The sequence below is a fragment of the Cyprinus carpio genome, chromosome B16, assembly GCF_018340385.1.
Source record: "Cyprinus carpio isolate SPL01 chromosome B16, ASM1834038v1, whole genome shotgun sequence".
Lineage (NCBI taxonomy): Eukaryota > Metazoa > Chordata > Actinopteri > Cypriniformes > Cyprinidae > Cyprinus > Cyprinus carpio.
In genome coordinates, this window is record NC_056612.1 from 20,477,192 (window position 1) to 20,589,953 (window position 112,762).

A 112,762-nucleotide genomic window follows, 5' to 3' on the forward strand; every position below is an offset into this window, starting at 1 on the left:
CCTTTCATAGGTCACTTCGATGCTGCGGTGACGTCACCGTATGGGAACACCTTCGGTGTGACGAATGTCTGAAGCCCTATACCATCTCGCCAATCCTATTGGCCAAATAGCGCTTGGCACCGCCCTACGCATGCGTACGCATCGTATACCCGGGCGCCGCGCGCTATTTCGCTCAGATTTCATTTCCTTCAGGAAAGAGAATCATCTGTGCCCTGGAATCATCTCGCGTTCATAGCGGTTTTCTCGAGCAGTGTTAACTCCTCTTCGCGGACGCGATGAGCTTTCGAAAGTGCAAGGAACCGTGTACCAGGTTCATCACTAAGGGAGACACTCACGAAAGGTGCGTAGTCTGTTTGGGATTACATCACGCGCAGTCTGCGCTTAGTGGCCTTTCCTCTTGTCCCCACTGTGATGGCCTGCGACTTAAAGTACTGCGCTCGAGGGTAGAAGTGTTTTCCAAGGTCGCCCCCGCGTCTAACCCCCGCCGTGTCGCTTCTGCGGCTGCCGAGGCACCGCACGAGGCGATGGCTTGGGGAGACATGTGCGACCTCACTTACGACGACAGCGCGGCGCTGGAGTTTTCTCCACATCGCTCGCTCTCCCCTACCCGAGTGCAGGATGCCACCTTCGTCGAACCCGTTGTGTTCTCGGACGGGGGTTTACAGCCCACCCCGGAGGCATACGATGCTATCTCCTTCGGTTGTGGGCAGTTCGACGACGACGTCTTATCCACCGCGGCTTCGGAGTCTGAGGACTTCGTGGCAGATACGGACAGCCCTCTCCCTCCTAGCGGACAGGAGAAGCGCGTCTCTCCCTCCTACAGCGAGCTGTTGGATGTGGTCTCTCGTGCGGTGTGTAAGCTGGGACTGGACTGGGAGGTTGAGAAGGCCGAGTCCCAACCCTTCATCTAAGCTGGACGACCGTTTTTTTGACTAGTCGTGCTCCCCGCGCAGCCCCGTAGGCCCCTGCCTTTTTTTCCCGGACCTCCACCAGGAGGTTTCGAGGTCCTGGAAGCAGCCCTACTCGGCGCGCATCACGAACGCTGCGGCTGCGGATTTCGCCACCATTTCAGATATGGCGAACCGTGGCTATACAGCGATGCCTCCGGTTGAGGAGACTCTCGCCGAACATCTGGCGCCTAATTCGGCCACGGGCATGGAAGTCTCGCCCCCTCCTTCCTTCGAAGGCGTGTCGAGTCACGTCTAGCCTCGTCGGGAAATCTTACATGGCTGCTGGCCAGGCGGCCGCATCACTCCACTCTATGGTGGTCCTCCAGGCCTACCAAGCGGAGCTTTTAAAGGATCTCGACGAGGGGGAGGGCATCACACCCGAGGCTGTGAAAGAGCTGCGTCGAGCAACGGATTTGGCGCTACGCGCTACCAAAACATACTGCTCGGGCAGTGGGCCGTTCCATGGCTGGTTTGATTACGGTCGAGCGCCACCTTTGGCTGAATCTCACCGATATCAAAGAAAAGGATAAATCTTTTCTCATGGACGCGCCCATTTCTAAGGACGGTTTGTTTGGAGAGGCAGTTACGTCGGTGGTGGATAAATTTAGGGCAGCGAAAACAGCAATCAGCCGCTTTCCGCCAGCTGATTCCACGCAGACCCAGAGAGACTGAACGGCGGCAGGCGCCCGCGCGCGGTCTCGTTCTCGTTCAACCCTCTTCAAACCGCCAACGGGCTGCCTCACGGGAAGAGCGCCTTCGCCTATGGCGCCCCCCTCGTAAGGACTGGGGTCCTAAGGCTATTCCACCAGCTCGCCAGCGACAGCGGAAAAGATTAGACCTGAGTTCGACGGCTAATGCCTCTCGCTCTCGGGCTCCTAATAGCAGCTCCTGATATTTTCGCTGCTTGCCAGGGACTGTGCCCTCCGCTAGAGAGCGCTATTGGACCGTTTTCTCGCGCATCCAACCCTCTCACTGCAGTCCCCACGCTCTAACATTGACTGTCTCGCCGCAAAAGGCGCTTCGAGCAGCATTGGATCGAGTAACCATGTCAGGCGTTTCCTCAGACACTCTGCGCGATTCAGCCTTCAGAATCCGAAGAACGCTACAAGGGTCTGGCAAAGACGGCCCGTTTATGACGGCTCATACAGCCGCCGCTTTTTCGCTAGCGGCAGAGCCCGATGTTCATCTTGTTGGATTAATTCCTGCCGTGGACACGCTTCAGGATTATACACAACGAGATGCAGCGGATTTGACGCACGCGCTCCCCCGGCTTACGGACGCCGCAAGCTTTCCGTATTCGGGCATGTTAACGCGTATGAAAACGCTGAAAAAGGCGGAAACCTTGAAACCACTGACGCTATTTCGGGCCGCGTGGGAACGCTTGCCCGGCATTTCGCAATGGGTGTTACGCACGATTCGTCTCGGATACACCATTCAGTTTCGAAAAGGCCCGCCTCCTTTCCGCGGAATTCTTCCCACGGTTGTGAAACCAGAGGAAGTCGCGGTGCTGCGGCAAGAAATGACAGCTCTGCTGAAGAAAGGGGCTATAGAAGAAGTACACCCCTCTCAGATGGAGTCAGGTTTTTTACAGCCGCTATTTTGTTGTACCAAAAAAAGGGGGCGGTTTGCGACCCATATTGGATCTACGCCGTTTGAATCTTGCACTCAGGACGAGCAAATTCAGGATGTTAACGGTAAAGTCCATTTTGTCTCAGATTCAACCAAACACTTGGTTTGTCACGATCGATCTGAAGGATGCATATTTTCATATTCAGATCATCAAGAGACACAGGAAGTTCCTCAGATTCGCTTTAGAGGGCAAAGCGTATCAATACCGTGTTCTTCCGTTCGGCTTAGCCCTGGCTCCCCGAACTTTTTCAAAATGCATGGACGCAGCTCTGGCCCCGTTGCGGCTCCAGGGCGTTCGTGTGTTGAATTACTTGGACGATTGGCTGGTGCTAGCTCAATCACAGACTCAAGCACTCTCTCACCGAGATTTAGTGCTGAATCATTTAAGAAGCCTGGGCTTATGCACGAATTTCCAGAAGAGTGTTTTAATCCCCTCTCAACGGATAACCTTTCTGGGAATAGATTTGGACTCTCGCGCGATGACAGCCAGACTATCTCTCCCGCGCGCGTTCAGTCTCTCACGTCATGCGTGCGTCACTTCAAAGTAGGCCGCACAGTGACGGTGAGTTTGTGTCTCAGGCTGTTAGGTCTGATGGCAGCGGCATCCCCTGTAATTCGTCTGGGCTTACTTCACATGCGCCCTTTTCAGTGGTGGACGAAAAGTCAGAACATTTCACCCCGTTGTTTTCCGCATCGTACGATTTCGGTGACACGGCGGTGTGTTATGTCAATAAAACAGTGGATGTCAACCGAGTTCCTTCTAGCCGGAGTTCGGCTGGGGATTTGTGCTTCCCGAGAGACTGTCACGACGGACGCGTCTTTGACCGGTTGGGGAGCTGTTTGTCAAGGGCGCCCAGCTCATAAACAGGTTGGAACTACTGGCAGTTTTTCTAGCTCTCCAGTATTTCTCAAATCTGCTGACCGGCCGTCATGTACTACTCAGGTCAGACAACATGGCGGTTGTGTCATACCTGAATCATCAAGGAGGGTTACGCTCTCTCGCCCCCTGTGCAGGCTGGCGAGGAGTATTCTTCTTTGGTCTCGGAAACAGATCTCCATCGATCCGAGCAGTTCATGTCCCCGGACGTTTGAACGTCGGAGCGGATCTGCTATCCAGACAGACTCTGGAGCAGGGGGAAATGGAGATTACACCCACAGACGGTGAGCCTTTTATGGCAGATATTCGGAGAGGCGAGAGTGGACTTATTCGCGTCGAGCACGACTACGCATTGCCCGCTGTGGTTCTCCCTATGCCCTCCATCGCCCCTAGGCCTGGATGCGTTAGCTCACGATTGGCCCAGGACCAGCTTGTATGCTTTTCCTCCAATTCGTTTAATTCCAGCGGTGTTGTCCAGGATACGGCTGGACAGAGTGGAGCAGCTGCTGCTGGTGGCTCCGTGGTGGCCCACACAGCCGTGGTTTGCGGAAACTGGTCAGTCTAATAGTGGGCTCTCCATGGGAGATTCCCCTCAGACAGGACTTACTATCGCAAGCACGAGGGATGATTTGGCACCCGAGGCCAGATCTGTGGAAACTGTGGGCGTGGCCTCTGAGCGGAGTGAGTTAATATGTCCCGGTCTTTCTGCAGAAACCTCCGAGACTATTATGAATTCCAGAGCAGCATCTACGAGACGCTTATATGCTTTCAAATGGAAGGCTGTTTACGACCTGGTGTGGTTTTCGTAGTATAGACCCAGTTTACTGCCCAGTGGCTTCAGTACTGGAGTTCCTTCAAGACCGTTTCTCTGATGGTGTAACGCCAGCAACTTTGAAAGTTTATGTGGCAGCCATTTCAGCTAACCACGTATATATGGATGGTGCTTCAGTGGGCCGTCATCCGCTGGTCTCTCGCTTTTTACAAGGTGCGCGACGGCTGAGGCCTTTCCGCCCTGTGCGAGTTCCCTCATGGGATTTTATCTATTGTACTGCAAGGTCTATCAGGACATCCGTTTGAGCCCTTGGAAACCGTACCGGATAAAATCCTGACCTTGAAGACAGTTCTTCTTATGGCCTTATCCTCCCTCAAGAGAGTTGGGGATTTACAGGCTCTTTCTGTTTCGCCGTCGTGCATGGATTTTGCACCAGGCTTTGTGAAGGTATTGCTGCGACCGAGGCCTAATTATGTCCCTAAAGTCGCTTCGAACCCCTTTCATTTTCAGCAGACGGTCCTGGAGGCTTTACCCCCTGCTGGGATAGGATCAGAAGATCTAAGTCTTTGCCCTGTCAGAGCGCTTAAGACTTCTGTCGATCGATCAGCCTCATGGCGTGAGTCCGACCAGCTGTTTGTCTGTTTTGGACATAAGAATAGAGGCCATGCTGTCACAAAGCAACGCATGTCCCATTGGTTGGTGGAGGCAATATCTTTAGCCTATGAGGCGCGCGGTCTCGCCTCGCCTCTAGGACTCAAAGCTCATTCCACCTAGAGCAGTCGCTTCCTCTCAGGCGGCCCTCAGTGGATCTTCTATGGCTGATATCTGTGCTGCGGCAGGATGGTCCTCACCGAGCACTTTTATAAAGTTTTACAGTCTGGATGTAAGGACGGCTCCTGGCTCCCGGGTTCTCTCCGCTTGAGCAGATGCTTCCTTGGATCCCAGCTATCAGGTACGTCAGGCGTTATGGTATAGGGTTCCCATACGGTGACGTCACCGCAGCATCGAAGTGACCTATGAAAGGGAACATCTCGGTTACGTATGTAACCACAGTTCCACTGAATAGGGAACGAGATGCTGCGGCTCCCGGCCGTTCCATACCTGATAGCGTTCTTCTCTTCAGTTCATGAAATCTGAGCGAAATAGCGCGCGGCGCCCGGGTATACGATGCGTACGCATGCGTAGGGCGGTGCCAAGCGCTATTTGGCCAATAGGATTGGCGAGATGGTATAGGGCTTCAGACATTCGTCACACCGAAGGTGTTCCCATACGGTGACGTCACCCAAACAACTATTCACCTACTAATCGAACATCGGTTACATACGTAACCGAGATGTTTCAACTACTTTTGTAAACACTGAAAAGATCCGACCCAAAGAATGATTCATTTACGAATCGGACATCGTTGTGATTCGCGTCGAAGAATGTTGGAAAATCCACCACTTCCCCCCCAGAAATGAGTAAAATGTGTTGGAATTATTTCTGAAAATTTTAAAACTTCCCCTATGACTGGAAATATCACGGTCATGTTGCGGCTGTTCAGAAACATCTGTACACCAGCATACACGTGTAAACCATTAGTTTAATTATGCCCCATAAATCTGGATGTTAAATCTGTGTACAGTCTTTATTTCTCAACTTCAAACAAATCAAAAGCTGTATGAAAATGTTTGTTAACATTCCATAACAACAACACAGTCTAGCCTGTATTGTTAAGTTTACAAAATAATATTGTGTTTTAGTTTTTGCCAATAGCCTATCTATTAGGGGTGTAACGATACAAGGTAATTGAGGTAATTCACCCTCAAGCCCTCAGTAATGCAACGCTGTTTGATAACCGCCAGCAGAAGAACAGCGCATTCCATGAGTTGCGCACGTAAAAACAAAGCCCACTAGACAAGGACCATGTGCTGATTCTGAAAGAGTCTCTCACTGACAAAGGAGTATACTTTAAACACTTGCACACTCAACTGTTTGCGAAATGGAGCTTTGTGCTCATGTATCCTACCTCCCTACAAATCCAAAAATTCCATAATATTTCCATATTTGCGATGTATCTAAATGTGAAACTATTATTTATTATATAAATTATAGGCTTTGTACTTCAGTCGTGTTCCAACGGTGACACAGAGGCGGGCGCGCTGATGTTTGGTACACTATTTTATTTTGATAAAGTTCCAACTGCGCTGTCAGTGGATGCTGTTAGTGCATGCTGGTGCTGTGCCGAAATCGAGAAGTCTGTCACTAGAGGTCGCTGTTCTGTAGATTTTCGCTCGAGAACGCGCCTGGTGCCCGTGCACATTGTCGTGACTGCGCCCAGAAGACTGTGTGCTGCGGAGAAGATGCGCTGATTGAACATGCAAGAAGATTCAATAAAGAAAAAAATGTTATTATACACGTTCTCCGTTTTCTGTGTGTTTTTCATAGATTTAATTTAGTTTTCTCAATATTTTTTTTTTTTTTTAATTATTATTAAAATCATTAGGCCAGTAAAACGAAGCGTACTTTGATACTTTTGAATGTTGTAAGTCATAGCTATTCAAGTCAAGTCTGCTTTATTATTATTATTTACTATTATTTGTTTAGCAGAAGCTTTTATCCAAAGTGAGTTATAATTAAGGAATACAGAAAGTGATTCACTGAAAAAAGGCAAATAAACACAGGAAATGATTGTAATACAAAGACTGTGTGTGTGTTTATATGCTTTTGAATGTAATCTGTTAATTGCGGTTATAGGTTTCTAGTCACATGCTGCGTCCCAATTTGCTTACTTATACTATGCCCTAAAAGTATGTACTCCTTTTTGAAGAAAAAGTACATACTTTTAAGTATGTAGATGAATTAGTAGGTAAGCTTTGGGACATAATGGACGCTCTGTTACTTAGTTGAGTGCATTCTGTCACTGTTTAATCTGCCCTGTCAATCATCTTATCATCATCCATATTTCGTTTAATATGATTTCCTACCGTGTTGGAGAGAAATGATTTGGGACATACTAATTCTATTTTCGAATACTATTTAGGATGGATAGTATGTGAATTGGGACGCAGCAACAGATTTCTCGAATTCGGCACAACACTGGAACTATGTTTTTCTGTGTGTGTGTGTGTGTGTGTGTGTGTGTGTGCAAGGTAGCGCGATCACTTCAACTGTTTCCTTATACCAGCAGAATCAACTTAAAAATATATATATATCGTCTTATTAATAATGCATCACTGTAAAATTTCTACTTTTATTTGTGTACACTCACAATGAAAACAAAACATTGTGCTTTTGTAAAATAAAATAAAAAACAAATATGATGTCGCTTTCTGCCATTTGAGTTTCCTTTCTGTGAACACATTAAGAAGGTCAAAAATGAACTGAAACTCAGCATATATAGGCTACATTACGTGTCTCACTGTTTTTTCCTTTGTTTATCTGTTAACTAAATCAAATATATTTCAAGTAGTTATTCCTCGTATCGTCGTATTTATATATGTACTGCAGATATTATAGGTCTATAACATTATAATTTGATATATAGTATATACATAGTAGATTTGTTGTTTTTTTCCTGTTGTACCGAAATCGTATCGAACCGTGACCCCTGAACCAAGGTACGTACCAAACCATGACATCTGCGTATCGTTACACCCCTACTATCTGTCTGTCTGTCTTTCTATCTATCTATCTATCTATCTATCTATCTATCTATCTATCTATCTATCTATCTATCTATCTATCTATCTATCTATCTGTCATGATTCTGCCCTCTTGTCCTTGATTTTTCTCTCTTGAGGCAGGATCATGACAGACCCGTGTTTTGTGTGCAAGCACATGGCCTTGTCTTTGGGTCATGTGCTTGTGTTGTCTCGTTCCCTTGCCCCGCCCCCTTGTTATCCTTGTTCTGTCATTATTGCTTTACCTGTGTCACCTGTTATGTTATCATTAGTCTCCCTATTTCAATCCCCTTGTGTTCGCTGTCTGGTGCGGTTCATTGTTACACATTGTCAAACCTGTGGATTGTATTGCTGTCGTGTGATAACCAGAGTGAAGAGTTTTTTTGTTTTACTGTGTGTTTTCAGTCTAGTCAGAGTCTTGTTAAGTGTTTGTCTTTTCCCTAGTCGTTGTTTTCCCCCTCGTGGGTTTTGTTTTTCCTTTTGTCAGTAAATAAACCTTGTGTGTAGTGCATCCTGTCTGCGCTTGAGTTCATCCCACATCCTCGTGACACTATCTATCTATCTATCTAACTATCTATCTATCTATCTATCTATCTATCTGTCTGTCTGTCTGTCTGTTTTGCTATCTGTCTGTCTGTCTGTCTGTCTATGTATAGGTGCATCTCAATAAATTAGAATGTTGTGGAAAAGTTCATTTATTTCAGTAATTCAACTCAAATTGTTAAACTTGTGTATTAAATAAATTCAATGCACACAGACTGAAGTAGTTTAAGTCTTTGGTTCTTTTAATTGTAATGATTTTGGCTCACATTTAACAAAAACCCACCAATTCATCTCAACAAATTAGAATATTGTGACATGCCAATCAGCTAATCAACTCAAAACACCTGCAAAGGTTTCCTGAGCCTTCAAAATAAACACTCAGTTTGGTTCACTAGGCTACACAATCATGGGGAAGACTGCTGATCTTACAGTTGTTCAAAAGACAATCATTGACACCCTTCACAAGGAGGGTAAGCCACAAACATTCATTGCCCAAGAAGCTGGCTGTTCACAGAGTGCTGTATCCAAGCATGTTAACAGAAAGTTGAGTGGAAGGAAAAAGTGTGGAAGAAAAACATGCACAACCAACCGAGAGAACCGCAGCCTTATGAGGACTGTCAAGCAAAATCAATTCAAGAATTTGAGTGAACTTCACAAGGAATGGACTGAGGCTGGGGTCAAGGCATCAAGAGCCACACAGATGTGTCAAGGAATTTGTCTACAGTTGTAGTATTCCTCTAGTTAAGCCACTCCTGAACCACAGATAATGTCAGAGGCGTCTTACCTGGGCCAAGGAGAAGAAGAACTGGACTGTTGCCCAGTGGTCCAAAGTCCTCTTTTCAGATGAGAGCAAGTTTTGTATTTCATTTGGAAACCAAGGTCCTACAATCTGGAGGAAGGGTGGAGAAGCTCATAGCCCAAGTTGCTTGAAGTCCAGTGTTAAGTTTCCACAGTCTGTGATGATTTGGGGTGCAATGTCATCTGCTGGTTCTATGTCCATTATTTTTTTTTTAATTGGTTCTGCATGAAGTATTCTAATTCATGTGGAGATGATGAAGGTGAATTGGGATGGCCTTGCCCACACTTTGGTTAAATGCGAGCCAAAATCATCACAATTAATAGAGAATCTTTTTTTATTTTTATTTTTTTTAATTGGTCTTATGAAGTATTCTAATTTGTGGAGATGAGGTGAATTGGTGGGTTTTTGTTTTACACATAGTTTCACAGTGTTGAGATATTCCACCAAATGAACTTTTCCACAACATTCTAATTTACTGAGATGCACCTGTAAGTGTTTAAGAAGCAGATGGCAATGATATGTTTACACATAGTTTCACAGTGTTGAGATATTCCACCTGTGAACACATCCTCTGCATACATACAGTACATAAACAAACACATCTGATGCTGTGTTTTTAACCCTGAAACTTTTGATATGAAGGAGCTGTTGGCCATAAAATGTTGTTTTATAGGTAGTATGGACTTGTAAAACTGTGACCCCCTAGTGTTACAAGGCATGCTAATCAAGTCTGTCTGGACCTTGTTATCCGGTTGCGGATACTCCTCTATGTGGCTTTCATGATTTTATGAGAAATAAACAAACAAAGCACATTATTTGATTTCATTGTTTATGGTGAAAAAAATAAAATAAAATAAAATTTCAACACTAACACTGTTAAAGATTTTTAAATAATGCATATTTTTAGATACTGTCAAACTGTTTTGCAAGGCACTGTATGTATACAAATATCCACAGCAGACACATTCACTTAGACTTTAATTTCCTGAAGTCAATTTCAGACAAGACATTAGATGACCATTACAGCTGGACATTAAAGTCTATAGTCCATTAAATGCAGACTGTAAAAGTGACTTTTCTTAGACTTTAAACACATCACTGAGAAAAAAAGACGGTTTGTCTATACATTTTTCCTCTGAGAGGCATAACAATGATTTAACTTTTCAAAGTCCATCTGTACATTTGGTGAGAAATTTAATATGGTGTTTTTGTCTGTGTATCCTAATTAAAAAAATGCTGCAAAACAAAAAGCTATATTTAACTGTGTGAGAAACATAAAATTGCTGGAATTTGTTTGCAACCATATAAACCACGGCTTGTTGGTTAGGAATGAAAATCAACCACTGGGTGAATTTCTGAGTAAAAACAGAAAGATAGCAAATAGTTATCAAGAGTGACTGAGAGAGGGAGGGATATCACCAGTCATGGCTCCCCTAATCAGTTTACAGCCCCATATGGTCCACATATTGGATCATTTCTGTTAACACGCACTCTCTGGGTGGCTTTCAAATGGCTAGACAGACTCAGAATACACATAATACATTTAATAAAAAAGAAAATTATAGTAGACACCTGAAGAGTTTCCACACAAAAATTAAGCAGCACCACCGCTGCTTTATAAGAAATGTTTCTTAAGCAAAAAATCAGCATATTAGAATGATTTCTGAAGGATCATGAGACATGGAAGCCTGAAGTAATGGCTGCTAAAAAAAAAAAAAAAAAAAAAGCCAGCATGAATTCACAGAAAGACATTACATGTTTTTTTTTTTGGCCTTATACCCCTTTCATTTGTACTGTTTATACCCTTTGTGTTGTTCTGTTTTTGCCATTGTAAATCTGGCCCCAGGTCTGGTATCTTGTTAATCTGTTTGTTCTAAAACGAGTTCTCAGACTCTGTTTTTGGAATTACGACTCTTTCCAGAATGGTGGTCTGTTCTTGCTGCTTAGTTTGGACCAAGTTTGGATTGTGGTTACAATATATTTAACTTCATAACCATGATCATTTGATTGAGATGAGGTGAATAAAGCCATAAAACATTCTGTTCATTCTCCTTTTTACAGATGTCACAGTCAAGACTGGAGAACACAAGAACGACTGAGAGACTTATAAATCATTGTCTCTGACTCAGCCTTTTGAAGACTATGAGAAATACAAAAAGAAATCTAGTTTTACTTATGACACACATTTGACTCAATGAATATGGCAGTCTTACAGTATGTGTATATTAACCAAATATATAGGTTATCAGTCAATGTTATCTGTAATTGTATGCTGTATTCTATTCATATGGAGAAAATCTAAATAAAGTTAGGGGGGGGGGGAATGCAGGATAAACAGTATTACTATTATAACTATTTTATTTTCAACTTATAGGTCATTTTAGAGGTCAAACTGACAAAGTCTAAAACCAAAGCCAAGACCAAGAACTTCTGCAATCAGAGAACATTCAGAGCTTAAGGAATTGCTCCTTTTAACCCTCTGGTATTGTGGGGGACACACTTGTGTTGTTCGTGGTCAAAACTGAACGAACATGTGAAATGTAACTTTTTTTTAATTTTCAGTAAAATCAATGTAATATTTTTTTGTTCCATAATATTTTTTATTTTGTATTTTGAGAGGATTTCATGGAACTAATTAATATTTATGCAATAATTATGATCAGTTTTTCCACCCATTAAAAATAATAATAAAAACATTATATGATTTTTATATTACTTTTCAATTCTGGAAGTATTTCATGTTAAAATAGAGACAATGCCTTTAAAATCCTTTTTTTTTAAAGTCAGATTAGTGCCATCTGATGGGAGTGTAAAAAAAAAACATCTGCAGTTCCATGATTTAGCCAGTAGATTCCTACATAGCTCTATATACAATGCTTATAAATTCTCTAATAGTTTTAGGCATAAATACTTATTTTATTAAGTTGTGGATTTGGATATATATTTAGACATTCTCAAAGACAACTTTTTTTAAAGGTTCAGATTTTTTTTTTGTTTTTTTTGAAATGCATTAGTAACCATGAACTAACAATGAACTATGCCTGTAGACAGCTTTATTTACTTATACTACATACAGTATAAACACACATTTATTTAGCAGCTAACACACACAATGGATAAACAAACTAACTCCCCATTTGAGAATTGATTTGGGCTATTGGTAAACTTGGAAACTATCTAAACATCAACTGATAATGCTTCTCTTGTTTTTAGACTGTTTATTAACATGACTTACCATTAATAAAGCATTTACTAAGGGGATTTGTGAACCTTATTGGTGTCTAGTTCAACATTAATTAATGTTTACTAACTCTGTAGACTGTTATTAACATGACTTACCATTAATAAAGCATTTACTAAGGGGATTTGTGAACCTTATTGTAAAGTGTGCAATAGTCAAACATTAACTAATGTTTAACTAACATTTGTGGACGGTTTATTAACATGACTTAACATTACCATTACCATTAACTAACAATTAACTAACAAAGCGGTCATTACTGATTTTACTGGACCTTAAATGAGTGAAAGCCATTCATGCATCTCTTACATTTTCAGAAACTTTATTACATATTATATTATTACATAACATTGGTATACATTATATACATTTATATTATATAATCAATGCATTAAATAAATAAAGAAACAAACTTAGAGAAGAAGGTGTTTTTCCTAACGTTAACTGGAAGTGAGCAACCATGGTCAGGATGATGGACAAACAGCTGGTAATCACCTCTTCCTAAAGGACCATTTCTATCCCGCTTTCCAAGTCAGTTAATCCACTCCATCAGACGATGTTTTTGTAGGTCCAGTTGTTTTTTTTTTTTACCCCCGCGAACTTAGGGTAAAAAGATATCCAAATATTACAATCACCATTTCTTCTTGTAAGTCGTCCGCCATTTGTTTACTCTAAAGTCATGTTTGTCCGCGCGAGATTTCCCTCATTTACAGTCGTGATTTGTGATTTTGATTTGAATGGAATCCTATTAAGTGTGTGTGGTGTGCTGTCACAATAGACAGTAAAAAAATGACAATTCCCCCTATAGGAACAAAACTGTTAAATCTATGTTTTTTTTTTGTTTTTTTTTTTGTCAGTGGTATGCCTTACTCGTGTTAATAAACAGTCTACAGATATTAGTAACACATCAGTTAACGTTGGACTAGTGTAAACTTTACAATAAGTTTCACAAATTAATTCCCTTAAATAACCCTTTGATAGTTGTAAGTCATGTTAATAAACAGTCTAAAAACATGAGAAGCATTATCAGTTGATGTTTAGATAGTTTCCAAGTTTACCAAAACCCCAAATCAGTGTCCAAATGGGGAGTTAGTATTGTTTATCCATTGTGTGTTAGCTGCTAAATAAATGTATGTGTACATACTGTATTATAATTAAATAAAGCTTATTAAATAAAGCTATTGAACGGCATATTGTTAGTTCATGTTAACTAATACATGAACTAATGCATTAGTATACGAATAATTAAACATGAGCAAAGATTAAGTAATGCTGAACAGATGCTTTGTTCATTTTTAGTTCATTTTAACTAATGCATTAACCACATCATTAACTAGTTAATCTGTTAATGTGAAGAGATGCATTAGTAAATGTTTAAGTTAACATAACATGAACAAAGATTAATTAATGTTGAACAGATGCCTTGTTCATTGTTAGTTAATGTTAACTAATGCATTAACCAATGTTAACTAATACAACCTTATTGTAAAGTGTTACCAAAAATTCTAAAAAAAAAATACTAATAAAATCCCGTTCTAAAATGAGGTTTCGAGATTATTCCTAATTTTTTTATTAAAGCTCTCAATGATGGATTTCTTTATTAGAACTGCAGACAGAAAACACTAAAGTCTTTAGTCTAATCACTATAAACTGGAAATGTAAATAAAGGAAAGTTTCCTCTCTTTTTTGTGTTTATCCTTCAAGTTAAGTAAACAAAGGAAACTTGTTTCCGCAATGTTAACTGAGTAATCTTATGATCAAAGGAGGAGCTTAAATGCTGCAAAACACCATCTCTCACTAGAATTAGATGCAGCCTTTAAGTTTTGTTACATGGAAAATTTCCTCTCAAGTCCATCACACACTAACCCTGTTTCAGTGTTTCATTTTGCTACATCAGTTTTTTTTTTTTTTTTGACTCTTTTCAGCTTTATTTGAGAAAACAGAAACTGCGAATGTTTAGAGCTCATTTCCAGCTTTGTTCTGCAGTGCTCCATCAAAATATCAACTCACTTTATCCATGTTTGGCTTAATGAGGAAATTGGGAACATCTGGAGTAGAGCATCACTAATGTGTGTTATCATCTTGACATTGCAGAGACGTTCTATCAATGATTTCAGCCAAGTGTTTTGTGCCAAAATATTATTGAAATATTATCTTAATGTAATCTTCTCTTAAAAGAACTGTTTTTGTCCATGGAAGTCCAACTGTTTGTGTTCCACAGAAAAAAAAGGAACTATCCCTTTAGCATTACTTGATTTATTAAAGCTAATCATGCTTGGTGGTTTTAAAACTAGATGGTGCATGAGCAAAATTCCAAGGAATCACAGCGAGTTGATGGCCACAGTCAACATTGATCTGTCACTGTTCTTTTGACTATGAAGGGATGTTATTATACAGGACATTCTCAGCTGTGTTCCAAGAGCTCAAGAAAGATGGCATATAACCAGAAGCAACTGAAACAAGATTCATCTGGCTAAAGAGACGCTCATTTCAGATATTTCCTTGCCAGTTGGTGCTCCCTTAGTGTTTAAGTTTTGAAACAGACAAAGGTGTAAAAGTGTTTTGCAAGTAATTTAAAATAAATTTTGTGATTTGGTAGTTCAAATTCAAATTTCCAAAATGTAATAAAATGTAGGACTAAAAGTCCAGCTGTGCTTCCCAGTCAGTCAGACTTTGCAGGCACATTTTGTAAAGGTGCCCCCTAATTGGTTTCAGACAGGCTTCAAAGAAATCATTACATCATGTCTAATGATCTAGAACAGTGGTTTTTAGACAGCACATGTAAGTCTGCAAAACAATGCTAGATTTTAATAATAAAATGCTTCTAACCACATAACAGAGAATACTCTGGACTACTGAATATCTAGTAAACTGAATTGCAAAGTCAAAAGAAGGACGTAGAGCTTTCTCATATTTAGCTACTAAACTCTGAACCGAGATCAAATCTACATTAAAATAACATCTCTTAGCATATGCTTTCAAATAACCCATCTTAAAACCTAATGTTACAGTCATATCTTACGAAATGTTAGTGTTATGAGATCATTTTGCAGCTAGGGAAAGATGGGCCCCACGTGAGTCTGATTCCCTTCTAAGTTTCCTCACTGTTTTTTCCTCGATTCAGCCAACTGTGGCTGCTCAATGAGTCTGAAAAAGATTAATTTCTTGATTTAATGCATTATTTGTTTTGCATCAAGTCCTAATTACATTGTATCATTGAAACATGCATTTTCTGTAAATCTGCTTTGAAATTATATGTATTGTGAAAAGTGCTATACAAATAAACATGAACTGAATTGGGCAGGACAGCAAAATAAATAGACTTAAATATTTATAAGGGAGGAGAACACGCTTTTCATATCTTTCATTGATAATATTTTGGCACAAATTAATCTCTCCTTTTGGTAAGCTAAGTTATGCAATACAACCAGCATGTTGCACAGCATTCCTTCATCCTCAAAAAACATGAGAAAAATAATAAGTTAAAAGAAAAGCTATTGCCTACATTAAATTAATTTGTGACAAGACTAAACATAGCCCACAATTTGTTTTGTGCAGTGAACTATTGGCAGCCAAAAGAATGACATCAAAACACACACACAAAACCCCCCACAAACATTTCAAAACTAAACATTCAAACTATAAAGGCAAGTCTGGTGGACACTGAAATAATCATAATAAAGTAACTCTTTGCTTTTGCATGATAAATCAGTTTAGGACTATGTGAAACCTTGGCTTTGAACCAAAAACAATCCAGAGCCAGTAATCTACAGCCAATTCAAGCAAGCTTCAGAAATGAAAAAAAAGATTTACAATTTTTGACTAAATGAATCAGAGTCACTGTTGCCTTATTATCTAATTTTTGATTTAAGAATGAAGCTATTTTAATCCGTCAAATTAAATTACAGTTTATTATTCATCTGTTCATCTGTTACTGGCCTCGCTTGTACACTTTATGTCCTATAGGCCGAACTAAATCCAAACATTACATCCATATTGGATATTAACTCCAATTATTTTCTATAAACATCCAAATTCTGGAAATCTACAAATTGCTATGGCAACAGGATCCAGTTAATATAACATCTGTGATCCAGAAAGCAGTCCCTCAGCTGGGCCATGACAAAGTTAAGAAAGTCATCTGTAGTATCTAAGCCAAGGAACTATGAAATAGTTAGGAAAGGACTGTTATCCTTCAACTGCCAAGTAACTTTTGGCAGCAGACACTGAAAGGGGAGAACTGCTTAGTGCCAGACTTTGAGAAAATAATATTATACAGTCAGAAACATTTGGAGTGTGAAGTCTTTAAGCTGACTTGAAGATAGAAACAAAAAGGACAAACAACGGGTACTTGTTTAAGAGAAACTATTTAACAAGAGAAAAAGCTAAGCCAAATTTAGGGCTTTGTCCGAGATAGGAAATTTGCAAGCTGATAATGGAGTTCAAGACAAAATTTCCAGGAATTTGTCCGCAAGCAGTTACGGAAAAAGAAAGACAGACCATGAATAACAGTGAACAACAAAGCTACGCTGACAAGGGGTGGACACAAGGAAGGAGAGAAAAATAAAAAACTCTCCTGTATGATAAACTAACAATGTGCAATGCATTTGTTTCATAAAATGTAATTATTATGACATCTTATTCATTTTTGGACTTTACAATCTTGCAAGGCCTCATGCCATATAGAGAAACTCTTCTCTGGAAGTCATAAGTCATTTGATTTGAGTGTTTATGAGCTGTATGGCAGGGAGCTGGTAAAACATTATATGAAACATGTTTGTTGAAGACGTCATTATTTTTGATGCCGATAACTGAAGTTACTACTACTGACACTACTACTAAATCATCTGCCTCACATGTTTTCATCTCCGAGTGAGAGCTACAATTCCCTTCTGTGAGACTAGGAAATCCGTTGTCAGACACAACGTCTATTTTACAACTGATACAGCCAAGTAATAAATAATATAAAGTATTTTTGCAGTGAGGCTTTAGATCTGGCTTGAAGGAAACCAAAGCTGTACTACTCATTTTTACTCATAACATTTTGGTTTATCCTGTTTTTATGTTCAGTGAAAATTATGTTTGTACTGTCCTACACAAATAAACTAACAACTGCATCAAATGCCTCCACTGTGTGTAAATGTACTAATTTTAAAAAAGATGCATACTGTATGTGAGAACTGTCCTCTGTTGGTTTTCCTAGTTTGTCCAGAGGGTTTCTTCATGCCACAAAAGCAACAAAATAAAACTATAAATTACTATAAATAATGTTTAGACAGACAATAAACTTCCCTGTTGACATCTTAAATAAAAGTATTTTATTTATTTATTTTTTGTCAGTGAGAAACTGTGAGAAAAATGTCTAACTATCTTCTCAGTGGAATGTTTATTGTAAACCAAACTATTCTGAATTCTGAGACATTCTCACACCATCAATAATTTTCTCACGCAGTGATAAATGGATCGCGGAAATAAGAGGACACAACACGCCAACAGACAAGAAAGAGCAGGTCACTTTTGGTAAAAGTCTCAGATTTCAATTGGTAATTTTTATGAAATTCAAACATTAAATACCATTTTGTGGCTCTTTAATGTGTGGCGACAGATTGCTGCTCCTCAGTTCAAGCAGCAAGTGAACCAAACATCTATTCCTTTTAACTAGTTATAGCACAAAATAAATACAAAACATTGATATTTTTAAGTTTAGTCAAATTGAATATCCAAGTTGTCATCAGTACAATTTAACATTTCAAGGTGAATAAACTTAAAATTTTAAGGCAGCACAAACACTTTTTTTACAGTGTGAGAAATATTTGAAAGCTTAAAAATGTCACTTGTTTTTTCAGTGATGTTGTCATGTCTGATTAAAGGTTGAAACCAAGTTATATCAGTGTGAATAATCAGTTTTTGCACAGACAAAGTATTGTCTATCAAAGAACAGCAGCATGATCCAAATAATTGCTGCATAATACAAGTTAGTGAACAGACACTTAGTTTTGCATTTTGGGCTTTGAATAGAAAACATGAGTGCTTGAGAACAAAATAGTAACCACAAAATACAGCACAGAGACCAGCAGTTTTATCTTCAGGCAAAATAAAATCCATCTCGACAAGTTTCTCAAGTCCCATCACCACAAAGGCATTTTTTTTTTTTTGCAAGCATGACACACATGCTGCTCATTGTCTGTGTTTTAATGGCAGAGACGTGTGCAGATTAAAACAAAAAGTGCTTGCTGATGAACGTTTGTTCATTGATGTAAATTCAGTATCTTAATCTCCAACCACTGAATTTTTAGAAGTTTCAAAAGAATTCAGAAGATTGTGGACTAGTCAGTATGGCACTTTTATGTTATGACATTAAAATATGTGTCACGTTAAAGGCTACCTAAAGTTCTTAATAAAAAATATAACATGATTCGTCTGTTGATTGACTAAAGTTATAGTGTAGAGGAGTCATGTGACGTACCAATTAAAAAAAAAAAAAAAAACATTTATTGTTTTCACTATACAAAAACAACTCATTTTAAAATCACTAACATCCTTTATTTATTTTGTTTTTAGCACACACACAAAAAAACACTATAAAGCAATAAAATATCCAGTGAGTTGAAAAGGAAATCCTAATTGAGTCAAAATCTGCTAAGTGGTAATAATGGAACAAGAGTTAAAAAGGATTTGCATTTTCATAGATTTAAATAAAATGTTTGACAGACAGAAAGCACTTTCTGATTGGCTAAACAAAGCCTCTTTTTATTTTATTGTTCACAGATATGTTAGTGTTATCTTTTGGTGAGTAGAATGATTTTTTATTTCACTGGAAAGCATGGCCTCATGTGCCCTATATTGCTGTATTATGCTACAACATTGTCAGATTGTGACTGGTTGACACTGACAGACATTTCAAGAGTTGATTAATAACTGCTCAACTTTGGATTCCATGTAAGTCTTGCAACACTGAAGAGAACCGAACCCAGATCCTTGACTAGACTGAAACGAATCACATACTAATTAGAGAGGTCCTTGCAACACGCTAATATTCTTCAATTTACAATCAAGTTTGGGTTTATGTGAATAAGCATTCATATGGCAATGATTAGCTGGTGGTCTGGGTGTTGTTTATCTCACATTTATTTCTGACATTTTTTTTTTTTAGTGCAGTAAATGTATGGTTGTGGTTAAAGGAGAGCCAGGTGCACACCCAAAGAAATATGCAAACAGCTTGACGTAAATAAATCTTTTTAACAGCAACTATATGACTTACATATGACCAATGCCACATTTACGAGAGAGGTCAGTACACATGCACATATGCGACACACACTACAGACATGAACACATCAGTTTTGACTCTATTTACACTTAGCAGTAACCACAGCAAAAGGGTCTGGCTGCAGACTTGCATTTGCACTCTCAGACTTGCATTCTCAGAATTGCACTCTCAGACACTTGCACTTCCGGTAGTGACATCACTTGCAGTCTTTATTCTATATTTTGTTCTATTTATTTATTCTTTTTTGTTTGAATCTCTCAACATTTTACAACAGCAGCCAGGTGTTGAAGACAAGAAAAAAGAAACTAAATTACGAAGTCACTTGCAATCATCATTTGCACTCTCAGCTACCTGCGACGTCACTTGCAATCAACAGAAATCGTGCATGTTGCCAATGGAGACAAGAAGCTGTGGTGATTGAATGATTAAAACTAAATTAGTACTGTAACGTAAAGGGGTCCTGCAAGAAAAAAAACAAGATCCACAAATCCACGGCCACAAAACAGCAGAATATGAATGCAATGCGCAAAGTCTCTCATTGAGCGTTTTCCTCCCGTAGAAAACATAAACACTTAATATGGCTTAATGTATTAAGATGCTATTCAAATATCAAATTCAATATAGTTTATTAATATAATGAATAATGTATAAAACATGACAAAACATGCACAAAACATGGCATAATGTGGCATAATAATAGACTAAGATGATAAAGAAGAAACTCAATATGCTCCTCTTCATTATTAAAATATATGTACAGGCAATCAGGTGAGCCCAGAATAAATGCAACATGCAAAGTTTCGCGTTAAGCGTTTTTCCATATAGAATAACTTTCTACAGCACTTTTATTTCATTGTCTTTGTCCATTACGCTACATTATGTGTTTTATTTAAAACAAACTTCATATTCTGCTGTTTTGTGGCCGCGGATTTGTGGGTCTTGTCTTTTTCTTGCAGGACCCTGTACGTTACGGTACTAAATTAGTTTTAATCGTTCAATCACCACAGCTTCTTGTCTCCATTGGCAACACACACAATTTGTGTCGATTGCAAGTGACTCCGCAGGTAGCTGAGAGTGCAAGTGATGATTGCAAGTGACTTAGTAATTTAGTTTCTTTTTTCTTGTCTTCACCAACTGGCTACTGTTGTAAAATGATGAGAGATTCAAACAAAAAGTAATCAATAAATAGAACAAAATAAAAAAGACTGATGTCACTACCGGAAGTGCAAGTGTCTGAGAGTGCAAGTCTGAGAATGCAAGTCTGAGAGTGCAAGTGCAAGTCTGCAGCCAGACCCTTCTCAACCACAGTGAAAAAAATTTGGGCGTTTCTGTGGGGGGAAAGAAATCAGCTAGGCAAAGAAAAAAGGAAACTTAAATCAAGGTTTTCTTTTATATACTTACTTATTACTTACTTATTTTTTATAAGTATTCACTTATAATCAGACTGAGCATATAGCTAGTAAGCATATTTGCTGTGCTGTCTGAGGGCAGGGCTCCAAGTTCGGAATGTAGCCCAAACCCAGAGAACATACTTGTATAAATATTTATCATGCTAAATAAATAAAAGTGGATTATCTGAAGATGCTGCTCCCAAACTTTGTTGATAAAACATCTTGTCATTGAGAGCAAGGATCATGAATGATCATGAACGACGGTGGTGACAACAGCGGCAATCCACATGTCACTCAAGTGGCCACGCCCTTAATTATGCAGAACTTTAAGGCTTAATATAATTTAAACGGATGAGTTATAAAAATAAATAAAAAAATCACACCCCTCACAGTTGTCATGAAGGGCAAAATTAGCTATACCAAAACCGATTTTTGAACCAGGCTGTAAACATGTTTTTGTTCTACTGTAAAGTTGGGCATTTTAACATGAGGAGTCTATGGGATTGACTCCTTTTGCAGCCAGCCTCTAGCAGCCAGTTGACGAATTACAGTTTAACTCACTTCCGTGTTGGCCTCATGAGAGAGAGCGGGAGGTTGCTGCTTGGTCGTACCACGCAGTGGAAAAGCGCCATCAGTGCCATGACTCTGCTAGTTTCAAAGAATTTCAGAGGAACTTTGACTTACTTAGAATTTCCCTTTCCCGATCATGGAGATTTATCTGCTCAGCTGCACAGAAAACATGATATTTTAAATAACATCAGCCAAACAGGGACCCTGCCAATTTCAAATACTTTCTGAAGAACTGAACTTTCTCTTGAATTTAGGAGAAACCTTGCACAGATTATTATTGCCAGTATTTAAATTAATAGTTCATCCAAAAATGAAAATTTCCATGTGGCATGCAATAGCCAAAACTGAATGTTAATTTGCAACCCCCCCCCCCCCAACCACGTTCAGTGTTCAGACTTTGAGGGGGTTCCATAGCAAATTCAGTGCAGAGGGCCCAGAATTCCCAGCAACAGTCTCGTCCCCAGTAGATCCTCTGCAGTGAATGGCTGCCACCAGAATCAGTCTAAACAGATAAAAACATCACAACAACCCACAAGTAATTGACACTACTCCAGTCCATTAATTAAAGGGATACTCCACCCCAAAATGAAAATTTTGTCATTAATCACTTACCCCCATGTCGTTCCAAACCCGTAAAAGCTCCGTTCGTCTTCGGAACCAAATTTAAGATATTTTGGATGAAAACCGGGAGGCCTGTGACTGTCCCATAGACTGCCAAATAAATAACAGTGTCAAGGTCCATAAAAGGTATGAAAGTCATCATCAGAATACTCCATCTGCCATCAGACGTGCAATCTGGGTTATATGAAGCGACGGGAACACTTTTTGTAAGCGAAGAAAACAAAAATAACACCTTTATTCAACAATTCCTTTGTCAACAGTCTCCTCTGTGTCTCTCCATGTCACTGTATGCTGCATATGCTCTTCTGTATCATCTGCTCCACAATGATGTGCTGTTTTCTTTCAAATCAAACCTAAATACACATGGAAGCAGCACATCCTTGTGGCCCAGATGATACGGAAGAGCGCTTGACACTATTTACTTGGCAGTCTATGGGACAGTCACACGCCTCCCGGTTTTCATCCAAAATATCTTAAATTGTGTTCCGAAGACGAGCGGAGATTTTACGGGTTTGGAACGATATGGGGGTAAGTGATTAATGACAAAATTTTCCTTTTGGGGTGGAGTATCCCTTTAACATTATGTGAAGCAGAAAGCTGTACGTTTGTAATAAACAAATTGATCATTAAGATATTTTAACTTTAAACCTTCACTTCTGGCCAAAATATGAGTCTGTATTCTAAAATGCTTCCTCCAGTGAAAGAGTCCATCCTCTGATGTCCTTTCACATCACAATACACCAAATTTTTGTTTAGAACTGTTTGGATTTTTATTTTTTTTATTTTTATTTATTTATTTATTTTTTGCTTGTAAAAGGTGCTTGATCTGCGCATATTTCTCTCTTTATTTAGACTAAATTGAGTAAAAATGTCTTCATGGATTAGTTTATTACAAACACTAAGCTTTTTCCTTCACAAGAATCGTGTGGATTACTTCTGGATCATTGTGATGTTTTATCAGCTGTTTGAACTCTCATTCTGACGGCACCCATTCACTACAGAGGATCCATTGGTGAGCAAATGATGTGATGCTAAATTGTTCTAATGAAAAAACAAACTCATCCACATCTTGGATGTGGGGTGAGTTCATTTTATTTTTTTATTTTTGGGTGAACTATTCCTTTAATTAAAAAAAAGAAGAAAAAGAAAGTAAATGGGCTGCCTGAAACAGCAAGCTGTAATGGTATGTGGACTATGTGTAGGAGATGTCTCTTCTCACCTTACAGAAAGAGCACATGTTCTGAGTTATAGCTGCTTTAACACAAGCAATGTAAAATCCATGTGTGGCCAAAAAATTACAATTTAAAATCAGTCCGATTTTTTGGACATCTTTCATGGGGGATCCATGCACTTTTTTTTATTTAGTCACCAGTGTTTGACTCTACATTGCTTCAAGATAAATTCCAGGGCTGGGTTTGGGTTTTGACTAAAGCCAGCACAGATTGAGGTGAAGGCCCATGTTTGGTTGTCTGGGATTGTTTCTAAGATATATGGCTAAAGTTGGGGAGTGTGAGAGGCAAAGACTGTGTTCTCATTTAAGTAAAATGTGGTCCTTGGTGACAAGTTCATCCATTCATTATTGTGTCAGCAGATGATATATTAATTCTGCACTTTTTTATAATGTGCTAAAATTCAAGCACACACACACACACAAAAAAAAAAAAAAAAAAAAAAAAAAAAAAAAAAAAAAAAAAAAAAAAAAAAACACACATATATACATAAAAAACATTGAAGTGTAAATAGTTTATAGTTATTGTGAGGGTATTTTTTTAGACATATTTTTAACCTACAATCATTCAAGCTAAATGTTTCGTCACTCAGTGTAGTTGTGTTTTACAATTTATAATGTTGTTGATTCATATTTATATTGTGAGGAAGATACTTAAAAACTTTCAAACTCTGAATTGAATTTATTTTAGCTAAAAAAGACAAGTAAACAGTCAGTAATAAAATAAGAATAGATTTATGACAAGCAGTGCACAAACAAATGCAACAAGATACAACTAAAATTTACTGTGCTTTAAGTCTTTCAGGTAGGTATAACAGTAATATTCAGGTACAGAAATACCACAGAAACAGAATCATCTATTTACCTTTAAAATAACACTGGTTAGTCTTCAATGTATAAATAAACAGTAAAAACAGACAGCGGCAGGTTTATTTAGGTTGTCTCTTTAAGACCTCATATACGGATCAAACTGTTACACATAAGTTTTGTTTCTCAGCTGTTTACATTAACTTTATAGCCTGTATACCGACAATGTTTAGTATAAATCTACTGTTTACATGAATACTCATCAAGACTGGCACTTTGACATATTTTTGTATGTATTTGGCTGTTTACGCGCAAAGGCGCGCGCTCTCAGACGCGCGCTTTGGGTGTGATGCGGCTCACAGAAAGGGTCTTACAGTCACAGAGCGCGCAAGCACTGAATTGAGCACTTGAATGTTTAAAATTGTAAGACTCAAAAGAACGTGCAAATGATACATTCCATCATCGGTCGCGAGCGTCTTTCACGTTTTAATATTTGCGGGAATTTATTTATTTATATATATATATATATATATATATATATATATATATATATATATATATATATATATATATATATATATATATATATTAAAATAATAATATAATACATATAATATAATAATATATAATAATAATATAATACAAACTTATTAATATTCACATTTTATTTTACCAAATGTATAGGCTATACATTTGGAAAAATAAAATGTGAATATTAATAAGTTTGTTGTAATGAGCCGTATAAAAAAGAATAGCCTATTGTTTCGATACAGTCTTCCAAATGCATTGAACGATTCAGAAACTTGGTAGACATTAAAATTCACGAAAAGAATGAAGATACTGCGGGGGAGGGGGTTCAGTGAGGAGTGGTCACACGGTCTAAGCAAAGCCCTGCTCGTGCGGTGGGATTTTTGTGTCGCACTCCGACAGATGTACAGTAAGTACATGCTCTTCATTCTTGCATGTAGAGGCATTGCTTTCATTATTGCTGAAAATTATTGTTGTGTGTTTTTATTATAATAAGACATGAGTGGTTATGCAAGTGTTTGGGGAGAACTGCTAGAATATTTATATGCTAGAGTTTAAAGTAGCCTATTTGGAAACTGGAAATAAAACTCTCTGCTTGCATTTTGTGTTTAAAAATGTGTCAAGGATACTTTATTAACAATGATGGCGATGATAATAGCCTAATATTTTTTAACAGTTAAACATGTCTGCTTCCACATAGCTGCAAACAAATATGCACATTTTCTGACAAACATTTTTTTAAATGAATTTTAAATATAATTTTACATTTCACATGTACGTTAAAATTTAAATGTATTTTTTTATTTAAAGGGGTGGATGACAGTTTTTTTTCTAGGCTTGATTGTGTTTATGGGGTGCAGTCTAAAATGTGTTCATCTTTCGTTTTTTAAAAAATGCATTAATTTTCACATAATTTACCTTTATTCCACACAGATCTATCACTTCTCTGACAAAAGCCTAGATTATTTCCTGTTTTTATGAAGCCCCTCCCTCAGAAATATGCAATGGGCTGAGATTGGTCAGCTGGCTCAGTGTGTTGTAATTCGCTAAACCGCTTCTAGAGCTCGAACATCCCGCCCCTCAAACTCAGAATGTGCTCCAGTTGTATTGTAAACAATGGTCTATATTGGTTATCAGTTTGAGCCCGAATGAGATGCAGAGAATATTAATGAAGAGGATCACGCAGAACCTGTGCAATAGCGGCTCTTAATGGTATGTTTGTTTGCTGTTGTTGTTGTTCGTTGTTGTCTCATACTTTTAGATACGCTGTTGTTTGTGAACGCTACTGCTTCTGTTAGCTTTTAATATATACGGTTTTAGTCTGATTAAAGGTTTAATACAGCACAGCAACCAAAAGCGCATCCAAGTATAACGCTTCTCATTGCTATGTGAATATAAGCGAGGAACAGGATTGAGAACTGCTGCTTTAGAACATTGGTTTTGAAACTTGTGAACCCATTAGAATCGTAAGAAGACAGAATCGCGATCCATATATGAACAGATTTTTACATGCACCCCTAGTTTTCTATTCCCCTTCTCTAAAGCAGCACAACATTGCCTCGCCCCCTTTGTTGCGTGTTCCCGGGGGCGGGGTTTATCTGGGTTCATGACGTAACGGACCTGGGAAGAAGCTAGTTGTAGTCCCTTACCAGCCGTTTTTGTCAAACTGACAGAATTTTAAAAGATATCTCTGTTTGCATTGAACTTTCAGTGCTGCAACTTTGCAGATATTTTTTATGCTCAAATAGCAACATTAGACACTAACTAATGTTAAAAAAGTGAAATCGCAATCAACCAACTAACTAAATAAATAAATAGAACTGGTAAAAATAAATATGGTATAAATGGTATAAATATTTGCTTTTCATTTAGACAGCAACTTTTTTATGGTCATCACTGAAGAAAGCAACTTACAAACAGATGGTGTCATTATGTGTGTCTTCCAGTATGGGCAAACTGGGCTAACAAGATTTAGTTGTCTGTCTCATTAAAATAAACACTTCCTGAAATAAGAAATGTAGCAAATGAATTGGGAATATACTACAGAAAGCTGCCCAATAAGTAGGCAAAATTTGTTCAGTTTCGGGTGGATATGCCTATTGTAAGTATTTATTTAAAACATCCTTGTCTTTTCCTCCATGCCATGAAGGCTTGCATACAGTGTCCCCAGTCAGATAAGGAAATGATTTTGAAATGAGGAGGGAATGCAGTGTTGATGCAACAGTTCCTGAACTTACAAAAATTTGCTTTTGGGTTTAGGGATTTTAAAAGCCAGCATAATTGCACATCTGGAGCTCCAGTTAGAGGTGATCAGATCCATGTTCTATGCTGTCATCATGCTTGATCATACAAAAAACATAGTACCATGGAATGTTTACATCATATGTAACATATGCAGCTGTGTTATAGACATGGACAGTATGCAAAATAAATGGGAGTAATTAGAAGAGAGCATGAAAGGCGTCTGTTTACCTTATTGGATTTGTTGTGCATTGCCACATGGTGTCTGTCAGCTTATTCCTGTCTCCCTTATCGCTTGTGTGCCGATGTTTATTTTCCACATTTCTAGCATGCACGCCAAAGGTTTCTGATGCCTGATCTAGTCGCATTTTACCTATATCCAAAATCAGTTTTTTGACTTGAAATCAATAAGTTATTAGAATTAGAAGATTGTGCTGTAATCAGTTATTTACTTTTAAGAAATAAATAATCATAACTTAGCTGTATCTAAAAGCTTTCATTTGCTCAGATTCATGGAATGTTATGATCATTAGATGATTTACTTACTTTATTCATTTGAATGTTGTCCTATTAATATTTGTGTCTAACATTGTCTGATCTCTGAAATCATAAGGCAAGAAACAAGTATGAAATAAACATGCATGCAAAGATTTGCCTCAGTGATATGTCATGGCCTCTGGTTTTGGTTTTCTCAATCAGTCAAATCTCTCTTCACAGTTTAATTACTTCCATGTGCACAATATTTGATCCACTGTTACCCTTGAACATCTGGGCCTCACAACTGTTTTCCGCCCAGTTGGTTCTGGCTTAAGGGTTTGAAACTCTTTTGGGAAGTTTGGATATTATTTGTTTTTCCGTTCAAATCTGTTTTATTAAAACTGTAAACATTTTTAACAGCATAGAACAGGGGAACATTTTCTTTCATCCTGTACTGAGGTGTCGTTTAATGTGGGAGAATAATCAAATCCTGGTTAACACATTTTGCAGTGAATTTAAGCAGTTCTATGACAAAATGATAATGGAATCTAAACAGGTACCGATCTTATTTTGCTGATTTAAAGAAAACCAAATTAAAAAGTGAAATAATTATGATAATAATAGTGATAATAAATTAGTCAAATAAACAAAGATTAAATCTGATAGTATTTTTATATATACTGTCATTCAAAAGTTTAGAGTCAACAATATTTTTTACTGAAAGAAATGATTACCATTTTTATGCATCGAAATTTATCAAAATTTTCTCATTCATCAAAGAATCCAGAAAAAAGACAGAAATATTCAGCAGAAAAACTCTTTTCAACATTGATAATTATACATGTTCCTTGAGCAGCAGATCAGCATATTAGAATGATTTCAGAAAAATCTAAATTAAATGTAATTTTTTTTTGCCTTTGTGTTGAAAATCTTTGTTTAAAACTTATATTGAAACCTTAATCTGTCGGAAATGTTCTAAATTTTTCTATTCTTTGTACTGAAAGTGTTTCAAGAACAGCAGACCACATTAAAGCAACTACACCATCCAGCTCATCTGAGCAGCTCATAAATGAATAAACGGGGGCGGCGGGATGCTGGAGGATTACTGAAAGAAGTTGTTTGGGATGCACATGCAAATAACTTCAATTGAAACAAACGACAAAGTAAAAAAAGTACATATAAAATTGCATGCGGTTAGCCTATCCTTCTATAGGAAGTAATAGCATTTTGAAACACAAGACATAAAAGCTTGTCAGTGGGTTTATTTGTAAAGCCTGGAGCAGGTTAGCATCCTAATGAAAGAGTTGTGTTAGAAAGAATTTTTTAATAGAGCAAGTTGTTCTGTTAGCGTGCCTGAAACAGATATAGGTTCCATGTGTCTCTTATGTGTGATTCTATTATAGAAGACCATTTTACTGAGCATGAGAGCAAACGTGCAGAATGCAGATTAGATGTGATTTCCTTTGAGCTCCTATTTTGGGATGACGGGCACATGTGTAACTTTCTATGCATGGGACATTTGTATCTCTCAAAAACATGAATAGTGGGGCCCCCAGGAAATTTTAAGGGGTGGCCAGATGAGGCCACAGTAAATCTTGGGGTGGCACACCAAAATAAAAGAAAAAAAGGGTTTGCAATATTGACAAAAAAAAAAAAAAAGAAAAAGATATTTCTGGGATTTTTTTCGATAACGATAAACATACAATATTTTGCTGAGTGTGTTATTGTGCTGATATCTTATTTCTAATTGTGCTGACAGCTGATTTTTTTATTTTTACCTTCACACCATTTTTTCTAAAAGTGTGCACCATCTTTTAGGTCAAATACTTGCATTTGGGCTGTTACCAAGCAAATGCAATCAGTATCAACAAAATTGATCTTTGCAATGCAGAGAAAACAGAAGCTGCATTTGAAGTGCCATTTAGATGTTTTTGCACACTGTTTAATGCAGCTCTGTGGGACATGGAGTACTTTAACCTGCAGTTACAAATGAATAAATAATGTTTTGGTATTTTAAACATAAAACATTGAAAACTGATGTTTGAAATTATTTTAAAAACGAAAAGGTACCTTAAATGTGAAATTAAAACCGCCAGTAGGTGTCAGCGAGTCACTGTTAATAAGTGAGTCATTGCAATTGAACCGAATCATTTAAACGGTTGATTCATTCAGGAAGGAAACACTATCATGTCACTCAGAGACGCAAAACAGTGGCTGTGTTTGGAATGATTTTCGTTTTTAGAAATAGAGCATAAACAGGGAATATGTTGTCTAAAACGTAAGTCTCTTGATATTAACTTCTTGTTTATTGAACTGTTGTATAAAATCAATATCACATTTGTAATTATGCTGACTTTTGGAGAAAAACGTCACTCTTCGTGTGATAGTAACTATATGAAATTATATAAATTATATAGATCTATAAATGTTCTGTCCCAAATCTTGAAAAATGTTATAATTCTAAATTTCCAGTGACAGAATGCACTATAAATGCGTATGCGCACTAGTCTAGACCATCACGTGATATATGCGCGTGCTCTGTGTTTTGTTTGGACGGGAGGGCGAGGGGGAAGGGCAGCTACTCTGGTGGCGCCAATCTGCAATTTCTTTTGGTGGCTGCACCCGGTGCTGCATTTTTATTATTATTTTTTTCCCCACTTCTTAAACTATTGTGAATTTACATTCTGCATTTCAATTTATAGTACCCACTGCAAATCATCCTAGGGGTGGCCACAGGGGTGGCCAGAGTTTATACAGTGGTGGCCGTGGCCACCCCTGGCCACCCCTTGGGGGCGCCCCTGGAATGGAGAGAAGCAAGCGGATACAGATGTGTTGATGGCCTTATGGAAGGCAAAGAAGAATGTGACTGAATTTGATTAATGAAAAATAAGAACAAAATATATTGACCTTTATCTCTCTCTCCTGCCGCCCAGCCAAACATAGCAAAGTGTTGTCAACCAGTGGCAAGAGTAAAAGGAATAGCTAAACCAAAAATTAATATTTACTCAGGCTCAGGCCATTAAAGATGTACATGAGTTTGTTTTCTTCACAGATTTGGAGAAATTTAACATTACATCACTTGCTCACCAGTGGATCCTCTGCAGTGAATGGGTGCTGTCAGAATGTTTCTTTTTCAATCCTCCAGTGAAAAAGTTCAATCCCTGTTTATGACTGTTTTAAACTGTTTTAGCTTGTAAACGGTGCTTGATCCATGCATATTTCTCTCCTGATTCAGGTGAGGCAACTTTTTCACTGGAGAAAGCAATATTATGGATAGAGGCAGTGGTTTGAAATTAAAAACATCTTAATAATGGATCTATTTATTATAAACATGCAGCTTGTCACTTTACAAGATGTTAATTGATAGACTGGAGTCATGTAGATTACTGTGATGTTTTTATCAGCTGTTTGAATTCTTATTATGACGGCACCCATTCACTGCAGAGGATCCATTGGCGATTTAATGTTAAATTTCACCTAATATGTTCCAATTACGAAACAAACTCATCAACAGCTTAGATGGCTTGAGGTTAAATTTTTAGCAATTGTTTTTATTTTTGGGTCAACTATTCCTTTTAGTGTGGAAATATTTGTTATTTGATTAATTGCAGACAAGGGATGATGTTTGAAACCTGTTCGCAAACAATCATTGTTTGCAGTTTTGTTTGGTTCCACTGCTACCATCTGGATATAGAGAAAGATGTGCAGTATTGTATATCTTTAAAGACTTCACAGAAAAAATAGGAATGGTCTAAACATTCATTACATTTTGCTTTTTTTTTTTTCTTCTTCTTCAAAATAAGAAAAAATCTTAGCAACTGAAAACATTAAATGGGACTATGGGAAGTCTAACATTTATGTGGTTGTTGGGTCCTGCCTTTGAAAGGCTGTGAAACAGGAACAGATTGGCATTCCTTTCTTCTTACCACATGAAAGATTTGGGGTCTTGGGCTATGAGAGCTTGAAGGTTTAGACAGGCCCTCAATTGACCTTACATTTTACGGCTGGTCTGTGTGTGAAACATGCTCTCTGCTGTCATTCCAACTCAAACATTTCTTAACAGCAAAAAATAAACACTGTTGTTTGCCTCACAGCAGAGCTAATTTATTTGATCATTGCTATGTTTTTAGTTCATTTGGTAGCAGACAAAAAGACAGGCAGACTCAGTTCAGTTATTTGTTTAAAACATGTATTTTTAGGAATAATTGTATCTTTCTAATGTATTTCTTTGACTTTATTAATTTTTTTAAAATATATATATTTTAATTCACCTTTTATAAAAGCCAGATGTCCACTTGTGTAAGGAGCGTCTTGCTCAAGTTAGGGGTCAAATTAGGTTCAGTATCAGGTAATACTAAATTTATTGGAAATATCATGCTAAAATTATTTCTTTTTTTCTGTTAAGGTCTTCGGGACGTGCTCAGACAATGGGGAAGATATGGATATTTGTTTTTGGTTTAATCATTATATCATGTTTCCTTGTAAGCACTGCACAGCCAACAGGTAAACACCTTACTTGCATGTCTAATTTACTGAAAATTAACAATTTCCTAAATAATTTATGGATTTTTATTTTAACATGGCCCAAAGAAAATGAATGTTATTAATACTATTGATGATTAATGTTATGTGTGTTTAGTGTTTTTGACCAATTGTGTAATTTAAAAAAAAATTGTATTTATAATTTGTATTGGCATTTTGGATTCTGTATACCGTTCAAAAGTTTGGTCAGTAAGATTTTTATTTTGAATGAAAAGAAAACATATATTCAACAAGAAGAATGCACTTAATTGATTAAAAGTGACAGTACAGATTTAAATTGTAACAAGTAAATTCAATTCTTTTGAACTTTCTATTAATAAAAAAAAAAATCATGCTTCCCACAAAAAAATATTAAGCAGCACAGCTCTTTCAAAATGTGTTTTGAGTATTAAATCATCATCTTTGAGAATGATTTCTGAAGGATCATGTGACACTGAAAACTGAAGTAATTGCTGCTAAAAATTCAGCTTTGCCATCACAGGAATAAATTACATTACATTACATAAATTACAAAAAGACTTAACATTAAAAAATCCTACGAACTGCCCAATTTTGAACAGTAGCGTATATTTGTGTCATTTATGACACTTATACATGTCTTAATTGTCATGTGTTGTCTATTATACTCTCATTGATAGGATGCCTGGATGAAAATCCACCATATGACATTGTATTCCTTGTGGATAGTTCTAGCAGCATCAGTACTCGAGACTTCCGGGAGGTTAAGATGTTCATGCACACTTTCGTTGATGGTTTGGATATTGACACTAAAAAGGTACAAGTTGGCCTTGCTCAGTTCAGCACCGATCCCCACAAAGAGTTCCTGATAGGGGAATATGCAAACAAAGCGGAACTGTTTACGAAAATAGATAACCTTCCATACCGAAAAGGAGGCACATACATGGGAAAAGCCATGAATTTTCTTAAGGACAGCTATTTCACGAGTGCAGGTGGAAGCCGTATCAATGTAAAAGTGCCTCAGATTGTTGTGGTGATCACAGATGGAGAATCAGCCGATGATATAAAAGAACCTGCTAAAAATCTGCGACAGAAGGGTATTATCATCTTTGCCATTGGTGTTGGTCCAACGAATATGACTGAGTTAAAGGCTATTGCCAACAGTCCACCTGAGCGTTTTGTGGTTAATATTGAAAATTACCAAGCACTGCAAGGACTGACGACCACCATGAAGGATACAGTGTGCATCTTGATGAGGGATCAGGGGAAAGGTAAATTAAGTTTTAAAAACTATGTTCAGAAGTTAACGAGCCTGTATAAACATGATTTCTGAATCTGTCTCTAGCAATCCAATCACAAGTGGTCAAGCAAGATAACTGTTTACACCTGGTACAGTGTTATTAATACTATTTATATACAGTTATATTTGAATTACGTAGCTTTTAATTTTTCTTTGAAGGTTTACTTTTATTTTAAATTCAAGTTTTAATAATCGTATGTGCTGTTTATTATTATGTAACGCACATCAGTGATGTTATTAACTGTTATTGTATATTGACAATACAAACACCCACAAAAGAAAGAAAGAAAGAAAGAAAGAAAGAAAGAAAGGAAAGAGAATATAAAAAAATGAAGAATTGAAGAATCTTGATAAATATTTACTTTTTTAGTCCAACCTGAGCTATGCTCATGCTGAGTACATATAAAATAACTGTTGTGCTCTTGCCTCATGTTGAAAGTTGAAAGGAGTTCTGCCCTGTGTCTTGTATTTTAAAAATCATTATGTGTGAATAGCTTCTTATTAACTTTTATCTTAAATGACCATCACTGCTGGTTAAGTTGTAAGCAATAACTGTGTAATATGTTGAATATTCATGTATTTACATGTGCAAATATGAAAAAAAAAAAAAAATAGTTTTCAATTATTCATTTTGTGTCTGTTTCAGCCATTGCCCCAAGGTTTGCTGATATATTTGTCCTGGTGGATAGTTTGGCCCAGAGAGAAACACAGCAGATAAGGGAGCTTCTCAACCAACTGGCTGTGCAGCTCAATGTGGGAGATGGATCTCATAAGATCGCGCTGGCTCAATTTGGAGAGAATGTTGTCAAGGAGTTCCTGTTTAATGACTACAAAGTTAAGGAACAAGCCACAGGGTACATAAATCGGTTCAACCCAAGGCCCAGTGGAGAGCGAAAATTAGGACAGGCCATAGATTATGTTCGTACTCACTTTCTTAACACGGCGTCTGGCAGCAGAATTGCTAGAGGCTACAAACAGTATCTGCTGGTGCTCAGAACAGGGAACTCTTCTGACTCCACTCAGAGGGCCATACGAACAATGAAGAATGAGGATGTGACTGTTATTGATATCAGATTGGAAGCAGATTTACACTACCTGTTACCTTCGCTACGCACTTTCCAGGTTGATCAGAATATCATTGATGTTGCAACAGATATCAGAAAACGAATTCAGGAAACAGAAGTTTTCAATGTTACAGGAGGTTAGTTTGCCTTTATTTCAACTACGAACAATAAAGACATAACAGCACATTATGAATTATGTGTTCTCTAAGGTGCATTAAGTAAGTGTGACACAAGATATGAATAATATTTTCGATTAAAATTAGATGATGACTCCAGTCATATATGTGAAGCTGTTTTATTCTACATAAGGTGGGTCACATAAACATAATTTACCGCAAACGCAGAATTTTTTTTTTCCCATACAACATCAACATATGTTGCATGTCAGTCAGTCTGTTGTAACGTCTCATAATAAACACCATTTGTACCATTAGAGCTTAAGGGGGGCAGCAGAGAGCTTAATATTGTTGTCTTGTTTAGCAAAATGATTAAGAGTCAGTAAGACAAACTGAAAACCTTATTTAATTAAAAAAAAAAAAAACCTATGCAGTGTACACCGTAATGTACAACTATGATTTTAATAATATGTGTAATTTTGTGATAATTGTTGTTCAATTTTACCACTATTTTCCACTATATTAATGTATTTTTATTGTCTTTGAACAGATTGCACATCAGCCCAAGTGGCGGATATTGTGTTTATTGTGGATGAATCGGGTAGTATCACCAGTAGCAACTTTCTACTAGTGAAACGTTTCATCCACCGCACAATTAGTGGCCTCGAGGTGAACTCTGACAATGTGAGGGTGGGAATGATTCTTTACAGTGACACACCCCGTGCTGAATTCTACTTGGACAGTTTCGTTAACAAGAGTGATATTCTGAACTATGTTAAAATCATACCACAAAGAGGCGGAGGAACTGCAACTGGTGCGGCCCTGAATTTTGCCAAGGGCCATCTCTTTACTAAGAGAAGGGGCAGCAGGAAAGCTTTCGGTGTTAAACAGGTAGCTGTCGTCATCACTGATGGCAAGTCACAAGATGAAGTCGCTGCCCCAGCTGCTGAGCTGAGGCGCTTAGGAGTCACTGTATATGCCCTCGGGGTGAAGGATGCTAGTGTGGAGGAGCTCAAAAAAATAGGATCTTACCCTGAACGCCAGTTTGTGTTCAATGTGGATAGTTTTCAGATGCTTACTTCGCTGGAGAAAAGCCTCAGAAAGAGCCTTTGTAAGGTTGTGGTCGATAGAGGTTTTGACAAGAACAATAGATTCATTCTAAAACAAGGTAAAAGCAACAAACAATGTAGGAAATGTTAAAAGAGTCAAAAACATTAACTTTCTATATTGTTGAGGGAGTACACACTATTTCAAGTAATTGATTGATAAATTAGTTATATTTACTTAGATTCAGCATTTTGCCTCATAACTTTTGATTACATTTTCAGCCACTTTGTGTAATAGTTAAGGAGAAATTATTACACAATGAGAAGATTTTTCATAATTTTATTACTTTTCCATACATTTTTTTATTTTTTATTTTAACATCATAATACCCTTAATTTAAAGAGCTTGTGCTGAATATGTTATGCTTTAATTTAGTATGAATATTTTTGCTCTTGGTTTCTGCTTATAGTTTCTTGTACTTGTCATTCAATCCTCACTTTTAGGATGTGTGAACACAGAGGAAGCCGATATTTATTTCCTGTTGGACCACTCTGGCAGCACTCGTGCCGACTTTGAAGATGTGAAGAAATTTATTATAGGCGTCCTGCAACAATTCAACATTGGACCCAATCAAGTTCGTGTGGGAGTTGTGAAAGTCGACCATGATCCGACTCTACAATTCAGCCTGACAGAGCACAAAAACAGAGTCTCCTTAGAAGCGGCTGTGAAGAACATCAGTCAGCCCTATGGAGGCACAGAAACAGGCAAAGCACTAACTTATGTGGCCAATCTCTTTAGTCAGGCTAAAGCATCCCGCCCGGCTAAGGTTCAGGAGATTCTCATTGTCATTACTGATAAGGAATCCCAAGATGAGGTGAGTGAACCAGCGGCAGAGCTGAGGATTCAAGGTGTTTCAGTCTATGCAATTGGATTAAGGGATGCCAACCAGGAAGAGCTCTTGAGAATGACGGCTGACGAAGCTAAGCAGTTCTATGTAAGCAACTATGATGCACTCAATACCCTCAAGAACGAAGTTATCACAGATATTTGTTCACAAGAGGGTAAGACTAATACATATACCGAAAAAAAATCCATGTTTTTGTCTGGTTTAAAACAACATACATTTAGAAAAACTTGAAAACATTAAAATGTTTATTAAAGATATACTACCATTCAAATGTTTGAACTACTTTTTTTTTTTGAATTTTTTTTTTTATTTTTTTGAAAGTAATTAATGCTTTTATTCAACATGGACACAGTAAACTGATGTGACAGTAAAATTATACAATATTAGAAAAGATATTTCATTTTCAAATAAACACTGTTCTTTTGAACTTTCTATACATCAAAAAATCTGGGAAAAAAACCACAATAGTTTCCATTAAACTGTTATGTAACACAGGTTTTCCCTAGATTGATAATGATAATAAACTTTTTTTGAGCACCAAATCAGCATATTAGAGAGATTTCTGAAGTATCTTGAGAAACCGAAGACTCAAGTAAGGGCTTCTGAAAATTCAGCTTTGCCATAACAGGATTACATTTTTAAAATCCATTAAAATACTTAACAGTTATTTTAAAATATTTATATTTTAATAATATTTTACAATATTACTGTTTTTACTTGGTAAGCATTCAAAAAAATTTGAAAAATTCTAGAAATTCCACAAACTTTTGGATGGTAGTGTAGCGTAAAGATTTTATTTCTAATTTTGAATATGTTTTATGTATTTACTGGATTTGTTCTTCTACTTTCTTTAGCCTGCAAGAACAAAGTGGCAGATATCATGTTTTTGATTGACGGCTCTTCTAGCATTTATAGCCTAAACTTTACATCAATGAAGACATTTATTACCAAAGTTGTAAATGGTACCATTATTGGAGAAGATAATGTGCACATTGGGGTGGTCCAGTTCAGCGATAATCCACAGGAGCAGTTTCCACTGGATAGGTACTACAACCAGGATGACGTAGAGAAAGCGATCAACAGCATTAAACAGCTAACAGGAAACACATACACTGGAAAAGCGCTCTCATTCATTTCAAAATATTTTGACAAATCCAACGGCGGTCGGCCTGATGTTCCACAGTTCCTTGTAGTTATCACAGATGGGGAAGCTCATGATGCTGTCGCTGCACCCGCAAAGGATATCAGAGACAAGGGTGTGACCATCTTCTCAATAGGTGTGGGTAGTGTAAACACCACACAGCTCTGGGAGATCAGTGGAACTCAAGATAAAGTGTACGTGGAGAGGGATTTTGAAGCACTTCAATCCATTGACAAAAACCTCCAATTCAAGCTCTGCAGCCCTGAAACAGGTGAATCATAAACATTCCTAAAATGTTCATGTGTGCCACATTTACAGCACATCCCTGTTGAAAAGGTCAGCTTTTTGTTTTGGATGTTGTTTATACAGGGTTTGGAAAAATGTAGAATTTCTGTCTTTCATTTCATGAGTTGAATTGTGAATTCTGCAGGAAGTTGAATTGGAATTTGAATTGGATTGACAGAAAGTTCAATGCATCTAATTTATAGTTCCAAAAATGCAACAGGCAATGGCATTCTGCAAAATGCCACCCTTGGTAAATTTAAATTTAAATTTTTCAGAAGTAAAGACATTACATTAAGAGTAAATTTCTTAAGGTCAGGCTTACACACAATTTTATTTTAAGAGTTAATAAAGGGGTTAAGAAAGGCCTCTTGAAGCAAAGAGATGCATTTGTGTTAGAAAAATATTCATATTTAAAACTTTATAAATCGTAATCTCTAGCTTCTGCTAACGGTCGTATGCGCATACAAGAGAAAGTGGCGTTTACAGCATAGGAAAACCAGTCTCTTCTTGGATTATATTGAAATCCTCTGATGTTTTCCTTTACAAATCCTCGTTTTGTACTTCTAATTCGTGACCGGTGTTTTCTTTTGCTCTCCCCTCTAAACTTCTGCGTTCATTACTTCTCACTGGAGCTTAGGCTATGCCTAAATCCTACGTCATCCGCTGTAACGCCACTCTCTCGTGTACACTCGTATGACAGTTAGCTGTTAGGGTGAGTAAATAATGGGGCCATTTAAATTTTTGAGTGAATTAAATTACTTGAATAGTAATTTTGCTTCCTGTTAGTCACCCGGTTAAAATTATTCAAATGCAAACATGTTGGTTGACTACAAATTATTGCTATGAACAACATACTGTAGATATGACCAATATCAAGAAAGCGCTAGAATCAACCATCTTAGACCATCCTGGGAATTTATTCTTGTTTAAGCTAGTCTTGGAGTACATGTTTTGTTTTTTTATGGAATATTAATAAATGTTTTTCTCATATTACTTGTAGATTGTCCGAGCAATCCGTTGGCTGATGTGATCTTCCTGGTGCAGTGCACCAGACGGATTCGTATTCAAGACTTTGAAAACATTAGAAACTTTTTAATCTCCGTGGTGAACAGCACACAGATTGGGGACAATCTAATTCGCATTGGCGTTATTGTTTACTCAGGCACTCCATATCAGTTCTCTTTAAACCAGTACAACAATAAACGTCAGGTAGTTGAGGCCCTAGAAACCTTGAAGCCCCCAACTGGAAACTTCAACACGGCTAAGGCTCTTGGATACTCGCTCAATTACTTTAAAGAAGAGAATGGTGGGCGACATAAACGGGGCATCCCTCAAATGCTGTTCGTAATTACGGATGGTGATGCTAGAGACCGAGAAAATTTATATACATGGGCTGATGAGTTTGCGGCCAACCATATAAATGTGTATGGAATTGGAGTGGCTAGAGCTCAAAAGAGTGATCTGGAGATCATTACCAAGAACAAAAACCAAATCTTCCATGTTGATAATTACGAGGGCCTTAAAGGACTGCAGAAGAACGTCTCCAGTGTGCTTTGCAGTTCAACCAAACCAGGTAAAAGCTTTTGCTTCAGACTTTAAGAATTCAAAAGCAAATTAGATGTCAGATTTATCAACATGACCAGAACTAGATTGTCTCTGATTGTTCTGTCTTGCAGAATGCCACATGGAGGTAGCTGACATGGTGTTTCTGATTGATGGATCTGAAAGCATCAACGATGAGTCATGGAGAACTATGATTGCTTTCTTGCTAAATGTTGTGGACCAGCTCCGTATTTCTCCAGAACTTTTCAGAATTGGTATAGCCCAGTTCAGCAGCTCATATCGGAAGGAGTTCTACTTAAATGAGCATAAAGATTTGGAGGGGGTAAAATTAGCAATTAGACAAATTCAGCAAATTAAAGAAGGGACAAAAATTGGAAACGCTCTAAGTAGCGTTGTGGAATTCTTCGAGGAGAGCAAAGGGAGTCGCACAGCGAGCGGGGTACCACAAAATCTTGTACTTATTACTGATGGCATTTCATCAGACAGTGTGAACGAGGCAGCCGAATATCTCAGACGCCTTCGAATTAACGTCTTTGTTATTGGAATTGGGGATGTATTGATGTCTCAGCTCAGTTATATTGCTGGGTCACTGGATAGGGTATTCAGAGTGCAGGACTTCAGCTACCTTAATATGACAACAGCAACATTTGTGGAAGCCCTTTGTATTCCTCAATCCATAGATCCAAGTGAGTAGAAGTACCATCTATGTGTATATATGCACACACATAAAACCTTGCTACGTGTACTGCATTGGGCTAATCGAGACTTGCCATAACACTTGCATTTTATTGCTCTTTTGTTGGATTTGATTGCTTCTATTGTCTTCATTTGTAAGTCACATTGGTTGAAAGCTAAATGAAATCTGCTAAATGACTAAATGTAAATGTGTGATATTAAATTGTAGAACTGATATTAAATAGTTAAATTTGAATATACCTTCAAGATTAACAGAATTAAGAATCCACAGTATGTTTGGACTTGTCACATGCTGGTGTGAAAATCAAAGCACACAATGAAGGAGATATCTAAATAGTTCTTTTAATGATCCAGAAGAGAAAAGAGGGCACATCCAAACACAAATCCAAATAATCGAACATCAATAGCGGACAAAAAGGAATAAAGACAGACTTTAAATAGTGAACATAATCAGTGGGAAACAGAAACAGGTGTGGGGCTAATTACCTAAACAAGAAGATGACCAAATAAGGAAGCAGAGTAAGAACAGAAGTCCATGATTGTGACAGTTCGCCCCCCTCCTGGAACGGTGCATCCCCGCACCGAAAGAAATAGTCCAGAGGGAGGGTGGGGTTCAGGAGGCGGGCATGGGGCAGGCAATGGAGAGGGAGAATAGACCATAGTACCAGGGTGGAGTGGATGGAGGAGCCCAGAGCAGAAGGAGCCAGATGGAAATCCAGAGGCCAGCCAGCCTGATGACCCACGGTGGAGTCGACGGTGGGAGGAGCCATGGTGGAGTAAGAGCCGACAACACCAGGGGGCCAAATGATGGAGACTGCACCGATGGATGAGGAGCGGAGCAGAGCCAGGGTGACACAGAGGATCCAGAGGGCCAAGGTGGCGCTGAAGACACAGGCAACCAAGGCGGAGGCGGGGCTCCGGAAGACTGCAGTGGAGCCAGAGCGACTGAGGATGGAGGTGAAGCCGGAGGGATGGAGTGACGAGGCGAAGCCAGAGGAGTGGAGTCCCGAGGTGGCAGATGGTTGACAACTGACCAAGACGGAGCCAGAGGGACGAGGGAGCCCGGTGGAGATGAGGGAGCTAAGTGCCAAGGCAGAGCCGATGGGTCGAAGGACCGAGGTGGAGTCCAGGGCTCTGAGGCTGGAGGCGGAGACAGGGGATCCTCATGCCAAGGTGGAGCTGGAGACTGGAAGTCCCGAGGCAAATAAGAGCGCCCAGATGGCACTGACTGAGAGTGAGCTGAGGGACTGACAGGCACCAGCGGAGATAGGGTTGAGGCTGGTTTGAGAGGAGGCGGAAGAGGGAGGCTGGGAGGGAACACAGAAGGACTTGGGCTGGACAGAACCAGCGGAGACACAGGAAAATTGGGAAATGCCTCCCCCACAAAAAAAAAAAAGCGACGATCAGCTCAGTCACCGCAGGCTCAGGCTCTCCGTCTGCAGTGGGCTCAGGCAATACTTCCGTGCAGCAGGATGACGGCTGGCTGGTCTCTGGTTCGGGAGTGGGGCTGGAGATATCCTCCTCAGCGGGGCAGACGGTGAACGGAGATCTGTTATTCTCCAGCACCCACTCCGCAAAAGTGGCAAAATCCTCTTTGGGACCATTCGCTGGTAGGCGTGCCTTACACTGCTCGCTCAGGCCGGTGTAATAAACACAGAGCGAGCGGTCTGGGAAGTGGGTAAAACACACCAGATCGATAAAGTCCTTGCTGTGGTCCTCCAGCAAACAGTCCAACTGCTACAAAAAAAAAAACCTGACAATCTTGTGTGTAAAGCAAAGCGCATGATGAACAAAACAAAAAGAAAAATGCCGCTAAACTTACTCACTTTTTAGGTCTGCTATTCTGTCACACGTGCTGGTGTGTAAATCAAAGCACACAACGAAGGATATATCTAAATAGCTCTTTTAATGATCCAGAGGAGAAAAAAGGGCACATCCAAACACAAATCCAAATAATCAAACATTAGCAGACAAAGGAATAAAGGAGAAGACAGACTATAAATAGTGAACATAATCAGCGTGAAACAGACCCAGGTGTGGGGCTAATTAATTAACTAAACAAGAACAGGAACATGACCAAATAAGGAAACTAAGTAAGAACAGAAGTCCATGATTGTGACAGGACTACAGTGAATTGATTATCTGGGCGATATTTTTTACTTTTTTTTTTTTTGATATTGGATATTAAATGTTCATAATTAATTGTTAATTTCCCATATTTTTTTCATTTAAATTACCTTTCAGATTACCTGTCATCTAACTCTCACTTAAAATGAATCTTTATTAACACAAATTGTTTAACTATTAATTTACTGTTAAATGAAATCTTTAGCAAATCTCTATATGTAGATTTTTCACATTAAAATGTTCTGATGCCTAAATTAACTTGTAGCATTTAAAATAATTGATTTTTAAAAATCGTTTCACTTTTAATTCAATTAGGCAATACTTATTAATATATGCATATAATTATTCACCTATCATATTGTTGTGATTAGAACATTGACAGCATTCAATTTATCACATATACATTTTGTCTCTCTTTATTTAGGTTGTTCAATTGACATTGGCATCGGATTTGATAACTCGCGCACCAGTTCAAGTTCTCGGTCAATATTTACAGACCAAAAAAAGCTGCAGTCCTACCTTCCCGAGATCATCCGGTACGTTTCGGTTGTCAACGATCTGTGCTGTGTCCGCAGCCCAACCCTCAATACCAATATAGGGTTCCGATTGGTCGAGGGTAATGGAAAGATGCTGGATGATTTTTCCTTCGATGAGTACGATGAAGGTGTGATAAAAAAAGTGATGTCACTTCAGACTTCACAATCTCTGAAATTCAACACCCAGCTTCTACAGTCGTTTGAGAAAAAGTTCAGAGCTTCAAATTCTTATGTAAAGGTGAGAACAGCAGTTAACAATCCATCACATCTGAAAAATACATCAAAGATAGATAGATAGATAGATAGATAGATAGATAGATAGATAGATAGATAGATATTGTAGACTGACTGACTGACTGACTGACTGATTGATTGATTGATTGATTGATTGATTGAGTGATTGATTGATTGATTGATTGATTGATAGAACCAGGACTGACCACCATAAACCAGCATGAACCAACAAAGGTTTTTATGTTGTTCTAAGCGGGTCTTTTCTACAGAGAAGAAAGTTTTTCTTTGATTTCTCTTTCTAGGTGCTCATCATCTTTACAGATGGATTGGATGAACCTGTTGAGGACCTCCTGCTTGCTGTCAGCAGCCTCAGGGCCAGTGGTACAGCGATTAAACAGCAATGAGTTTCTTTAAAACACTGCACTTCATGCTGCAGTTACAGTTACAGATGTGCCTGCTTGGTTGAATATGCTCATTATGTTTAGGCTACTAAGACTCCCTTTGTGACATTCACAGGTGTAAAAGCATTGATGATTGTGGCACTAGAAGGACTTAAAAACTCTGCTGACCTGCAGAGGCTGGAGTTTGGTCGAGGGATGCACTACAAGGAGCTTCTCTCTGTCGGCATGCAGAATGTGGGCAGTGTCATGCAGATGCAGATTGTAAGTCAATTAAAACATCCAAAGGATGAGACTTTGAGAGAATCGGATCATGGTGATGAGGAATGGCTCTGTATTTCACAATTTTAGTGCTATGAGAAATTATGGCCCTTATTAGTCACATGCAAGTACATTGTTATTTGAAGTACATTAGCTGCCTTAACAATCACAACAGTGTTTTGATTGCTGTTTAAACAAATGGCTTCCTGTGGGTGGGTGGGAGTGTGAGGCTCTTTAAGAGGAAGGGAAACAGCTGTGAGTTTTTAAAGAGTGCTGAAGAAAGATGTCAGGGTGTCAAGTGCTTGGTATCAACAGTCACCTTATGACATAAAACACCTTCCTCCGTGTTTCTCACTCTCGCACTTTCTTCCAATCTACAGGATACAGTTGCCTCAAGGGAGTGCTGTAATGTGATGTGTAAATGCAGCGGTCATGAGGGAGCACGTGGAAATTATGGTCGTCCAGGGATGAAGGTGATTAGATTTAGGACAGAAGATTTACTGGACAATATTTGAAAATGAAGATAAGTGTTTAATTTGGCACTGTACTGCTGATCAGGGGCCACTTGGACAGAGGGGACTTCCTGGTTTTCCTGGAGAAGAAGGAGGACCTGTAAGTTCTTCATTTTACACTTATTTTTATGTTTAAACTTATTTTCATTTATTCAAAATCAATTTTCATGTGATAAGCAAGTTACTTTACAATGCCATTGGACCTCAATGTGTTTGCCGTGTTTGTATCCTTAACATGATAACACATTTTTTTGTAATAATGTTAAACTGTTACTCTGGCCCGATGTGATAATGGCCTTGGACTGGTGCGGATGATTACCAAATCCATTGTAGAAATAGCACTTTTACAATACACATTGTTCAGGTTTATAGAAGAAAATAATGTTGAAAATGAAGAAAGTAAAAGGAAAAAAATGCATTATGTACTATACATATCTTACTATAACGATTAAATGTAGAATAAAATAACTTTTTCTTGGTCAATGATGTGACTGTTGTCATCATCTAATATGGGTGTGCTATTTAAACACACACTACCATTAAAAGTTTGGGGGTCAGTAAGATTAAAAATATATATATATTTTTTTTTCCATCAAGGATGAAATTAATCAAAAATGGCAGCGAAGAACTGCACATTGTTATAAATTAATTATATTTCAAATAAATGCTGTTATTTTGAACTTCATGGTTTCCACAAAATATTAAGCAGCAGAACAGTTTCATTGATAATAATAAATATTAGAATGATTTCTGAATGATTATGTGACACTGAAGAATGGAAGTAATTGATGATGAAAATTCAACTTTGCCATCACAGAAATAAATGATATTTTAATACATAAACGGTAATGCTCTTTTACAGTATTATAATTTCACTGTATATTTAAGTGGGCATGAGAGACTTATTTAAGTCATTAAATACAACCTCAAACTTGGTACTGCATTTGTGAGAAGTATTGTTAATTTTTGTGTTAACAATATTGTTAACACTTTTTGCACAAAATGCACAGTAAACTCTTTCAATATCTGAATATATTGTGAATATACTAAAATACTGATGTACTATGACTCATGTACAATACGTGTGTTTTAGGGTGAGAGAGGGCCTCCTGGTTTGAATGGAACTCAAGGACATCAGGGATGCATGGGAAGAAGAGGCATAAAGGTAGCACACTGTGCTATGTGTTTTCTTAATTAATTTTAAATGTTTTTTAACGCTGAAACCTGCAACATTTAGTTTTTGCTGTTTGTTTATTTTTCTTCAGGGTGGCAGAGGCTACTCAGGCAATCATGTGAGTACATCCATAAGAATATGGACACTGACATCGGAAGTTCACATAAACATTTAGGCTCTGTTGCGAGAGCAAAATAACTTTAAAATAGCTTTATACATCATACAAGTTTCTACCTAATTACTGTTAGACAGCAGTTACTAGCCGGCATCTGTGTTTGGATTACTGTCTTTGCCATCTGGAAAGGTTTGTTTTAGCCTGTGGTTTTTGTTGTTTTTATAAGATTGTATATAAATTGCATTCCTGTCTACATTCATTTGGCTTGTTAATGCATGTAATGTAACCGCCAATTGCTTATTAATGTGGTGAGTCTCTTTTAATCTTCTTTTTTAATAGGGAGATGATGGAGAATTTGGTTTAGATGGGGTAAATGGTGAACAGGTAAGAAAATTTTGGTGCACTTCTATCATCCAGTGAGTTATCAAGGGCTGATATATAGATATGATGCAAACTAAAATAAGCAAAAGTTATCTTAACTATATTATATCTGTATTATATCTTAAATGCTTGCTAAGGCAGTCTCACTATTATATTAAGTTTATTCACAAACAATGTATTATATGTTAACCACTTAGGGAACACCTAACAATTGCACGTTTTGTTAAAAAAAAAAATCGAAATATCTAGTTTCTCCTGAATTTTCACAATATGAAAGTCATGCATTTCTGTTGTTAAACAAATTCCACATTTGTTTGTTCCTCTCAGGGTGTACCAGGAGCACCAGGAAGCCCAGGAGAGCGAGGAGATCCAGGCAGCCCAGTAAAATCCATCCCATATATTCTTCTTTGTACTTATCAACAATGACACGGTCTCTCTTTTGTGCTTTAATTTAATTGTCTTATTCATACGTATGATCTTCATTGTGCTCAAACCGCAGGGTCCAAGAGGTATCAGAGGAAACCCTGGAAACCCAGGACAGCGAGGCCTAAGAGGAGATCCAGTTAGTAGACTTTAGCTGCACATAATTATCCTTTAATGTAACAAAACACAGTTCATACTATCATTAGAATGGTGATTTTAAATTTAAAAGATTGTTCAAATTAGATTCAAGTAGTTTGCATACATTAATTCAGCTTATTTGTCAAGCTCACTCTGTTCCAAAGGAATGGTCTGTGGTTAACATTGTTTCTTGTTGCCAAATTTGACAAAGAATGTCTCTAGCGTCTTGAAGCAAAATAGTGAATTGTAGGGTACTTGTGGGGAACAATAGCAGGTGCAAGGACAGCGACTGATAAACGTCATGCAGTAGATGTTCCAGTAGTGTTTGGCTGAATTTTGACCCCTGTTAATCCATTTAATTATAATCAGGGAAGTCCAGGATTAGACAACAACTCCAGCGGTCCTAAAGGTGACATCGGGAGCCCAGGCTTTCAGGTATGGGGAGATTATTTAATTTTACTAACAACTGACCCTTAACAGTGCCATTTTACATTTACATGTCTAAGTTTATTAATAGAAATTTTAGGGCTGCAAATAAGAATGATAAACTAATCTGTTGTTTGTAATCTTTTTGATTAATACATAAAAAAAAATTGTCATTTTATTTTCTGTATTCTGTATTTTTTGGAAAACATGTTATTCTGCATCCTGGGCGATGTTCTATTCCAAAAAGTGTTCACATTTACAGTAATTCTATTAAAACAAAAACAAACAGAGCTGTAACAAGGCAAACAGATGTCAGTGACAAAAGACCAGACGATAATGATCAATAATGAAATTTGTTGTCAACTATATATTTATTATACATTTTATTATTAGTATTTTTTTTTATTGTTGCTTAGTCCTTGTGTGTGTGTGTGTGTGTGTGTGTGTGTGTGTGTGTGTGTGTGTGTGTGTGTGTGTTTGTGTGTGTGTGTGTGTGTGTGTGTGTGTGTGTGTGTGTGTGTGTGTGTGTGTGTGTGTGTGTGTGTGTGTGTGCGTGTATTTATATATGAATGATTTAACAACAAATATCAATTATTTTCTTTTCATTCTCTCTCTGTGTAAACAGGGTGAACCAGGTCTGGATGGTCTTCCTGGTCTAAGTGGTGATAATGGCAGACCAGTAAAAGAATCTTAATCTTTGATATGTAGATATAGTACAGAAGTATTAACTTATAAGCCTGTTTTCTCTTTTAATATCTTGATCTTTATTTCCAGGGTCCTAATGGCAGAAGAGGCTCAGCGGGTCTGCTGGTAAAGTACTGTTGAAATATTATTTAAGCCACTTCTAAAATTATACCAAATGACTTTTTTTGCTGGTGAATTCAGGGTCCCAGAGGGCCTCCAGGAGCCGCAGGACTACAAGGACTCCCTGGAGCCACGGGTCCACTGGTAATGTACAAATTGTTTCTATTTCTTTATTTTTAAATCTATCAATAAATACAAGGTGTACCCCATAATGATAATCCAAAAAACACGTAGAGTTGTAGCTGATTTGTTTGCCAGTTTGTTAACAGTGAGAAAAGATGCAACTGAAGATGACATTTGTGTTGGAGTGCTATTAATTATGTGAAATGTATATAACCCCCATTCAAAATGCATTTGATCTCAAATTGGATGTATGTAAATATTTTGAGTTTGAGCTTGTGATCGAGTCTTTCTGTCTCTGTTCAGGGTGCTATTGGTCCACCTGGTCCAGTTGGGCAGAAAGGTTATATCGGTCTACCTGGACCTCAGGTGCATGTTGAAAAACAATGAATTGACTATTTCATTTGGTTACTGTTGCCATTAATATCCAGTAAACCACATCCGGCCATCAATGAGATTGTGTTGATTTCTTTTACACAGGGATCTCATGGCCCTCCAGGAAGGCCAGGATCTAAAGGAAGCTCTGGGTCCAGGGGACAGAAGGTCAGTGACTTCTTTTCATCCTCTTTATTTATAAATGTAAGCTTTTTTAGCACTAAACCTTCTCATCTTGCTTTTGCCTTACAGGGCCAGTCAGGTGATCCTGGAGACAAGGGAGCTTTAGGACCTCCAGGCCCTAGAGGACTGCCGGTTACTGTTTCTTTCTTTTTTAAACACTGCCAGAACTCAGCAATGTTGGGCATCATCCATCATCATTTAGCAAATTCAGAAAAGCTGTTTTGTTCTTAAATGTAACAAATCAACATTTTATCTGATTGTCTTTATTTGACATTAACAGATGCAACCACTGATTGCAACATTTTTTTCTCATAGGGAAAAGATGGTGCAGATGGCTATGGATTCCCAGGAACCAAAGGACAGAAGGTTTATAGAGAACTATGTTGCAATAATGTGTTCTAAAATATCAAATTTGTGTGATGCCACAATATAAACTATGGTATTATTTAACTAAAAACAACATATAGTCTTTTAATATATATGTAAAAAAAAAAATATATTTTTTAATTTCTTTAATTTTTTTCTTAGGGAGATTCTGGTTTCCCAGGTTATCCTGGACTTCAGGTGAGTTTTCATTCATCCAAAACTTGGAAGTACATTAATTATAATGGGGTTGGTTCTAAAATAATCACTTGATAGTTTAATGAGTGAACAATGTTTAGTCACTCTCTTTTTTGACATTCAGGGTGAACTGGGTTTTAAAGGAGCAAATGGAGGTGGTGGCCCTAGAGGCAACAGAGGAAGAGGGGTAATGACATTTTAAAGTTAACTTTTTTTTGCTCATTCTGTGAACCTTGAGGAGAATTAATTGGATGTCTGATAACAGGGCAATGCTGGAAGGCCAGGATCAGAAGGAGATCCTGGCAGCGAGGGCGTGAATGGACACAGGGTATGTTTATATTAAAATTATTCACATCATATGATCATGGGAATTTGAAGGGATACAGAATGTTGTTTTCTTCACACAGGGCCCAAAAGGAGAACGAGGAAAAAGACCGATTTCTGTAAGTTTCTGATTTTATTTTATTATTATTTTTATTACTGCTGTACAGTTTAACATTTACATTTTTATATGTACTGCAACCTGGAAAGAAATTGTTCACATAATGTAAAAAAAAAAAAAAAAATCTAAAACAACAGTTTCAAATAATTGTTTTTTATTTTAATATATTTTAAATTTTAATTTATTTCTGTGATGGCAAAGTTACATTTTTAGCAGCCATTACTCCAGTCTTCTGTGTCACATGATTCTTCAGAAACCATTCTAATATGCTAATTTGGTTCTGAAGAAATATTTCTTAATATTATCAATATTGAAAATTTTGTGGAAACTCTGATTTGTAAATTTAATACAAATAAGCACAAATATAGTATATCTGCAAAGTAACTCCACAATAATCAGTAAAGAGTAGTGTCTAAATATGAAGTGTCTAAATTTGAAATGTAGGTACACTGAAATGATGTTTAATTTAATATAAACATATATATATATATATATTATATATATATATACATATATATATATATATATGTATATACATATATATATATATATATATGTATATATATATATATATACATATATGTATACATATATATATATATATATATATATATGTATATATATATATATATATATATATATATATATATATATATATATATATGTATATGTATATATATATATATATATATATATATATATATATATATATATATATATATAAATAATATAAATTCTTTTGTAGGACTGTCAGCTGATCTCATATGTCCGAGACAACTGTGGTAAGAAACCTTTATTTATGTTTCTTTTTTTTTTTTTTTTGAAATAGATAATAGCCTTATGATGATGCTTTTTATTGACATTTTTGCTTTTTTGTTTTATTTAACAGTTTGCTGTAGAGGTAGGTAACTTTTTATGTCATATTTCTATGAACACTGAAATGAGAAGCCAAAAATGTGAAACAAAATTAATTTTATGAAAATTAAAAATTCATTTCATTCATTCATTATTCATTCAGTTAAAATCAAATTCATTATTTAAATATGGTCTCATACTCTTCTCTCTCTTATATATTTGTCTAGATAACATAAAATGCCCTGTCTACCCCACTGATCTTGTGATTGGCTTGGACATGTCTGGAGATGTGCTTCCTCAAGGCTTTGAACGCATGCGTTCTGTAGTCCTTAGACTGCTGGACAATATCAACATTGCAGAGAGCAGCTGCCCAACGGGTGCTCGGGTGGCTGTGGTCTCCTACAACTCCTACACCAAATACCTGATCCGATTCAACGACTATCACCGCAAAAAGCAGCTTATTGAAGCAGTGAAGAACATCGCCCTGGAACGCACTACAAATCAACGTAACATAGGCGCTGCCATGCGGTTCGTGGGCAGGAATGTCCTGAAGCGTGTGCGAAAGGGTGTCCTGATGAGGAAGGTAGTGATCTTCCTCACTGCTGGAGAATCTCAGGATTCGACGTCCCTCACCACAGCCATTCTAGAGTACAAAGCCATGAACATTAAGCTTGGTGTCGTCTCACTAAGAAATGCCCCTAATATTAGAAGAGCTTTTGAGGTAAAGTTACTGTAAGCACACTTAAATCTGTATTTTACTTAACTTTTTATTATTTAAAGGAATAGTTCACGCAAAAATGAAAATTCTGTCATCATTTACTCGCCTTCATGTTGTTACAAATCTGTACGACTGACCAAGGGGACATTTTCAAATTTTCTATTACTTGTTAAGTTTAGTTAGTGTATTGGTTCTTCAAACCTTTCTGAATGCTGACTGAATTTTTACTTTTGGGTGAACTACCCTTTTAATTATTAAACCATGATGTGTGTGTCTAAGAGAAGAAGTTTTAATACAAAACTGTTTTTAACAGTGTAGGCCTGTTCATTCTCATTGTGATATGTTTTGTTGTATGCAGGCAGATGAAACCCAGAGTTTTATCTTGACTGTGCTGGGTAGAATGCAAGAACAGAACACTACTCTTAGTAAGATCCAGAGTTGTGTTATTTGCTTTGGTAAGACCCATTAATTTCTCTCTCACACCCAGTGAAAAAGTATGAATGTATCAAATAGGAATAAGAAAATAAGGAAAATCATGATTCATTTTATTGAAGATTATCTTGTATTTAACAGTGCTACATGAAACCAAAAGATGACCCATCATATCATATATCATATATATAATATGCCATTCAAAGTTTGGTATCTGTAAGATATTTTTAAAAGAATCTGCTCACCGAGGCATTTATTTAAATCATTGTGAAGTATAATGGAAAATAACTTATTCCAGTCTTTAGTGTCACATGATCCTTCAGAAATGATTTGAATGTGCTGATCTGCTGCTCAAGAAATATTAATATTATTGTGTGAAAAACTGCTTAACTTTTTTTGTGGAAACCATGATACTTTTTTTCCAGTGATTCCTTGATTCAAGTTCAAGTTCAGCATTTATATGAAATGGAAATCTTTTGTAACATTATTATGTTATTATAATTAATGTTATACATCTTTGCTAAATAATAGTTATAATGTAAAAACCTTTCCCAAAATAATAAGTGTAGTGTCTCAAACATGTTTATATTTGTAAAAAGTCTGCCAATAAGGTCAGACAATTCGATCTCATCAGATTAATGTTGAAAAGTACAGTATTCTGAAAGGTAGCTAAAAGCATTAAATAATGCAAAAAACTGTTTAATTAACATACATGCAAGGAATGGAGTATGTGTAGAAGATTGTGAATGATAGGTGTTTGATTTCTGCAGATCTCCCTATGGAGGTCCGTGGTTGGAGTTTGTTTGTGATCATATCTGCTCTCTTTTCTCTTCTAGATCCCTGCAGACCAGCTAGAGAATGTGAAGGCACCAACCTGCCATCTGCTCCTCAGGAGTTGGATATGGACTTGGCGGTGGTTGTGGACGGCTCCCGTAGCATCCTGTCTGACGAATACGAGGGTGTGAAGGAGGTGCTCGGCGGTGTGCTCGATCAGATCGTAGTGAGCAGTCAACCCAACGGGGCCAACAGTCAAGCGAGAGTGGCTGTCTACCAGCAGAGCTCCACGTACAGTGAAGCCCAGTCCAGTGTCAAAGAGATATTTGGCTTCCAACAGTTCCCAGATCGCAGTTTAATGAAGCGGAGCATCTACCAGGATCTACACCAAACCGGAGGCTCTTCCCGACTGGATCTTGCAATGGAATACGCCATAATGCAGGGTATCCTCACCGCTCCTAAGGGCCGCAAGAACAAGATGGTGTTGGCCATCATTGGAGAGGAGATAGCATCTCAGGACAGAGCGAAGCTGGACTTTATCTCCAAGGTGGCGAAGTGTGAGGGTGTTATTCTCTTCACCCTGATGGTGGGTGAGCACATCAGCACTGCTCAGGTGGAGGAGCTTGCCAGCTACCCCTTAGAACAGCACATCATTCACCTGGGACACTTGAAACATGGAGAACATGAGTATGCGCAGCGCTTCATGAGGACGTTCTTCCACATTCTGAGCAGTAAGGAATGCTTTATGTCCTTTAATGCATATTTGAGGACTCAAAATTTGGGATAGTTCACCCAGTCATGTATGCTCACATTGATGACACTCAGAAAGCACAAAAAACACAGTGAAATTCACCGAAATTTCTTTTTGGGGTCGATTATCTCCTTCAGGATGGCATTGCATAACTTTGTTCATCTTGAGGGGCTTGTTTGTGTTAATATAGTTTATTTGTGATTGCAGAAAATGTGAATTCCTACCCTGATTCATCACTCCAGAGTAAGTGTAGCAGTTTTCCACAGCGTCCAGGTCAGCGTTTGGACTACGCGGCTGCAGAGAGACCTGTATATAGGTATCTGCTGACAAAATCTGATCTGTTGTCTTCTAATGTGAAATATCTGTTTGTCTGAGGTCATAGAAGTAACACTGAACATTGAACACTGTTTATTTATTTATTTAGTTTCTTAGTAAGAAGGAAGGTGCTTATTTAATAAGCTGCAGGTTAATAAAATAAACCTGCAATAGCGATAGATAAATAAATAAATATACATATATACTTTTATTTATAGTGAATGTAATTTACATGTGATGCATGTCATTTACATAGAAAGGTGCAGGTTAGTAAAATTCAGGTTAATAAATTTGCAATATATTTATTTATTTATGAATGTAATTTACATTTTAAAAAGGCAGGTACTTATTAAGATGCAGCTTAAAACCAGCAATAGAGTACATTTATTATTTGTTTATGTTTATAAATTAATTTTTTTTTGCATAGAAAGGCAGGTTAATAAAATCTGAAATGAAATGAAAATAAATAAATTTATACTGAATGTAATTTACATAGGAGGCAGGTGTATATTTCAAATGATGCAGGTTACCTTTTTAAAAATGTTTTATAAATGTAATTTACATGGAATGCAAGCAGATACCTATTTACAGCTTAATAAAATAAGCCTGCAATAAATAAGTACATGGAAAGAAGCTTCCTAATAAGATGCAGGTTAATAAAAATAAACCATATATATATATATATATATATATATATATATATATATATATATATATATATATATATATATATATATATATATATATATATATATATATATATATATATATATATATATATATATATATATATATATACATATATTCATTTATACATAGATTTCTTTTTTTATAATGTATGTAATGTATGTTTATTTATAATGTGATTTACATAGGAAGAAAGCATGTACTTACTTACAAAGATGCAGGTTATTAAAATAAACCTGCAATGAATAAATACATATATTACATTGCTTCTTTTGTTCTCATTTGTATGTAGGTCACTTTGGATAAAAGTGTCTGCTAAATGAGAAAATGTAAATGTAATTTAGCTTATTAAAATTAAAATGTATTTATAATTAATTATAAATTAGAATCAATTTAATTTGTTGTAAATTATGCTTAAAGAAATTTTGCACAAAAAGTGGCGCAGTTGAGTGTGCCCAATGTCAAAACAAATGCTATTTCCTAGTGTTCCTGTGCCATCCACTGCATACCCAGATGTAGCGGTGAAAGAGGAAGTGGAGAAGACTGAGGACCAGCAGAACTCAGGCCGTGGAGACTTAGGAGTCAAGTCTCCTATTGACCGCACTGACAGTACGTTCTTAAAACCATATAAACATTGCTTATATAAGTCTTGGCCTAATGGTTAGAGAAGTCAGACTTATAACCCAAAGGTTGTGGGTTGGAGTCTCAGGTCCAGCAGGAATTGTTGGTGGTGTGTGTAAATAACCAGCGCTCTCTTCCACCCTCAATATCACTACTGAGGTGAGATCCTTGAGTAAAGCACCGAACCCCCAACTGCTCCCTGGGCGCTGCTATAATATGGCTGCCCACTGTTCTGTGTGTGTGTGTGTGTGTGTGTTCACTACTGTTTGTGTGCACTTGGATTGGTTAAATGCAGAGCACAAATTCCGAGTGTGGGACACCATATTTGGCCACGTCACTTCACCTTATTTTCACTTTATAAATGATTACTTTACACGATCTTCTGCATGGCTTATCGGTAAATAAGTGTTTTGCTTTCAGATCTGTGTCACCTGAACAGTGACCGTGGCACCATCTGTAGTGAATATGTGCAGCGCTGGTACTATAGTGAAGCAGTTGGTACATGTTTACCCTTCTGGTACGGGGGTTGTGATGGTAACAGTAACCGTTTTAATTCAGAAGAGGAATGCCTTCAGATCTGTGGCAAACCAAGTAAGTAATTTGTGCAGTGTCTCATAATAAATTATTGTAAAAATTCTTTGCTATTAAAGTACATATAGTTGAATGTGACCTAACCTTAAATATAATATGCTTAGTTGTTTAATGTCTGTGTCACTAGCAGAACCAAACCAACTTGCAAAAATGACTACTGTAGATTTTTAAAGAAAATATGAATGGGGCTTTTTTGATTCAAGCGAGATTTCAATGGTATTTTTACAGTGAAACTTCAAAATGTCCCCAGTTTCCATTTCAGAACTCTGGTCTGAAATCTTTCAGCCTGAATAACTGAAAAAATTCCCTCTAAATCTAGCCAACATACCATTCTGACAGACCAACAAAAACCAGCAAAACCGATTAATCTTAGTTAGATTAGCCGCTGCCATATCGCCCTGTAGCATAAGACTGGTTGCCCACTGAAGCTAAGCAGGGTTGAGCCTGGTCAGTACCTGGATGGGAGACCTCCTTGCTGCTGGAAGGTGTTAGTGAAGCCATCAGGGGGTGCTCACCCTGTGGTGTGTGTGGGTGCTGGCGCCCCAGTATATTGAAGGGGACACTATACTGTCAGCAAGCAGTTGGTTAATAAAATTTCTGTATAAAATAACTGCTGAAACATTTTATCCTTTATTAAATCTCCAGATCCTGAAGAAATCCTGCAGGCAAAAGAGGAAACGGCATTAGTGGATGGTGAGAAATTAGCTTTATCTGTAACCGGTTGTCTGGCTTTTGCTGACTCTCGTCTGGCGATTACAATATCGCCTGAAGTCTCACTGACTGAATTCTTTCCTGATGTTTCCACTAACAGATGCGTGCTTCATGAAAGAAGATGCGGGGCCCTGCAGTGACTATGTTTTAAGCTGGTACTATGACATCAAGCAGAATAAATGCATTTACTTCTGGTTTGGAGGATGTGGAGGAAACAAAAACAGGTTTAAGACACAGGAGGAATGTGAAGATCTTTGTGTAAGAGACAATTAACCAGGATGACTTTCTGAATGACACTTTTGAGCAAAGACTTTCTTCACTCTCATATTTAGCAATCATCCTCTCTGAGCTAGAAAATTATATTTGTGGGGATTTTACAACAAACACACATAATTATTCACCACCACCCCAACACAATTTGGTCAGCTACTTTGGTCATACTTTTATGGTCAGCTAAGTATGGAAGCTTTGCTGTTTCCGCCAAGGAATAAAAAAAAAGGTAATTGTGGCTTTTTATCTCACAATTCTTACTTTTTCTCTTACACTTCTTAGGTTATATCTCACAATTATGGCTTATTTTCCATGAAATCCTGAAAAAAGTCAGAATTTTGATATAAACTCAGTTTTTAATCTCTCAAAAAAAAAAATGTAAGTTTGATTTCGGAAACAAAGAGTTGCAATTACCGACATATAGCACTGTTATTCTGTGGTTGTCCCAAATTCAAATCCTGACTTGAGGAGCTTTCATGATCCCGCCCCCATCTCTCTCTCCCACTTCCAGTTCTGATCTGTCCTATCATAATAAAGGCAAAAATGCCAAAAAAAAAACCCAAAAAAAAAACATCTATAAGTCATATTGTGTGTAGATTAAAATGTCAGTGTACTGTATATAAAGTTTTCCAGTCAAGATGTTCTGTGACAACACTAGTAATGTGCAGTAACATTTTTTTATACTGTTTTGATTAAAATATTTTTCAGTAATTAAATTTTTGTTCAAATGTATGCATTTTTTTTTTCATCTTTAAAAATTGTAAAAAACTTCTTACAACCTGTTTTACTTCTGTAATCTGACCAGATTTTCCATAATAAAAAAGTAAAGTTGGACTTGATTTTATTCATTTGGGAATCCATGGGTCATTTTTAAAGGTTTCATGTTCACTTGAAACAAATGCTAAATATGCTGTGCTCAATGTTTTTTCCACCAAAAAAGCGAATACATATATGTCATGACATTTATTCAGTAATATCCATAACTGTTACACAGTGATTATAATGATAGTTTCATGCCCATCCATGTCTTGCACTCAGCCCTAAAAAAAAAACTACATGGGTTTAGCTTTGCAGAAATAACACTATAAGTGTAACTACTGCCTAAAACACTGTTTGTAAAATGTCCTGTTTTCTGCAGTGTGATCATAGAAAAACAAAAACATACAAATCAGACTGTTCACAAAAAAACTGTTGGCTGTCAGGGTTTTATATAGTTATATTTCATTTTTTTTTTTTAAAGTGGATTTGATCCTAAATGACTTAATTATATTAATTGGCATTATATTTAAATTTACAGTGCACTTGATCGGCTGTCAATTTAATGTGTCCCATCTTGGCACAGGGTTTCTCTCACTTCCAGACTTTGACAATGCCATCTCTAGAGGAGGTGACTATAAAGCCCTGGGTGGTCTGGAAAGTCGCAATATCAGTAATGATGTCGTGGTGACCCACAGGAAGGGATTCTGGGCCACGGCGGGGTGTGTCCTCAGTGGATCCGCTTTTCTGCTTACTGTGGATCTCCTGATAAGGTCGAAGGGAGATGGAGGAGAAGATTAATCAAATATAAATGTGCAGAAAACAGAAAATCAGATGGAAATAATGTTCAGACCTGTACTACTTCTGTTCCTTCGATGATCTTGCGGTTGTAGAAAACAGAAGGACAGTGAAGCGAGTCGTTTGCACCGCCTGCGACGATGTATGACCTCTCAGGGTAGGCCAATTCCCAAAACCTGCAGTTGTCATACAGAACACATTTGAATTCATAACAAGCTCAATATATCTGGACATGCTCTTAATTTTGGGGAATGTAAAACTCTTGCACCAAATTAATAATATTTGCTTGTGGAAATATTGGTTGTTTGTAAATCTGAATGCAGCTGATTTTGTATGAAGGTATCATCTGAAATTCAACTGAGGGTTTGAGATATTTGGAAACTACTTAAATCGTTCGAATGGAAACAAAAATGTCGCTTTCTAACCTGTCTTTGTAAACAGGTTGTTGTGCAAACATTGGATTCAAAAAAAACTTGATGCCTTCTAACCTGCTACATCATCACCCCTCAACAGTGATGAGTTTGCTAATTAGTCTCACCTGATTCTCATGTCAGATCCAGCTGTAAGTAGGAGAGGATTGCCATCAGCAGGGCTGCAGTATATCCCATGAACACTGTGAGGAGAGGGCTGTAGAGAACAACCGATTCCAGTGTAATGACAGCAGGCAATTCTGAATGTATTTACTATTGTCAACGTGTATCGTGATGCAGAAGTGACAACATACCTGCATCTCTGAAAGCGGAGGTGCAGAGCTAGCCCACAGGGTAAACTTCCTGTCTCCAGTCTCCATATCCCACATGGACACCTCATTGTTACCTTGGACAGCTGAAGAGAACAAGAAAAACCTTTAAAACATTCATACTCTATTGTATATATTCATATTTCTTTAAGAAATCAATACTTTTATTCTGAAAGGATACATTAAATTCCTCAAAAGTGATAGTGAAGACTTAATATGCTGTTCTTTTAAACTTTCTATTCTTAAGAACAACTGTTTTCAACATAGAGAATCTTGAGCACTAATCAGCATATTAGAATGATTTGTGAAGGATCATGTTATGGAGTACAAAAAAAAAGGTTGAGTAAAAAAAAAAAAACTACTTTAAATTGTAATAGTGTTTAAAAATATTGTTTTTACTGTATTTTGATCAAATAAATATAGAATTGGTGATCATAAGAGACTTTTTACCTGCAATGACAGAGGACTGGTAGAGTGGATGCATCAGCAGGCGTCTGATTCTCGCTCGGGCTGGGTGGGAGTGGCTGGAAATTGGCAACTGAAAACGCATATCCCAGCAAGCCATTGTGCCATTACTTGTGCCTGTGTATGTAGAACACAAAATAAGTCCAAGCTTGACATGGCAAACCTTATGAATCACTATAATGGTATAGGAATTTGCTGAAAACATTCTTCTATAATTTGGGTTTTGATCTGCACACATGTCTGTTTCACTTGCTTGTACGAGCACCATGAAACACCACCCAAACTATCCAGCCCTCTTACCCACACACAGCCAACACTGGTGCATGTCCACAGCAAAGGAAGTGATGAGGCCTAGGCGCAGATCATGGCGGAGGGTCCAGGCATTGGTATTGCTGCGGAGATCCCAACCCACCAAAAAGCCGTTCACAGTGGCATAGGCCAGAACCGTCTGTGCCCCTGGGTTAAAGTGATGTACGTCCACCGCACAGCCCTCATCCTTGGGATCCAGGAACCTGGAAGAGACTCAATGGCTCACTGATCTGACTGGTTGACTGACACTGACTTGAGTGTGATGGTCTCGATTTACTCATTTGTACCGTTGTATGGCAGCACACAAATTTAGGATGCTACAAGTGGAGTTACTTGACCTGCACACACCTGGTCTGACAGGGCTGGACTTTGGGTGATTTGGGAGGCTTGTTTGCCTCCACTGCAAGAAGCTGGATGGAACCATTATCTGATGCAACAGCAAGGTAATGTGACCCCTGACAAAAGGTCAGTGTTTTCACATGGCCTCCAATCCGAGAATACGTCAGCACAGACCTGAAACGATCGCATTTTCAATCATTTCAGCTCACATAACAGTAAAACGACAACCTAGAAAATTTTTAGACATTGTATAGATATTATCTACTGTACCTTGTGGTGGTCGTCTTGCCCTCCATTTTCTGGCTGTCCCAGATCTTTACAGTTCCATCATTGGAGCATGTAGCAAAGATGGAGTGCTCGTCGGAGACTCTGATTCGGTTCACGGCAGATTTGTGCTCGTGGAGATGGGCCACAAGAAGACCTTTTGGATGCCACCCTGCAATGTAACAGCTGCAGTTACCAGTGGAAATAATTTGTGTGAGGCAAACAAGCTAGGAAACTCCAATTTAAAGTATTTCAAAAAAGGTTAGTTGGTTTACTAGCCACTAACAAAAATATATGTGTTTGTATATGTGTGTATATATAATACTAGTGTTTTATTTATATATATATATATATATATATATATATATATATATATATATATATATTTTAATATTTTTATATTCTTTTATATTTAATAATAAATAAATATATATGTATGTATGTGTGTGTGTGTGTGTGTGTGTGTGTCTGTCTGTCTATGTCTGCAATGACATGAAGAAACAGAACTGAGACAGACTAAATCCAGAAGAACTGTGGCAACATCTCAAAGATGCTTCAAGAGACCTCCCTGCAAAGCTACAGTACTGTTAAAAGTTTTAGGCACTTGTGTAAAGTATAGTATATATTTATTTAATGCCATGTCAGCATCTTAGGCTATTTTAATGGCAAAAACTGTTTAAAAATATAAGTATGTCAAATACAATAAAAACCAGCAAACAAACAAAAAAGTAAAATAGATTTTCTTTATCAGTTAACTTCTATTAACTAAATTAAATCAACATTTGGTGTGAGCACCCTTTGTGTTTAAAGCAGTTTTTGCCCTTGGTGAAATTGCACATAGTTTTCAGTAGCTTTGCAGGTAATTCTCTTGAAGCATCTTGGAGTCGTTGCCACAGTTCTTCTGGATTTAGTCTTTCTCAATTTGTTCTGTTTCTTCGTGTCATTCCAGACAGACTGGATGATGGTGAGATCAGATCTCTGTGCAGAGCACTAGCTGTTGTCAGACTCCTTGTGCAAACAAATATCTCACTGGATTATTACAATTAATGGCAAAATGAATGTTCATGAAACAAGGGTATGTAAACTGATATTTCCTACCGACACACTACAGCAAAAGATAGAAATAACTCACTTATTACTTAAAATACTAGTGTTCTAATAATTTTGGCCACGTCTATATATAGTTACTACTGGACAATGAGGCTATTATACCTTTGAGGCTGAGATACACTGTCCTGTGATATCAAACAGATTAATGAACAGCATTTTTTTTATTTTTTATTACTACATTATAAAAATACACATAATAATGCAGTCCAATTCAAATCAATCTTTTTTTTAATCATTTACAGAACCCATGAAAAGGGTACTTTTAGCTTTAAGTTCCCAATTAAAATGTCTTTGAATTTTAAATATAAAAAACAGGTCAACAAACATCAGCTGCAGATGATTTCTGTACAAGATCGAGCAAGCAGAGGCTAGACAGCCACACAATGTAACATGTGACTGCTGTACCTGGCGGTGGAGGCTTGCTCTCCCACTCTGCACTCTCCATCATCTGTTTGGTCATGCGTTCTGCATTGCATTGCTCTCTTTTCTGCTGCACCAGCTGCTGTAGCTCTGCCTTGCATGTGGTGATGCGCCGCTGGTACGTGGACGCTCCGGTTACAGACTGTACCACTTGAACAGTAGGGAGTGCTGTGGTTTTCCTGGGCTGCATGGCTCCACTTTCAGGAATCTAAAGAGCAACGGGGAGTGGTTTAATATAAAGATTTTAGTCATTTGTCATCAGTATTATTTAAGAACAACATGCTAATACAGTACATTTAATCTGGGAAACTCCAGCACATTCCTGCATGTTTTTGCAAACATGATGGAAAATATCAGATGACTGACTCGATTCAAAGCCTTTAAAGACTGCAAAGCTGCAACACGGACAAATGCACACTAAAAAAAGGTGTTGAGGAAAAAGGATGATGGAAGAGGCTGAAAGGAGAGGACAGAGAGAGCAGGGGAGGGATGAGAGCACACTGTCGGCTCAGCGGTCGACCTGGGCTGAGGATGGAACATGAGGGAGGTAAAGAGTCTGTGAGGAGCTCTCAGATCACAGGCACTCTCCAGCCAGAGTTCCATTGGGCTCCCCACCACTGCTCGGAATTAGAACATTAGGTACCGTCGAGGGTGTCTGCGCCGAGCTGGGAGGGTCCAGAGAACCAAACATGCTCTTCCACTCTTCGTTCAAGTTGGAGTCCTGTTTTGTATGTTTGCGAGCTATAAAAAGACAAACAAAACAGACCTACTTTAAACTGACCGATTTAAAATAGAAGATGCATTTCTGGTTGCTAAAACACTCTGTGCTCAATCAAAGCGTTAACAAGCGCATTCATGACATGTGTAAATGAAATCAGGCAACTGATTTAGTCAGCACAGTGACATATAGTATTTAAATTAAGTAAATTAATATTAGTTTAAAAAGTTAATTTTCATAGAAGCGAAGCAAACAGAATAAACTTCCCAAATGCACTAGAAATTAAAGGAGGCTATACAATATGCTGAAATCATTAAGTCTAAAAAAATAAATCTGCAACCACCTGCAACTTCATCTATAGCTGGAGTTTTCCACACTTTTACACTAGCTCAAAAAAGTGTGTGAAGACTAATAAGGTATAAATTTATTGAGTATAAAAAAGTATAAATGTATCTTTATCCATTGGAATGGGGTCCCTTGGAAATTAAACATTTTTTAAATGATTTTGAAATGTTTTCGAAAAGTCTCACTAGATTAATAATACAGTAAAAACTATATTATAATTTGAAATAACTTTTCTATTTTAATATATATTTTATATTGTATTTTTATAATAACAAAGCTGAATGTTTGGCAGACAGTCTTTAGTGTCACATGATCCTTTAAAAATCATTCTGATATACTGATTTGGTGCTTATTTCAGCATTAATGAATAAAAGGTTTAAAAGAACCAAATTTATTTGAAATAGAAATATTTTTTAACATTAAAATATTTTTACTGTCACTTCTCATCATTTCAATGCATTCTTGCAGAATAAGAAAATTTATTCTTTTAAATAAAACTAACTTTTGAATGCTAGTGTATACTGGAAAATCTGTTATCCTTTATTAATTCAGTCACCAGCAACCATACTGAACACTCTGAAAGTACACTCCCGCTAGTTTGTAAGAAACTGACTGCAAAAAAACATTAACCAACATGAGCTGTCGTGCAAAACAAAATGTATACATCCACATAACATCTGCTTGTCATCATGAATTCTCAGATTTAGACGCACAAAGCCTCCGACTTAGTCAAAGTGAGTGATTATAACTTCAAACAGAGCTCAGCTGCTTGTGATCTAAACAATATACCAGAGGCAGAAGGGATGAAGTCTGGAAACAATTGAAAATTAAAGACATTAATTTTAAATGGTGACCTAATGACATGAGAAGTGTATACATATCCTCAAATAACAGTAAATATGAATGCAGAGTGTGTCACCCACCTCTCTTGTCTTCAAACTCCTGCTTGGGCTTAATGAGGTCCACCTGTCTGCCAGTGATGCCCAGTGTACCGAGATCAATGACTCCACTGTGGGCTCCATCACTTAGGTGGCTCTGGTCTATGATGTTGGCTTTGGCCTTGTTGGACTTGAGCATGAAGTCTTTCAGAGCTAGGAGCTTGTCCTCCTCAGCCTCCGTCATCCCCTGATTGAAACAACATGATACGGCTTAATTTATACCAGTATGACATAAGGCAAGGCAACATGCCTTACTGTTCCTAAAAACAACACTTCTATTAATCAGTCATTACTTTTTTGATAGCATTCTACTGGAAGAACATGGAGGGTCCATCCATTGGTTGAAAGATTTGGCACATTGTATTGTATTGGAAAGAATAACCTACAGTATAAAGGGCAAACTAAAGGACTACAATAACATTTGAGATCTGTTTATACAGTTTCTGGAAAATAACCAAATATCAGCACAGGCAAAAAATACCTCTCACCATACTGATTGATATGCCTATACATGCACTTCTGTATGTGAAAATATGTGTATATATCTGTCTTAGCCTTTGCATAACAAATTCTTTATCTGTATAATTGAATTTTTGGGTGGGGAATTATATATATATATATATATATATATATATATATATATATATATATATATATATATATATATATATATATATATATATATATATATATATATAAAAATTATGAATATTTTTCATGTTATCTTCTATGTCTTTTTACAATAAAATGTATTTTTTTTTTTAACTAATTTCTTAGGACTAGGGTTAGTGTCCATGCTGCGGCTATTTCACAACAGAAGTGTTGTTCTAAAACAATAAAGTAATTATTTCCTCATTTAAAAAATTTGCACAAAGAAATCTGAACAGCAGCCTTATACATTAATGAAGACAATAAAATTTAACTAAATATTAAAATAAAATAAATCAATAGTAATTTAAAAAAAAAAGTAACTCAATTTTTTTCCTGACCTGTGAAAGAAGTTTCTTAAGCAGCTGGGCAATTGCGGGATCCTCAGGAATGGGGCATTCTGGGATGGAGCCGTTACGCTTTTTTTGACGGAGTAACAGGTGTCTGAAGAGGCTTCCGATGTCTTTGGAACGCAGTGCATAATCAAAGATGGAGCGACTTACGGGTTCTTTCAGCACACTGAGCAACACAATCTCCTTATCAATCTGTCCAAAGAGTTGAAAACTGAAGTGAAAATTCTGCCATCATTTATGTTGTTTCAAACCTTTATAACTTCCTTTCTTCTGTGAAACACAAATGGAGAATTTTATTCAGTGTAGTTGTGACTAATCACCTGTATAATAGGCTGTGTGATGAAAGGGCTGAGATGAGGCATGAGTCTGCAGTAGACGTCAGCGATGTTGAGGTGCTGAGCGACAACAGTGATGAAACCCACAGCTCCATAGCGGATCCACAGATTAGGGTGACATAAGAAAGGAGCTGTGGAACAATAACAATTATACACAATAATTATGAAGCACATTACACAACGGCGTACAAGAGAGCAGAATTTATCTCACCAATATCACAAGAGAGCAGAATTTCTCTCACCGATATCACTGACAAACTCGTAGATGTGAGGTTTCTGCAGTAGCCCCAGCTGACACATGCAAGTGAGAGCATTGAGAGCTTTATAAATGACAAACTCCTCAGCGTCACTCAGGCCTTGCTGCAGAAGAGGCTTCAGGATGGAGGAGCTCTGCCAGCCCACATATGCTGCTACACCTGCAGGGAGAAGGACATTTGGTTACATGTTGTGAGTGACTGTCTGATATTATATTAAGTGACGGTGACGGCAACCTACCTACTATGCTGTCAAAGAAAGCTCCACGGAGGTGCCAGTCATTCTTGTCGTTGAGGAAGGTGATCATGTGGGAGAGAAGGACATCATTGGCTTTCTGCCTGCCGAAGAACACGCAGAGGCGTGTGATGCCGTTCTCCATCAGCGTCTGTTTGACAATGTTCTCTGGGTCGCTCAGTAAAGTCACCACTTTCTGCTGAACCATCTCATGCAAGGCCTGCAGCTCTTTGGACAAGGGATGGATCATATCCACAGCATTTTAATGACAGCCACGCAAGCTGGCTATTACTGTAGTGCAAAAAGTTATATACGGACAATATCTATTAACCTTTTTAAGACTACCATAAAAGTGAAATTTTATTGAAGAGCTGCTATTTACCTGAATCATAGTTTTCATTGGGGTGAAGAGTTTCTTCTGTGTCCTCTCCATTGAGGTCTTGTTCAGAGCTCAAATTATTCTCCTGCACCAGCTCCAGAAAACGAAGCGCTGTCTCTGCCAAGTGTGCTATGTTCTCTATATAATATAATATAACCAATTTTTTTAATATTTGGGGTCGGTAAGATTTTTTTAGGGTTTTTTTTTGGCTCACCTAAGCTGTGTTTGTTTGATTGAAAATACTGTAAAATAGATATATTGTGAAATTATTGTGAAATATTACAATTTAAAACAACTGCTTTATATTTTAATATAATTAATTAGCATTTATTTGAAATAAAAATCTTTCATATTTTAAATGTCACTGCTATCACATTTGTACAATTTAATGCATTACTGCAGAAAAGTATAAAACTATGAATTGCTTATTTTAAAAAAATCTTACTGACCCCAAACTTTTGAACAAGAAATTGCATTAAATTATATAAATATATTTTAAAGTCATTATGAAATGGCTTTCACAATCCATTTTACTTGTGTGATCTAAGAAATATCAAAGTATTTCCAATTTAAATGATTTTTTTTCTTCTCAAATTATTTGTTTTATTTCAAATCAGAGACTGATTGGATTGTGAAAACTAGTATTTACACATTTAAAAAGAGCAATTTAGGAACAATTTACTCCAGCATTTATTTTAGCACTAAAAATACCTGCATAAGCAAGTCTGACAATCGTGGCTTCATCTTGGGCCAAGTGGGCAATCCCAGGTAAAATGTATTCTGGGTAGATATTGACATCATTGCGAGGAACCTCCTTGACCAGCGCCAGCACTTTAGTCAGTGTGCGGACAGCCTCAGCCCTGACGCGTGGCATAGAGTCATTGCAGAAGTGCAGTAAGTAAGGTGTAATCCTGTCCAGCACAATCTCCACATTGAGCCGGCCTGCCAGATGAAGAATCAGCTCCAGTGCTGCCAGCTTGGAGTCGCAGAAACGCAGTGTCTGCAGACAGGATGTGATCACTGACACCAGCACCACCAGCCCTTGCTCCTTGGATAAACTAAGTTCCTGAGATGCCTTCTCCAGTTTTTCAGCCTTCCCTGTTTGCCCGCCACTGCACAAGTTATTGAGGATGTTCTCCAGGTTCTTACGAATGACCAACACCCTTTCGTCAGCAGATTGGAAGGTTTCCTTGGCAAACTGAGCCATGTAGGGCTGAAGGAAAGTATAAAAGATTTCTGGGAAAGCTTTGCCTCGCTGCTGCTTTAGATATTCTTCGGCTGTCAGACGCTTTTCCGGTTCTCGCTGCACCATTTGTGCCACCTGCATAGAGTGGATGAAATTATACAGAGTACTACCTAGTATCTAACTAAATAGTATCATATTATTTATTAAATGTATTAATTATTATGTGATTTATTACTCCACCATTCAAAATATTGGGATCAGTAAGATTTTTTAAAAATAAATTAATACTTTTATTCAGCAAGTATTCATTAAATTGATCAAAAGTGACAGGAAAGACATTCAAAATATATATATAAAAAATCTCTGCTCTTTTGAACTTTGTATTCATCAAAGGATCCCGAAAAAAGTAGGCATCACGATTTCCACAAAAATTAAGCTTATTGATTATGATTATTTCACAATATTACTGCTTTTAGTGTATGTCTTATCAAAAAAAGCAGTCTCAGTGAGCATAAGAGACATTTTCAAAAACACACACAAAAAAAAAACCTGACCAACCCCACACTTTTGAATGGTAGTGTAACCATTTCAACCTAAAGCGAAATAATACAAAGTATCTAAAATCTCATATGAATAGAAATGCTACCAGTTCCCTAATACTGCGATCTTCAATTTTCATCAGCACTTGTTCTGTTTGGAAATGTCCTTTACGGTAAGCCAGCAACTGTGAGAGGTCAAAGAGTGGGACACCCTCTGTAAACAACTCTGCAATCACACAACCTATCAAAAATAAAAAATAAAAGAGAAAGATGTTTGGAAAATATGTTGTATTATAATGCAACAAACAGAACAAATATAATGCTGATGGATACCAGCTGAGAAGATGTCCATGGGCTGCTTGAGTTCTCCCCTGGTCCTCTGGCTATTGCTGGAGAGATCCACAAGCGGAGTTGTCTGGTCACTTTCTGTGGCAAACATGCTGCCATCCACAAATCTTTCTGGTGCAATATAGCATGTTCTCCTCCTGGAGGTATCGAAGAAGTAGTTGAAATCTGCAGGGTTGTCTTCAGGTAAGTATGTTGGTTTAAAACTAGCAAAGTCTGTGAGAAGCACCCAGTTCCAGCTTGTCACCATAACATTCTCTGTTTTAATATCACCATGACGCACTCCAGATTTATGGGCCTGGTCCACAGCATTGAGGAGCTGGAAGGCGATCCACTTCTTCTCTACATTGTTGAGGAACGGTCGCGTGCTGATGCGGTCATACAAGTTATCCCGAACATACTGCCGAAATAGTATGGCTGCTTTCTCAATAAGAGTGGCTTTTTGAAAAGGCAGACAGTTCTGACAGGAGTGCAGTCTGATTTTAAGCTCCTCCAGCTCTTGTTTGTAGCTGGTCAGGGGCAGAGAGGGGTCCTGGATCGCAAAGACCTTAACCACAACCAATCCTTCTCTATGTTTCGCCCGGGCCACTTTGAAAAACCGCGTACTGCCAAGACTTTTGTCATATTCATAATCATGGATGTCAGAGAAATAACTATCCACTGAAAGAATCTGTGATGGAGCAATTCCAGCCAGCTGGTTCCCCATCTCACTGGATCAGAGACGGTTGTGCTCAAAGACAAATGTATACCTATTACAGATAGATAGATAGATAGATAGATAGATAGAAGATGGTTCTGCATTTTATTATTACAACATTCAGCTTTTTCTTAAGATTATTATTAATAATTACCTGCAACTGGAGTACATGCATGCAAAGTTTTGTTATAATTTGCTATAATCTTCAGATTCAGTATACAGTCTTCTGCACATACAGTGTCATGAGACATAAAATGCTACATCATATATGTTAGCAATACAAGCTAGAAATTATAAAACTCCAAATATTTACATTATTGCAATTTTCTCTCGATATAAACTGCCAGTTATAAAGGATTATGTCATTTATATATATATATACGCATATATTGTTTGTTTACAGCACTGGTGTAAAAATAAACGTTTGTTTACCTGATTCTTTGAGCACAGGGCGCTGTCACCTAACCGACTGGTTAGCAATAGTTATTTCTTCCCACTTTACTCACAATGACATTCTACATTTTGCCCAGATTAAAACGAACGTTACTAACAAACATGTCAAATCATACGAACGATATAATATACAGACATTTACATAAAAGAGCCGCTTGTTATTATGTGTCAGGAGGGAGCTAGAGGTGTGCGTCTCCATTGGTTGATCTGAGATCTGAGCCTCAGCTCAAGAGCGACACGCTATTGGACGAAATGTCTCACGTGTCTGATCTCAGATCAACCGGCAAACCGGAAACCGGAAGATATCGTTCAGGATTTTCGGACTTTAGTTGTGGAGTCATTTAATACGTCAGAGGCGTTACTGATCCCTACTTCACTAGTTTATTTGCATGTTGCTACTTTGTAAAAACACGCTTTCTCTCTAAAAAAAGATTCATTTTGACGCAATGGCGCTGCTCAGAGGACTGACTGTGTTAAATAGAGTTTCTCCAAACAAGTGCTTCATACCAGCACGAGTAAGAATTTTATTTTGTCCATGTGCAATTAAGATTTTGTGCATGCATTTACAATTTAGTTTCGAAATCTAATAAAATGCTGCCAATATAAAGTAATTTCTGGAACTTTAGGCAAATAAACCATATATAAAATACAATATTGTGCGTTTAAGTGTGTATTTTAGATCATTTAATTTTAAATAGCTTGCAAAGTCTGTTATATTTGAGTAAAAGTATCTCTTTTAATTGTAATAATGTGTACTGAATAGGAAAATCGTGCCTTTCAAATATATTTTTTATTTGAGACCTATTGCGTGCATTAGAATGTATAATTCTCTAGCTTCTGCAGAGAACTGGCATTGTCATTATGACCATTCACCCAGTTTCTATTTATAATAGCTAGGCTACTATTTATAAATGACTGAATTAATGTATTAAAATAAAGTGACCCTCTTTGCATCCTTTAACAGCTGTTTGGAAATGGGACAAACACTTTATACCAAAGCAATCCTCCTCAAGCTAGATTCTTCCCACCTTCTGAACGTGTTATGCTTCTCCCAGGAACTTACAAAAACAAAGTGGCCTTCATCACTGGAGGAGGAACAGGACTTGGAAAAGCCATGACCACCACACTGTCTTCACTAGGAGCAGAGTGTGTGATAGCCAGCAGGTTAGTTATTCTTCTTGTTAAAAATGTCAAAAAAAAAAAAAAATTATTAAGCAGCACAATTGTTCCCAATATTGGTAATAGGAAATGTTTCTTGAGCACCAAATCAGCATATAAGAATGATTTCTGAAGGATCATGTGACACTGAAGACTGGAATTCAGCTTTGGCACCACAAGAATAAATTATATTTTAAAATATGTTCAAATAGAAAAGGGTTATTTTAAATTGTTATATTGTTATTGTTTTTACTGTAATTCTGATCAAGTAAATGTACCCTGGTGAGCATAAAGAGACTTCTTTCTTTGGACACACCTTCACTTTATTTGTAGTTCTTTTAGTTCTTGAATAATTGCGAATGCACTCTACAAGCAAAGCCAAAACTTTGAATTTGAGCAATTATTTGTCTTACGTCTTCTGTCGTCACTTCAATTCCAGAAATCTTGACGTTTTGAAAAAAACAGCTGATGAAATCACACAACAGACAGGAAACAAGGTACCTCTGCTTTAGAAAGTCTATGCAAACATTGTCATATTCTTGGAGTAGTTCATGTGGATTCCAGATTATGATTAAGAGCTTGTTTTCATCCTCCTAGAGTTTGATGAATGTGTTCATGTTTCAGGTCCATGCCGTCCAGTGTAATGTTAGAGACCCTGCTTCAGTGGAGGCTGCTGTTAACAAGCTTGTAAATGATGTCGGCCTGCCTGATGTAGGTTTAGGTCTCCATCTTAACAGGAGTGATGCAATAGATTGAGCCAGATAAACAAAACTGCTTCTGAAATGATTTGTCAACCCACAGGTGGTGATAAACAATGCTGCTGGAAACTTCATCTCTCCTTCAGAGAAGCTTTCCCCCAATGCCTGGAGAACCATCACTGACATAGTGCTGAACGGCACCGCATATGTCACGCTAGACATCGGGAAACGCCTCATCAAAGCTGAGAAAGGTGATTATTATTTTTATAGAAATGGAGCAAAGGAGTTGTAGGGTAATTATTTAACTTTTAATTATGATAGAAAGCTTATCGTTACAAACAGTAGAGCATAGTGCTAGCAATGCCAAGGGTATGCACTGATAAAAAAAAAAAAAAATGTGTACCTGGAATGCAATGTAAGGCTCTTTGGATAAAAGCTTCTGCAATATGCATGAATACGTGAAACTGATGTTCAAATGATAAATGGAAGTACAGTAGTTGATTTGAAGTACATGACCATTAGAGGGCAGTAAGTGCAAAAGAGAGTACCCAAATTACTGATAATCTGTGGTATGTGTCTTAGTGATTCTTTAATAGTTAACAGAATGTTTTGAATTTCATAGAAAGTTCTATCAATAACATCTGTGTAAATACTTCCTCGATTTGTAAAAATGAAATTTTTAGTCTGAAAAACCATGCCCTTGTATCAGAATTCTAAGCAGCTTGACATTGCTTTGCAAAAAATTGTTTACAGTGAACATCATTCCAAAAGTACAGCCACAAAATTACCTAATTTTACATGTAAGCATGGTAAACCATGAAATTAATTCAGAAATGTATAACCGAACGTCCATCCATCCAGAAATGTAGTCCTATTGCTACAAGGACAGTTTAGATAATTTTATTTTTTGTTCTGAAGAGTTTATGTAAGTGCATTTCTGTTTTTGAGGAACATGTCAAAATTATTTTCTGTGGTGGCTGGTCACAGATGCAGTCAATAGAGATAAATATAGAACCCTAAAATATTTATTTATTTTTACATTAGTTCAAATGTTTTTTTGTTTTTTTTATTTATTCATGCATTAAATAGATAAAAAAAATGAAAGTAAAGACATTAATAATGTTCTAAAAAAAAAAAATTTAAATTAATGCTGTTCTTTTGAGCTTTCCATTCGCCAAATAATTCTAAAATAATGAATCAAGATTTGCATAAAGGTATCAGCAAATCATCATATTAGAATCATTTCTGTAGAGTAATGGGTGCTGAACATTCAGCTTTGCCATCACAGGAATAAAAAATTACATTTTAAGATGTATTATAATGGGAAACCGTTTTCTTAAATTGTAATAATATTTCACAATAGGATTGTTTTAGTGTAATTTGAATCACATAAATGCAGCCTTGGAGTGCACAAGAGATGTATGGTTGTCCAGATGATCCATGTTTTTCTTTCACTGCCTGTTGTCTTGATGCTTCTGCTGTAATGAGGTTGCCTGTGGCTTCTTGCACATCCCATGAGCCATGCTTTTGGAAATGTGGCATAAAAAGTTGTCAAAATGTGGGATTTTTATTTAGGTAATCAAGCCTGTTTTTATAATAGGGTAATTTATGTGCATTCATGCTGTTTTCTGCTCTCTTTGTTTTCTGTTTTAGATAACAGCTTCTGGCTGTAACCAGTAAGCCAGTGTAATTACTTCTCTGTAAATTAAGAAATCATTTTTCTTTATGTACTTTTACTTTGCAATGATAAGAGCCAAGTATGTGTGTGGATACGATGACAACAAGCAAGATAAGATGATTCTGGTTCATTGCCTCAGTCACATTAGTGTGTGTTTGTGTGTGTGTGTGTGTGTGTGTGTGTGTGTGTGTGTGTGTGTGTGTGTGTGTGACATCCAGCCTCTCACCTGATTATTTTGACCTCTTTCTGCTTCCTTGAACATTGTGATTACAGACTGTTCAATTGCTCCATTAACTCATAGTCTAAAGATATTATACTATTGATAATAAGTTTGACCTTCACGACACTGTATTTGTGTTTGCATTTCACTGGTAATTGAAAACAAAGATTTGATTTATTCTTTTTCTTCTTGATGCAGCATAACAACTTATACTGTTTTATCATCATCTCATTGTGTCTCAGATGATCTGAAGTTTAGTTTCATCTTATTTGAAGCACCAGAAACTGATAATCGTGTTGAATTTATGAGGTGCTGCATTTCTGGCCATCACCACAATCTATGCTGAGAGTGGCTCGGGATTTGTTGTGCCAAGTGCTGCGGCTAAAGCTGGAGTGGAGAAGCTTTGCACGTATGTACTCTGTTACACTACAGACACATTTTTAGGTTCAATTCACCTGGTAGGCTGTTGTCTCCTTTGAGAATCAGGTCCTCCTGTCAAATTCCTTTTTTAATATATTTTTGGAGGGCTGCATATATTATCATAAAGAAGATGCTGTGTGTTTCATTTACATTTTTATTGTAAGACAGGTATCTTGATCCTCTCCCCTCAAGGAGTGTTTAAATATGTGGAAAATACAACAGGGAGAGGTGAACAGCACCCTTTCTAACTGATGATTCAGATCAGTAGCTCATTAAAAATAATATCATCTCTGCTGAAATGTTTAGTTCAATGACAGGATTTATACATTTATATTTACACATTTCTTTATATATTATTACACACACTGCTTTTAGTATTATATTATTATTATATTTGTATTATTTAATAGTTATGTATATTACTTATATTAAAATTGGTGATGCTGTATTATCGATGTTTATATATTCATGAGTAATTAACTGAGAATCACTAACTTGATTACAAAAAGTTGTTTATCCAAATTTGTTGCCTTGCCTATATATATATATATATATATATATATATATATATATATATATATATATATATATATAGTAAATATTGTATTATACATAGTGTGACCTATGAGCCCCCCCCCCCAAAAAAAAGTGTATGTATATATGTATATATGTATATGTATATATATATATATATATATATATATATATATATAATTATTATTATTATTTTAGGTCATAGTGTTTTAATATAATAAACATAATTAATAAAATATTTAAAAATCATTTAATTTTCTCATTTTGTTTAATTCAAATGTTAGTGAACCACCACTGGTACAAACTAAAGGGGAAGTTGTTTTACTACTTCTTGTCGCTTCTGCTTTCTGAACGTGGAAGTGTAATAAAAGTTATTTTTTCCGAAATCTTACAAATATTAAAATAATTTTCTTTTAAATCAATAAAATTATTATTTTTTTTTTTGCTTCTTTGAATTTTCAGTGACCCTACAGCACTTGTATACACGATTTGGACCTTACGAAAAACTCTTTTGCTGAAGTGGAAAGTGGCAACATGATTGCACTCTGATTTGAAGTGTGCTGTATACATGGTACATAAGATCACCAGAGCCTTAGCAGCCCTTTAATTTGCATTTTCCTTGGCTTTGACTGTGAGTCACCATGTTTCTTATTGCTTTCCCTGTGTGATAAACCTAATGGTAGAAAAGTCTGTCTCAGGAAGATAATGGCACTAGAAACTGCGGTCGCCATGTCTGATAGATGGGATGAGCAGATGTCCCCAAAAAGTGGGACAAATTTTAAATAAATCAGTGCATGTGTAAAAAGTCTGACTGATTCAGATACCCATAGGTCTCTGGCAGCAGAGTGGGGCAGATACGGCATGCGATTCAACATTATTCAACCAGGACCAATCAAAACCAAGGTACATTCATGACGTTCATGTCTTTAAGTTGTTCTTCTCTGAAAACATCATCATCCAAACTTAAGTGTGTTTATGGAGAAGTAGTGATGTCCAGTTTGTGAATGAATCATACTTCTTGTCAGATCTTTTCAATGAAAACCAGATGGAATTATTCAGTTTTTAAGTTTAACTCTCTGACTTTCTGTCCAGTCAGGTTTTTTTCAATCTTTAAAGCTTTATGTTTTAAAATTTTATGTAATCCATTTGAAAAACAGTGCTTTACAGTGACTCCTCCTGTATTTTTCTGAAGGTGCCTTTAGCAGAATGGATCCCATTGGTACGTTTGAGCAGGTGATGTTAGAGAATATAGCCGTGGGTCGTCTGGGTACTCCTGGAGAGATCGCCAACCTTGCCGCCTACCTCTGCAGCGATTATGCCAGCTGGGTATCAGGCGCGGTGAGTTCGGTGACCTTGCGTGAAAAGTGCTTTGTCTCTCTGGGCGAGAGCTCACCTAGCATCATCCCCACAGGGCCTCTCCGTTTACAGCCAAATTGAAACGGAGCCAAGGGCACACACTCCACCCCCCTTTCTCTCTCTGAATATCTGAGGGAATTTTGTGAGGAATTAGAGAAAAAAATAGTGCTCCAGAGATCAATATGGAATTATATGGTCCGGCACATTACTGTAATGACCCAATACTTATAAAGTTAATGACCCCTGACAGGGCAGCTAATATGTTTTTCACATTGAAAGACAAATTTCCATCTTATATATCTTCTCTGTCCTCACAGATCATTCGAATGGATGGCGGTGAATATGTTTCCCTTGCTGGCGAGTTTAATGGCATGAAAGAGGTGATTTTTTTTCCCCCTTTAAAGTCAGTCAATCAGAAATTTACAACGGGGAGTTTTTATTACTTTATTTATTATATGTTTACCTTGATTTTATTTGCTAGGTCACACAGGAGCAATGGGCCATAATGGAAGCAAAAATCAGAAACACAAAAGGATCATAAACCTCTGAAACTGCAGTAACTCAGCATTAATGACAGTCCTGATCTCAGTCTCCCACAGGGGATTAACTATTTTGAATTATGATTTTTAGATTGTGTAAATTGAGACTTTAATTGTCTTGGCACATAAAAATATCCACCCAGTGACATTTTTATCACACTGAATTGTTGTGTGAATTTTTTGAGCTGTGCTGAATTCTAGATTTGTGTACTTTTTGATCAGTCTGCCATTTCTGCCTTAACTACCCATTGTAACAATGGCAATTACATTATGTATGCTGTAAACATGTAGGTTACCTTTATGGTAGATATGAGTTTGGTATACATTAACTCGTTTGATGCTTAGAAATTAATTTTGTTAAAAATATGTATTCTGAAGAATAAATTCTGCCTTAATTCTTGCTTTATTCTTGTTTAATTATCAGTTTGAGGGATTAAAAAATAAGCAAGATACAGGATTTAATAGCTTTGTATTTCCGTTTATTTTATTTTTTTTAGAAAGTGTTTTTAAATCAGTCTCCACTCAAATAACCACTGAGGAGTCTTTATATTCATTGTTTTCTGCTCTTTTATCCTAGTAGCTTCCAGGGTTCTTGACAGCATCTGAGAGTACAGAACACAAAAATGACATGGTGTGGTATCCTTATGAAAAATTGTATGTTTTCTTGTTGACTTGCTCTTGTTGATAGTAACGAATTATAATATTTGCATAATACAGATAATCACATCTAAATTTTACCATTTGTTAAATTTGTGTTGTTCTATTTTATGAATACACACTTACACACTACTATTTAAAAGTTTGAAGTCAGTATTTTTTATTTATGTTTTGAGAATAAAGTAATACAGTAATGTGAAATTAGTATTTAAAATATCTAATCTATCTGTAGTCATTCAATTAATTTCTTTAAAAGAATTAGCTGACTTTTGAACTGTAGTGAATTCATTTAATATATTACATATTAATAGATATATTTAAATTCTTAATACGTAATTTAATATATTTTCTGGACAAAGGCTGAGTCTTGACGGTTTTAGGCCTCAATATGTCTTTATAGTCATTAGTGCTAAATATATCAGTTAGCATTAACAGTGGCATTTTCAGGTCAAGCCTAAATCACTGGATATTGCTGGCAGGGTGCTAAAATAGCTCATAAATTGGCATTGAAATTCTGGTTTCAAAACAATTTCCCAGCTACAGCGCTTGAGGGGAAGAGACATTTCTCTTGAATGCCATTCATCCTTGGTGTTCCGGCCCATTCCACAATTCCATAATATCTTGATATAGATATGGGAAAATATGAAAATCAAATGCATTTTCAATATGCTGCTATCATAATTGATTTAGTTTCATCAAGCTCTCAATGTTCCAACTAAACAAACAGGTTTAAACACAGTGTTTCTGTTTGTTCACAATGACGCAAGTTTTATGTCTTGGGGTGTCTGCTTTGGGAAGGTCAGCTGTTCAATTATAAGATAAGATCATGATCTCTTGAAACTTTAAATGGGAAGGAGAGCTTTTGCTAGAACTCTCTAACCCCGGCTTCATGTTCATGTACTGTTCCAAATCCAGGCATTCATTTTGAGAATGATTTTATTTACTGAGCAAACTAACATTTGCATGTTGTGATTGTTTCACTGAATCACACAATGAACAATCTTCATAATTTACTTGTATTGTTCCAAACCTGACTTTCTTTCTTCTGCAGAACACAAAAGAAGGTATTTAGAAGAATGCTTCGACTGTTTTTATCCATACAATGAAAATCAATGGGGTCCAAAACCAAACAACATTGGATCCCATTGGCTTTCATTATATGAACTGTTAAACAAAAGAAACCAAATGTCTGGAATTAAAATTGGGCTGATTTTTAGGGACTAAGGGATCCATGACACACAACTGGATTCAGGTAGTCATTCAATAAGTTTAATGTTTTCTTACACAGTGTCTGTGGTGTTTAGCATAGAGTAGCATGTCATTCTTTACAGTGCAAAATCTAACATTAGAGACAGGACTGGGGCGATGCATTACATTCGGCATGTCCTTGCAGTCAAAAAACCCCACTAGCAGGGCCTGCCGTCTGATACAAACATGCATCGCAAAAGTAAATGCAGCCTTTTGGAGTTCTACATAGATCCCACCAACAGGCCGTGTTTCATCAGCATTCCTTGAGGACATTATTGCTTTTGTCTATGATATTGTAAGATAAATCAATACTTATTATACTTACTGAATAGGTATTGGTGGATATTTTGGATATTGAATCGGGATGGGGATTTGTTAGCATGTTGGGTCTCTTCTTTTGTTAAGGGAAATGTTGTGTTTATGTATGCAGTGTAGGTTGTAAGTATTGTACGTGTGCCATTGTTAAAAAATCTGTACACTTAGAAACAGTATAGAAACAACAAATTTAAATGTGCCACAGGGTTGCCTGTCTGTGTGAAATCCATGTTCCAAATGAAAGAACGTAAGAGGGTTCTAGCTACTTTATGCATCACAGGTGAGCTGAGGACGGGGTTCTGGGATGGTGTAAGTACTGATGGAGGCATTCACATCTCCTCTGCGCACAACACCAGCGCTAACTCTGTTCTGTAGAGCTTGCCGCCATCAGACAGAGCCATGATGGCGCTCTTGTACGTCGGGATTTTGCTGACCTCTAGAACCTGTGAAGAGATCAAAAGAGCATCTAAAAGAAGAGCAATTAAAATATATTACTGACTTTATTATTATTATTATTTATTTTTATTGTATTTTTTTTTTTTTTTTTTGGGGGGGATGGGGTTACATTATAGGTTCATTAAATATCTTAAGCATCTACTATAAAAATAATTTTTTTATAATTAAAAATATATAAATAAAAAAATAAAAATATATATAATTTTGTTATATTTATATAGTACAGACCAAAATATATATAATATTTATATAGTACAGACCAAAAGTTTGGAAACATTTCTATTTTTAATGTTTTTGAAAGAAGTTTCTTCTGCGCATCAAGCCTGCATTTATTTGATCAAAAATACAGGAAAAAAAAGTAATATTATTTTAATATTAAATGCAGGCTTGATGAGCAGAAGAAACTTCTTTCAAAAACATTAAAAATAGTAATGTTTCCAAACTTTTGGTCTGTACTGTATACACACACACACACACACACAAGAAAGACAACTACACTTAATGGAATCTTCAATTCTTGTGGAATGCTTTTGCCCACAGACTTTCATAGTAAGTGCATTTCTAAATGTGCTAATATTGATTGTTTTTACAAACTGAGGGACTGAAGCTGTTATCTGTGGTGTCTACAGATTACTAGCTGAACTTGTACTGATCCCAGACAAATGCCTTTCTAAGTAATAATAGTTGTGTATGACAGTAATTTCTTCCTTTTTTCTGTCCTCTAAAGCTGAGAATTTGCATGCAATCCACATGCAGCAGCAGGAGATTAGATTTCTCAATAGTATTATCATTTATGAGTCTGCTTCAGGAAAATAGTTTGTGCTCATCTTGATCCTCAACTGAGAGTCAGAATACATTGAGAGATCTCAGAAAATGAAAGCTTGAAACCTCCGATCAGCTGGGGTTTTTAGATGCATACCTTGTTGTTTTTCTCACAAAGGTCTTTGAGGAGAGCGTCAAGCTCGTTTTCGTCCATGTAACCGTTCTTGTCCTAGGAGAGCATAGTGAACATTAACGAGCACAGATGTGTGACAGCCACTGAGGAAACTCAGCGTCATGCCACTTTACCATCATTTCCTGTATTCTCTATTCAGACATTAGGGACGCCTCATGCAATGTTCTCTAGGGAGAGATTGGAAATCAGGGCATTAAGGATCGGTTTTGCACACAGAGTCAATGCAATGACATGCTGGGTCTTGGGGTGCTCATTTGGTGCTTTGAAGAAATAACAGCCAGAGAAAGCGGGCCTGTAACGTCCTTTAGATGGCCTGAGACAGTTAGACATGCTTCTGAAAAGGCAGTGTATGTACTCTGTACTATTTGGTTTAAAGGGAACCACATATTTTATTCACCATCATGGCCTACCAAATCCTTTTTTTTTTCTTTTTTTTTCATTTTTATATTTTATATTTCTTAAATTTTTAGGAACACAAAAGTAGATTTTATTTGATTCGACTTTTTGACTAAAATTTATATATACATGTATCATAAAATTATATATCTAGGCATTAAAGGAATAGTTCACCCAAAAATGACAATTCTGACATTAACCTCATGTCGTTCCAAACCTGTGAGGCCTTCTTATATCTTAGGAACACAAATTAAGATATTTTTGATCAAATCCAAGCGCTCTCTAACCCTCCATAGACAGCAAGGGTCCTACCATGATCAAGGTCCAGAAACGTAGCAAGGACACCGGTAAAATCATCAGGGGTTCAACCATAATTTTACGAAGCTATGAAAATACTTAAACAAAAATAACGACTTTATTCAACAAATCTTCTCTTACTTCTCCTTAATACTGTGGTATGCCACCATTATGTAAAGAGTATCACGATGCATGCGCTTGCTTCCGCTTCATGTAAATGATGCATGCGTGTGCTGACACATAATGCGGAACAAGCGCATGCGTTGTGATACTGTCTCCATAATGGTGGCGCAAGGAGAAGAATTGTTGAATAAAATTATTATTTTTGTTTTCTTTGTGCACAAAAGGTATTCTTATACAGTAGCTTCATAAAATTACGGTTGAACCCCTGATGTCAAATAGAATATTTTGCAGATGTCCTTGCTACATTTCTGGACCTTGATCGTGTTAGGATCCTTGCTGTCTATGGCAGGGTCAGAGAGCTCTCAGATTTTATAAAAAAAATTTATCTTAATTCAGGTTCCAAAGATGATGGTCTAACGGGTTTGGAACGACATGAGGGTGAGTAATTAATGACAGAGTTTTCATTTTTGGGTGAACTATCCCTTTAAATTAAGGATAAGCTAATCAAGTAAGTCCTAGTATTTTCATAATGTCTGAAATATAGCCTTAAAATCACCTCTTATATTTCTTACATTTTTAGGAGCACAGAGGTATTTTTTTATTTTATTTTATTTTCACAGCTTTTGGAGAAAAATTAACCTGGGATTGCAAATATGCTTCAGAACAAATCGTCACACATTTTTTTCTATTTTATTTTTATATATTGATATAATATTTTGAGGTTAAATAATAACATAATTTTAATTTTTGTGTGAACTATTTTGTTTACTATTGCATACTGCATCAAAAATAAGCTTCATTATGATTTTTCAAAAGACTGAAAGCATTAAATTAGGAATAAGCCCGTCAAGTAAGTCTATGTATCTCCATAATATTTGTAAAGTGGCTTTAAATCGCCTCTTAATGACCTGATGAAAGAACGAGCTAGCCTGCTGCATTGTCCCAGAGCAAACAGTATGAGGCCAAACCACATGTCTGCTAAATGCAGACCAGCAGTCAGTGTGTCTGTAATGGAATGCCTCAGAGCTTTAAGCAGATGCTGCCTCCTCTAATGCCGCATCATCGCTCTGTGTTTTCTAATAGCCCAAAAATGGGTATGTGTGCGTTTGAGCTGGTCTCCATGTGAGTTCGCAACCAGAACCTGCCAATCAATAAAGATCAGGAGTGCTGTCATCAGCAGTGAGGTATTTGCCCTATTCAGGGACACAGTAATATATTACAATGGAGGCAGGGCCAAACGATTCAATGGTGTTGGAGGTGATATCCAGAAAGAGCATACTGTCTTTGCATACTAATGGCTGCTTTCCGGTCTTATACAATTGGAGACACTCTGGCTGATCTATGCATGCTTGGTTATGCATAAAATCAACCAGTATTAAGTTTAGGCTTGAGGTATTTTAAGGCCGTCGGGCAAAGAGGATTTTGATTTTTAAATGATATAACAGGGTGATTGATCAATTCAAGAGACTTACCTGATCGTATAACTCAAAAATCTTGTTGAAGTCTTTTCTGGACATTTTTACCCCCTGAAGAAAAAAAATGTTCAGTTGTAGGTGGTTAAGGGTAAATCCAGTGCATTTATGGGTTCATTCCTAATGCTGACATACCTGAAATTTGAGTAGAAAGTTCTCCTGGTCTGGTAACAGCCTGTTTAAAAAATAAGAGGTATTTGCCATTTTAATATCAAAGTTAATAGGGCAACGATGAATATTCATAACAAATTTGCAAGCTCACGAACCGTGCCATTTCTGACAGACATAATTTTCCATCCTTATTTGAGTCAAAAATTTTCAGCTGTAAAAAACAACAACAATATTTATTCCCTCAAGTGGCAAGTTCTCAAGGTGACACTAAATGCACATTTTTGTTGGGCTGTGTAGTTCACTCTAAACTTACCGTAGTCATTGTGTACTCCTCTAATTTCTTCTCATCATATGGTTTTTTAGCCCTCTGAAGCAGGTCTTTCAAAAAATTACAGAGTCATTAAGAAAGTTTAGGGTCAGTAAGATTATTTTTTACATGAATACTTTTCAGGATGCATTAAATATATTTTGAACGATAGACTTCAATGACAGAAATACTTTTATTTTGAACGATAAGTACTTTGAGGTCCAAGGTTGCTAACTGATGCTATACACTTTTGTTGAAGCCATCAGCCTGCATTATTTTAACTTATTTAAATACTTGTTCAACATCAAAATTCCTGGAGAAAAACCCATGATTCTGCACAGAAAAATGACCAATCAGAAGAATCGCAACAAATTTGCACTTCCAAAGGTGCCCTGAACTGCACTTTCTTAAAGAAGTCAGTTTCTGTAACACTATAATAGTTGTAGTATTGAAAAATATGCATATTTTAGATTAGCCCTTTGAAAGTTCGTTCAATTTTCCCAAAAACATTTGTTGAAATTACAGAGTTGTACATTTTTGTCTTTGAGGTCTGATTGTTCAAATTATAAAACGATAACTTCTAGACCTTCAATGACAGAAGATGCATTAAATATATTTTGAACGATAGACTTCAATGACAGAAATACTTTGAGGTCCAAGGTTGCTAACTGATGCTATACACTTTTGTTGAAGCCATCAGCCTGCATTATTTTAACTTATTTTCTAAATACTCCTGTTCAACATCAAAATTCCTGGAGAAAAAAACCCATGATTCTGCACAGAAATCTCCACCAATCAGAGAATCGCAACAAATAAATTGCACTTCTGCTAAGCACTGCAAATGACAAGAGTCAGTTTCTGTACACACTCAAGACTACCTAAATATTTGTATGAAAAATATGCATATTTTAGAAAGCTGAAAGTTCTGTCATTTTTAATTTGATCTTTTGCAGTGCTTCATGGGATTGTAGTTCTTTTCCTAGTTAAAGCCTTGTACCTTTTGTCTTTCTGTCTGATTTTCAAATGCTAATGTTGTGATTCACCTAATTGGTTTAGGTTAGGGCTTATAACTATTAAACAAAGACTTTTCAAAATCCATATGGGGAAAAATTCATGAGAAAAATACTTCCAGAACCAAGGCTGCTGGCATTTTTGCACTTGTTTGTAGAATATAAACAGTTTTGACCAATCGGCATCCTTGACCGGAACTATCCATATTTTGTTTTTTATAGTGGTGCTGTCTCCAAAATGCAATGTCCATAATTCACAGAGCTCTCGGAATTTCCTTTTCCTGCCTGAGGTCCATTAGTGGGTCCAAAAGCAGTCCAGTGTTGACAGATTGCACTCATCAAATCACTGCCTGTAAATCTGGCAGCTGTTCAAAGAAACCACTCCCTATTTTAATTTAAATGCACAAATCCTCAGTGCTTGCTTTACACATGCTGGAGAAAGACCTAGAGCACTGCTAACTTTTAAGGAGGAAACTCCAGAGTGGGTAATCCAGTATGGCTCATGACTGACCTCATGGATCTCTCTCTTACATTTAAGAAGGTACGAGCTGCCTTCAGAGGAGATTTGCATCTTTAGTTTAATTATGTGTTGTTAATTTATTTTACTCTTTAAAAAGGTTTGTCCTGAGTGATATGAAACAAGATCATAAAGAGATAATAGGATGGAATTGAACTTTAAGTATGCTGATCAGCAAGTTTGTGTGCCAAATATGCTAATGCTATACTCCCTGCCAAACCCAAAAGATGTTAACCCTCATGTCCATGTTCATCTGAGAGCTCTGAAGGCTAATTTAGTGTCTAAACTAACAAACTTAACTTAAACTTAAGGAAAAGTTCACTTAAAAATGAAAAATTGCTGACAATTTCCTTACCCTATTTTGTTGGAACAGATTTGGTGAAATTTAGCCTTATATCACTTGCTTACCAGACTCTGCAGCAAATGGGTGCCATCAGAGTGAGAGCACAGCTGATTAAAAAAATCACACTAATCTACAAGTAATCCACAAAACTCCAATCCATCAATTAATGTCTTGTGAAGCGAAAAGCTGTGAGTTTGAAAGAAACAAATCCACCATTAAGGCATTTCAACTTTGAACCATTGCTTCTGGCCAAAATACCAATCCATAATCCATGATAGCACTTACCATGATAATGCATCAAAATCCACCAACATTTGTTAAGAACGGTTGTGGATTGTTTTGTTTTTAAACTGTGCTTCATCCGTGCATATATTTTCACCCAATTAAGACAAGATGACCTTTTCACTGGAGAAAGCAATATTAAGATTTTTACTGGAAGCAACAGTTTAAAGTTAGAACATCTTAATGATGGATTTATCACAAACACACAGCTTTTCACTTCACAAAACGTTTATTGATGGCCTGGAGTTTTGTAGATTACTTGTGGATTATTGTGATTTTTTTTTTCCAGCTGTTTGAATTGGACGGCACCCATTCACTGCAGAGGATCCATTGATGAGCAAGTGATGTGACGCTACATTTCTCCAAATCTGTTTCAGTGGAAAAACAAACGTATCTACATCTTGGATGGTCCAAGGGTGAGTAAATTTTCAGCAATTTTTCATTTTTGGTGAACTATTTCTTTAATTGATACTTCATGACTTTTTTCCAAGTATATAAGAACAGATAATGAATGCCAAAAATGAATCACTCCAATGCATTTTTTCATATTAAGATGCAGTACACTTACTTTGTTTTATTGCATTTTTCTATAACATGTTTTTGCTGAGATCAAACTGACCTCAAACAGAACCAGAAATGTTGTAGTCACATTTCCAAAAAGTATGTAGACTTTTTTTTTGTAAAATATAGGGTTAAAGCTGTAGTGTGTCCAGGTTTAGTCAGAGCAACATATATTTGAAGGGAAAATAACAGGTTTAAAATAACTAGTATTATTTTTACTCCTACAGCATTTGGGTGTCTGGGTCTTTACACACAAGGTTAAGTTCCTCGACAAAGATGGTTGCTCTCTGAGCTCACATCTTGTGAGAGGTTAAAAGTTTCTTTCTCACCTTAAGTTCGTCAGCTTCTATGTATCCACTGTGATCAGCATCATAAGTTCTCCAAGCCTGGTGGAGAAATGAATAACATTAAACATTGGAATTGTTACAGAAAGCTGAAACTGATCTTCAGAATTTACATTATTAAATGTCTTTAAGATTTTTTTTTTTAAATAAGTCTGTTAGTGCTGTTTGGTGAAAAATACATTAAATACAGTAATATTGTGAAATATTACAATTTAAAATAACGTTTTTTTTATACTATTTTAATATTTATGGCAAAGCTGAATTTTCAGCAGCCATTGCTCCAATCTTCAGTGTCACATGATCCTTCACAAATCAATCAATCTAATATGCTGATTTTGTGCTGTAATCGCCATAATTGTATTCTTCAAAGACATGCAATGGTATATTCTAGTTTGTATAAACCTCACCTGCATAAATTCTGCACAGGATTTCAGCTGTTGTCTGAAAAATAGCAAGAAGTTTTCCTCTGTTGGTAGTATTTGTACCAGCTGTGAAAGACGTAAAAACAGAGATCAGATCAACAAAATGTATGCACTTTTTGATTAATATAATGTGCATACATTCCAAGTCAGCAATGAAGGGATGTCAGTTTATGAAGTGTCAAAAGCTGCTAGGTCTGAGGATATCTGCTTAGTGATAGCATCTCTAAAATGATTCTCCCCAGAGAGCCGCTGACAGCTGCATTGATGGCTGTAAATCCTCTGAACAGGTTACACATTCAACAATGTGAACAAGCGATTCTGTTTTCATAACCGATGTTTTGATGGTCAGAAGTGGCTCATGGTACTTTTGTTGCATGAAAGCATTTCATAAATGAACAAACGTTTTTGTTCGCAGGTAAATCAACAGCACATGAGCTGAATACTGGATTGTGTCAACATGCCAAACCTTTTTCATTTTGGAGCCTAAACCCTGCAGTCTGTGCCTGCCAGACAAAATTGCTTGTGCCAGCCATTTGGACAGTCAAAAAAATCAATTATTTTAATACCATAGCATGGGTTTTAGCTTTCTTACCTCAACGATACCTATTTTTCCATCAGCATTTTGCTCATATTTCTCCACAAAGGCCTTCATTTTGTCTGTTAGTTCCTGGGGAAAAAATAAAATAATTTAACAAACAGACATTTCAAAAAATACAATCTTAAATTTTTAGGCATTTTAACAAAAAAGTACAGTTTGCTGCAGATTTCAGTGGCTATAATCAAGCTTCTGGCTGTTACAATCCATTTCTACTGCCTTCTGAAATCCATTGATGTGTAAGAACAAATACGTGCAGACAGATGGGATGTACTGCTATCTTCAGCCCTCATTGCACAATGCTGATTGTTTTCATACTGCTTTTGATACAGATGAGAGGAGTTCTCATTCCTCAAACAAAAAACCTGCCCATCTTGGTATAGGACATAGAGTGATGACTGTGCAGAAATCACTAAAATGTGAAACACCTCAGTTCGTTCACATGATGGGGTAATGGTTTCGATGAAAGTTAGGCCCAGACTCCAGAGTTTGTTCCATCAGCTTGAAGCACCATTCAAATGCAACCCACCAAGTTTTCTAAACTTTCGCCTGTTTACCAAGAGTTGTTTGTCTTACTACAGTTTCAGTGAGAATCAATAGGGTGACTGAGACAAATGAAGGCATATCCTCAATCAGGCATCTCTGAGAGGGCATGGCACTGGTGTAGGGCAGAATTCTAAATTGAGTGTATACGGTTTCCAATATGCTTTAGCATAGGTGATATGGAAAGTTGTAAAAGATTTTTTATTTTAATTTATATATATATATATATATATATACCATTATATATAAAATCCATAGAAAAAGGAAGAAGGAAAATTACCAGTACATTTTCCATTAAATTTACAGACTAGAAATCTTCTTTCAACTCTGAAACACAGCACAACACATAATATATATATATATATATATATATATATATACAGAAAATTAAAAAAATCCTTTAACAATACATTGTGCTGTATTTTTAAAAACTGTTAAAATTCCTGCTTCTTGTAGCTTTGAAGTCCATTTCATGCTTTTCTATAGTATAACAAAATGTATTTATATGTTGCATGCAAAAAAATAAAAAAATAAAATAAAAATTATATTTCTGCTTTAGCTGATATGACAGTGAAGAAAGGATAAAATCAAAACATAATTTAAAAGAACTGGAGAAAAATTCAAATGAAACAGTTTAGGTTGAGTGGGCCTCTTTCAGATAAGGATGAACAGAGTGAATTTCAATTAACTTATTTGTGTGAATTAATTTGAATCTACAATACATACACTATCAGTCAAAGGTTTTTGAACAGTAAGATTTTTAATGTTTATTTTAAAGAAGTCTCCTTTGCTAACCAAGCCTGTATTTATTTCATCCAAAGTGGTGTACAGCAAAAACAGTAAAATTTTGAAATATTTTGACTATTTTAACACAAATGTTTTCTATTTGAATGTATTTTTAAATGTCATTTATTCTGGTGATTTTAAAGCTGAATTTTTAGCATCATTACTCCTTCAAATGATCCTTCAGAAATATTCTAATTTTCTGGTTTGCTCCTCAAAAAACATTTATTATTATTATAATTATTATTATTTCGAAAACAGCTGAGTAGAACTTTTTCAGGTTTCTTTGTTGAATAAAAAGTTCAGAAGAATGGCATTTATCTGAAATAGAAATCTTGTAACATTTTTGTAACATTATAAATGTCTTTATTGTCACTTTTGATCAATTTAAAGCATCCTTGCTAAATAAAAGTATTAATTTCTATAATTTCTTTCCCTCCCAAAAGAAATTATACTGACATCAAGAGTTCGAATGGTATAGTGTGTAATGTTACAAAAGCTTTCTATTTATCAAAGAATCCTGAAAAAAGTATTCAACTGTTTCAAATATTGATGATGATAATAATAATAATAATAACAACTTTGAAAGTTTCTTGAACAGCAAATCAGCATATTAGAATGATTTCTGAAGGATCATGTGACACTGAAGACTGGAGTATGCTGAGAATTTAGCTTTGGAGCAATGTTATTGATTTGTTCAATGTTTGTCAGCTCCCAGCATGCATTGCAGCATGGATAAATTATGCAGTTACTGATCAAGGATTATTGAACATGACGTGAAAATGACATGACATACAGTCAAGTATGGTGACCCATACTCAGAATTCTTGCTCTGCATTTAACCTATCCAAAGTGCACACACACACAGCAGTGAACACACACCCAGAGCAGTAGTCAGCCATTTATGCTGCGGCAACCGGGGAGCAGTTGGGGGTTCGGTGCCTTGCTCAAGGGCACCTCAGTCGTGGTTTTGCCGGCCCGAGACTCAAACCCACAACCTTAGGGTTAGGAGTCAAACTCTCTAACCTCTAGGCCACGACTTCCCACAGCTTTGTTTTGTTGCTTGCTGTCTTTATGCTGCTGTTGATGTTTTTGTCATCAGTTATTTGTTGGCTCATATTTTTACTCATTTGATGTTTGTAGATTGTCACCATTATTGAGGTTTGTGCGTTGAGTTCCATGTACATCTATATGAATACATTTTCAGTCTGCTTTATTCGAGAGTATTAGGTGAAGAGTGCTGAAGTACGGTAAGCACAGATGTACAAGATTAAATGAGTCTTAAAGTCTGAATAAATTAAATTGTTATATGCAGAGGCCCATGAGAGACATTCAGGGAGCAGAAAAGCACAGCACAGCACAAGACCATTAGAGGTGTGAAATGACCCAGTGGCTGCTTTTCCTCAGTCCTGTCACAGTCCATCACCTCCTCTTTACGCCTAATAGGGCTGTAACTCAATGACATGGGAATCTCAATAAAGTACAGCCACTGGACACCACCTCAGGAACCACATGGAGGACAAGAATGTCACTGTTTTACAATGACAGACCAGCCTCACACCTGTATATTTGGATCTTGCAGGTAAAATATAAAATGGTGTGATTGTAGAGGTTAAAAATCAGTGCTGGTAAATTCTTGTTTGTGTAAAAGTGTCGAGGTTTACTTATTAGCCCATGGTGATTGATACTCTAACCACCAAACTGGTTCAAAAAGCCTCTTTAATCATAATGGACATTTAGAATTAGCAGTGTATTCTATCAGATTTTATTGCAGACAACATACACTGTATTGCCAAAAGTATTGAGACACCCCAATCTCAATGTATGATAATATGATCAATGATATTGTGGGGAATTGTGTGTTTCTAATTTTTTCTAGATTTGTACTCATGGAAATTATAAAGTAGTCGAATCTGTTCATTGGAAGGGGGTGACCCAACACTTTTGGCAATATAGTGTATATTTGTAATATTTTATATTTTCAGTGCACATTTAATTTTTTTATTTTTTTAATAATTTTTTGTAGTCATTAATGAAGGCCTTTTCACCTTCTTGTTTTGCCATCAACCAATCAACATTATCAATAAGTTTTATTATTATTAGCAGTAGTGGTGGTGATGATTTTATTTTATTTTATTTTATTTTATCCAGCTTGTGCATGTTCTTGGTGTTCCATCAGACAATCAACATTATCAATATGTCTTTATTTATTTATTACATTTTTATTTATTTATTTATTTATTGCCTCAAAACCTTTAAGTTTTTCCCTTGACCAGACATTTTCAGTCCTTTACTTCCAAGGGTCACCCAAGCAACTGCCATTGTATATAATCTGATACCATAAAGAGCAAGTCTTGAGACCTTGAGCATGATACCTAACCCGGGTTGCTCATGGAGGATTGCTAAATGGCTGCGTACTCTGACCTTCATGATGGAACAACTCAAAACTTCACATTTGTTACTATGACGTTCATTACAATCATTTAGTTCCCAATTATTCAGTATGTATTCAGTCATTCCCAGCCCTTATAAACGTTGTTTGTTTGGCAGTTTCAGCATGTGTATATTCCAGACAAGAACAAACCATCATTCCTACCAGTAATGAGTTTCATCCAAGGTCATTCCACTACATCAAGTCTGCATGCAGTTCCCCTCAATGAGGATTAGGTTCTTTCATCTTTGTTTTCAACACACTGTGCATTGCTGTTCTTTTTAGATAACTGCATAACCAGCAGATTGCAACTACAGAGGATGGTAGAGTTGTAAAACAAACGCAAATGAGGATTTATTCTCTATGAAGCAAATGAGGGGAGGAGCCAGCAGCAGATGTGCATGAACCCAGATGGGGAGACAGACTGACTCTAACGTGCTGACTGAGACAAACTGGGACAAAGTCTCTGTCCTCTGTCAGAGCTTTAACAGGTCTGATAACATGCCACTCCATCATATGATACAGCAAAACCTGGAGACAAATGTGTAATGCCACTAAAATTGCAATATCTTCTTAAAAGGTCACATAGATAAAGTATCAATTTACTGAACCAAAATGAGATTCATTTAGATGATCTGTGACCATGACCAACACCTCACACTCTCATCTGAGGAGATATTATTAGCAGATATTATATTGTTGGGTTGCAGTGATGCATGGTGCAATATTATTTTTCAGTGTTAACAAAGGTATTTTTTTATCTTTCATTTTCATTCATTCATTAAGCTTTTTCAAACTCCTCTACAACTAAAAATTTTCAGGGAAACTGAACTTTGCAATTTTCTTGCAATCTGCTACTATCCTTACAGTATCAAACAAAAATGGATCAGATAAAAAAAAATAGACAAGATTTCTTTTCCAGATATAGGCTAAATTTAGACAAGTACTCTTTAAAAATGCTGGGTTAAATACAACCCATCGCTGGGTAAAATCAAAGTCCTTATTCTATAGTCTTTGGTAAAATACAGACAAACCTAGCAACTGGGTTGTTTTGATCCAACGGATGTGTTACAACCGAGAAGGTCGGGTTAAACATTTAACCCAACTGCTGGGTCAAAACAACCCAGTTGCTGGGTTTTTCCGTTTTTAACGTAATGTATTTAGCATTTTCTAGAGTGTATGTCTATATATAATAAATGTATAATTTTTTATATTAATAATAATTATTATTTATTCTCTTTTATTTATTCTTTAAAAAAAAATCACACCACAAAAACCACAAAATTAAAAGCTCACACAGTTTATTACATGTGGACAGCAGGATAATTTGATAATACACGTCAAGTTTCATCATATTCCAATGTCAGGGGAAATTTAATATTTGAAAAGAAAAGCATTTTTATTTTTTTTCTAAAACAATACAGATTTATTTATTTATTCATTCATTCATTCATTCATTCATTCAATTTTGTCATTTTCTTGAGAAAATATTTTTTGTTTGTTCCACAATAACAGATTTTGGATACTGTTCTTATTATTATTACATTGTGTTATCAACAAAATATCTTCTTGGGATGTTTCACATGTATGTTCTAGCCTGATGCTTATATACCAATATGCAGCAGAAGACTGAAGAAAACTGTGACTTACCAGTCCTGCTTGTTTTCGGGCTTGTTGAAGTTCTTTGATAAAATTCTGCAACTCCTTCCCCTCGATATATCCATTACCTAAGAGCATTTACAGCCCAAATCAATGACACAATACAGATGAGACGTGCTTTCAGCCCAAAAAGTGTATTTCAAAACCATCTGAAATGACTAACAATCTATCTCTTGTCACATTTTGACATCCTCACAGGTTAATGACTGTCTGTTAGGAAAGATACGTTAGACAAATAATTTTAATCAAACTTTTGGAAACCAGTTGCAAAGCAGGTGGCAAGAATAATCCCTTTTTTTTTCTTCCCCAAAAATGTTTCAGTTCATGAAATCCACAAAATAAGGAAAGAAATTACCATCGTTGTCATAATGATGGAATATATCCAGGAACTGAGAGGCTGAGATCTCTACTCCTTGCAGGTAGGCGTTTGCCATGTTTTCTCAGTGTGTCAGGCGCTGATGCTGTGAGACCGATGCTGTGAGAATGGCTCTGTGATGTCTCCAGTATTTAAGTCAAGTTCCGCCCTCCCCTCAGATGATGGCACACGCCCAGCGCACCTCTGTCTCCGCGCGCCGCAGGTAGCGCGCGCATTGCTGAGCTACACGGATGTGAGACGCATTTAAATCAGGACTTCTTTCTGCGCGGATGTCACAGTCTCCAACCGAGCCCATTGACACTTATAAAACTCAAAATAGGAATTGTGGAACATTTGGCCACAAAAAAAAAAGGTCCATTTTACAATCTGACGTGAATCAAGTGCGCTTTATGGAAACAGTGACCCCTGCGCTCATAATGAATAAAAATGTGCGAATTATTCACTTGCTTCGACTTCTTTAAATGTTTATATTGATATTTTTTCCAGCAATATATTCATTTCAACAATGTTTTCTCTAACGTAGCCTAGACTATTAGTCAAGCTAGCCAGCGTGCCAATTTTTTACGTGTTGCAACATGAACAGAGTTAGGCTGTCCATTACATTTTCTATAGCAATCATTTTTGTGCGATACTACGATAAAGCATGATAGACTCGCACGTCACATATTTTAGAAAAGGTTTTGTGGTTTATTAAAAAATAAAAATAAATAAATTAGTTTAAGGCGACGTGAATCTCGACGGATATCGTGCCTGACTGACACTTCCTTCATATTTTTACATTTTCATTTTTTTTTTTTTCTCTTTTTTTTTTACCTTTATTTATGGAGTTCATTTTTGTTCAGAATCTACAAAGGTAAACTTTCAGTTCCCAGACACAGGGCTTTATCTGGAAAAAAAAAAACACTAATAGTTTGGCTTTCACAATTCAGAGATGTCATCTTCCAGGAGGACAAACTTTTCTGTATGCCGTGTGTATGTGCTTTGTGTAAGAATTGATCCAATAACACTGAACTTATGAAATTAATTTTCCTTTTGCCTCTGCGGACATCATTCCCTAGTTCAGTTTTCTTGTTAGTTTTCTCTTATTTACAGAACATTAATTCATAAAAAGATGAGCAATGACCCATGAGATAATTGCTCTCCATATGTTAATTAATGAGGCTCTGCCCAGACAATGACGGCTGGATCTCTGGTCCTCTGTCACGGCATCCTGCCTGGCAGGTAGGCAGGCAGACAGATAGATGGACAGTTCACCCCACACAGCCACCCTCATGCAATTAGAAACTTCCCTGGTAGTCTGGCAGAGTGAGTAAAATGAGCTTAAATTAGACTGCATGGTGCTAATGGTGCGTCCAGATGTTATCACAACACACCAATGGAGTTTCTTAGCACTTGATGTGGTATATGTTTGTGGTGTTGGCCACTATTTGCTGTATAGACACACAGATGGGTTGGCTGACAGTTGTAGTGTGAAGCGAGGCCATTATGAAACACTCCTGCAGAGTATTGTTGTGAGGAGCTTGCATCACACCGTAGCAAGTAAACAGTGGCACCTGCACAACTAAACAACACATCCACACATAAAAACCATATACAAACACCATATACAATCAGAATCATAGCAATCATAAACTTATTTCAGAAGTTCAGCTTCATATGCTATAGAACTGTTGTACTGTATATATATATATATATATAAGCAGTTTCATATGAGAAAGAGTGCAATATGGTAAATCAGCACAGCTGTGACTTGTGCATATAGGCACAAGGCCACAGGTAATCACAGATGTGCTGATATAGATCCATATCATAATTCTGCTTGTGTGATAAAAATTTGAGTCCATTTTTGTTGTCTGTGTAACTTTTTATAGTTAATATAGAAGCACATCTTGAAAACTCTCCTTATAAAAAGATGCCTCAGTTATTCATGGAAGAGCAATTTATCCATTAAGCAAATCACTGCTGAGCAAGCAGTGGGAAATGGGGAACCATTTTTGTCATTATTTTTTGTTTGTCTTGATCACTCATACACTGATTTTAAATTATATCTTACTTGCAAATTTGACTTTGTTTTTCATAATAGAAATGTCTTCACTAAAATAATTGTGATATGAAAACTGCTTACATTCATATTTTCCAGTAATTTGCATCTCACTCAGCCATTTACAAAGTAATTCAACTTTGCTCCCAAGTTAATTGCCAGCTATTTTTAGGAAGTCTGATTGCAGGCAGTCTCAGCCTGGATTTACGACAGTAAGAAAGTACTTTTTGTCCCTCAGATCCTGAAGATGCAGCAAATAGCCTAGAACGCCTATCAGCAACCACACAGACATTTTGTCCTGGGTATTGTGGAACACCTTCTAACTGTGGTGGCATTGTGGGGAAATAGCAAGTCTGGATTTCTCTGATTATACCACAATAAGCCATTTCGTCCTTGCTAATGTATGTGGAGCTTAAATGGTCGAAGTTCAGCCTTATGTTCAGTGAGAGATTTAACAGTCTGAAAAGAGTTTTAAGATCTGCCTTTCTAGCAGAACTTTCAAAGACCTAAAGACTGTTCAGAAGGGAAAAAAGTATTTCATGCTGACTCCAAAAAACAGGAATTCGAATGTCTGTATTTAAATGAATTTGGGCCAGGCGAACTTTTGGTTTCTGTACTTGACATTCAAAGAAGGTTATGCCCGCAACACAGTCAAAACTTCAATAAAGTAAAAAATCCATTTTATTGATAAGAATACTCATTATAAGATGGTGCTAATTAGAAGAATGACTTTTTGACCCAAAGAGTTAGATCTTAGAAGAGAAAAAGTGAAAGTTTTTGTCAGTTTGAGGGTCATTCAAAATATTTTGCCCCAAGTTGGTATTTTTATGGACACTAGCTCATAAACGCATGGGAAAAAAGCAGCACCTGCATATCCTTAACCACTCATCTACACCTCATATATTAAGATATGAGATTTGATGTTTTATTGGAAATTGATTTAAAACATTCATGGTTCATGATGCATTGAAAATGAATCCATGTCCATACGCTCATGATAACAGAAAACTCAATGGTGCAATAACAAAAGGGTATAAGAATTATGAGAAAATGCTAAATAAATAATTAAAGGGGTTACGAACTGTCTTTATTATTTTGTACTGTTCTCTGGGGTCTCCTTATAATGTCAGATTTGTACATCAGAAAACATCATAATTTAGAAGTAATAGGCTATTTTCTGTCCTGTTTTTGACCCCTCTCATTAGAATGCTCAGTTTGAATAGGCATGGCTGATTGTAGGCTCACATTGGTGCAACATTACTGTTGGATTCAATATAGCTGGCACAGCTTTGTATTTTATTTTCAATCTTTCTGTCGAATCCCGTGTCCCGTGAATTGTTCCTTGTTTGTAAACGAATCCACGGTTAAAATTAAGTGAACCAAGGACCAAGTTCTTACAGACGTAGGGATGTAATTACATTTACATTTATGCATTTAGCAGATGCTTTTATCCAAAGCGACTTACAGTGCATTCAGGCTAACATTTTTTACCTAACATGTGTTCCCTGGAAATTGAACCCACAACCTTTTGCGCTGTTAATGCAATGCTCTACCACTGAGCCACAGGAACGTAATGTTGGGACTGGAAGGAAGGCAATGCGAAGACTGTTTTTCCAACGCACAGCTTGGCACTGCACAGCATCTTGTTGTATTCAGAACGATTTTAACGTTTGGTTTCTGCGTTGACCTACATTCACCTCTAGTTATTTACACTACATGTGCGAATCTAGGGTTGGGGCTAAACAGGCAGCGATGTAGAAGCAGGATAGACTGTATGAGAAGCAGGCGTTGATCTTTTAGGTGGAGGCGGTGTTTAGCCACACTATTACATCATAGAGTGGCATATTCCACAACCTTTTGTTTTGGCAGACTGCTTTCAATATAAAATGTTTTTAAAATTAACGAGGAAACAGGAAATTACCTCTTTTATGTGTCAAAATATCAAGGGAATTTTGGTTTAAGTTCATGACCCCTTGAAGTCGTAAACACCTATGAAAACTTTTGGAATGAATACTAGAATGGATAATTTACTCATCATCAGGCTTTTACAAATATGTATGACCTTCTTCTGTAGAACACACACACACAAAAATATTTATTTATTTTTAATCCATGCAAAGAAAGTAAAAGGGGTCCAGTGTTGTTCTGAACACCAATGACTTTCATTGTATGGACCAAAAACAGTTGAAACATTCTTCAAAATATCATCATTTGTGTTCTGCAGAATAAAAGAATATTGAATATCAAATATATATTTTATATATGTATAGGTGTAGTTACTGCATCTAGCAGCAGTGGCAAATTGCTGACGCTAAACAGCTAAACATTGTTATGTGGGGCGTAATACATTTGTTGATCTTGTCACATATACAAAATGTATCACCGCTAGCTATTTTTTAAAAAATATACAGAAAAACAGATGATGTCCTGGCATAAAATTATCAGTAACTTTTCTGTTATTCTATTATACAGCTTACAGACACTTTCTTTAAGTCTGGCCTTCATACAAAAGCAATAGAGCATGCTGTTAACAACACCAAGATTATGGGTTTGATTTCCAGGAAAAGCAAGAACCGATAAACAAAGGTGTACTTTGAATAAAGTGTGAGTCACTTTGGATAAAATGGATAAAAGTATAGATGTACAATTAATGTAAATCTTAAAACACAATACAATGCCTAATTCGAATATAGATTTTTTTTTTTTTTTTTTTACATTTACAAAAGTACATTTCTTGTAGTGTAGATTAAGCACCCTATAGGTTATATTATTTATAATTGATTTTTACTTATTTATTTAATTATTTTTGGCTTTTAAATGCATGTTCCATCTGAGCAGTCAAATGTTTATTACATCATTTCAACTGAGGGTGATTTATTTACATTGTACATTTTGGTTATTTACATATTTCCTTTTTACAGTTAGGGAAATACTATAGTGTAACAACGCAACAATCACAGTCTGAAGATCAAATACATCCTCCACAAAGGCACTATAACATCTGACATTGGAAATTTTCATTCAACCAGCTTAAAAAGGCTAACCATAACAGCGAGCCTTCAAGATCTGTAGTACTATAGATTCACATGACTTTCACAGTGCCCTCAATTCAGCTGGTATGAATGACCCTACACAGCATTTGAGTAGATGCAGTTGCTGTTGTTGATGGTCTCCACTTGATGAGAGCGAGCAATGAAGGTTAAGAGCACATTCTGGAGCATCTCAGCTCTCATCTTGCTGATCTGCAGCACCTCCTCGTGATTCACCTTCTCCTCACGGCTGTAGTCCAGAGAAACCTTGTTGGTGATGAGCGAGAGACCCAGGACCCGCAGTCCGCAATGCTTGGCTACCGTCACCTCAGGAACTGTGCTCATGCCTGAGAGGGCAGCAGGAGGAAAAGAGAAACAGAGAGAGACTCTTAATTAAATGGCAGTCATCTCTGTTGTGGCACAGTAGGTGATTCATTAATAAAGCAGACCGGGTCTTGGTCTCACTTAATACTTAATGAGTACTATTGGGGTCTTGTTGGATACACAGGAAGAAGGACTCACACAGGAACTAGGAACTGGACTGGTAATCGGAGCCCAATTATCTAAGACATCATTCAGCTCATCAGAGGACCAGTCATGAGAGTATAGTTTATGCCAATCATATGGTCAAGAGAGTTATTCAGATCACTGATTAAACTAATCACATTGATTAAAGTGGGCCACTTTGCCCCTTTTGGGTTGGCCTAATCTCCATCAGTAAACATGACAGGTCCCCTCTGCTACTATGGCACATCATTCTTAACCAGTTATAATTTTCATGAAAGGCAGATTAAAGGACAGGCACTAGAAAACAGCTTGTTAAATCATTCAAACTCCTCAGAGAAAGGACACTGATGCAGCAATGAGGAACTAAGTTTCAGTGATTTTTATTACTATTTATATTCCTAAAAAGTTCTTTATCTTATTTATTAAAGTTAATTGTTGAGACTCATTGTCTACTGTTTAGTAAAAAAAAAATTTTTTCCTTCGTGTATTGTGGTAGTCCATACCAACAGAGTCGCTTCCCAAGATGTGCAGCATGCGTGCCTCAGCAATGGTCTCAAAGTTGGGTCCACTAACCATACAGTAGACCCCCTCACGCACAAAATTAGAGTAGCCCAGCTCAGCAGTGATGTCCAAAACTAGTTTCCTCAGGTCTTTGCTGTAAGCATCAGACATGCAAGGAAACCGGATCCCAAATCTGAGGAATAGATGAAAGAAAACGCACCATCTTTTCCATTAAATGGAAAACAGTTCTGTAAAATAATATCCAATACCTCCTCCCTCTCTTTTACACTTTATTCTGTCTTTTTCTCTCCCTTATCTGCGTACCGTTCATCATTGGGTCCGCACAGTGGGTGCTGCCCAGCAAACCCTGGCAAGTTAATATGGTCCTTAATGACCATGATGTCTCCCACTTTGAAATCCTGACAAAGACCTCCAGAGGCATTTGTTACGACAATGGTCTCCACACCCATCAGCTTGAAGATCCGCATGGGGAATGTAACCTGCAAAAATTCCCACAGAAAAAACAAGCTGTTACTCCCAGCAGGGAATCTCTCTGACTAAACTGTCAAGTATATCATTTTCACTTTTAACTTATTACATTAATGAGCCATTGCCTCTCAAGTTCAGACGTATTTAATGGAATATATGGAAGTCAGACATGTAAAAAATAGCGTGTGGTATGTGCGTTTTTTGCATCTTCTCAAGTTTGGATATGAAAATAATCACAATTTCAGAAATAAAGCAAAACAAATATAACAAAACAGGAGACCAACACAGGGTCATTTCTATAGGCACAGGCGATCTAGTCGGTCACCTGGGGCTCCACCATCAGGAGGGGGCACCAAAGAGTGGCCCAACACCCTTGTTAAAGTGCACCCAAAATTGAAAAGTGTCATCATTTACTCATTCTCAAGTTCTTCCAAACTCGTATGAGTTTCTTTGTTCTGCTGAGGACAAAATAAGATATTTCGAATGTTGTTGACGGTAGCCATTGACTTCCATAGTATGGAAAGAAATTACTATGGAAGTCAGTAGCACCTGTTTGGTTATCAACATTCTTCCAAATATCTTCAGGGTGAGTAAATGATGGCAGAATTTTCATTTATGGGTAAACTGTCCCTTTAACATTAACATAACGAGACTGTATTTTCACATATAATTTGCATAATGTTATCAGGAAGAACGTGATTAGAAATACAAAAAATTGAGTGTACATTGAAATAACATTAATTTTAAATGAATGACAGCTTCAGGAACATAACCCATGTTATGATTTCCATGACCAAAGTTTTGCTATATATTTAAAAAATATATATATTTTTGAATATTTTGAATAATTGTGTCATTATTCATTAACATACTGGAAATATAAAAAAAAATCTTGATTTCATTCATTTAATGAAATGAAGATCTGCCAGATTCAAAATTGAACAAAAAGACAATTATATATAAATATATAGTTTATGTTTTATAAAATTATTTAATTTATTCATACTTTCATTTAATTTAATTTACATTTATTTATTTAATGCCAATACGGATCTCACTTGGGGTGCCAAAATGGTCTTAAACGGCCCTGGACCAACATTTATTTATATGTTTATACATTTGTTTGTAATCAAATTATTATCATTTATTTATTTTTACAGTTACATTGCATTGGAAAGGGGCCTCGTTTCATTTCAGAAGACTGTGTGATTATGACAACATCCACAAGCCTAAATGTGCAATGGTATTCCACAGTGCCTCACAGTTTTAGGCTAGTATTAAATAAGCTTTAGTGATTCTAAATGGGATAAATATAGGATTGTAAAGCAGAGAGCCATTAACGGAGGTGTCAGTGCGAGCAGGAGATGAATAATGAACTTGTGGGCTCAGTATAGCACAGCTCAATAGGGATGTCACAGTCTGTCAGCCTGCTCTCCAGCTGACGAACCAGGGTGGACGTGCGGGGCTGCCACAAGCAACACGGCCACATACACAGAAGGGTCAACGAGGTGGACCGGCATTCTCAGGAAATACGCCCCAATCTGGTACCCTCTAAATCAAAGCTGACTTCTTTGTGGATTGTAAACTCTCAGAGATCAGATCACTTCATTTTTGAGTCTTTGACTCTCCTGAGAGAATTGGTCTATAAGTGCTGCATTATAGATCTACAGTAGATGGTCTGTTGATTACCCGTCACCGGCAGCTTGATTAATGTGCACTATTATCGAGTAATGAGAATATGTCTTTACGAAAATCTTGTATGTCTTGGCACTGTATGAATTGGCATATATTTCAATTTTGTAATAAGACAAGTAATTAAAGGAGGAAATTCACTAAGAATAATTTGCGCTTGCTGATTACGTCATTGCACTCTGTATTTTTATTTAGCACTGTATTTACTAAATTAAGCAAATTAGAGATCAGAAAAAGACAAATATTCTATTATGTATGATATGTGCAAGCAATGTTAATTTTGCCAAAAAGTGCAATAATGAGGTGAAATCTGTAATAATCCAGCATAGAAAGGAGACATGTTTGTGCTGAAAAATTAATTTAATTCAAATACTCATTGCACATTTATCATTTACTTAAACTGGACAGGGTTTAGTGAACAATAAAATAGTGCTGGTTACATTTACTGATGAGAAGATTTAGGAAATATCAGACAGTTTAAAGGGCAGAAACAAAGCAGACAGGAGAGTAGATTAACGTTGGTGGTCTTTAAAGCATGAAATAATCATGAATGAACATCAGAAGGTATTTTGTTTCAACCGCAGAAAGACGTCAATACACCATTTTTTTATTACGTTAACCCTCTGGGGTCTGAAGGTGTTTTGGGGGCCTGGAGAAGTTTTGACATGCCCTGACACTTGTGCTTTTTTCAGTTGCTTATAAACATATAAATGGCTAAATGTCTGATAACATTGTAATCAGCACAAACTGGGCTACAATAATATGAGAGCACCATGTATGTCTTTCCACGTCTGAAACAAGATACCTTCTGATGTTCATTCATGATTATTTCATGCTATAACTAGTAAAGAAGAAGAGATGATCAGTTCGCATGCCGCTTGAACTGAAGCGCTTCAAAAGACATAAGACGCAGTCATGCCGTTAAAATATGCCTGTCTAAAAAGCAGCAGAGTGGAATGCAAAAAATGCATGTTGTGTGAATGCCCTCTTTTCAGTTTAAACAAGCCCTCTAAATGCATCTGAACACCATAAAGCTGTTTTACTTGCTGCAGAGAAACAGAGGTCAGTGAATGGCTAAACAAGCTCGACTGTCCAATTACCCTCCACAGCACATCTCTCCATAACAAAGATATCACTTAAACAAGCCATAATAACTGTTTGTGTTACCAAGGGCAAACGTGAAAGCAAGTTTACATCCTAAACCGTAAATTAAATGACTGGGGTGCACTTTTAAGGCACAGTGAGTTGGCACAGATTTGCACAGTGACTCAGATATGAGTCAGCTAAAGGGAAATGAACAGTGGACTGAAGGTGCATTTACAAACCAGCTGTCAGAGTTTGACAAAGGATTTAATAACCAGATTGGTCGAGCTACTGCTCATTATATGAGGAGCTTCAAAAACAATTATGCACTAATTGAGCTGTTTACAACTAATTGATACGTTAGAGGAAGACCACGCATGAGTCATAAAATTTAATCTGCATATCTTGCATTAGCATCAGTGTTGTTATAGTTAACTAAAACCAAAATTATTAAAATCATTCTTAGCAACTGAAATAAATCTGAAATAAAACGTCAACTTACTGTAAATGAAAATTAAAAACGTTTTCTTGGTAACTAGCTACAATAATTTTTTATTAAAATTATTAACAATAAATAAAGCTACAAATCTAATATTATTATTAATTCTAATAATAATATTATTATTGCATATTATTATTAGCATCAAGCTAAATTCAAACCTTTCAATACATTTATTTTTAAATTCACAGTTTTTAAAAATGCTTTGGCAAGTTCATCCACACAATCCTTTTCTTTTTATGCAAAAAGTGAATGAAAAATATATACCTGGGAGACAAATGTTAGTACGTTGCACTAGCAATGCTAATGTCATGTGTGAAAATATACCAAAAAGATACTATTTACAACATTTGCCTGATAAGATCTGAGAATCACCAACATCTGATTTAAAACGGGTAGGCTGCTATGCAAATTGGGATGCAGTGTCAGTGTGTTTTATGTGCCACAGCCATTAAGACATTAAATACAAAATAGTGTTTTGAAAGACTGGAGTTTGCTTATACAGGGGGCTGATGGATTTAATGCCCTAGCAGCGTATTAAGAGTGAAAAGCTCTTGGCTGGCTGTAGAGGGCACGGTGGCCATGACAACTGATTGTAATGCATTGTGTCATGTTGTCAGGGCTGCAATTACAGTGACAGTCCCACCCCAGGGCAAGAGGTTGTAGATTCCTCTGTAATTTAGTAAAAAGTGGCTTTCCGGCCCCATGTGCAACAGATAAATTATTCCCCTGAACAGACTTTGATGGAGAGAAAGCAGAAAGCTCACATAATTCATGCTGCTTAGTTGAACTCTGGGATAAATTAACATTGAAAACTTGTAAATTAACTAAGACTTTCAACCAATTTGAAAATGTATTCACAATTAATACACAGGTTAATATGTTAATGCATGCTGTTCCATTTTTAAAGGAAAACAAAAGTGTTTTCTCTCCTGAGAATAAAATTCACGGTCACAACGGACTACAAGTGCAAACTGAACAATGTCAAAGAACTGCTTTGAAATGAGAATGAGAGCAGCAGCGAGCAGTTTGTTTTTTCCTCCGCACCTGCATTCTCAGCATTCAGCCTCTGTATTCATACCGTGTGGCTCCTGATTGTGACAGATAAAGTTAATGGCCCATACAGGAGGTAACAGCTACTTTCTGTTTTTACAAATAGGAGCTGTTTACAACAAGTTCTCTTGTCCTTGAGGTGATGCTAAGAGACACAAAGGCCACTATTTGAAGCACACACTACACTATTTTATGAGACACTGATGCCAAAAACGGAGTTTGTAAAATAGCTTTTACTTCAAGCACAGAAGCCACTGAGTTTGTAAGTATTATAAATGGATGCATCTAAGAAGCCTATCGAAAGGCAAGATGAAGTTGAGTCAGTTAAGTGAAAGGAAAACAAGATGGTTGTGGTAGTACCTGCAACAGAGACATCAAACCAATTTTTGAGCTCACCTTACACAATGAGTAACCCTCGTAGAGATGGAACCTTCCTTGCATAAAGACACACGACTTGCCTTTGATTTGACCAAACACCAGGCATCCTTCATGACCTGGAACTATGTGCAAAAAGACAAACATATAAGTAAAAAACATATACAAATTTTTATGTTCTATATAAACCAGATGATTCATAAAGATTTTGGTCAGTAAGATTTTTTCCATGTTTTTGAAAAAAGTATTTTATGCATTATTTGGCCAAAAATACATAGCCTATATATAATTTTTATATATTTTAAAATATAAATATAACATAACATATTGCAGTTATACAATATTTATATTACATATAAAATTGTAATTGCAGTTTAATTGTGGCATTAAATCCGGAGATACAACCTTGAGGTAAGAATTTTATGAGAGTAACACGACAAACTCTATAATACCATTAAGTCTGAAAATATTTTCAAAATGAGACACTTTTTACAAAATAAGAGGGATCATGAAAATTGCATGTTATTTTTTATTAAGTACTCTCCTCAATAAGCTTTTTTTTTTTAAAAGGTGAAAACATTTACTGATGCTCAGTAAGATGAAAACATTTACTGATGCTTGAACATCATTAAATGTTTTCACCTTTTGTAATAGATACAGTTACAGATACAGATACAGTCCCTCAGTTAAACTCTAAATCATATAGTCTCTGTTGGAAAGGGGTCAATATGCAGAAGATGCTGGAAAACCTGAGAATGTGCAGTAGCTGGAGGATTTTTTCTGAAGAACAGCAGGCAGTTAAATTTTTCAATTATGGAACTCGACAGTCATGGATCATCCAGGAAATGACACACACACAGTATTAAGATTCAAGGGAACGTAAACATTTGAATGGGATCATTTTTACAAATTCAGTTATTATTTATAACTCAATAAAAAATAAATTAAAAAATAGCATGCGATTTTAATGATCCCTCTCATTTTGTTAAAATGATTAACATATATCATATTCTGCAAGGGGGTTGTAATCTTATGAGCACAACTGTATCTTTAACTGATTAAAAACCTCCTGCTGTAAAGCATTTACTCTTTGCCCTCTTAATATATTGCATCTACCTAAGGGGTTATTCATCTAATAACCTCTCTTGTAATGAACATATAGAGGGTCAGATGCTGCTATTGATAACAGAAGCCATCTAATCCTTTTCTACAATATAACGTTAACTGACTAATGACTATTCCCGAGTCTCAGAGATCCTGCTTGTTTGGCTGTATTTGGAAGTTCATCGATTTGCATTTGCATGCTCATTCAGCATCAGAAAAGTTGATATCTGCTGCTTAGGGATGACTGCTGATGTCATCAAGGATGGCATTAGTGAGACTGATTGTGTATCATTAGTGTACAAACAGGTGGAGCAAAATTATGAGCAAGTAGGAGGCTACAGTTTGTTTGCGGCTTCAGGAACTTACTTTGACATAGGGACAAGCCGACTGAGCCAAGTGAATGGGAGCTTATGTAAATGTAACCTTGAATTTTGGCTGATGAGATGTGTTTGGCCCTAAAACCTGCAGCGTAATGAGGTTCTGCTGGAATAATAGCTCTGTTTTGCAGGGGCCGATTCCTCTTTTCTTGCACGAGCATTGACGAATGACTCTGAGGGGAAAAAAACTCACTCAGAGAGGGGGGCTATTACACTCACCGTGAAATGTATTTCCTGCAACATTGTAAAAATGAATGAGCAAATGAACGTTTCGGTGCATGCTGCCTGATCAGATTGTCATGCAATTTGGCAAAACAATGACTGTAATGAGAAAAGTTCTGAGAGAAATTTAGTTATGCTTAAAAATTCCAAATTATCTAAATTTGTTTTAAAGAAAAATAAGTGTTGTGCATATTTTGCAAAGTTAAACCTTAAACCTTAATGAGTTTAGTTTAATGATGTATATATATATATATATATATATATATATATATATATATATATATATATATATATATATATATATATATATATATATATATATACACACACACACACACACACACACACAGCTAAATGAAATATATAAATGTATAATTTGTTGGTAGAGACTTTTTACATCCATTTTACACTTTTTATATGGTGTAGTGACACTAAAGTGATTTGAATTTTGATTTATTTGATTTTGATTTGACACTTGGTGATTTATATGACTGATGCAATAGGCAATGCGAAGAATTTATTATTTAAAAAATGAGCACAGAGCATCCATAGTTCTCATTATTCAAACTGTCAGTCATTCTTCTGTTGATCTCCATAAACCAGCATATTTAAATTATGAAGTGGATTAGAGAAAGAATGACAACACAAATGGATTCTAAGACCCTTATTATACTTTCCCTTAATTACAAGCGCTCTTATTCTTCAGCCGTCATTCAAGTACCCACACACTCACACACACACACACACACACACACACACACACACACACACACACACACACACACCTGCTACAGGTAGTGCAAATATCATGTGATGCATCTGAATGCTTCTCAAGATTATTCACCTCGCCATATAAATATTTAAACCTGTCCAAGATATCATAGTATGAACTCCCTGTGGCAGATATTAGGGGCTATTTTTGCTCCAGTCATGATATTTTATTCATAGGCAGTAGTTATTCATTTTGTAGCTCATATTACCAGGAGCTGGTCATAATTTGTTAACCATACAATACAATGAGGGACAGAATGAAAACCTCTGTGCCTCTGAGCAGATTTGCTCCCTGCATTAGCAACAACTCCCGTATCTGTCTAGTGGCTTTTTTATAGACTCAACATGCTGACTGAAATGACCACGCTGTGTAAATTAACAAAAGAACATCAACCGACTCTATCCTTTGCTTTATTATTGCATAAGCCAAATCATTTTTTTTTTACAGAAACATAATGTTTCTGTAGTTTGATTCAACAACTCCTCAATTGTAATCAGTGTAAGGAGGTGGATCTCAAAATAATACAGTCACTGTTGGAAAGGGGTCAATATGCAAAAGATACTGGAAAACCTGAAAATGTGCAGGAGCTAGAGGGTTTTTCTGAAGAAAGAAAGAAAGAAAGAAAGAAAGAAAGAAAGAAAGAAAGAAAGAAAGAAAGAAAGAAAAAAAAAAAGAAAGAAAGAAAGAAAGAAAGAAAGAAAGAAAAAGAGAAAGAATTGGTGTAAACTCTTCCTTCAGTTCAGCTCTGATATGCTTCCATGAATCTGGTACCTGTGCTCACTGGGAAATTGGGAATGTCCTCATAGCGGAAGGTCTGTTTATTTGAGACATTGTCTGCGAGAAGTCCCAGTCCAGAGCCGCACACGATAGCTATCTTTGGTCTGTGTCTCGTCCTGCTCAGCAGCCATTCTGTAGTCAGTTTGCAGTCATCAAAGGAACAGCAGCTGAGTCAGGAGAAAGAATGAATTATGGCCATATGCATTAGAACAGGTCACATTGATAACTGCTCAAATTGTGTCAGATAAGATGCTAAGTGGCAAAATACAAGCTTCTGATTATAAGTCTGTGCTTACAATGAGAAACATGATGATCTTTCAAATTGCAAATTCAACATCATTTGAATAAATTAAAAGCATCAAGATAATTAATTACCAACTGGTTTATTTTTAAATTTTAAAACCAATATTTTATATTCATATTATATTTAATTTGTGCAATGCCAGACCTTTTGAAAACATTAATTCTTTTTTGTTCTTGTTTTAAAATAGAATAATATACATAATATTAAGATCTTATTAATTAAGTTTGTTTTCTGCTCCTTCAGCATATTTTTTCCCTTAAGATAAATCTGAAAAAAAAAAAATTGTTTATTTTTGTTTTATAAAGACTAATAAAAATAAGATAAAAAAAACTGGAAAACAAGAAACATGCTGATTAACTTATTATTACTATTTTTAATTTTTTTGTTTGTTTGTTTGTTTGTTTGTTTGTTTGTTTCAAAAAGTAGGGATATGTTCTCTGATCAGATATAAAACATTTTCCCAGACAATTTTCAAATGACAGCTGAAACTCATCTCTTTCGTCACCATCTGACTTCATCCTAAAAAAAAAAAAACCTTTGCTTCTCTTAACATAATCCCAGTCTAGCTTGTCCTTATTTGAACAATGCCTGAAACTTAGTATTATGAGCACTTCCTGTGTCTATTCGCCTCTTTAAGATGAATTGCTTGATGTATTCTGCAAATTGTAAGTCGACTTGGATAAAAGCATGTGCTAAATGAATAAATGTACTGTAAATGCAAATATCAATACACAATAGGGAAATACAGAACAGACCTTAACATTAATGTAAGAACAATCAAGCCTATTTTACTTTAACTCACAACAACTGCACTGTAAAAGACCACATCATTTTTATACCATCTCAAGATTTCCTGAGTCTGTTATTGAAAATGTGTTCTGTATAAAGCACACAGGAAATTAACTTATATGATTGAAACCACAAAAACCACCTCTTGATATTTGAAAATTGGCTTGTAGCAACAATCTGAAAGTATAAATTTGCCACAATGTGTTCAAAGCTGAAAAGGTTAAAGCCTAGAAGAAATAAGAGTGAAAATGCAATCAGTGGACACATTCAGAGTTTCAGAGTAGTTTTGAAGACTCCAAAACACTAATTTACAGCATGCAGTTGTCAAGGCTCTATTTAATTTGCATCTCATTTAAAGATAATTCTGCTCCATATTGTGACTCAGCTGTGTTTGGCAGCCCTGATATATTTTTATTGACCTTACTGAATTGATAAAATGCATAAAAGATCATACTCTAAGATAACAGCTGTGAATCCAAATTACACATACTGACTCTTTAGCTCAAAAAATAGTAAATATAAACAAGTTTTCAACAATAATGCTTTTAATAATAATTGCTTTATACATTGTCTGGTATGTAAATTATATCAATGACATAAAACTCAAATTTACCATGAGTTTTCCTTGGTGTGCATGATCTCAATCACAGGTAGTCACAGGCTGACAGCACCTGCAAAAAGTGTGTACTTGTCTTATCAAACAGATAAGAGAGAAAGAGACAGGGACTGGATAACCTCTTAAAGGACTAGAAGGTCTCATCTCATTGGCTGCATAAATGGTGAGAGCGAGAAATCTCCATATCCTTTCCAAGAAATTATATGACACTGTCTCCTGAGAAACTTTACCTTCAGACATTAAAATAAATACAATTTACTCAAAATGCAGACAAACACAGGCTAGTGTACAGGTTGTAATGCACTACATTTTGTTTATGTTGTAGCCTACTGGTAATCTTTTTTAAAGAATATATATAAAATAATATACATCTTCTATGAAATAGAAAATATATTTTAAACAGTTTCTGTCCATACAATGAGATTCACTGGGGTCCTAAACAACTTTGGTCTCCAATGACTTCTATACACACACATACACACACATTTTTTTAACATTTTCAAAAAAAATTAACATTTTCAAAATTATTTTTTTATTTTGGAAGAACTTTCTGACCCTTTAAAGATGCTAAAACAGCTAATACATTTCTGCTGAATCAATATAATATAATTTTTTGCCCCAATAAATTGGGAAAACCCATTTGTCCAAAGTTGCTTTGTAGATGCTGTACAATGACCATGGCTTGAAAAAATTATAAAACATATTGTCTACCCACATCGAGTCTGTAAGACTGTCAGAAGGGGCAGAGTGACTTATACTATGGTAAATAGAAAACACTTTTACATGTTTGTGCACTTTACTGAGCCGTGCGATTACTTAATACGTTATAGCTTAGAGCTTCAGGGTCCATTCTAATTCTCAAAAGCCTTTATACTGTGGCTTGGAAATGGATTGGCAGACTCAGTATTATTGGAGAGGTGCGACTCGAAATCTAAATACACTAATGCAATTACAGCAGTGTCTGAGTCATCACAGACATATACACAGACATATTAAGCTGATAACTTACTGTAATATGGAAAATAACCTAATCTGAACATTATATGAGAAACCACAATTAAGCAAAATACCTAACTTGTTTTTCACAAAATTTGATAAATGAAACAAGCTCAGTATCAGGGCTTTTGAGATAAACTGAAACAAGCCCCTCCCATTTTTGTATTATACTCAGGGCCTTTAAGTGTTCGCAATCACTAAATCAAAGGAAGAAATTTCTTGATACATGTTTCTAGGTGACATATTCATTCTCGCAAAGTTCCAGTATAAACAGCGCGGGGCGCAATGAGAATGGGTTTGTTTACTTTTGACAACTTCAATAACACAAAATAATAGTCTCAAAAGCTTTAAGATTTTAATTCACAATTAAGAACACCATCATAATGTCCAAACAAAGAAAAACAAAAAACAAGCTCAGTATCAGGGCTTTTTGTGTCAGGGGTCCAAGGTAGTTCCTGTCAATGAGTAACATGCCTAGATGTTAAGTTATGTAACAGTTACATAATGTCCACAGCACGCAAAACATAGACTGACCAACAGGGACAGAAAAGTGATTGCACATTCATTGAGTTCCAATAGTTCAAAGATAATCCTTCTGTTTAAGTATATATTTCCAACTGAAAATTAACTCATGATTATCCAAAAGGAAACTGAACAGATTTGTGTGAGTGTACCATTCACATATATGCTAACTATTAACCTAACTCTGTTAGCAAGGTCAACTCACTATCAAGTGTAATGTTAGCACATGTTAATAGCTAAATATCTGAATTTTTGTTTCTACAACCTTGTTTTTAACTTAGATTATAATGAGAAGAAATAGTTCTTTAGCACCAAAGCAGCATATTAAAATAATTTCTAAACATTATGTGAAGACTGAAATAATTGGCATCACAGAGAAAAAAAAAATGTAAATATATAAAAATACTATTGAAGCATATTTCTGCTACTGAAAAAAAAAAAAGATAATAGCACCATTTCATCTTACAATTATGAATTTTTTCTCAGAATTGTGAGACATACACTAACAATTATGAGTTTATTTGAAATGATCTTTAATTTTATTTCATAGAACAAAACAATCTCAAGATGTAAACTCAGAATTAAGAGAAAAAAAGCAGATTTGCAAGACGTAAACTCAGGATCCAGAGAAAAGAAGTTATAATTGTGACATGTTAACTCTGAATTCTGAGTAAAAAATCATAATTACTACATGTAAACTAAGAATTCAGAGATGTCAGAATTGTGAGATACCATCGGCACAGATAGACTTGAGGGCAATTGAGACAAAATGTCAAGTCCCAATTATATTTTCAATATTTCAATTCTATGGAAAAATAAGCTTCCATTAAAATAGGAAACAGTTGTTTTAAAAGTAAATAATATTTCAACATTTTCATCCAATAAATGCCTTGGTGAGCACGAGACTATCTCTCTATTGATTAATATGGTTAGATTTGTCAAGCCAACACAATCTGACTCCCTCTGTGCTGCTATTCAGCTGGTGTTGTGTTTTGATCAGTTTTCATTTGATGAGGCCCTGTGGGGAGGATGGGTGAGACTGACCGTGACTGTGTGTCCAGACATACAATCTGCCTGCTGTCTCACCAACATGTGCTGCCAGCGCAGTGGGGTCCCTTCAGTTAGCAAACAAGCTTCTACTGACCCAACAGAAAAGGGTACAGTGAACGTGAAGTCAAGGTAAAAGAACAGCAGTGCATGTTATGTGTTGCACGTGTGTGTGTGTAAAGGTAAAGGATGATTTGGTGTCCACTCATCAACGCATAGCTGGTTAGTTGACACTGAGCAAGTGAAAAAAGTTCTGTTTTAAAGGGGTCATATGATGCAAATTCAAATTTTCCTTTCTCTTTGGAGTGTTACAAGCTCTTGGTGTATAAAGAAGATCTGTGAAGTTGCAAAGACTAAAGTCTCAAATCCAAAGAGATATTCTTTATAAAAGTTAACACTTATCCACGCTCTCCTGAAACAGCTCGTTCTAACACGCCCCCACATATCTACGTACTATGTGGGAATATTTGCATAACGCTGCCCAGATGTTCACGCAAAGAAAGAAGGTGTACCTTTTATTCTAGTTGTAATATTGTTGTTGCCGCCGCCGCCATGTCATATAGACGCTGTGTTTCACTGTGAAAGCAAAACTACTTTGTTTGGCCTTTCAAAAGAGGACGATATCCGCTTCGACATGCCTGGGGCTGATCCGTGCTCGTTGCTGAGGAAATACATCAACTTTGCACTGTGGATCACCGAATCGGCTTTCACCGTGGACGAGGCGGCATCCAGCCCGGGGTCATCACCTGTGGTTGCTGCAAGACCAATGTACGCTCCTTCGTAGAATCCGCATGCCACACCGTTCTCAAGCCACCCGCCTCTGCTCACTCAAGCCGGCCGCATGTTCACTCTAGACCTCCGGCCTCTGCTCACTCAAGGTTGCGGTGTGTGACGTTGTTTCATTGAGAAAGCTAAACTACTTGCCTTCCAAAAGAAAACACGACTAGAAATCATGTTTATATCACGTTTATAATGGGTTTTATGTTTTTGTCTCGTCGCTCCAGCCGGACAAGGCTTTACAATATGTTAAGAGGCGTAACATTTCCGTCTCACGCTTGAGGCATTCGGCCAATCACAACGTGCTGGATAGCTGGCCAATCACAGCACACCTCACTTTTCAAATGAGTGCTGATAAGAATGCAACCATATAAAGTCACTCCAAACACTACAGACCATCTAAAAGTCACACGCACATACACAAACAAAACAATAATTGCATAAATCTGAATCTCAAAAACACAATTTCACCCTAGACTAACTTTCTTCCATGAGCTGTCAAAGTGAATGACTCTTCTACCCTGCTGTGAACTACATTATTTCTATAAGATTTCAATAATGATACATGCTCTTTAATAACAATACATTGCATCATATACTCTGCAAGTAAAATTAAATCTCTTTTGAGAATCACATAATATTATTTGCAGTAATTTACGCTCACAGAAGAGAGTCGCACAGGTTTGGAACAACGTAAACATGAGTATCTGATGACAGTTGAGGTGAATTATTCCTTTAAAGATCATGATCTGAATGTAAATGACTTAGGGTGTGTTTACATTTGTGTTTCCAGACTCCGGTCTTCTTCCAAATGAACTCTAGTGTGGTTTCAATACAATGTAGACATCTAAACAGACCAAAAACACACAAAATGTTCAAGCATACTTGGTACAATTCAGTGCACAACAGTTGCTGCAGCTGTTGACTTCCATAGTATTTTTACAATACTAGTAATCAGTGGCTACTGCAACTACACGGATATACCTCCATCCTTTCAGAACAATATGACTTTAAAAGGCTCCCTTCATTATCTTACCTATAGCAACTCCATAATGCATCTGAGCTGGACTAATTGCATGGAGTTTGTTGACTGACGTCAGCACAATGGACTTAACCTATAATTAATCAACTGACCTTTGTCTTTGTTAAGGGCAAAGGTTAATGATTCATCAAGCCTATATCCACTGGGCGGCCTTGACTGATGTCAAGTCTGAAACCTCTAGACTGTCCTTGCCTGTTCTTTACTCAAAAAAGCAATTTGTAACTTAAGATGACTAGACTAATAATGACATCATTTTACATCATTTTAAGTGTCAATAAAATCTTACTTTTGAATCAATATACGATAATAGTGGAATTCTTCCTCCATTTCTCTTCACAGAACACAGTGCTTACTTAACTGCGAAAATACTGATGTGGTCCTCTAGGGGCATTTTAAATCAATAATATTTCTGCCTTTCACTCACATTATACTTGGATCGTCTGCCAATAAAACACATCCTGTAATCAAGGTCACTCTTAAATCAGATATTGCATATCCAGGCCAATAGCTCAGAAAAAACAAATATAAGTAAAAGTCAGATTTCCTTTGTTGTCAAT

The 112,762-nt window shown here is 36.6% G+C and overlaps 5 protein-coding genes across 5 annotated transcripts; 2 read left to right on the forward strand and 3 right to left on the reverse strand.

The window, feature by feature from the left end:
• The first annotated feature begins 25,220 nt into the window (after positions 1–25,220).
• On the forward strand, positions 25,221–56,994 carry col6a4a (collagen, type VI, alpha 4a). The gene is made up of 41 exons (XM_042741409.1): positions 25,221–25,297; positions 32,012–32,109; positions 32,787–33,377; positions 34,053–34,607; positions 35,137–35,754; positions 36,137–36,694; positions 37,395–37,952; positions 38,967–39,539; positions 39,643–40,215; positions 42,777–43,126; positions 43,425–43,503; positions 43,639–43,784; positions 44,162–44,254; positions 44,340–44,393; positions 45,387–45,458; positions 45,559–45,585; positions 45,922–45,966; positions 46,291–46,344; positions 46,463–46,525; positions 46,894–46,959; positions 47,576–47,629; positions 47,725–47,760; positions 47,836–47,898; positions 48,181–48,243; positions 48,355–48,417; positions 48,502–48,564; positions 48,748–48,798; positions 48,961–48,996; positions 49,118–49,180; positions 49,259–49,321; positions 49,401–49,436; positions 50,181–50,217; positions 50,325–50,336; positions 50,518–51,011; positions 51,367–51,463; positions 52,277–52,945; positions 53,173–53,281; positions 54,452–54,576; positions 55,009–55,179; positions 55,825–55,872; positions 55,991–56,994. The coding sequence occupies exons 2-41, from the start codon at positions 32,034–32,036 to the stop codon at positions 56,161–56,163; spliced, it is 7,677 nt and encodes a 2,558-aa protein (XP_042597343.1). The 5' UTR covers positions 25,221–25,297; positions 32,012–32,033; the 3' UTR covers positions 56,164–56,994.
• Positions 56,995–57,108: 114 nt separating this feature from the next.
• Positions 57,109–69,018, reverse strand: pik3r4 (phosphoinositide-3-kinase, regulatory subunit 4). The gene is made up of 20 exons (XM_019119538.2): positions 68,765–69,018; positions 67,624–68,384; positions 67,398–67,531; positions 66,277–66,886; positions 65,569–65,703; positions 65,193–65,414; positions 64,940–65,113; positions 64,683–64,828; positions 64,351–64,554; positions 63,347–63,548; positions 62,004–62,101; positions 61,346–61,568; positions 59,837–60,002; positions 59,576–59,740; positions 59,219–59,430; positions 58,904–59,035; positions 58,439–58,539; positions 58,253–58,341; positions 57,770–57,890; positions 57,109–57,681 (listed from the first exon to the last, which is right to left on the reverse strand). Exons 2-20 carry the CDS (start codon positions 68,339–68,341, stop codon positions 57,511–57,513), a joined length of 4,023 nt encoding a protein of 1,340 aa, XP_018975083.2. The 5' UTR covers positions 68,342–68,384; positions 68,765–69,018; the 3' UTR covers positions 57,109–57,510.
• A 73-nt stretch (positions 69,019–69,091) lies between these two features.
• LOC109106610 (2,4-dienoyl-CoA reductase [(3E)-enoyl-CoA-producing], mitochondrial-like) lies at positions 69,092–75,789 on the forward strand. The gene is made up of 10 exons (XM_042741410.1): positions 69,092–69,300; positions 69,750–69,949; positions 70,383–70,440; positions 70,568–70,654; positions 70,745–70,892; positions 72,849–72,948; positions 74,324–74,396; positions 74,685–74,831; positions 75,167–75,229; positions 75,331–75,789. The coding sequence occupies exons 1-10, from the start codon at positions 69,232–69,234 to the stop codon at positions 75,388–75,390; spliced, it is 1,005 nt and encodes a 334-aa protein (XP_042597344.1). The 5' UTR covers positions 69,092–69,231; the 3' UTR covers positions 75,391–75,789.
• A 1,503-nt stretch (positions 75,790–77,292) lies between these two features.
• LOC109106172 (calbindin) lies at positions 77,293–91,728 on the reverse strand. Its single transcript, XM_042741411.1, has 11 exons — positions 91,571–91,728; positions 91,207–91,283; positions 85,797–85,871; positions 85,190–85,270; positions 84,768–84,824; positions 81,732–81,809; positions 81,574–81,629; positions 81,443–81,482; positions 81,308–81,361; positions 78,984–79,055; positions 77,293–78,051 (listed from the first exon to the last, which is right to left on the reverse strand). Exons 1-11 carry the CDS (start codon positions 91,647–91,649, stop codon positions 77,938–77,940), a joined length of 783 nt encoding a protein of 260 aa, XP_042597345.1. The 5' UTR covers positions 91,650–91,728; the 3' UTR covers positions 77,293–77,937.
• A 4,735-nt stretch (positions 91,729–96,463) lies between these two features.
• LOC122140015 (purine nucleoside phosphorylase-like) lies at positions 96,464–107,968 on the reverse strand. The gene is made up of 6 exons (XM_042741412.1): positions 107,819–107,968; positions 106,107–106,279; positions 102,882–102,985; positions 97,994–98,169; positions 97,672–97,862; positions 96,464–97,008 (listed from the first exon to the last, which is right to left on the reverse strand). The coding sequence occupies exons 1-6, from the start codon at positions 107,839–107,841 to the stop codon at positions 96,761–96,763; spliced, it is 915 nt and encodes a 304-aa protein (XP_042597346.1). The 5' UTR covers positions 107,842–107,968; the 3' UTR covers positions 96,464–96,760.
• Positions 107,969–112,762: the final 4,794 nt, after the last annotated feature.

Coding starts and splice junctions, on each gene's coding strand:
- col6a4a (XM_042741409.1), top strand. CDS start 32,034: ATGGGGAAGATATGGATATTTGTTTTTGGTTTAATCATTATATCATGT. Junction 47,630..47,724: donor GTGGTGATAATGGCAGACCA/GTAAAAGAATCT, acceptor CTTTATTTCCAG/GGTCCTAATGGCAGAAGAGG. Junction 53,282..54,451: donor GCAGAGAGACCTGTATATAG/GTATCTGCTGAC, acceptor GCTATTTCCTAG/TGTTCCTGTGCCATCCACTG.
- pik3r4 (XM_019119538.2), bottom strand. CDS start 68,341: ATGGGGAACCAGCTGGCTGGAATTGCTCCATCACAGATTCTTTCAGTG. Junction 65,114..65,192: donor TTTCTTTGACAGCATAGTAG/GTAGGTTGCCGT, acceptor TTCTCCCTGCAG/GTGTAGCAGCATATGTGGGC. Junction 64,555..64,682: donor TCACACAGCCTATTATACAG/GTGATTAGTCAC, acceptor CTCTTTGGACAG/ATTGATAAGGAGATTGTGTT.
- LOC109106610 (XM_042741410.1), top strand. CDS start 69,232: ATGGCGCTGCTCAGAGGACTGACTGTGTTAAATAGAGTTTCTCCAAAC. Junction 70,441..70,567: donor CACAACAGACAGGAAACAAG/GTACCTCTGCTT, acceptor TTCATGTTTCAG/GTCCATGCCGTCCAGTGTAA. Junction 75,230..75,330: donor AGTTTAATGGCATGAAAGAG/GTGATTTTTTTT, acceptor TTTATTTGCTAG/GTCACACAGGAGCAATGGGC.
- LOC109106172 (XM_042741411.1), bottom strand. CDS start 91,649: ATGGCAAACGCCTACCTGCAAGGAGTAGAGATCTCAGCCTCTCAGTTC. Junction 84,825..85,189: donor CCTGTGCAGAATTTATGCAG/GTGAGGTTTATA, acceptor TTTCTCCACCAG/GCTTGGAGAACTTATGATGC. Junction 81,810..84,767: donor TAGAAGCTGACGAACTTAAG/GTGAGAAAGAAA, acceptor TAATGACTCTGT/AATTTTTTGAAAGACCTGCT.
- LOC122140015 (XM_042741412.1), bottom strand. CDS start 107,841: ATGCACACCAAGGAAAACTCATG. Junction 98,170..102,881: donor AGGGTTACTCATTGTGTAAG/GTGAGCTCAAAA, acceptor GAATTTTTGCAG/GTTACATTCCCCATGCGGAT. Junction 97,009..97,671: donor CTTGGGAAGCGACTCTGTTG/GTATGGACTACC, acceptor CTGCCCTCTCAG/GCATGAGCACAGTTCCTGAG.